This window comes from Amia ocellicauda, chromosome 7, assembly GCF_036373705.1.
Source record: "Amia ocellicauda isolate fAmiCal2 chromosome 7, fAmiCal2.hap1, whole genome shotgun sequence".
Classification (NCBI taxonomy): Eukaryota; Metazoa; Chordata; class Actinopteri; order Amiiformes; family Amiidae; genus Amia; species Amia ocellicauda.
Window position 1 is genome coordinate 12,249,401 of NC_089856.1, and position 143,040 is coordinate 12,392,440.

Genomic DNA, 143,040 nt, shown 5'->3' on the forward strand with positions numbered 1-143,040 from the left:
TCTGAATGTCTCAACAGAAATCGAGACTCATCAGACCAGGCAACATTTTTCCAGTCTTCAACTGTCCAATTTTAGTGAGCTTGTGCAAATTGTAGCCTCTTTTTCCTATTTGTAGTGGAGATGAGTGGTACCCGGTGGGGTCTTCTGCTGTTGTAGCCCATCCGCCTCAAGGTTGTACGTGTTGTGGCTTCACAAATGCTTTGCTGCATATCTCGGTTGTAACGAGTGGTTATTTCAGTCAAAGTTGCTCTTCTATCAGCTTGAATCAGTCGGCCCATTCTCCTCTGACCTCTAGCATCAACAAGGCATTTTCGCCCACAGGACTGCCGCATACTGGATGTTTTTCCCTTTTCACACCATTCTTTGTAAACCCTAGAAATGGTTGTGCGTGAAAATCCCAGTAACTGAGCAGATTGTGAAATACTCAGACCGCCCCGTCTGGCACCAACAACCATGTCACGCTCAAAATTGCTTAAATCACCTTTCTTTCCCATTCAGACATTCAGTTTGGAGTTCAGGAGATTGTCTTGACCAGGACCACACCCCTAAATGCATTGAAGCAACTGCCATGTGATTGGTTGGTTAGATAATTGCATTAATGAGAAATTGAACAGGTGTTCCTAATAATCCTTTAGGTGAGTGTATATATATATATATATATATATATATATATATATATATATATATATATATATATATATATTATTTTTACACATTTCCTATGGATTACTGTCTTGAAAGCCATTTTCTAGATACACAATTTCTTAACATGAACAAAAGTAGTCACATATTTGCTTTGTATGAAGGACTCTTAACATCATAAATTCACAGTCCTCCTGTAGGGGGCAATACAGAGGGATGTGTTGCCCCACAGATTGTCTGTGTCTACAGTACTGTTCAAATGTACAAATTGTTTCCGTTTCTAGGCAAAACATTTATAGAAAGGTTTCCTGCTTATCTGTATTGTCTTTATTCTAAGAACATATGTGCTTCCATAATAAATGTAGTGCAGCGTGGCTGTGGAAGTGTAATGTGTTGGTACTATACAAAAGTTCACATTATTTATTTTGTATTTCTTGCACAGCGTTATGTGGTTTAGTACCACTACTATTCATGAATCATTATAACTATAGCATATAACATGAAACTATAAAAATACACAATAAATAATGTGGCCATACTGCAAAACTGAGGGGCCGAATTCCTTATAGATTTTGCAAGCATCTCGCAGGACGCCTCCAGGAATCTTTTCTATTTCCTGTGAGCCCTACCGGGCCCCCTGGGGGACAAACTGCAGCAGGATACGAGCAGGAATCTGTCAGGATTTTGGCCCAAAAATCAATCAGGACTTTTGTGTGTGTGTTGTGTGTGGGCAAACAGGCATGATAACTGTGGGGTGGTTTCTTATTCATTTAATATATTTCATTCTTTATGCCACTTCAAACATGTTTTTCTACTTGCTGCAGGTAAATTGATATGAATCATGTATGGCAGTTGACTGTTAATTGTACACAGATGCACAGTGCTCCTCGTGTCCTGTACTGTAAGAAACGCTGAATATTAATATTTAATGGAGCTCTTGTACAGCTTCATAATAGCATTGCCTGAATAGATTTAGATGCGTCTGTTTGAACAGGGTGCTGCCTTTTCTGTCCTTTTCTTTGTGCACTGTTATGCCAATCAATTATTTACACTAGCACACAAACATCCAATTAATGTAAAAGAATAAGCATTTTAAAAATATGTATTTTCTAACACCACTATATATGTGTGTGTGTGTGTGTGTGTGTGTGTCCTATATAAGCCACTCTTCCAATTGTGTAAATTGGAAAAACTACCAAAGTGGCAGGAACGTTTGGACAAGACATTGTGCCTTCTTTGAACAATACCTTGCCACTTTCTTTGCTCTGCACTAATGAAGAGATGGGTTGAATTGCTGAGAAGCCTCGAGATATGAGGCCGAGTGGTTTAAAGAACAGACATGAAAGAAAAGCACATTCAAAGAGTGGTCTGTTTGGGTTTGTTTGTTTGTTTTTTAAATGGAGAAGGGACAACTGGGACGCTGCTACCAAAGCACTCATGCCTCATGGACACGTTATCTACTAGGGGCTCGGCCCGCTCCCGCGTCGAGGCGCTAGGACCCGGGGCGAGTGGGTCGGGCTGCTCGCAGCGGCGGGACTCCAATCGCTCCCCAGATTCCAGGCTGCACTTCCCGAGCTGACGTCAGCTGGCAGCCTCGGCTGTACTCGCCGCTCCGGACGTAAGTGCTGTGAAAATGCTGCTCTCCGTGCCGCCAAGGACGGGAATCAACCCCTACAACGGCTACACCAACAGAAACAGCAAAAAGGTAAAGCGATGGCGTGTTTTGCGCTGTGCCGCCGGTGTGGGCCGCTCGCCGGGGCCGGTCCCGGGCTGTGAGGAGGCGGTGTGTCGAGCGGGGCTGGGAGCTGCAGTGTCCTTGAAAGCGCAGCGCCCGGAGCCGCTCTGCTGTGCTCCCCTCAGCCGTGTGCCACACAGCAGCCGGGCAGCGCTACCGACGCGGCTTCCCCTCCGAGACCCGGCGTCCCCGAAATAACGCAGTTGTGCAGAGAATGTCAGAATAATGTAATTAAAGAGGGGGTGGGGGGGTAATCGATTATTGATACGACTGGGATGGCTTTGACAGACGTGCAATCTACATTTGAGAAAGCACTCGCATCTATTGCACGATTGGAGAAAACGGAGAACTTTGGCAAAAGTTTTTATTAAAGCCAAGTGGTTTAGTTGCCCCACCCCTAAAAATGGAAAAAAAGGAAAAAAAAACCACTACGATGACGAAACTGGGTCTCTGCTCGCCAGAAATGATGAATCGGAAAATAATTAGTACAATTAAAGCGCCGGAGCAATCGCAGTGAGCCGAGAGCAGAAGTGGAGGGTCTGTGTGGAGGAGCCGGGCTCTGGCACGGCGCCGGGTCCGACTTACTAAACTACATCTGAAACACAGCGGGAACTTGCGTAACGTGCTGTATATGCATATTGTTTGGGTGTTGCTATGCGGTTCATTTTTTTTTTTGGTATTATTTTTATTTAAACATCTGCGATATCTGATTATATATAGGCAACATATATAACAATGCAAATATGGTTTTGAAAGGTTAACTTACTAGCTTTTTTTTATCAGTTCAACCCAGTTGTGTAACTCATGCACATATGCATACGTTACAGAGAGTAATTTGTATTACTTTTTAATTACCAGCTAAAGCCTGTTTTTTTTACCTTGTTAAAAATACAACCATACAGACATTTCCCCCTATTGGTTACAATTTAAATATAAAACATACATAGTTGCATATATACTGCCTGACATCATTACTGTACTGGATTGTTTTATATATATAATATATATGTATGTATGTATGTGTATATATATATATATATATATATATAATGTATAAAAACTAGCAAGGTAAGGACTACACACACGCACATATACCTACTCGCATTTGTTATGTATTACTTTAAAAAAAAGGTCATAATTTAAGAACCACGAAGGGCAGGAATCCGGAGGTTTCCACTCAGAAAAAGGTTTTCAAAAATATCTGGTGGTCAGACGTGTGTTACAATAAACAGGCCTATAAAACCGTGTTAAAAGCTGCTGTTTCTGCGCTAAGCCTTTGATGAATTATTTATGCATATGTGTGATGTCATAATAATTTGAAGAGAAAGTTTCGAATCCCGGGCCTTATTATGGTGCAAGAGCAGCGTGTGTATAACCGATCACTGCACTAATGCAAATGAATGAGCCAGGAACCCAGTACCGACCTGTATTTTCCTTTTTGTGTGTGTGTGCTGAGCAGGGCTATTTTAAAATACTCCGTCTTTTTAGACTTTGACCTTCTGCGGGTTAATTACTAGTCCCTGCCGTATGTAAGAGTCTACCTGAATGCAAACAGCTGCCAGGTTGGTGTGCACTTCCACACGTAACTCTTTCTGACCTCTCGCAGGCCAGACCATTCATTAAACTGCTCGTTAGCCTTTTGAATGCCGGACTGTAATGGATGCGATTGGGTTGCATTGTAGTATAATTTGGGACAACCTTGTGCTGCAAGTGTAAAACGCAAACATATTAAACAATTAATAATGAAAATGAACTAACCACGCTCTTAGTTTTTGTAAACGTTTGACAATTGAAGTTAAACGTTGAAGTTTTGGCTTGCAGTTTGTAGTTGGAAATTGCTGCAGTGCAATGAATAATATGACTGTAATGCAGTGGAGCCAAATGAGTAATGCTAGACATGATGCACAGGAAACCATGGAAAAACTCGGTAGTTTCGAAATGAAAAGCAATCCTCATTTAACATCACTCGGCCTGTCTGTATACTAGTTGTGCCTACATTAATAAACATCACAGGAGAATGTAGTATAGAGAAGTATGTGCTGCATCAAGAACACATTACACCTGTTACAAAATACCCCTGTAGGAAACTAATATCTAACTGCAAGTAGGAGTGATCAGTCATTTCTGTCTGTGTGCTTAATCCAGTAATGTTTTATAGAACCCGTGGCACCGGCAAACTATAGGTAACTGGTATTTCTGCTGGGTAGATAACCGGCACGCGTTCAGAAAGGAGAGGCATTCAGTGAATGAGATGCATTACAGCGAAAACAGGTTGAGTGTGGCTGCTGATATTCCTTCATTGTGATTTTACGTGTGGAAGGAGGGAGCCCTGAGGGGCTGTGTGGGGTGAGGCGTGGTGGTTTTGTTCTTCCTGAGCAGAAGGGATGGGGAGAATGTCATGCGCAGCCCCTGGCCCCTCTCTCGCTCCATACCTGAGCTGTGCAGTTGTCGGTGTGCCTGTGTGCGTGCGTGTGTTTGTGTGTGTGTATGTACGTGACCCTGTGTATGTGTGTTCGTGTGTGTCCATATGCATGTTCCTGTGCGTGTGCCTGTGTATATATGTGACCCTGTTTGTGTGTGTGTGTGTGTGTGTGTGTGTGTGTGTGCGTGCATGAAAGTGTGAGTGTGCGAGCCTGTGCATGTCAGTGTGTACGTACCCCTCTGTGTGTGAGTGTACAGAAGTGTGTGTTGTGTGCCTGTGTGCTGGAGCAGAGCAGTGTTCAGTCGGTGCTTGTGATGTGATACCAGGCTGATTTTCAGGGGGAAGGAGGTGTCTGTTCCCCTGGCTGGTCCCGTCTCTGCGGAATGTAAACAGGCTGTCAGCGAGACATTCTGGTGTTCTGAATACAGCGCAGCGCTCGGCCTGTCTGGGAACCAGCTCCTCGGTATCTGTTTACTACTCTCTCTCTCTCACCCTCCCACGGCTCAGCCCAGTGCTGCTGCTGGAGCCAGATCTGTGAGCGGTTGCAAGCGCCGGCGGCCACCAGATTTACTGGTGGCTGCAGCAATTGTGTCCTTGTGCAGTACAACACGGCACAGATTTCCCCCTCCCGCCCCACCTTCTTTCCTCCTTCTTATAGTATTCCAAATGCGAGCAAACCAGCCAACAGGGTTACAAACCAAACCAAGCGCATAGCGTGTGATCCGGCTATGACAGAGCAAGGTCACACACACATACGTTTCAAGCATGGCTTCGGAGATGCAGCAGCGCAGGATCTGGGCGATGGTAAACGTTGAGGGTTTGGTGGGACACGTTCAGTGAGTAGGTGGAGCTGAAGGAGGGATAATGGGAAGGCAAATGGGGAAATCGCAGTACCCTGCTGTAGTCCCTCAGGGTCAGGCCCTTTCACACTTATCTTCAATGATGGGGCCTCTCATGTTTTCATTGTTTTGGTTATCCAGTTATATTTCCACTAACTATATTAAATGGGCCCTGGAAGGCCAGACTTGCTAACATTTACAACAGAGTTTATTTTATTTTGTCGAATTTCTGCTGCGAATGGAGAGTCATGTTTCTTTCTCGTACCGCAGCCAGTAGCCAAGCTGTCAAGCAAATTCGCAAATGCACAAGCTCTCTGGCAAAAAACATCTAACCACCACAAGCCTTCTAGATCCTTCCCTGCCTGAGGTCTGAGCAGTAGCCCGAGAGGGTATTGTCCATCTACATACACACAAGGAATGGGCCTGGCTTGAAGATGCCATGCATTTTGAATACGATCAGACTGGATGGTTATGGTTTCTTTTGTTAGTGTGTGTGTCTGGATTCATATGGATGCCCTGTTGTGATTTGTATTTGACTTGATTAAACCGCTGTATGTTACGTTTTAAAATTAAAGCAGTAGCTACCTATTGCTTGATCTATCGTACTTTAAGACACTAAACAATAATTAATTATCTGACTACCCTGGTCCATACCCCTCGTATTCAGGGTCATCTGACAGGACAGGGTGGGGTGCTTGCATTTCTCTCTGCGCTGGCCGTTGGGGGGCAGGAGGTCAGAGTATTTATTTATGTATTTTCCTTAGAGGAGGAGGTGTTTTGTTGAATGGGAAGGGGTACGGCTGAGAGGCAGGCCAATCCGCAAGGTTCAGAAGCATCTCTGGCCATGTGTAGTGACATTCATCACAAGCTAACATGCTGGACGGACGTGCTAAGAGTCCCTCCAGCAAGGCACCCTGTGGTGGTTCAGAATCTGACTCTATGTCAAGGGGCAGATGCCTCAGGGCCTATAAATCAATAAATATGGAGGTATCATCTTCTCTTTTGAATGAGATTTGGTACAGGCGGTTACTGTCCTCCCCAAGAAGCACGCTTTTACCCGTCCACTGCCCTTGATTCCCTGCCCTTGATTCCCTGAGACCTCGACTGCATTGGGTGACTTTTCTTGACAGAAACGCATAATTCATGATTCATGACCTTTTCTATCCAATGAAATGCACGTTGCTCTGCATTGAACTAATCCTGTTCACAAAAATATGTTAAAACGCTGCAATCTCGTTAGCATTATAGTTTGTAGGGATGTGATTTTACGAGATAACAGACAAGAATTGTAGTAGTCAAAGGAGGAATGGCAGGAGAAGTGAATTTCAGAGCGAGTGGAGAGAGGTTTGTCTTTAACTGGGATAGCGACAGTGATGAGGGGTTTGCTGATGATGGGTCTGGGAGATGCAAATCAGTGTGTAGAAATGGATGGATCAGGGTGAGAGGAGGGAGTGACAGAGAAGGAGGAGACGGGCAGGCTGATGCAGACAGAGGAGGCAGGTCAGGGGGAAAGGTAGGGCTGGGCGATATGACTTAAAAATAATATCTCTTTTTAGAAGTTTGGGCGATACGATATATATTGATTTTGTTTTTTCCAATCAAGCCACAAAATAAGACCAAAGACATTCAAACTACAAGTATTTTGTTAATCTTTCAATAAGCAAAATTAAAACAAATACTACATGCAGGCTGTCATGGTAAATATATGCAGAATGCAACACATTACAGGGCAAGTGTTGCGTGATTACTATTACGTGTGTTATGTTGTTTATATATAATGTATATAATAAAGTTTTTAAAAAGCTGGCGTTAGAATAGTTGTAATAAATCTGAAATGCGGGGTGCCTTATCCCAGGGATTTTATATAGAACAATTATCCGTATTATATTAGGATGGTACAGCAGCTCCCGTCTAAAAACTGTCCATATTCACCGATGTCTCAAAAATTATTTATTAGAGAAAAAGTGAACATTATAATGCTTACGGGGTTCGACTTCTCTTCCTCAGAGCACATATATACATATACACAGTATGATTTACTGTCACATAACAACAGTAACACAAGTAATAGTGATCACGCAGCACATGCGCAGTAAAGGTCCAGATTCAGGCAGATTGAGCACAGCCGGGTCTATAGCGGCGCATTAACATCTGCTGGACAGACATTTCTCCTGTGACTGTCGCGTCTCGATTCTACTTACAAGTACAGCACGTTGTTAATACAAAATAGTTATAATAATAATAATTATAATACAACTGTTGAACCATTTCACCATCTTAATAAAAAGAAAATGATACTTTCTGCATGTGTTTGCATTGCTTTCCAATGTATTAAAATGCAAAGAAATGTTATTATTTTTATACAAATGATATCAGTCTAAATTAGCGGGGGTGGAGGTGCTTGCAGATCGAGTTCAGCGGGGCGGACCGTGTGCGCTTGCGCATGAAAGTATCTCTTGGTTGTGTTGGTTATTGTGTCACTTCACTCTCCTCATGTCTGTCTGTGTTTTTGATGCTCATTTCTTGCCGCATCCGACACGTGTGGAAGAACGGGGAAGACTAATGACGAAAAATACTGCCGTAAAGATTGCAATTTGCGACACCTCGATATAAACGATATAGCATAATATGAAACGATAAACGTTTTTCTATCGTCATATGATATATATCGTCATATCGCACAGCCCTAGGGAAAGGTGTGAGGTGACGCCAAAAGGAATGGAGAAATCCAGCCCCTCGGATTTCAATGCGTCACAATCAGGGTCCAAAAAGAGTATGGAGCAGTGCTGATCCATATGATTGTTTTATGTGTAACAGGAAAGCCGAGCAGATAATTTTGCGGTAATTTAGCCCCCCCAGTCGCGCTTGCATGACTGGAAACCTGCTGATCGTGAGGAAATAAAAAAAATTCAATGCAATTCAAATTTCAATGGGTCTGGTAACAAAACCACAGTTATCAGATTACCGCAATTAGGGCTGTGTGATATGACGATGTATATCGTGTGAGGATAGAAAAACGTCTATTGTTTCATATTATGCTCTATCGTTTATTTTGTGGTGTTGCAAACCCCACTCTTTATTTTTCGTCATTTGGACGACGCTTTGCGTTCTTCTGGTACGTGTGGAAGAACCGGGATGCAGGCAAGACATTTGCATTCAGAAACGCAAACAAACATGAAGGAGAGTTTACTTGACACAGAATAATCAAAATAACGAAAAGATACTTTAATGCACAAGGGCCCACTTTCTGCCCCGCTCTTGTCGCCAGACTAAACTCGATCTGCAAGCAATCCCGACAATACGCCATCCGCGCACCCCGCTAATTTAGATGTATATAATTTGTATAAAATTAAAGAATTAATAGTTTGTTTGCATTTTAATAAATGGGAAAGCAATGCAAACATATGCATATATATATTTTTTTGGGAATAAAAAATAAAAAACACACATTGAGTGCCGGGTCGGGTGCCTGTCTGTGTGAAGTTTGCATGTTCTCCCCATGTCTGCATGGGTTTTCTCTGGGCACTCCGGTTTCCTCCCACTGTCCAAAGACATGCATGTTAGGTGAATTGGCCTGTATGTATGTGTGTGTGTGTGTGTTGCCCAGCGATGGACTTGGCATCCTGTCCTGGGTGTATTCCTGCCCTGCGCCCTATGCCTGCCGGGATCAGCTCCCCGCGACCCTCACCAGAATAAGCGTTTTTTGAAAATGGACACATGCTTGGGATGTGAACACTGGGGGAGCATACTCGTATGACAAGGATGTTGGGATTGGGCACAGTGTTGTGATGCAGTTACTCAACACCTCTAAAGTGCTGGGAGAAGGCCATGTAGTGTAGTGTACTCCTACAACTCTTACACTTCTCCTGGCCTGTCTGAGTCACCGCACGAGAACAAAACGCCAGCGCTTGTGGCCCTGTCAAAATGAACCATCAAGGCATGCTTCTGCAGTGCAGAACTTTGAAAATGAAGCCAGGAGATCAGCCCGTCTTTTTTCAGAAGACTGCAGATTTGTGTAATGTATGTTTAACCTAGTACTTAAATGACTGAATTACCACCTAAAAACTGAATTACTATGTAAGTTGTTGGCTAAATGATAATGATTATTATTATTAATAATAATGTATTAACTAAGAAGTCATTCACATTGATTTAAATTGAAGATTAGAACAATTTAATTTACGCAAAAAACATTTACATAAAAAATAATTTGAAATGTATCTGTTTAAAATGATGTCTACAGCACTTTGAATTTGTAGGGACCAGATTAGTGACCGTGTGCACTGTTTGACAGGTAGACAGGACAGGAAGAAAGCAGCTGTTGGTGGTGGCCATCTTGCTTGGGCACAGTGTTCTACAGCAGTTGGGCAAGGAAGGGGTTAAAGACTGCATGACTATAATGCATGGGAAAACCGTAATGGCGGAATCAGCTTTGTGGCTCATCTACTGTAGTGCTGTAAATGCTCTGCTGAGGAGAAAAAAAAAAACACTGACCTACAGATACAGAGTCCTCCCTCTGCCTGGGGATTACCCCCCCATGCAGCTTCACACAGGCACAGCGGTGACCTCTTCGCACAGGAGGCAGACCGAGGTTCTCCAATGCATCCGAAGATCGCGTAATTAGCCAACCCGTTGTTAGCCCATAGATTCTGTCTTGTTGCAAACAAGCTGTATAGTCCAGCACAGCACAGGCGTACTGAGCAATAAATGCTTGGCGTGCATGAAAGTGTCCTTAAAGAAACTTGCTTGCGTTCAGGAATGCAGCATTCTGCCGCACCAGAGTACGAGCAAAAAAAACGAAGAATGCAAATGTCCCTGCTGCCTAGATAGAGAAGAGTTGAGTGTGTGTGCCCTGTGCTTTACCTACCATGCTGACAGACCCTAATGTTCCCTCAAGCAATGTTTTAAACTGAATAGATTGAATAGAAATGCATATATTATGTTTTTATATGCAGATGTACATTTGTTAAAGAACTGCAGCAATGCTTCAGGCTTCCAGAGTGAATGAGGTGCCGTCTCTGGCATCTAAGGTGTTCTCTGGCCGTCCATGACCACCTTGGCCTAGACACAGCTTAAGCGGGGCACATTTCCAAAGTTCATTTGGGAATCCATAATGGGAAGGGAATAGACAACGCGGGAAGGGTGGGGTGGGACTCATGACGAAGTCGAATGAGAAGGAGGTAGAACGGTAGTTGAGGGAGATGAAGAGGAACCGTGCTGGTGCCAGGAGACGGGAGCCCCCCCCGTCTCTCCCGGTGCGGCGCTTTGGGGCAGGTCGGATGGTGTCATCGCCCAAGGAGTTCACGGCAAGTTCAGGTGGCGGAGTGGAGGATTCTTGACATATCTTTTACCCCATACCTGTGGTTGAGGGAGAAATAAAGGAGTGGAGATGGAACACAATAAACGCTGCGAGGAAAAACAAAAAACAAAAAGGGTCCTTTGTGCGGGAAGCGATTACAAAACCAGATGGCAAAGGGATCCAGTTACGGTGCTGCTTCCACCCCGCACCCCCACCACCCCTCCCGAATTCCCCCATTTCCTGTGCCAAATTGATGGAATTTATGAAAGAGGAAAAAAAAAAAAAAAACGCACACAAAACAAATGCATAACCTTGGTCGTTTCTTTCTTTAGATGGATGTACAAATGGTCCATCACTTAGTATTAAGATCAAATTCACACTTTTCTCCAGAGTGATGGGTACTCTTAGCAATAATTCACGCAGGTTTGTGGAGGTCCCAGCACACATGGGCATTTCGAATGCTATGTAAAGCAGTCCGGATGTATGGATCGAAGAACTGGACTGTAGGGAGGTGTCCAGGGACTGGAGTTCAATTTATTTTTTAAATAATAAAAAAAAGGCACTAGAGAAGACTGATATCACATTCTCAGAAAAAAATCTGGCTACAGCCTTTTGTTTTGGTGTTGCTAGCTTGAGAATCCAAAAGCGTATCCCCGCTTCAACTCTGGAATTCTTGAAACCACAGCGGTATGCCCCCCCTAGACACAGTGATGAAAGTGTTGAGGTCCTGGAAGGAGTGCGTTTCAGCTTCACATGATTTGCGCAAGGCATTTGGAAGGGGGGTGGCCCAGAAGCGGCAGTCAATACGCGTGTGGATCGAAGGGACAGCTTCCCCAGCTCAATGTGTTCCCAGGCACACCTCCCTCTGGGATTAAGTTTTGCCTTTTCATAGCCAACAACTTCATGCTTGACTAGAGCAGGAAGAACCACAGGAGTGAGGGCTGTATTGAAAGGTGCTGGTAAGGACACCATCGCCTATGTAGCTACAGGGCATCAGTGTACATATGAACTCGGAGAAGATGCTGCTGGACGGACTCGGAGGCAGTATTATTCTGTAACAACAGACTGTTCACTTTCCGGCTTGAGCAACTTAATGCTTCCCGAGCTTCAGAGCAGCCTTCAGGAGAGAAGTAAAATGCTTGTGCACTGAGGTAGACGGTTATTCTGCGTGGGGGGCTTCCCATCAATGCAGGATCTCTCTGAACCCAGTCTGTGACTAAACCTGGTGAGGAAATGACCGTACAATGAATGCGTGCCCTTGAGGGTGCTTATGGTTGCTTAATACACTGGATGTGTGCAGATGGAGAACAGTTGGAGAATTCGAGAGGTGGACACAATATTCTCTACAGAAACCATACGTGTGAAAACAGAAGCCTAGACTGCCGACTTGGGGGTGGGATTTTCAGTTCTGAATATTTAAAGTCTGGGGGACTATGGTACTCCCACTGAGAGTGCCATGGCAATGGAAGGCCTCAAATGACTCCCCCTTGAGCTTTGTAAATGAATTAATGTTTCTCAGTTCTCAATTCTTTTTCCTCTTTAAATGTCCCATGCACTGGTTTGGGGGAAAAGAATACGGAGCATTGTGGAGGGAACATTATTTGGGTGGGGCAAACGATTTAAGAGAATTTGCTCCCACGTAACACCCGTTGGTGGGGCAATTGGCACAGGGATTTGGGAAGAGACCGCAGGACCCGATTTACTCTTGCTGCCCTGGAATACGCTGGGCAGAAGGAGAGGTACAGCATTCCCCATCCGTAGTGGATCAGTCATTAAAGCTAAGGGTGGACTTGTGTCTTTTTAAATGTATGGTAAGGCCCATGAAACGCATTACAATAGTTGTAAATATTGAGTAACTTGATATAAAAAACAACAACAACCCAACAAAGAAGAAGTTACAGAGGGCGGCAAGAATAAAAAATAAAATGAAAAAAGATCCAACCCAATGGCCCCCAGGTTATTTACAACCTCTCCAATGGGGTTGACATTTTACCGCCAAACGTGAACTCCCTAGTACTTTTCCAGAACACACACACACACACACACACACAATACGAACAATAAAGAAACTAGCCTTTCGGTCTGCTCGCTCACAATCATCTGGAAGCGTAACATACTTTGATTAACATGTTTCAGGACAAGCTGCATTTCCCAACCCACCCCCCCTTTTTTGTGTTTTTTTTTCTTTTTCTTTCTGTCTCTGCTCTGCTGCTGGCAGGGACTCGAATTGCACAGATTAATGTCCTGGAATTCCAAGTATTCTGGGCTTAGACAATGCGCTCATTACAGGAGGGGTGTTGGCTTCGGCAAACGTCTCCGGCAGGAAAAAGTTCTTTCTGAAAAAGAGCTGGGAGACTTTATCACATCGCACGGAGGAAGCTTGTAAACCACAGGTATAACTGGAGCCTCTGACCTCGACCTTTTGACTAGAAGACACCAGGGAAAGAAGAGGAGGGCATTTGAGTTTTTCAAAAACTTTTGAATACCCCTCTGGCCCTTTTTTTTTTTCTTTTTCTTTTTCCCTTTCCAAGCTGTCAGTGGTTTAGCTCATGTGGGCGGGAGAACAGATTTTTTTTTTTAAATAGTGAGGTTTTTTTTTTTTTTTTGTCCTCTTTCCTGTCTTTCTCTCTCTAGGTACTTTTTTTTCTTTCATTCTGAATACCTTCCCTCCCGATTTTTAAAATAAATAAATAAAACATTGGTTTGTATAACGACCTGGAGTGGAAATTTAGAGAGAGAGAGCGATAACGAGAGAGAGAGAGAGAGAGAGAGAGAGAGAAGAGGAAGGCTGTCACTGGCTGGTTTTAAAGCTGCGATACAGCAGAGGATTGGAAATCGATTGCTGGATTTAAAGGACAATTCATTCCTCTCGGAAAGACAACGCTGGGGGCGTCTTCAACTTTTTGCTCTTCTGTGTGCGACAGTGGGGCTACTGGGAGCTCTCGGTTGTGGAAGCTCACTAACCCTGCTTTGTGATTATGATCTTCTCCACTGTGCCTCTCCGAATACCTTCTACAAAGCAGGTAGGATCTGAAGCTTTGAGTGTGACTCGCTTCCCTGAATCTCAGCCTTTTTTTTTTTTTAATGTATATCATAGACATTTTTTACTCTTTCTCTCCTGGGAATCTGTATCAAACTTTCCCAACCATAAAAAAACAAGTGAGTTAACACATAGCAGTGTATAGTAAGCTCAGCATCCCAGATCTACAGAGATTTAACAGGACCATTTGGTTTATGCTTTGCTGCATCTTTGGTTGTCAGTGCGGATCTATTGTCTTGAACCACACTTGTAGGCAGAAATTAATAGTAAGAAGTAATTTAGCAAAAGTGTCATCTAGAGACGCAACTATAGCATGAAGGATTGCTGCTGCAATGTGGCTGATGGCTGAAGCTAAGCTTTAGGTCTTCTCCACACTGTTGAGCACAGAGAGGGTTAGTACTTTGGGCAACATTAAAGGCCGAAGCGGGAACCTCTTGATAATGAGACTTGACTCTGGACTGCCGTGCCCAGGATAGACCTTCAGAATTTGCTGTACGCTTTTGGATGGGTCAATTGTAGCGTTTTCGTTATACTGTTTTAAAAATCGATTTTTGCACAAGAACAGCATCGGGCAGCTTCAGTTCTCTTGATATTATATTTGATTCTTTATATTCCAAGTTGGTTGTTTACTACATTGCTGTGCCATATCTGGGTATACTGAAGGGTGAAGCTACAGGAGACACTGGTGATTGAAGCCCATTGGGCAATTTCATTCAGATGCTTTCCATGAGACCTATGAACACAATTGGTGTTAAACTTGCACATGCCCTACTTAGAGGGCCACCCTCATGTTCATTTCCAGGGCAGATGAATTCCCATAACAGGCTCCAGTCAGGAGATTTGAATTTGGGCATCTTCTGAAGTATAATTCAAATAATGTACGCTGGGTAATCGGAAGAAACCAGCAGGTAACGAATGTTGAGACATTGCAGGACTGAAGAATTTGCTGCTATACCTAGTGTGCGCTACTATACTGATTCTCTAGGTATTATAGGTACCTTTATTCCATAGGGGTATCAGGCATGCACTGAAAGATGGATTTTGCCAGGTTATAAAGCCCAGTCTTCCAGGTATCGGGTATGGCATACAGCATACAGTCGCAAACGGCTGTTTCATTCAATGAAGTGTGTTTAAGAAAGCTGCTTTTAATCTGTGCACACTCTAATGAATTGAACAGGATGGGTATTTTACCCTCACTCTCAATTCTCAGCTTCAAGAGGAACATCAGGGGGGAATCGGGTTTTGCTGGCATTGAAGCCAGTGCTCAGTCCTTGCTGGATTTATTTTATTTATGTCAGTATGTATTTATAGTGTGAGTGTGGGATGCTAGGGAGGGTGCTTTCAGGGTACTGGTTTCCCAGGCTGGTGCCACTGGCCCCAGCTTAGGGCCCGAGGGTTGAGAGTGAGTTTATGAGCATGTGTGTCATCGCCTGTGAGATTGTGGCTCTACTCTTTCCTGCACCGTCCCCTGCTCACCTGCCCCTCTCTCCTCCGAGGCCTTCCACCTGCTCTCACACACACTAATACTTGCTCACAGATGCACACACCGCTCTGCTCCTCCTGCCCCAGCTGCACTGCCATCTTTCCACTTTGTCTAAAACACTAAAACGCATCCTTGGCTGAATGCGTGGGTTCTTGCAATCAATCGATTAAAAAATGTCTTCCTAATAGGAGTTTTTGGTATCTCTGCTCTTTGCCTCTGCGTCTATTCATCACAATATTGTTTTGTGGTTTTAATCTGTTGAGCGGTCATTTGCATCTTTGCGAAGGGCACTATACCAAATGTGTTTCATTAATTAATTCATTGGTTCATCCATTTTAAATCTCATGCACTCTTTTTCCGTACCTGATCACATTTGAATGAGAACCAGTTTAAGTGATGACTAATAACTATAGGGGAGGGGGGACAGAAAGACCTGCAAGGGAGGTTAGGCACCTTCAGTGTGATTTTCTTACCATGCCAAGGTCTAGTGTTTCTTATTGGAGATTGGCGGGCCCAGGGCTGTTAGGCCTTTCTATTTTTATTTCTTGAGTGATTTTGGGATTTTCTTAATTTTTTTTTCACTGAAGATTCACCCGCACTCGCTCGTACCTCGTGACGTGAATCTGCACACATTTCGCAGCAGCCCTTCTCGGAAGCGCCTGTGCCGTATGCGAGTGTCTGCAGGCCGACCGCTAACAGCTTGGCACCAGTGCTGCGCTTTTTGGAGGCGAGAAGCCAAGGCCTGCCTGGGAGTGTGAAAAATACAGGTGGTCCTAACAGGCCAGGGTGGTTAAGGCATGTCTGGGGCTCAACGGGAGCACTGGCAAATTTCACAGCGATCCTTTCTTTGATTTACAGCATGGATTCACAGAGGACCTTTAGTCCAGCTCTAAGTGGGGTGGCAGAAAGTACAGAACATAATAAAACCCATCTTTTTGGAAGCATTTTTTGAAATTGTTCCCCTCCCCAAGTGCTTTCGCATGAAGGGGGCACTTCTTGTGAATAAACGTGTATCTGAAGCAAGAGAGGCCAAATCTCAGGCCCTGCCGAGAGAGAGAGAGAGAGAGAGAGAGAGAGAGAGAGAGAGAGAGAGAGAGGGGGGGCAGTTAATTGCACTCTGTGCTGCTTGCTGTAGTGTGACGGGAACCCGCAGGAAGGTACCGTGCAGCCGGGGGTGCTGCAGGGACATGTCTAAGCAGCGCGAGCGTGTCGTCCCTCAAGCTGCAGGAATGTGCCTGTTGTGAGGATAGCTTTAAATAAAACACCGTGCAGGTCAGCAAAGGAGAGGAGGATTGTCGTCCTCAACCCCCCTCAGCCCCACTGGTAAAGAGGACTTATAAGCCAGTTATTCACCTCATCTGCACTGTTGACACGCTTTGGTGGAAAAACTAGGAGAGGCTTTAGAAAAAATAATAGGTGTGTTTTGGAGGGGGCAGGCTGCTGGCGTGCCACAACACAGGAGAATTAACTTATATAATGAAAAAAGGAAAAGGGATAAAAAGAGTTTTGCCTGTGATGCAAGGCAGTAGGATTCTGTCTGAGGTTTATTTAATCCCCTGGCGTTGCAGGGCCGCCCTGTCTTGGACTTGTGATGTCACCTTGTTGGAAAGCAATGTGCCGTATGCTTTGAGTCAGTTGCTTGCTGTGCTCATAATTTTGCTCATGTTCAGTTGCCAGACCCAAAAATACATCTATGAAAGATTTGTTCACAAAATTATAGAAAAAGCAGTGCAGTGTAGTGTATAGCGTTTAAATCCTTAATTCCTTAAACCTTAATAGTGTGCACGTGTGCACTCTGTAGTGGAATCTCTCTGAAGAACAACCTGCGCTTGATGTACTTCCCCTTGTATTTGTAACAACTTGCTCATAATGAAATCTGGTTATGAACACTCTGCAATGGTGCTTTAGCTGCTGCCCTACTTCCTGTCTGTACCTGTGAGAATCCAGAAGCTGCTAATCTCTTACCAGAGGTGCGGGGCAGGGAAAAGGGCTGTGAAAATGTGGGGATGAGTGTCCACTTCAGGTGATGTTCGCCTGGAGATGCCATCTGCTCTTGATGATCCAGTGTGAGTGGCCTTCTGCCCCAGAGTTGGCTTTGGTGAGAGGTGATTGGGAGGCCCTCTGTTGAAATGAAAGGCACTATAGAAGTGTACATCAGTGGTGCTGCCAGATCAAACTCTAATCTCAATTCTTACATTCTATTTTCAAGTGGTGGCCCATCCAAGTGATAGGGAATGGAAATAAGTTTCAGATACAAGTATTCCAACTTTTCTCTCACACATTTCCAACATTTTTTTGGAAAGCTTCTTCCTCTGGGACCTCCTGATTTTATTTATGTATTTTTTAGTCCTTTTAAGCTGAGAGGGCTTGTGTAATGGCCTCAGTGAGCACAGTATTGTCAATGGCACAGCCTTTCTATAGCCTATTTTTTGACTGTGGTGTCACTGGAAAAGAGGTTTATTCCCTAATGTTCATAAATGCTTGTCCTCTTACAGTTTCAGTTTGAGTACGCCTAAATTCAGTCTTCTCGGCTCTTCTGTGTGAACGAGCGCTACTGCTTTTGAAATAGAAATGGAGCTCATGGATTTTGAATGCACTATGATATACAGATTGCAGCTGCTCCTTCATGTGTAGTGGAATAACTAGAAATAAATCAGATCTTGCCCAAAAGTACCCAACATAATCATATAATGAAAAGAAATAAGTGGGGATATGCGAAAAAAGCTCACCCTAGGCCTTCCCCGACCCACATTATATGGAGCACAGGCAAGGGGTGGGTTTAATTGTGGTGCCACCATTCCATGCCAGTGAAGGATAGGGAGGAGGAGGAGTGGGAGTGGGGAGGGATTCAGGAATGGCACATTGAGAAAATCCTCCAAAACACACAGGAACACACTTGAACCAAGCCGCCATGTTGTATCTTGTAAAACCTAATTACTGTTTACCGGGACAAATAGCACTGCAAGACTGTAAACACTCCTGGCTTTGATCAGGACCTGCAGGTGTGCTGTCTGGGTGATCACAGGGCTTTGTTTTCTCCAAGGCCAAGCCACAACAATACCCTGCGCCACTCTCACTCTCTGTGTTTTTGTGTGCGCCTGTTTGTGATTGTGTGGGTGAAATGGCCAATTCCTTTCCTCTTCTGCACCTCATGATTTTAGCATCACCGTTACTGTCATCGCACGGAAAGTGGGGCAGTTGTATTTTTGGGGGGCAAGTACAATTTCAAGGCATCTGCCCAGATTTTAAAAATTGTCAGATCCTTTTCTTGGTAGCCTGGCTTCACTCTGATCCTTCTACAATAAAGTATTCTCTGACCATTGGGTTAATACCCCCCACACATACACACACACACAAACAAAATCAGCACCTGGCATGAGCATTGTACAGATGTGGATCTGCCGACAGATTTGGATACCTGAAACTGAGCATTTTATACTCCACTTCAGAAGGGAAGTGAAGGGGCACAAGCTAACAGGGAAGAGGGTCCAGGGTTCAATCTGAGCGTATTCACTTCTTGTGCTTATGCTCTATTTTTAGGATTGTCCTTTTATAGTGTAGGGCACTTTGAGATGATTAAAGCATTCTTACATGAAACTGATATTGCTTGCAGGATTCTTTTCTGGGGATGAGGTTTAGCTTTCAAACAAAAACCTGCACGTGCCCCTCCATGCTCGACTGGCTGGGATTCATGGTGCCGGCAAGGCTGTGAGGTTCTGGAGAGACTCACTGCAACTTGTTCTCCTGAAAGTGCCCCCCACCCCCCGAGGTGTCTGCTATATAGGGACGGGAAAGGGGCACGATGGGCAGCATGGGAGAGTGTTGTGTGCAGTCGTCAGTATTCCCAGAACTAGCAGAGGTGCAATACCGAGTCACTGGCTTCTGACTCACAGACACATGAGGAGGATTAATCTCCCCCCACTGGCAAGCTCAGGCCCCGATTAACCCCCAGAGTCAGGAACTGTAGAGCCAGGTATGAGGTGGTGATATGATGATAATAATATAGAATATAAGTATTCAATGCATTTTGTTGGAATGCATCTCAAAGAGTGGAACAGAATCAATAAGGAAATGAAACTGAACACAATCTTTGTGGAAGTTTTCAGAGAAAAAATGGGTTTTGTTTTAATTTAGATTTTAAGAAAGACTGATAAGCTTTGGCCTCCAGGCCTTCGTGGGGGGAGCCCTGTATGCTAAGGCTCTGGTTCTCTGTGTCTGGGTGAACATCCTTGAAGGGTTCAAAAGGCCGTCCATAATACCTTGCCTTGACATCTCGCTTCTCAAACACGCAGGATCCCGGAGTGCCGAGTGCTTTTCAGGCAGGAGGGAAAGATTCCCCTCCTCCTGCCACTGTAGTGCACCCCCCATCTGGCGTGGCACGTGGCGGCCATTTTGTACCCATTTTGGGCCTCAATGACGCGACAGACAATGTGTAAAAGTGAGGAATTTGTGGTATGAACAAATTAAACTAGAGGTGGGTAGGGGGGGGTTCAGGTAATGGTGTATTCCTGCTTCCATCTCAGCATGGCGGAGAAAATGCCTCCCTAAAACCAAAGTGTTTTGACTGCTGTTTCAGAAGCACATTGACGCAAAGCGTTAAAAAAGGAGAGACTGAAGAAGAACTGGGAGAAAGGGATTTGTTTATCCCCCCCCGCACATCTCAGACTCTCATCTGCCTTGTATGATCATATTCACTCCTGCCTTTTTCTTCCTTTTGAATTCGGCAGAATGCGTTTATTTATTTTAACTTTCATGCAGAAAGTTGGCAAGGTCAGTGCGCCACTTTACTGCTTCGTAGGAGGAGTGTGTGTGTGTGTGTGTGTGTGTGTGTGTTGGGGGGGGGGGGTGGGGAATACTAACCCAAGTGATTACATTTCCAATATAGGGGGAATTGGAGGGGGGTGGGTGGGGGGTTGATAGATGGAAGGAGAGAGCGAGTGAAGTATTGGGGAATGGCTGCCGTGAGGGAACGGGCTGTAATTAGCGAGATGGCAGTTTATTTTCCTTCTCCCTTGGCCCCCCTGACGAGAGATTCCCAAATGCATGGGGTTTGCTCTGTGACCTTGTGGTCCACACAAATTTCCCCATTGTCCTTTGGCGGGCTGATCGCAGAGGCTCTTATAATTAAATATTTCATAGTCCCGTGAACCCCTGATTAGGAATACATTGGAACAGAAAAACGGCTCCCGGTTATACGTCCTTCTCAAAAATCAAAATCTAAATGCAAGCAATTTAAAAAGTTTTTTAAGCTCTTCATGTCTTTTTAATCACCCATAAAACGATTCTGCTTTTGTTCCTCTGCCCCTTGCTTCAAAAGAAAATACAAACCGTATGACATGAGGTTCAAAACCTATATACGCGGTTAACTGTCTCCCTTGTATTCTTCTGTAGATTAATGTTTACATTGCTCTAGCTATTTCTGGAAGGCTGGTTGTTGTGTAGTTCATATTTTGAACATTAAGTGAGCATACCAAACAAACCATGTGTTTGTAGAGAGCGTGGCTCTGCATTTATTGTACATATATGTCCTCAATATGACATTCCAACAAGTGACCAGAATGTTATATAGTTGAAATAATACTGTTTTCTGAAGAAGCTCATGATATTTTTTTTTTAATGGATTTTTCTTTCTGGGAATGTAGTGTGTCATCAAACCATAATCAAGTCTAGCTGTTGTGTGTTAACGGTGAAGCAGATTGACCTGTACTGTTTTGGAAATGTTTGTGGTTTGTAACGTGAGTGATTTCTATAAAATGTCAGTATATCCTATTATAATGAAATAAGTCTCTTTTTTTTCTGTATTTGTTCTGTTTTTTTATCATTATCGTTGATACTACTACTTAAATAATTATTTTTAAAAAATAGAGCTTTCCAAACAGGTCTCTCACTGTGTCTGATGGAATTCTGATCCAATTTTGATTTTGAACCAGTTTATGATCCAAGATGGTTTTTATTGTAGGCCTACTCTTCAGGAAAAAACATCATCCAGTAAAACCCCTTCAACAGCCTAGGTCTCTCCGTGAATTGATAGCTGTTTGCATGTCCCACAATGGCTGGGAGTCTGCACGTTCTCACACAAAATTATAGACATTTCTTTAGGACACTCATGGCATAATCTATCTTAATTGCCTGTCAAAACATAAACATATAGCTGTGTTGCACAATTGAGAGGCCTGCCCAAGGTGACTCTAGCACAACGGATTGTCGAACAGTCATCATTCAGAACCAAACGAGCTGCACTGGGGATTTCATGGTTCATTTTAATTTAGTCATATTGCTGTCAAGCAGAGGAAAACCTTTTTTGTGGTGGGTTTTGACGTTCGAATTCTGATCTGTTCCCCCACTAAATCAACAACAACAGACTGAAGGGACCAATCTCTTTAGGGAAAACAAAACGAAAGTAGTCCACCAAATGAAAATGCTGAGTTACTATCAGTGGAGGAGGTTTGTTGCAGGAAGGCCTACACACACACACACACACACACAAGTCCTGAAGGAATTGTCAATCACTTTTTAGTAGTGGCCACGGTCATGGTCATCCGAAAGACCTGCTCTACGTGTGTTGGTTCCCTATTTCCCCTATATTGCATTGATGTGTTTTATTTTGATTACATGTCTTAAGGACTCCTGCCCTTGTGCAAGAGCAGGACCAGAGAGAGCGTCCGGCCGTAAACATTTAATTGGGCCATGTTGTTCTCTCGGTTTCTGCCACAAGGCTGGGAAACAGTTCAGCGCATTTCTGTTTTCTGTGTCAGGGACTTTGAAAAGACACTCTAAACACTCCCATGTGTGCCCCTGCTGGCCAACCTGGAATAGGAAAACAAGCTGGGTCAATCTGTTGTTGTTGTTGTGTTGCGACTTTCCCCAATGCACGCACACGGATCATTCCTTTAAACAAATTAAAAAATAAGAAAGACGGAAAGAAAAAAAAAGCCAGGGCCTGCTGTTTCTCGGCTGCATTCCCGTGGTGATCTGTAGTGTGTGTGTGATTAGTGCTCTCCCTGTGCGCTTGTGGCTGACTAGGGCTAGTGCTGTGCCGCTGTTACGGCTTTCTGAAGGAAAATGAAATGGTTTAAACCATTTCCCAAAGCCTCCAGTCAGGAGGGAAGACAACACATCTGCTGGTCTATGGAGCTGACTCAGCCCAGTGCGACCCCCACCATACCAATCTTGTCCTTGTGTCTGTCCCTGGGTCTCGGCCTCCGGTCCCATCTCGCATACCTGCCTTATTGTTCTCTGCTCTCCTTCCTTTCTCTTAGCTTTCTTCACCGTCCTTCACCTCACCTATCTCTCTCTTTCTCTCGCTCTCTACAGCAGGCCTATGTGTCCTCCAGCCAGCAGATGCCACCCCCCAGTCCCAACACCAACAGCAGCAGTAACAGCAGCGGGGGAGGGGAGCAGCTGAGCAAAACCAACCTGTACATCCGGGGCCTTCACCCGGGCACCACGGACCAGGACCTGGTCAAACTGTGCCAACCGTGAGTATGCCCGAGTGCACGAGGGAGAATGTGACAGCCGAAGTGGGCTGGACCAAAATGGTGGCAGGGCTTGTATTTCCTTGCCCAGTTGCCCCATGTCATGACCCATCCTTTATCACCCTTTGGCTTCCTGTATCTCTACTGTTCAGGAGCTGTTGAATCCTCACTTGTGATAAAAGACCTATAGGATGACTGCACCTGCAAAATCAGGGGTGGTCACTTGTTTGACTCAGTAGTGTTACCATGATGATTCCGATCGTTATGTAATTTACGGAGTATGGTTAGATTCCTGGGTTGGCGCACAGTCTTAACAGCAGGAGAGCGAGAGTGAGGGAACCCAAATGGGAGAGAGAAGGGATCCAAGCCAAGGGTTGTTCATTACCATGTCCTGCCACGACCCCATCTCTGGGGAATGGGAAAGCTGCCTTTCTGGAATGATTATTATAATAATAAATAAAGGTCAGCTGCATTATTCCTCTTTCTGTTTCACTTGTAAGATATTTTCCCCTCCAGGATTATTTATTTATTTATTTATTTATTTATTTATTTTTATCTGCGGTTGAAAATATATCTATGTTTAGGGTGATAACAAGTTGCTTTCTGCTTCTTTGCATGATAGAAACATGACTTGTTGCTCACGGGTCCATCGCTGGTCCAGAGGACTGTACCTTCGTGACGAGTCGATTCTTATGCTCTCTGTGCCTAATGTGTGAACGACTGAGTGAAACAATTTCCCATGCCCACTTTCCCAAAGCTGGGCAGCTCAAAATGCCACACAAGCCGCCTTTGTAAACCTTTGTTGCAAAAGGGGTACTAAAGTGGTGGAAGTTAAAGGGGAATGAAAGATGGAAGTTTTGTAGTTTTATCCATAAGCAGTGTTTGCCTGATTGAGAACCTTTTTAGCAGATTCCCCTTTGCAAGTGCACCACGAATGCCTTCTTATTGTCTAATCCAGGAAGACGTGCCATCTGGAGCAGAGGTTGCTTTCTTATGTTCTGGAGCATCTGTGCATCCGGGCGAGAGAGGCAGGGAGAGTGTATAACGGGCTGTATGTAAATCGGACCTCTACAGCATCTGTAACTTAATTGTGATTTTAAAGTTATGTTTCTGCTGTCAGAGACAGTCCTATAAATGCTAAATTTGTCACAGATCTGCCGGCAATACGGTTCTATACTCTGTAACTCTTGACAAACACACACACACACTCGTACACACAAACACATGTGCAGTGGTAGCACAGATGAAGACCCAGTTGGACTTGACCATGGGAAGAATAAAGACCCTGAGATGGAGGGTGGACTGTGCATTTACAGCTGCTGCTGCCCCACCCCCCCACACAAACAGTGGCCCATGCGGGAAAATCCACAGGAGATTTTCAGCAGCAGACCGATGCGAACAGGGCTTTTCCGGCTGGCACCAGTGAGCCCAGCCTGTCCAAACAGCTTGGCATATTCCTGCGTTAGTTTCAGCTCTTTCAATAAAAGCATGGGGGAGAGGCTACATAATAATAATAATAATAATGTCCAAATCATTCTCCAGTCAATTTCAAACCAGACCAAACTGCACAAAACTTTCTATGCCCCCGCCCTTCTCTTTACAGCACAAGTTTCCTCAAACATTAACAACTTTCCATCCAGTTCCCCCCTCTTTCTTTATGCCCCTGACTGGGTGTCCCACTCTTTGACACTCTGACATGGTAATTTGACGCTGACATTGGCAAGAGGGGAGGCTGCTACTTAAGCCTGCATTTCCCTTTGCTTGAGCTGGCTGGTTGAGCTCTGCTGTCTGGAAAATAGGGAAATATTTGGCCTTTTTTCCATAGATGCATAGACAGGCATTGAAATGCTGCCTGGGCTGCCTTTATTCCTTGATTTACTAATTTCTTCATGTGTTTGTTTAGCACATGAAGGTGCTAAATTGATCCCCTTCCCCCTATTGTTTCAGCCTGATATGTTTTGACCTTTTACCTCATCACCATCCCTCCCAAATGTGTGCAACAAGAAGAATGCCACAAAGGTGCACTTCCATCATTGTATTTTTCCTGCACTATCATATGTAGGATTTTAAATATAATAACTCTGAAGTACTTTTTAAATAGCCTACTGTAGGTGTCTGGGGTGGTCGGGGGGGGGTCAACACCATATGTTTTGGCTTCCTCAAGACTAGCCGCCCCCTGTTACTTTCTCACCCTCCACATCATTTAGCACCCTCATGTTGTAAATTCCTGAGGACAACCTTAATGCAGCCCCCTGCAAGAACCATGGGTTCTGTCATCCAACCATGGCAGTGGTTTCTGCGCTCTGTGCTGTACTGTGTCCAATCTGGGCCGCCCATCCCAGAAGGACAGAGCTAGGAAGGCTTTTGTTCAATGCGTGCGTGTTTGTTTGAAAGTTGGTTGGTTTTTGTGTTTATTTGTTTTAATTGCGGTTTATTTTCCCCAATATGGTGCTGTACTTGTGTTGGTACATCCTGGACTTCTCTTTAATACATAATCCTTGAATCAAATTAAAGTTCTGATTGAGTTAACCGGTTCTTCTGAATGGATTAAGTAGTTTTCCCGAAGTGAGTATCTTACTAAACATGTGGTCTTGCTCTATGTTGTAACATATGGATCTTTTCTGTACATCGGCAGCTTCTTTAGACGCATATTTGCGGAGATCAAAATGTGGGTGTGTGGGTATAGAGGGGAGTTCAGGATAGGTGCTCGAACATGCCGAGTTCAGAAACCGTATATACGAAGTCGCAGACGCAGTTGCACATGTGCAGTCCAGGTCTTGAACTTTGAGGATCAAAGCAGAATTTACTTCAGAAAAAAGCAAACCAGAAGTTTGACAAATGAGGCCCAAAGCATAGTAATGAAAATCACTGTGGCTGACCAGAGAGAGGGAGTGGAAGAGAGAGAGAGAGTGAGAGAGAGAGTAATCTGCTCTTTTTACAGCTGTCTGGAAGAGACTGCCCATGAGAGACCGCCCAGCCCAACAGGAAACACAGAACCCTGGGGGAAAGAGAAAGACAAACAGAGAAAGAAAGAGAGAAGGACAGAAAGAGAGAAACGAGAGCGTATGGATCAGGATGAAGAGAAAAATGGATGCCCAGGGAGAGAGAGTGAAACACTGCAGAGAAGGACAATAGAGAGAGGGAGAGAGAGCGAGAGAGACTGGGGGGGCAGTGAGAGAGGAGGAGAAAGATGTGGAAAGTGAGGATGTAAAGAGTGTAAGGACATGAGCAGGAAATGTGGTCTGGAGGCTGGAAGGAAAGAGGGAGGGAGAGGGTTATGAAAGCAGGGGATGTGGCGGGGGGAGAGGAAGTGTCAGATGGGAATGAATGGAATTAAAGTTGAAGGGGAAAAATAGACCTTGTAAACTGGGTCAAAGTTGAAAAGGCCTTCTCGCGCCCCCCCACAAAGCCATTGAAACCGCTAGTCATTCGGTCAAAGGTTCCACATTCCAGGCCCAGTGGCGATTCACAGGCATGCCAGCCCAAGTACACGCACAGCGCCGCCTCCCTGTTTAACCTTTCTGTGGCGTATTTCCGTGTAGCTGTTACTGTCTGTGACAGGAAACGATCGCCACTGGAATGTACCTGTGGACAACCTAATACTTGGGCAGCTTCCCCCTAGAAAACACCCCACAGAAAGGGTCCAACAATAAGAAAACAATAAGACCCACGTACACACGTACATAATTATTCTGATGTATCAGTAATGATACCAGTAGCAAGATGGTTCGATGAATTTTGGATATAATGAATTTGCTTCAACAGGGAAAAAAATAAGTGTATTTGTAGAGGTATTAGTGATTAAATCTGACAAAGCATGGCAAATCTTTTTAAAGAATGATTTATAAAGTAATAGCTAATAACAGATAGAAGGATACATAATTATGGTGAATAATGAGAAGGAGAAGAAAGAGTAATTGTGGCTCAGTGTGCAATTGGCTCTTGATTTCTGCCTGTGTTTCTGTGTGTGAGTAAGTGTGATAGCCTAGGCTTTGATCAGGACCCTGAGAGAAGCATAGCCAGGACATTGTTCCCCTGCTCCTGTGCTGTGAGCGATATCAGCTCTCCCAGCCTGCTGTGCTGTGCGCCACTCTGCCAAGAAACACGGCCGGGCGCCCCCCACACTGTGCCTTGGGCTCAAGGTGTGCCTGGCACTCTGTCTGTGTCTGTCTGCACACCTTCATTTATTCCTCAGTCATACCAGACAGAGGTGTTAGACTTAGTCTGATGCACTAAAAAAAAACAAGATGCTAAGAATAACCATCACATTGTGGCTGCTGTGTTTTGGGGCAAAGAAAGCTGGTTATGACTAATAATAGTTTGTATCTGTGTGGAACAGCACAGAACAATCAATTATGTTAGTTTTACAATGTTAACTTATTTCTCCTTTGTAACAGAATAATACTATTGCTGGGTCTTGATAAAACCATTAGCATGCAAGTGATGGTCAATATGATATGGATTCTTCATTTTAACCAGGAGTTCAGGCAATTCATGGCACCACAGATTTTCCCTGAACTGAATTCCCCTGACCAAAGAGCTCATTTTATTTATTTATTTATTTGTTTGTGTGTTTGTTTCAATCAATCAGTACGAGTTAATAACTGTTAATAACTACAAAAACAGACACAGAGCACGCTCCGCTTTTGGTGACATTCAGCAACTTTATAGTGAGCAAACCACAGAAAGCTGGAGGGAAGTACATGCCATATCAGCAGGCCTCTTGTATAAACACCCTTTTTACACATTCCTGAAGTGGTCTGCAATTAGCTGGGGCTGTAACAAAGATCTATAGGCTGTTTGCCGTGCGTGTGAGTGTACGGACTGCAGTCGCTTTTCTACAAGGAGTTTGGAAGCCCTGTCCTTTGGCAAAGCAGTGATTTTCCTGTCCTGTCAGGATTCTCATTCATTGGAATAATTAATGGTATTTTGTTCTTTGAGTGCCATTTGTTTCCATTTGGATACCCAATAACAGGACTGAGGAAAATTATATAAACTAATGAAGCTAACATTGAAACTGAGAACATGAAGATTGCAGAGGTTTCTGCATACCTTTCCTCATTACATTAATTGTTACAAGAAGCTACATTTATCTTGACTAAATATGCTAATGATTAGTTCTATTAAGTGACTGAAAGCCGGATTGGTAAGAAAACCAGAAGACAATGTAGCTTCTCCGGGCCAAGCCGGTATCATGTAATTGTGAGAGGGATTGACAATTGGAATAGAAGAGGCACAATTGAAATCTCGCTGTGACACAGCATCGCATTCCACCCATATTCATAATGTATTCACGAGCACACTATGATTGACTAATGTAAAGTGATCCATTACAAAAACGACTCTGGAAATGTGGGCACTTGTTAAATTAGCACCTTAAAATTAAAAAAGCATGAAGCATTGCATAAACGCATGGTCTGGTTTTCTTTAGTTAAATAATAATAAAGCAGGTGTACACTTGGCATGATGGTAAACTTTTTGAAGATTGCTTTGAGCACTTGCAATTGAGAGCGAGAGATTGTCAGCCTGTTGCTGATAGCTTCTGTACATTACAGAAAGCCCGGTAAAGATCTGCCCCCCGGCACCTCTGTAAAGCCCTTGCCAGGTACACAGAGGTCTTGCCAGCCGCCTGGTGTGTCGTGCCAGCAGAGCGACAGGGCAGCCTTTGTGTGCGTGGCTGTGCTGGGCTGTGTTGTGCTGACAGGCCGCGCCAGTCTGGGGCAATAGGACCCAGTGGGCAGGGCCTCGCCTCATTCCTGACTGTCAGAGGGAGAGAGCAGGGCAGCAGCGTGGAGCCCTGCCAGCGCAGGACTGGGAGAGGGATCGGGTTACAGTTGCGCTCCATGCCAGAGGAGTGCCTGCCCTCCACACACACACACACACACACACATGCAATGCAGTTAGTACAATACAATACAGTACAGTGCCTTTTGTTAACACCCTGCAACGCTTTACAGCACAATGCAGAGCTGCAGATCATTGTGAAGCTCTACCAGGAACAATGCTGTAGGACTGACTACAGCTTAATGCAGTGCAGGACTCGACAGTGCTGTACAGAACGCTTCCTGCCTGTGGTGCTCAGGGGACCACAGTACACCGGCCAAGGCCAGCCGGTGCGACACAGCATTACACTGGTGCTGCTTCAGCGGGACAATCCTGCAGCCCCTCGGCACTGTAGAAAAAAAATCAGAGCTCCATGGTTTATGACTAATATGCATGGTGGAGTGAACTGTTGAACTGGAGGGGGGGATAGTATAGGATGAGGGTATCCTGAGAGATTAGTAGAATGTAGTCTGTGAAACGGCATCAAAAGACGGGGCTCGAAACAGAGTGAAATGCAAGAAATGGAACAGGGATTATAAAGTAGGGGTCTGAAAGATGGTGAAGTAGCACCAGTAAGCTACTGGACTTCTTTGCCAATGTAAAAAGCTGCATAGACCACATCACACCATTTAGGGCCTAAAAAAAACAAAAAACAAACCACTAGGTCTAGATATGTGTCGAGGTGCCTGATCATTCAAACCCCTCATTCTGCCCTCTCTGGCTTTCTCAGGTATGGGAAGATTGTGTCCACCAAGGCCATCCTGGACAAGACCACCAACAAGTGCAAAGGTGAGTGCAGCGTTCTCTATCGTTCATCCGGCGGTGCTGGGTGCAGTGATGCTGGTTTGCTATGCTGTGTGTGACTGGCTTGTGAATGGACACTGCATTAGGGACTGAGGGTGTATATATTGCGCACCACACCAGTGAACCTCACATCATCTGGTTGGATTTGCAAAGAAAAATAGACCTGTTGTTAAATTTCTTTGAGACGACCAAGCCATACATAGTGAAGTAATGTAAGCAAACACATGAACTGAGAAGTGTCTGGCTGTTTTTGATCCTAGTTGCGTAGGCCCCAGACAAATGAAGCCGTCTGTCCCGGACAGGCAGGGCAGCCCGGTGACCTTGTGGTGTCTTGCAGGTTATGGCTTCGTGGATTTTGACAGTCCTGCCGCGGCACAGAAAGCAGTGACGGCACTGAAGGCCAGTGGAGTACAGGCCCAGATGGCCAAGGTAAGCTCCTCTATATGACATGCCTATTAAATAACATGAATTGGTCATTTGGCTGACACTTTCTCGCCTGCTGTGGGGAGAGGGAAGGCTTACATATTTTGTGGACTGCAGGGATGATTTCCTTACTAGAAGGAATTCCTGTACGCACTATTGGCCTTCCAGATGGATTAAATTGTGGCTTAGGCATGTATTTACTCCAATATGGACGAGTTCCTCTCTTCCCATTCTTGTGACTATTGGTCTGCTAGACTGTCCGGCGACTCCAACACACCATTCATTATTTCCTTTTAGTGGGTCAGGATTCCAGAGCTGTAAAACACCCTAATTAACATGGGTTCGATTTATGATCTCATGAGTCATACACAGTGGATCATAAATCCCAGCGTGGCCCTTTTATTCTACTTCCCTGGGCCACCTTTAACATGACCTCTACATGTGCAGGTCACAGTATGGCATGAAGGTGGAGGAAAACATTTCCCAAATATCCCACAACCCTAGCAACTGAAGAGACCCCCTTTTCTAAAGGTCCTCTAGCCATCTGCGTCCAATCCGCCCCGGGGCACATTGCTCCATGGCATCTCCTCGCTGCCCAACCCAATATGCTTTTGTACAAACACCTCGATCTTTTTATCTCTCCCACTGTGGTTAAAAGGCCACTGTGTTCACATCAACCCAGGAACTGGTGGACACCCCACAACAAAGGTCAGAGGAACCTTGATGAATGAACAGAGAACTACTAGGGAGCCATCCGGAAAGAGAGTTGTAGGGGAGGCTCTTGCGGTGTCTCTCTCTCTCTCCCTCCCTCCCTCCCTCCCTGTGCCCCATTAGCTGGACTGCACAGTCGTCAGCCAGCCATTGTGTGGGTGTCTGTGCATGAAAGGGGTTCTTGTAGTCCCATTAAAGTGATTCCTCTCTGCCATTCAGCGCACCCTATTGAGAGAGCTCTGGGAGCGTGCCCCAGAGCCTGCTGTAAAAGCGCTCCGGACAATAGGCCAGACTGTGCTCAACCCCAGCAGCTAATTCCCCATTTGTGATGGGGGCTGCAGTCAACAGCCCCCCATTGTGGGAGGGCTTCCTAGCAGGCGTGCAAATGGCCAGCCTGTCCCGTGCACCCCCCCTCTTCTGGACCCAGGGGATAACTTAATAAAATGACCAGCCATGCTCTCTGCTTTGGTAAAACTGGCTTTAACTAACTCTGATTTGGCTACAGTAGTCCCCAGCCAGTACAGTGAAGTGTTTCAAACCTGTTCTTAGTCAGCCTTTCCCAGCAGGGCTGGCCTTTCTGTCTCTTGACGTCAGTTGCATTTCTGTTAGTCACATGACGTCAGTAACTATGTATTGTTGTGGAACTCTGCTATATTCTAATGGTCTATTGATAGGTTTACCCGATTGTGGTCAAGAGATGCATATCTTTTTTTTTTTCTCTTACATATAAAATACAGCATAACGTGATGCATTTAATGTATTTTGCTTCTCTTGTCATCTGTGATGTCTAGAGGTCTACAGTTGGCTCTGGCCCTAGCCCTTTATCCAGCACTACCAGCAGTTTGCTTTGCTTCATAAATACATGCAAGACTGAGCAGGCTAAAACTCCTGTTGACATTTGGGAATTGTGATAACATCTATAGGTACTCAAAGTTGAAAGCAGTTGTGTATTTAGATGGAACAAGATTATTTTCGAAAAGCCTTATGTATTTTTATAAAACTACATGTACATAGTATTATGTTTTGAATGCATTACTCACTACTGTAATTAGAAATATTTTCAAACCCTAAAACACCTGGAGAAATTGATTCAGTGCTTTGCTATTTTTATTCTCATCTTGAAGCCAGAATAGTGGATATGCAAATACATGATAGATGGTAGACTACAAAGTGGGTTTGTGATCGTTTAATCTCACAGCAACATTGATCTGGCAAGTAATCAGTGTTTGGTTATGTAAATGACACAACTAGCAGCATTGCACTCCAGCGCCCTCCAATACCAATATTAACACTGGTCTCTGGCGATGACCCCTCACAACCATTGGCACATCAACTGGCTATTCCATTGCATAACTTTATCACTGCTCTGCATTCAATAGTTATTAATATGCTTTCTTCCCAACATGTGACAAAATGGGTCCCAGTTTTTCTAAAATACCAACTAAAAACCAGAATAAAAAGGAGTATTGTAGATCAACCAGGAAACGTATTATCATCTGTAGTGATAATATATTGCTTATCTTTTCCAAAAACTACGCTGCCTCTTACTAAAGGTACACTTTTAAACTTGAACAACTTACTTTCTTATATCAGGGCTTGGGGTAGAGAGGGTGGTGGGGGCAGGGGCTGGGCAATCTGCTGTTTTCCAGGGTGTTTGGGAACGCCTTGATGGTAGTTACGGGTGAAGAGAATAAAAAAAATTCGGCAATAACAGCAGGAGATGAGTTTGTCACGATCGGTGTACCGCCTCACTGCGTGGACGTCAGCACAGCCCCGGTTATGTACAGCACCTCAACAGACTGGCTTGACAAGTGTTGTGTGACATTTCCTGCATACATCACAAGCTTTGTTAATTGCAGGCTTTCCCACTGCAAAGGAGGAGGGAGAGAGAAGGGAAGGTCACTTAAATAAATACTTGATTGTTTTGTTATGAGTTGAAGTGCTCTGTGTCACAGTGGTTTAGAAAGCACTGCCCAAGTTAAAGGGATAGAGTTTTCAAATGTATTTATTTATTTTTAGTGGCACGGAAAATGTAACATTACTCTACTATATGGATACATCCAAAATGCAAATTGCATGCATTGTAACGATGCTTACGGTGCATATTACGCAGTCAACAAATGCATCCAGAATGCCAAAATAATCATTACACGGCATTTAATGCAGAGAAGCAGTAAAATGCAATCATTTGATTAAATAAAAACCTGTAATGGAGTTTACAGGATTTCCCTTCAACCCTTCCCCTGGATCCCACTTGGGAGACGCCTCCATCCGATTGTCAAATGGTTCAGTCATAAAATAATTAAAGTTTGGTCAAAACAATTTCCTGCCCTGGGAATAACATCATTAGCTGCCTGCAGAGATAGCTTTCTCTTCCACAGTGCGGCCGCTTACGTTGCTTAAAATAAGCATGTCGACAAAACCATTATGCAGGCCGGAAAGAAGCCCCGTTTCTTGGCTGTTGTTGTTGACGGTCAGTGAAGCTGTATCGTGAGAGTGAGAACCTGATTCAGCTAAATAAAGAGCTAGAGAGATTTTTTTTTCTTTTCTTTGCAGCCTGCCCCTATGGTTCTGGGACCTGTCCCACTACAACAGCGGTAGTTTCACCACTCACTCCCTCTCCCCCTTTGATTGTAATTGAAAATCTAGTGCACCGCACCTACATAGTCTGACCGTAAACCCACACAGCCGGATCGCAGGGCCAGGCAAGCAGATGGTCGGACCTGTTGTTAAAGGTGATAGTGATTTGGCACAAAAAAGTCTGATGTCCTGGGGGCAGCTATGGACACATCGGTAAAACTGTTCATGCGTTGATTTTATATATACATTTTGTTTTTTTTATAAGCTTTCTTTTATGAAGTAAATAGCCCACGCCTGTGCAGAATGGTTCAGTGTTAAACATAATCTGAATTAATTCCTTACTCTGTAAATATTAGACTATCTATAGTTTCACAACAATGACAACAACTACTGCTGTATTCTGACCTACTTCTGCCCTGATTCCCCCCCCTTTTGATGACCTTTCTGTGACTCCAAAGGGTTACAGTGGCCATTCTGGGAGCAGTACACACAAACCTATAATGCTTGCATGGAAAACCAACTAACAAACAAGTTAAGAAAAACAAAATAAAAAAACATGTAAATAATTGCAATTATGTGCAATTAGGACAAAAAAATACTAGTTTAAGTACAAAGAGGGCAGTGCACTGTGAGAAACCTCAAAAAGAAACCCAACAGGAGTCTGGAATTGGAAATTTTAGCTCGCCTCTCTGTAAGTGTATTGTATTCCAAGGAATTTAATGGTTAAAAAAAAAAAAAAAAAACTGAAACAACTAAAAGGTAATGGATTGAGCCCAGGAATGGCGGGGTTTGGGCCTGTTCCCAGCATAGAAGTCTGTGACTCTCCCTCCCTCTCTCTCTCTCTCTCACACACACACTACGGGGATTTCATGAATGGTATTTCAGGTTAGGAGGCGTGTTGCGTCCTCGCCCTTCCACTGCTCCAAGCTCTTCCCGTCTGGCCTGGCGACACACTCCCTTTCCTTTTGCGGGACCGACATTAATCATTCCCCCCTGGCTTGTGTTAGAGCCTCTGCCAGCGATTGCAACATCTCTGGGGGCACAGCCGGCGATGCGGGCCCGTCAGACGGCACCTGTGCACGATCTAGCCTGTCTCTATGCACTCCAGACGTGTGGAACTGGGTGGTGGTATCGGTGCCGCCGACAGACAGAACCCAGTCTGCGTGTGTCTGGAGATGGCCCTGTCCATCAGACTGTTGTCATTGCTAAATTCAACATAAAATATACGCCTTTGTTGTCTAGCCACGGCACATCTGAACCTACCACCGTCTGTGACTTGGAAAGCAAGCTCTGTAGTTGTATGAGCCCAGAGAGAGACTGAATCCAAGAAAGTGTTTGACTATAATGTGTCCATTTTTAGTTTTATTTTATTTGATTTCTTTCATCCAAATAAACCCACCCTTTTTAATTTTCAAGGTTTAAGGGCTGTAGAATTGAGGTCATGTTCCATTAGTCATAGCCCATTATTTGATTCTAGATTCTCGTGAAAAAGAAAAATAATGATCTGGCTTCTTTCAAGTAATAACAATTCAAGTTTAAAAACTGTTATTTATATGAACAATACAGTGAATAGCCTTTATATCATGATACGAGTGTGTGCCTTAGCAGGATCAGGTAGTTCTTGGGTTTTAAGTGTTCAAGCAAGGAGTAATCCACTCAGAGCACAAAAAGTATCTATCTGTGGTCACGCTGGGGTTGTATGCTAAAAACGAACCGTGAAATCCATGCTGTTTCCCTGGAGCTGGATTTTGCTTTTCTGAAATGACCACTGGGCTCTAATTTTAGACCTAAGATACAAACTAAGATAGTAAATAATGCTGCCTGGTTTCTGGTGAACAATAAGCAGTCAGATCTCCAGGAGAAAAAAAATAAGGCAGCGCAGTGCAGCATCAACAGCGAAAGTGTGAGCTAAAGCAGCCTCTTCCCCCGGTCCACTGGCAGCCTGCCCCCCTGTATCTGGAGAGGCACACAATGATCCTTTTTTTCCCTTTTTCTTTTTTTAACACAAGGAACAGTTGTGAAATCAAATTTTTGGAAGGGGAAGAGGGGACTCCCCGGGGAAAGGAGTTCAGATGAAGTACAGCCAGGCAGCCTCATTCTACTATCTCCTCCTTCCCTCCCTCCCTCGCTCTTCTCCTCTGTTCATCGCCATCTCCCCCCCCGCCTTCTCTCTTCCTGCCTGTCCCTCCTTTTTTAAGTCCCGTCCTCTCCTCCTGAGCTCTCCCTCCGTCCTCCTCTCTCCCTCTCTCATACTCCCTCCTCCCCTTCCTGCCCTCTCTGCTTCTCTTCCCAGTCTCATTTTTGCTGACTCTCCTCCATTCCTCTGGGTCACTTCCTCCCACTCTCCCTCTTCCAGCCCCCACCTCTCTCTCACGCTGTTAAGTTGCTGATCCACTCTTGTTCCAGCCTGGTTTCCTGTCTGCTTCCAGGAAATTGCACAAGGATCCCTTTTTAATTTTTTTTTTTTTTTAAATAAGCTGACGTTGGAGCGTTTTTTTTTCTTCCCCTCTTCTTTCAGTCGGCTAGTGAAGAAGTAATTATTTGAAGGGTGTGCATTATATTTGTTTCTATAGAAATGTAACCATTTAAATGTTACATTTTTATGTAAGAACACGTACAGCACAAAGTACAGTCATTGTTTTACAGTCTGAATAGAGATACTGCCATCCCACAATCTGATTTCTCTTCTGCCAAGTCAAATGATCTATTGTAATATCAGTCAATTATATTAAACCATTTCCTCTCTCCCCAGCAAAATAAGCAGCTTCTCAATGTCCTATCTGTCTGCACCTTGCCCCATATCGCCACAAATAAGCGGTCACTTCGCTAACATGTACGGTGTGTCCTCAGAGTAATTTCAGGGGCCTTTGCAGGACTGTGTGCGCTTCTCTTCTTTTTGCTGGGTCACCCCAATTCTAACGGCAACCTATTCCCCAGGGATGAACTCGGGACCCCCATCGCCCATCCCTTGGGGTCACCACGAGTGAATGAAGGGACGAGCTCGGTTGTGACGTTCGTGGTACCTTAGTGTGTCACCGCTGGCGCTGCTGTAGCGATAACAAACCTCTGGGGTGTGTGCCTGTTGTCCGCACGGATCGGGGGAGCGTTTCTTAATGGGGACTAAAATGGCGTCCCTCTTGTCTCCCAGCAACAGGAGCAGGACCCTACTAACCTGTACATCTCCAACCTGCCCCTGTCCATGGATGAGCAGGAGCTGGAGGCCATGCTGAAGCCATTCGGCCAGGTCATCTCCACCCGCATCCTCCGCGACGCCAACGGGACCAGCCGCGGAGTGGGCTTCGCCAGGTACAACCACCTCTCTCTCTCTCCCCGTCTCCCCGTTTCTGTGAGCTCTCGATACAGCCTGTCAGAGTTGGACGGGGAAGTGTGCTCCTGAATTCCATACACAAATCAGAGATTGCCACTCGTTACAACCTAAGGTGACATTTTGTTTGGTTTGTTTTTATTTTTTTGATTTACTTACAAGGAGGACAAAAACAATATTTGCTCTCTTGCCTGGCAGGGCTCAGCAGGTCTCCTCTGAAGCAAGTTTAAAATAGAAATACAAACAATCAGACACAAAAGAGGAGTGAGATGAACCCTGGCAAAGTAAGATGAAAAGTATTGAGCTAATATTTTGTAAGTCACCCTGGGCGTCTGCTAAGAAATTAAAAGTTTAAACCTGTTCCTTTTTAAACAAATACTTCACATCTTTCCTTCTCCTCCCCCCTGGGAGGGGGGACACTCCCTCGACCTTACACCCAGATGAAATGATAGAAGATTCTATCTATCTACCGGCATGGGGCACCGGTGTGAGAGATTACGATCCATAGGTGCTTTGGAAGACATCGCTGTAGTACTGAATTGTAGCCACAAGTAGTAGGTGAAATAGCCACGTTAATGTTAGTATATGGGTGGTTTGAATAGTTATTATATATTTGAGTTGCTTGAGGTAAAAATTCTCTGAGAGTTTGAGCTTCATCTGGTTTTTGTATTTTTTTTTAAAAAAAATTGTAGAAATTCTAGTTTTAGGAGTGGTGCCCTCTGCTGGCGAAAACAACCATTTTTTATTTTTTATTTTTTTTTCATTGTGTCTTTTCAGGATGGAGTCCACAGAGAAATGCGAAGCCATCATTCAGCATTTTAATGGGAAATATATCAAAACTCCCCCAGGAGTACCAGGCAAGGCATATCCTATTTTTTTTGGTGGCTTTTTGTTTTATCTTTTTTTATTTTTAACAGTAATTACATGTGGCAGACATTGTAGCATTGACACAATTAGAGAGTACGGTTTAGCTGACTAACAAATCACTGATTTCGTCCTCCAGTTTTGTATAGACCTGGCTTAATTAGGAGGCCTTTTGGGGAACCGGGGACATATTTTACAATCCACATAAAAGAAGACGGAGGCCAATTTATCCAGCTTCCGTGCAGTTTCATGCAAACTCATACAAACATGTGGTGAATCAGTGTTTGTAGTAAGAGCTTTCATTTTAAGCACTGGAGTCCCTGCCCTAATCTAAATCTCATGGTTTTCTTTTTTTGTCGTTTGTTGTTTTCTTTTGTGTCTTTGTGTCCTTTTCTCCTGTCATTCAGTACCCACGGAACCATTGTTGTGTAAGTTTGCTGACGGGGGACAGAAAAAGAGGCAGAACCAGGGGAAGTACCTGCAGAATGGACGGCCCTGGCCCAGGGATGGCGAGACGGTAAACCAGATTAGCTGTCTATTTCTCACATGGGCAAAATTTGAAATCCAACCTGGGGTGAAAAAGCCACATGATATGCACATCATTTAGGGAAGGCAGAATCTTGTTTAGATACTGGAATGCCGTAAATACAGGAGGTTTGAAATAAATCGCGTTTTTGTTGATGAAGCCTTGTACTTTTTCATAAGTGATTGTTTTGTGTCCTCAGGGAGGAATGACGTTAACATACGACCCCACCACAGCCTTGCAGAATGGGTAGGTCTGGTGTTTTCAATGCCAGCTTGCAGTAGCCCCTTAATTAATAACATGATGTTGCAATGTATAGTCTATACATATATACATAGGAACATATAGGAAGCTATGGAATGGATCACAAGAGATGAAACAGACCTAGAAGACGACCACATAAAAGAGGAAGATGACATAAACGTTGCAGGCATGACATGGAAAAGAGAAGCTGTAGATCGAAGTGGAAACATCTTGGGGAGGCCTTCATCCAGCAGTGGATTGATGTATACATCATCTTCAGTATATATTATTATAAAACAAATGTATTGTATTGGGATACAAATAGCTGCCAGGGTTACCCACCTTAGCTCACATTGAACATCTATAAACTTAAACAAATTGGGGGGCATGATGTTTCCATTGACATTATTTGTGTTTTAGAAACGATGCTTGTATGACAAGACCATTCTCCCTGAAGTGAGGTGGTGTTAGGCCAGGTGTACAGTGCAGTCATTGGTTGTCGTGGTGAATGCCTCTCTGCTCTTATGTCTGCAGGTTCTACTCATCTCCATACAGCATCACTCCAAACCGAATGATCGCTCAGACATCCATCCCACCTTACATCCATTCCCCTGTCTCATCCTACCAGGTCAGTGCCCCCCCTGCCTCTTACTGCGCACACGTCATAGGTACACTTAAAAGAACAGAACAATAAAATGAAATCATTGGACTAACGGTCTGCCCGCCTTTTTAAAATGTCACACATCTCCCCAGTCTGCGACACATTGTGTAAAGGGAGACTCATTTGTCACTCCCGGTTTTAATCCAGCCATTAACTCGAATGTAGCTCCTAAAGCTCCCGCTGTCAGGTTCGATCTCTCAATTTCTGACGCAAAGCCGTTTTAAATTGAAGAGCAATACAAGCAGAACGTGCACTTCAGCATATGTGATGGTACAGGAGTGCTGCGTTACGTTGCCCTGTATGGCGCTGCATTGTATGAGCCTATTTCTTCTCCCTCCTCTAGGTACACAGTCCCTCCTGGATGCACCACCAGTCGTACCTCATGCAACCCGCAGTAAGTACCCATACAAAGTGAAGTATTACAGACGATACGATGCTTAGTTCTGCACGGGGAGGTTTTGGGAAGGTCTGAAGTCACGCAGAAAAGCGTCATCCTGTCTGAAGTGTACCTTGTACTGTCTCACTACTGCCTGTCTGTCCCTCTGTCTGTCCAGGGGACGGTCCTGACCCCGACGATGGACCACACCATGTCCATCCAGCCCACCTCCATGATGGGGCCAATCAGTCAGCAGCTCAGCCACCTCTCACTGGGCAGTACGGGCACGGTCAGTGGCTGCAGAGGACAGGGTCGGGGTCAGGGTCCCCATGGTCCTTTAAAGACTTATCATCGGCATAGATGTGTGGGCAGTTGAGTGTCACCACACTGTTTAGAGAAGCATATATATGAAAATAATGCAACTACTGCTTAAAAATGTAAAAAGATATGATACCATTTGACCTCACACTGCCCTGATTACCTTGCATGTCTGAGTCAGTAATACTCCCATCTGGGTGGGCCAGGGAAAAACATAACACATTTTAGTATAATATTGATCTGTTACAGACTCGCTTAACCCATAAAGCAATGCGGCAGCATGTGAAACCATCGGTCTCAAACTGATCTGCAAGCTGAGACAATGTTGCTGTGGTTTCAGACTGACTTAGCCCCCTTCCCTCTCTCTTTCTCTCTCTCTCTCTAACAGTACATGCCTGCCAACACAACTATGCAAGGGACTTATATCCCACAATACACCCCAGTGCCTCCCTCCAGTGTCTCCGTAGAGGTAAGCAATCTGGACAAAATCACTGAGCACAACAAATGCAACGACTTTTTTTGAGGACAGTTGAGCGTGAGGGAATCAGTTTGTATTGAGTTTTTCTACAGTTTAGGAGAGAGCCCTCGTGACTTTATGTTGGCTGAAAACCCTGATCGTATTGATTATGGAAACGGGGGCTTCTTCTTCCCATACATGGGTACGAGCGAGGTTCTCGTCATTTGAGGTCGAGGATGGCTGGGGTCGCTGTAACGAGCGCGCTGAATCCCGTGTCTTTTTGCAGGAAAACAGCGGTCAACAGCAGCAGGTTGCCATAGAGACGACCTCAGAACACACAACCTACTCCTACCAGCACAGCAAGTGAAGCGGAGGTGCTGTGTGCGCGCGTGAGTGTTTGTGAGTGTTTGTGTGCCTTTGTGTGTGTGTGTGTGTGCGGGTGTTGCAGCACTCTGACCGCCATGACCACCTTATTATGGGCCTGTTTCAGGCACAGGGACAACAAACATTGCGGTTTGTGTTTAGGGGCCAACCGTGTGAAAAGCAGCGGGCCAGACGGTGCACCTTTTGGGTGTAACGTTGTAGGTTGTCTGCATCTCTCCGTCCCCAGTACCAGGGTGGGAGTGGAGGTCTTAGTAGCAATTATTAATTACAAGCTAGAAAGATTTAAAAACCTATAATAATTATCTGTGTAAAGTGTGCTGTTCCCAGTACCAGGAGTTAATTTGAGCTTCAAAGCAATAAAATCCATCCTGTTCTACAGTTTGTATGTTCAGGTACAAGCCATATTTTAACACGTGTGTCTTTGCTGTCTCTTTCCCTAGTCTTTCCTCAACGAGAAGGTACAGCAAGGCCAGGTGAGCAGCAGCCCTTGTGGGGGAGCTCAGAGTCGGCTCCACACAGACTCTACGGACAGACTCTTACTTCTTTAAAGACTTTTCTTCAGAGTCAAGCAACCAAAGGTGGGGGATTTCTGTGAAGATGTCTATTTTAATAACAGAAAAAGAAAAAAAATAGAAAAAATTAAATAAAAATAAGAAAAATACAAAACAAAAAACAGATACAAAGCATTATTTTTGTGCACGTAATATAACAAATTCTTATTTTTTAAAACTTTCTGGAAGGCCAGAATGAGCGAGTTAAAAAAAAAGTTTTTTCTTTTGTAAAATATGCAAACTTATTTTGTTTTTAGTTTTTTTTTTTTTTTTTTTGACATTTTATTAGCTGCCGAAAGAATTTTGTACAGATTAAAAAAAAAAAAAAAAAAAAAAAAAGCATTTATCAAATTTTGCGATGTTGTAGATTTGATATTTTTTTTTATTGTACGTTAAAAACAAAAACTAAAAAAAATGTTAAAAAATCATACTGCTTAAGGCTACTTCTTGCAATCTTTTCCCATTGGAGTAACACAGAGGGCAACTGGATCCACATATACAAGTAATAATGCGTAGGAATTGGAATATATAAATGTGAAGAGATTTATAGTATAGAGATCAAATGCAAGTCTTTGAACAATTAATGTGTACTTTTAATCATTTAACTGAATCTAAGGCGATCACTGGGCAATCTAAGGTAGCCCAGTCTTCCATTATGAAAAGCAAAAGACAATCAAAAGATATTTAAATATGTATATTGTGGGAGTAGATTTTATTTTCCTAAAAATGTAAAAATCATCACAAACTTTGATATAGTAACATAACAACTAATGTGTATTTAATAAAGTATGTAAATAAACATTGACATTAGACAGTTTTCTGAGCTGGAAAAGGTAAAAAAAGTACGCTGCCAGAAGTGACTTTTTAGCATAAATTATGGTCACAGTCAGTAGAAAGTCAAATAGGGGTTATTTAAAATGCCTAGTTACAACAAATACTGACATTCTTGACATCTCAATACTTTTCAGATATTTGTCCTGAAGCTTTGAGGTTTGTGGTACTATACACTCTATTACCTAAATTAAAACTACAAAACACATCTGTTTGCAGTGGAAAAAAATGTGTTAAGAAATACAATAATTCCGTAATATAGTGTACATGGCCACATAATTATACTCTGACTGCAATTCCAAAAAAAAAACGGATGTATAATAGACAGATGCATAAATAGATGCAATCTTTTTTAACAAATCATAAAATCACTCTGGAGCAGTAAAGGAATTGCATCCATTTGAGAAAGGGATGTTACACTATAAAACAAATACTCAGAATGTGCCTCTTTTGACCTGCAGAGGTTCAAAGAGCAACTCGCACATAATGCCTAGATCGTACATTTCAGACCACAGTACAGCAGTGCAGAAACAACTAGTTTTGGTATTTGTTGGTTCGATTCAGAAAATTACTTATTAAAGAGTAGTCAAAAAGCAGATAACGAGTAAGTAAATCAGTCCTAGAGTGGCGGGACAACCGCTAGTCACGTCATATGATAATTGTAGTGACCTAATTGATGACTAAACTCAATAAACAGTGGTGCCCTGTGCCACTGGACCCCACATGTCTCACCCCTGTGCGTACCTCGTTGCCACTCCCTGCTGTTGATCTCCAATGGGACTCTGTTTCCAAGAAGCGATTTTAAGCCGTCTGGTTCAAGTAGTTCGAGATCGCTAATGTGAAATTCACGCGCGCGGACGGAAACGGACATGCCTTAGACTGTAGTGAGTAGTTCCAGTTAGGGAAATCTAGAGAATTTGCGAAACAGGAAATAAGAAAAGAGGAAAAAAAGAAAAAGACAAACTTATTGAAAAAAATCGCTACAGGGTTTTTTGCGATGGCCCTCCAGTGCTTTAGAGTAGATTAGGAATAGCAGTGGGACTTCCTAGGTTTTGCTTTCACGATGCTGCTGTTTTTTCTTGTGTGTTTTATTCCATTTTTCATTGACTGTTTTTTGTTGTTGTTAGATGACATATAAGTTTTATTTTATTGTTTTGGCTTTTAATTCACTTGAATCTTTTTTTTTCAGATTTTTGTTCTTTGTTGTTGAAAGGAATTTCTTAGACAATTTTCTTTTTAAGTAGTTTAGATCTCTTGTAGGGAAAGGAAAATTTATAATTTTAGGATTTTAGCTTTTACTTCTTTTGCATTAGGTTCACAGGATTTTAGTTTTTTGGTTGGTTGTTTAAATTTTAAGTGAGTTTGTATGCAGTCAATGCAAGCTGCGAAAGTTGTTTTTAGTTTTTTCTCCATTTTTGTTACTGTGTATTGATATGTTCTGTTTTTATATTGTGTTTTGTTGAAATCATATCGTCAAGAGGGCCACATTTTGATTCGGGTGATTTGCAATGTAAACTCATCTGTTCCAGTTAAATTGGCTTCTGCTTAGAGATGCATTACTTTCCAGTAAAACAGTACGATGACAAAAAACTCAATCCCGACTTCCTATTAAGATTTGAATTAAATCATAACAATTTGACCTTAAGTGTTGCACGTTGATTTTGACGACTAGCTTATTGAAAAGATACTCTTAAAATGTGCCACTTGTCATTTTACCATTCATGCAACAAGAGAGCAAGCCTCTAATAGACCTTCAAGATACTACTTTAATTAACAAAAGCATTTAAAGCTTTACAGATATTGCCAGGGGTATCTGACACCCCATATTGCGACTGAGTGTGCCTCTCGTTGTGTCGTCTTCTATATTAGGAAAGACCGCCATTTTCTGTCTCTAAAGATGCATCCTAAGCAGAAAACATCTGCTAAACTCCTGGAATACAGATAGACACAAACATTACAAATCATTGCTCTTTCTGTTGCCTGGATCTGCAAGTGATATACAGAGTCCAAGTATGTTGAAACCACACTTCTTTTGCAATTAAGTTATATAAAAATAAAGAAAAGAAATAATGAAAAGTTAATATATTTCCAGATTGAGTAAAGATTATCTGTGTTCTGTCTCGGAGCCAGTCAAGCCAGTACACAATCTGCAGGTTGGACAAGCTTTGATGCATTGGCAAGCTTTCTCTTGAATTGTAGCAACATTTTACAGGCTAGGATAGGATGTCAAATGCACATGTAAACGTATACAAATTATATAGAAAAGTAAATGGTTATCCTGGATTCAAGACAAAGTTAAAGCATTGGTTTAACGTTGCTCATATTTCCAAATAGCATCAGGTAATACCATACAATACAAATTAATTTTTGTATATGCCAAAGCATCCCGGAGTGATGTGGAAGTGGTTTGTACGCCAATGCTGCAACTGTGACAGAATCCATGATTTTGCTTAATCTTCTGAAAGCAGGAATTCCCTCCCCACCCCCCCCCCACCCCATGTGGAGGATACACCGAAGTTTTTGTTATTCTTCCGTCCAAATTTTTTTCGCAAAGGAAAAAAAAAAAAAAAAAAAAAGCAAAACAGGTCAAAACGTCCTTTCTGCAGAAGAAGCTGCTGCTGCATTTTTATGATAAAGTCCGCGATCTATGCATTGTTTAAAGTCTGCATCATATAGATTTATCAGGAATCAACAATAATGCATTTCTGTTATGTTTTTATAGTGCATTGTTGTGTTCTCTAGTTGGGCTATATGATGTGGCGACTCTGTGTATCTCTTCCTAGAGGTCTGTATCTCCTTCAGTCACGGGACTGCTGAAAGGGACACTAAGCAATTAATCACAAGACTTCCCACTTCATTATGTGTACTGTAGATCCCACTGACTCTGCAAAAGTAGCCTCCATGTCCAGTTATCATGGAAGACCAAACATGCTTCCAAGAATGCACGTTCATTAAGCAAATTGTACATTTTTAAAATATCCATGTTCCTGATTAAAACTCAATTTGAAATGTGCAAATATTTTGTTAAAGGTCCTATGGCGACTCCTTGGGGGAGTTTAAAATACGATCACTAATGTTTCAGCAGGTTTCTACCTTCACAGAAGTGACATGTTAATGCTCAGTTTGGCAATGCTTTATCGGCATGCATGCCTCGGGTACATCAGTGCAAACTCACTCCCCACGTTGGCCAGATTACATCCTACGTTAAATGTTTGTTCTGTAAACAAAAAGCACCAAAATCTAAGGCAGAATGTCACGTATGTTGTTTTTCCCCCCCCTTAAAAAAAGGTTTACTATATAATGCCTTTCATAAAAACACAACAGTTAGGTTGTCACGACTGTAAAAAATAAAACTAGCTGGTGGCAAGGCTTTCGACTTCTTTCCCACGCAAAGTTTAAAAGCACCAACTACAACAAACGCTACACCATGGAAGGAGATACAGTCCTCTTATCCCAATGAGCATTTTCTCATTTCTCTCTCTCGCTCTCTCTCAGAAAGGTTTTATTTGTGTTACCAAAGACTCAGAAGCCATCCACCAGTCAGGAAGCTTTATCTGTCACAAACATTTGTAGCAAAAATCAAAAACAAGTGCTAGTCTCACTTTCACTAAAACCTTTTTTTGTGTGCACCAGGCAGCTTTTTTCCATACCTTTTTTCCCAAGTGGTTGTTTTATTTTCTTGGGAAACTGATCTAGGACTGGGAGTCTGAAGGAATCCTCTAAGTGTTCATATACGCACATCTCTCCAGGAACTAAGCTCTTTGAAATATCCTCTCAAAATGAATGATATGATCTTAGTTAAGGCCATATATCAGCCGCAGCTCCTATAGGACTCTCTTAGAGCAGATGGATTATCAATGTTCATTTTGGTCTCATGTACCCCCCACTCTCTAAACACACATACACAGTGTTAGGATGAAGCAGTGCCTGATCTATCAGTCCAAGACCCCAGATTGTATTCGGTCACTGACACGCACCTGACTTCCTTATAAGAAGCAAACGTGAGTGCTTTCACATTTGTTTTAAAAACATCTGTAGGAACGGAGTGACACTTTTCAGAAAGTATAATATTCCCATGGCATGTTCTCCGTTTATTACAATTAAAAAGCCCTGGGGATGGGTGAACATGTCAGAGATGCTTGATGCACCAGGCTTGAATGCAGTGTATTGGGATTTCTGATATGAAATCCCTCTATAGGGTGGCCATAAGACCTTTTAAAACGCTTTCCAAAAGCAGGGTCTTCACTCACTGAAGTGCACATGAGAGAGCATGTTCTCTACACAATTAACCAATGGGGATCCAACAGAGAAGGCAGAAAGCAAGCTGGCTGCATAATAAAGGTGATAGTAAAGTGATATTTCTGAATTGTGCTTGCAGGGTTTCTCTATAAATGTTGGGACTTTTTTTAAATGATGTCTGGACCATCCTTCCATTCTAGGCACCTTTGCCCTAGCTGTTATTACTTTTGTTGTTTGTGATGCATTTATGTACAGATATACACATGACAGTTACAGTTCCTCAGAAAGGTGCACCTCATGAAGGAAAGAGTGTGTTGAGGTTTTTTTCTTCTCAATATAACAATAAATGATAATAGTACTTTTAATCAGCCACTACATTAAGTATGAAACATTATATGGTTTTGAAACTATGAAATTAACCTTGTTACTATGCAGTGTTTGTCCACAGATGGGTTTTCCCTATTAATGCAGATTTCGGTTAAGTCACAGGCCACATATCGGCACCTACCTGGTGAAGTCTACATGTTACCAACATTTGATGTTTTGCCTCCACTGACGCATACAGGAGTGGGAAAGATATATTTTTTTAGTTTAAGTACATATCTTAATCCCAGTAAGTAGACTGAAATGACTTCCTCAACCATGCCCAACACAGAAGGAGGTTGGGGTCGGGGTCTGGGTCTGGGGGTCAGGGTATTGGGGCACATTACAGTGAGCTCCACCCAGCCCCCAAACTAGCTCACCTTCAAAGCCTCATAACTGAGAGAGTTCACTGATTTGCTGGAAGTGTGTGCAGTAGGGGCCAATCAGAGGGCAGAGGAAGTCTCATAGCCAGTGAGGTGGCAGCAGGGCACAATCATGTAACAAGCAGTGATTTAGCTGATGCTGAATTATGTACTTTTGATATGGGGCAAAAACATCTCGGATATTTATTTTCACCAAGGCCCTCAAGGGCTCACAGTGAACACGAGAGGTTGTGTTCACATGCTGGTGCGATTCCTACCAAGCGGCTACACTTCTGCCGCCAGAGCCGGTGTGCCATCGGCTGCTGAACATAGTTTCTATTCTGCGACCCAGCTCATGTAGCGCCCGGGGTTTATTTCATAGTTTCAAAATGTTTTGCTGCTGCTAGGAATGTGAAAGCAGTTGGTGAGGTGCAGGCCGTGCTGGTTGTATGAAAAAAGAAAAGGCTCATTGAGGAAACCTGGGGGTTGAATAGTTTGCCAAATGTATTGTGAGAGGTTGAAGTTGAGCTTCAAGAAAAACCCAAAAACTATAAAAAGGAGAACCTTGTTTTTGGCATAACCATGTCTTCCCCACTCCCCCCTGCCCCCAAATGTATCCATCAAAACATCCATTTTAACTGCTGTTTTGGGGATATTTGTCTTGGGTGCATTCTTTTATTTTCGATTAGTGAATGGATAGACAAAGCAATCTCAATAGTAATGACATGCAGTAGTTCATGATGCCTTGTGGCAGTGTTTGGCCACCTGAGATGGCCACACCCTTTTTAAAAGCTTGAGAAATGGTCACCTGTATGGGAGTACTGTGGTTAGGAATTGACTGAGACTTTTGAGTCTGCTTACAAACAATAACTAGCCTCTATGTAACCATTTCTATGAGATTTTAATTGGGGATGAATAACTTGCTCATTTTATATAGTGCCTTTCTTTCAGCAAACGTAGTTTAAAAAAACAGTATCCCACCAGGGAAGATTTCTGATGTTAAGATTTGCACTGTCTTGAAATAATTCAGGTACAGGGAGATGTAATTTATAATACACATTTTGACAGATTATCTCAGTTTAGATTTCAGGTTTAAGAATTGGTTTTATTAAACAATATGTACATAGAGCTACAGTGCTTCCCTGTCCAACTTGCATAACCCTTCAAAAGTGTATCATATGAGAAATGTCAGGTCCCTTTTTGAGGATAATAGGAATTATTTATGTAGTACTGGGAACTAGAAGTTATTTACCTACAGCAACTATAAATAAATGAAGGGCAAATCGCATTGATTAAAATATTTGGAAAAACAATCTTTCAAAGCCACACTGGAGACCAAATTGGACATTTTGGCATGAACTGCAAATTTCCAGTCTCGTTGCAAAAAATGAAGTACTGCTACAAATCAAAGAATGCGAGTCTTCTTCTTATCATTATTGATGATGATAAATCAATTGAATCCATGTTTGTTTGCCAAACTAACAATTCTCCTTCAGGTTTCTACAGTCCATATCCAATAAAACACAACTGGCTCATCTCTCACAATACAGCTGCTTTTAAAACCGTTTTTATTTATACAAGAACTCATTTTGTACAAAAATGTTAGATAATGTCTTCGGTTTTGTATTTTTTTTCCCTTCTTCCTTGTGCCATAAACTTGCTGATCTTCTTTATTTTATTTTTTATTCATGAAAAAACACAGCTTTTTTGTTTTCTTGTTCTTTGGTTTGACTCTGAATTTGAAATGTCAACTTTGATTTTTTTTTTTTTTTTAAATAAAAGTCTTGTTTTTCGTCTGTGTCCATGGGTGGTTCCTAATAGATGACCTATCCCATCTAATCCACTGGTGAAATTGCTGGTTACTGGTTGCTATTTTAAAATTTCTACAATGCTCTACACAGCTTTTTATGTCAAATGTACCCCTCAATCAGCTAGCAAAACAAGACATCTTTACTACACAGCCAAACAGGGGCATAAAAACCTTTATCCCCAACTGTATGTAGTTTTGGGTTCTTGTCTTTCTATTGCCCATAAACCCAACCCCTTTAGTACAACACACACAGTGGTATAATGGCCTGGTGTGTGCCTTATAACACATACTATAATACGTGGAGTTTACTTTTGTCTTAAAAGTGTAAGGTCATAATTTTACCATCCCCTTTTGTTTCAAGATTAAAACAACCCCCCAATGATAAAATTAAAATAACTGTAGTTCACTTCCATTAGTAGGAACGGTTTATTCCAATACCCTCACTATTTACACATTCATGTCTGCAAATAGCTTATAATACTGTTAAACCGCATCGCATACATAAAAATATATAGTTAAAAGGTATTGAGTAATAATACTCAAACACTATAGCGACATAAAAATAAAAACATGTACAATGTTTGTTTACCTTTTGCATTTTCTTCGTGTGGTCCCTCCCAAATCTCAGGTACAGCTGTTTTTCTCTATGTTCGTCAAACCAAAGCCATTTATGAGAATTTGAGGCAGGATAAAAACGTACACACACACACCTTATATATATAAGCGTATAAAAGCTCAATATAGCACATAAGCTGACAAAGCGCACAAGACTAATTTGCACACACCATCTGATAATTGTACAATGAAAAGGTAATGTATTTTGCACAAATATTTAAAATTGTTGCTTTTAGCCACACACAAATATACAATGAAACTATTTGTATTTGTAAACAACACTGATTTTAGTAACCGTCGCATCCTCCCTACACCCCTGAGATGATGACGAAATGGAATCGTCCGTTTGCAATTGAACTAGTCCTGTGCATGTGACCAGTGACGTTTTGGGCTCCCCTCACTCAACATTTTTTAATGTAAAACAAATTTATGTAAGGATTTAAACAAAAACCTCCTTTATATTTTACAAGGAATCAACTAAAGACATGGGCATCTGCTAAGAAATAAATAACTAAACTTTGATACAAATATTCCAATTAGATGTAAAGGATAATTTATTTATGGTGAATTTGTGGTTGTACTACACATTAAAAAGCAAATATTTTAAGGGTTTATGTGACTAATTATAAATAAGTGTAGGCTATATGAAGCAGCAGGAGCTATTATTATTGATTATTAAAATACCAGCATTTGGCACAAAATAAAGGCGAGACCAACCCCATTGCTTTTCAGGGTTTTTAATTCTACAAAGGAGGGGTTCCCTAGATACAAAACCAATAATAAAAGGTACAAAAAGTCATATTAAATAAAACTCCATAACAAGAAAAACAACATACGTATATATGTATATATACAAAATTTGTAAATTGTCAAAAAGCCCCAATAACCATTTTTTGTCCTTAACTTTATATATATTATATATATATATATATGTTTTAACCCCAGTATCACAATCAGACAGCAATAGCTGAACCAACTAATGTGTTGATTTCAGACAGAAGAAAGTAAAAGCAGAACAAAACTCTAAAGGCCTATTGTTGTTTTACATTTCCTCAAGGGGTTAAGACACAAATGACAACGACCTTTAGAGTAGTGGTGTACAGCTCTGATCCCAGAGGGCCACAGTCCACCCCCGCTGATAGATAGATCACTCTACAACCAGTTTAAACACCAGGGAAACAGTACTAAACTGGTCCGATTCGGTAAACACATGGTTCAGTTAGGTGTTGAGAGTTTGGAAGGAAGATTCTTATTTTTCACTCTACTCACTGACAATTTCAAGCGCTTTAAAATTTTAAATTTTAAAAGCTCAGTTCTGAGACAGGACCGCATGCGCTGAGCGAAGGAAGCAGCAGTGTTATCTTGGATTCCATAGCTTATCACTTCACACCCAACTCACAATCAGTCACTGACTTGGATTTCATTGATCCAGTTTTGAAATCATCGCCACGTCCAAATGTTTAGCCGGATCGGCAATGTCACATGACTTACAACAGCTGCAGGGTGGGGGCTCCACCAGGACTGAGTAACAAAGGCCAGCTTGACAAGAGCTAGACACTTTTTCTGCACACCAAGGAGTGGCGTTGCCTGCCTGAGAGAGACAGGAGAAGGTGCTGCTGGCTTGCTTTCCTCTTGCCTGAGCTCTGAATTTTTTATTTTATTTTTTATAACTCCTCCCCTCAATTTAATTTATTTGATAGTTTTTCCTTCACTCCAGCACTAGGATCCTAAGCAATAGTTTGTGCAGTACTGGTAGTGTCCAGTCTGCAGTCACTCAAACAAACAAAAAAAACTTAAAAACATGAGAAGAATAAACCTGTCCATTTGGAAGCAGCTTTTTCTTGAATCGTCTTTCATTCTTGCCGTCGCCCAGATTTCTGTAACCAGTACACGTCTCATATCTGCCTTCCTGAGTTCTCTCTGTTGCATATTCTTTCAGTGGTGTGTCTCTACATATTTATTTTATTTAGAGTTTCACTGTCTGCCCTATCTCTGGAGTTAGTGATCCACACACACACACACAAAGTTGCAGTAGTTCCTTCAACAACTTTGTCAGGTTAACAAATACTCGATGGAGCCACTGTAACAGAGAGCGCATCAAGCCTGAAATGAGAACACCATGGAATTCAATATAAAACTACTGAAAAGTACTGGACATGACTCTGTCAGTTCTAAATGAGCACAATACACTGACTATTACAGTGGCTGCCATTATTGTTAATCATACGTACAGGGTGGCCACAAAGTTCTGCCGTCCTAATGTTCCCCTTATACCTACAACGCTCTGACCAACAAGGGATAATGCAGATTAATTGGCCCATCTCCATGTTTACTTCAAACACACCCATTAGGTGAGCTGCATTTACCAGTCCAGAGGATGGGAACGGAGCATGCGCCACCGTCCTGATGGCATAGCGAGACGGTGTGCCCATTTTGGGAGGCATGGCATCTTCTGTCACATGAGAGAAGCAGCTCGTCTCTGCTAACCCTCGCTGTCTTGTTGCTCATTCCTTTCCAAATCCAACGAGTCTTCAGGTGACGGGACCTTGCAGGCTACCCATATAGTGCCTTTCTTTAGAACCAAGAACCCCCATGGCTGCATTAAAAGGAATGCCCTGTCTGAACCGAACTGAAGTGCAGAAATCGATGCTGGGAATTACTTGGCAGTGTCTTGTACAGCCACTGCTCTCTGGAGAACAGGCCCGAGAGGGGCAGGGAGATGAATGAGGATCAAGAATCAGGGAAGTGCTTTTGTGTGTCATCAGAGTCTCCAGTCGTCTCCCTCTCTGAGGAAAAGGGCTAGAGACTTGTGTCAAATTTGGGAATCGGGGGGGGGGGGGAAGTGGGAATGTGGGAGGGTAGTCCAGGGAGAAAGTCCAGATAATCCCCATTCCTTCCCAGGTAATCCTGTTCCAAATTTGTTGTGGAAAAACTCACAAGAGCTTGCGGTTCAGAATCTCCCAGACCATTCGTCGCCGGAAATATGGCATATGTTTCTGCAGGGATTCGGGAAAAAAAAAAATACCGGAGTCAGAAGGCTGTCCTGATTTTGGATAAAATAAAGAGGTAAAAACACAAGCCGTACATGTGCACACATGCAATCAGGGCTATGTTAAACAAAACTGATCTAACTGCGCACTCACTCCTTCTCTATGATCAGTTCCCATGACTGTATTTCACCCAGAAGTCTTCCTGTTTTCCCAAATCCCTGGGTGCACGGGGCTCACCTGTGTGAATGTGATTGGTTTGTCTTTGGTGATGTAATCGGCGTATTTACATGTGAACATTCCACAGTCGCTCCCATTCATCTGCTGAGGGATTTCCTGTGGGGGTAAAATACACACAATAAATACACACACACACCCACCCACCCACTTTCACCCACACTATGCTGGCGGGCACTGCTGTTGTACCCTTTACACAGGTCCTTTGCCCTACCCTCCAGGTGGTAGAGAACTCCCAGCCTTCCTCATACTGCAAGAGTGTATGGGAAGGGTGGGTACAGGGGACTGGTTAAGGTGCTGTCAGAAAGCACCTGTCCCCGGGTGAGGGGCAGTTCGGTACTCACATTGCGTCTCTTACTCTGCAGGACCCAGTCTGAGGTGTCCAAGTTTTTGCCTCTCTTGTCCTGACTCTCCTGCTGCAGGTAATGTCTGTGGAGACCAGGGTCAAAAGAGGTCAGCTTCTTTGAGGACTGAAATACTTCACTTAAAAAATAAATACATGGCTTATTTAAACAACAACTACACACAGCTACCCTCCCTTTAAAGATATAGATATATATTTTGTATGCAAAGGAAGATTGGAATTTGGTGTAAAACTGACTATAGGTCTCTTCACTCACAACAGGATCTTGCAGGCTTCATCGTTGCTGCCACCCATCGAGTCGAAATATGTGATGCTTTTCTTCCGGAAGTCCACCACCTTGGAAAGCAAAACAAAACAAAAATCCAATGAAAAACTAAAACAAACAAATCGATCCAAAACGGAAGCTTTTTACAAGCATGGACTGTGATGGACAGGGCATCCTCAATGGGCTTTGGAGGACAAGGGGACACAACAGACTGGGAAAGATGGTGGGGGACACCTCAGTGAGCTGGTCAAGAGAGGAGTGGCACTCACAGCCAGGCACCAGTGGACACCCAAGTGGACCGGCACCAGCAGGATGTTGGTGGAGAAAACGTCCACCTTCTTGGTCCAGCGGCGGACGGCGTTGAAGCCGGCACTGCGCAGCTTGGGGTAGAAGAACGTGTTGAAGGTGTGGACGGATGGCAGGCCCGGTCGCCGGCTCCTCTCCACCAGCAGATTCATGTAGAAATTAATTACCTGGGAGGAGAGGGGGTTGAAATCAGTCAACAGAATCGAACACAGATATTCACACTCACACATCACATGTATAGATGCAGGGGAGCTTAGAGGAATGGTCCTCAGCCACACTCGTGAGGGATCATGGTTTGTCCTGCTGGTTTTCAGATCAACCGTGGTCTTAATTTCTTCCTTGTCATTGGTCATCTTCATTCGGGTCAAGTAGGTGACCTGGAGGGGCTGGAAACAAACCCAGCAGACACAGTGGTTCTACAGGACCAGGGCTGGGAACCACAGGCCAACAGAAATAAATAAAGACCTGTTGGATCCATTTCAGGCTTTTAGCGCCAGCAGTGCCGTACCTCATCGTTGAGCCAATTGAGGTGGCTCAGGGTCTGCAGGTCTTTGCGCGTGATGGTCAGTCGGAAACCCTCGCTCAGTACCTCATCGTGACTGCCCCCCCGGAGCGCCCGGTTCACCTCCTCCTCCATCGACTGAAGAGAGGCAGAGAGATAACAAGCGAAGGCTCATTTCAAGTGAATTTATAGCCAGTGCGAGTGCCAAGCTGTAGAAGTGACTGTGTGTCTGCCCGTCTGGCATCGTTGCTGTACCTGAGTGAGCTCGGGGAACTCAGGCTCCTCCCGGACTTGCTTGATCTCCTCGACGACAGGCGCCAAGGGAACTTCCTTCTCCAGGGGAACTCGCAGCTGCAGATCCACCACATCACCGCTCGGCCGGTCCTCTGCGGTCAGGCGCTGGAGGGAGGGAGGGATGTTAAAACACCAGAGACAGAAAGACAGAGAGAGAGCTGTAAGTTGGCCACAGTGTTGGAGCAGTCTTATGCTCCTGGCCTCACCCTATACGACACAGAAGTCAAGTTCCTGCTCTATGCAGATGACCTAGTCCTGCTGTCGCCCACAGAGCAGGGGCTTCAGCAGAACCTGGCCATGCTAGAGCAGTACTGTCAGTCCTGGGCCCTGGCAGTAAACATGAAGACAAAAATAATGATCTTTCAAAAAAAGGCCAGACCTCAAGGAAACAAACACCACTTCACTCTAGGCAACACTGCCCTAGAACACACCTCACACTCGCTACACTCACCTGGGACTGACTATCAGTGCAAGGGGCTTTAACCTGGCAGTGAAGGCACTCAAAGAAAAAGCAAGAAGAGCATTCTATGCAATCAGAAGAAGATTCTATAACATTAATATTCCAGTAGAAATCCGACTCAAACTAATTGACAGTGTGATCCAGCCCATTGCGCAGTACAGTAGTGAGGTATGGGGTCCACTCAGTCAACAGGACTATACTAGGTGGGACAATCACCCAATCGAAATTCAGCTGCATGCTGAATTCTATAAAAACATACTGCAGGTGCACAGGAACACACCAAACCATGCCTGCAGGGAAGAATTGGGCAGTTACCCAACTCTCATCAACATCAAGAAACGAGCACTCAAATTTTGGATGCACCTAAAGAAAAGTGAGTCAGACTCACTCCTGTACAAGGCCCTCTAAACCCAAGAACTCAGCCCTGAAAAGAGTCCCTTGGCCCTGAAGCTCACGGCACCGACCCCCGCTCCAGCCTCAGGTCAGCACCGCGTACCTGCCCCCAAACCGAGTCGACCAGATTATAAAGATAACCAAAACCTCCTCTCTGGAATACCGGAACAATTAATTTAAACCCCAAAGTAAACTGGATTGCTATCAGGCCCTGAACAGAGAATACACCCTGGCAGAGTGTCAGAGATACGAAGCAGAGACGCATCCTGACCAAGTACAGGCTCAGTGCCCACAGCCTGGCCACAGGGACGGGCCGACACAGGCAGAGCTGGCAGCCCAGGGAGGAGCAGCGCTGTGTCAGTGCGAGACAGGAGAGGTGGACACAGAGATGCGCTTCCTCCTCCACTGCAGTAAACATGCCCAAATAAGGGACCCATTCTTTAATAAAATAATAAATGCCCACCCAACCTTTGAAAAAACTGATAAAGAAAAACTGTCAGTTCTCCTGGGGGAGGGACACACAGCCCCCCTGGCTGCCCAATGGCACAATGACACAAGAGCACTGTCTGTAGAGGAAGTGTCAATACTCATTTGTAATGTATGTTCTTGTATTTCTCTGTTTAAAAAACAAAACAAAAATGAATCTCTACATAGTAAATCTATTTTTTTCTATGTATAAAATATAATTTATATTTTATTTTTCTGTACCTTACATTTTATAAGGTATTGTGATTCATAATTATTTATTATTTATTTTCCATACATGTATGTATGTTCAATTGGTTTGGCAATACAAATTTGTTTGTCAAGCCAATAAAGCACCTTAAATTGAAAAATTGAATTGAGAGAGAGAGAGAGCACTGAGAAGAGGAGGTGAAGGCCAACAAAGCTGACAGATCCAGAGGAGACAGAGAAAGAGATGGCGATCAGGTAAAAAGATAAAAATATAGTAAAGAAATAGACAGAATAGAGTGAGACTTACAAGGAAGAAAATTAATAAAATGAAAAATCTGGCAAAGAGGCACAACTCCACCACACATTTGGACAGACAGGCCAGATAGTACGTGTCCACCAGCGATTTGCCAGCGTGGGGCCTCCGTACCTGTTTCTGCAGCTGTGCGGTGAGGGCCTCCTGCTCCTCAATCAGTCTCCGCCGCTCCCGAGCACGAGAGTCATACATACTGGTCCTGTCAAAGAGAAAGCGAGAAGAGGGGGATGAGTGGGGAGAAGGAGAGAGAAAAAAAGCCTGAATTGCATTCCTCTGATTGAGACTGGAAAAGTATTTTTTTTGGTCAGTTGTTTTCTTGATAAGAGCGTCACCGAGGGTGAAGGTAGGTACACAGAACTACACATAAAACAAAGCAGACATGTAGACAGACAGAGGATGAGAGGAGAAAACACACACTTACAGTTCTTTGATCCATAACTCTGCCTTGAAGTATGGCACACTGCAGAACAGAAAAAATACATTATAGGTTATATTGCAGTGGAACACTGCGCTACAGAGTCTGAATGCAGAGGCCCTCGGGATCCCAGGCCTACCTTGAGCTATCTGTGGGCTTGGCTTGCTGCTCCTTGATGAAAATCACAGAGTCCGAGTCGTGAGCTAAAAATAAATTAGATAAACAAACAAACAAACAAACAGAAATTGACAAAGTGAGCACAACAGAATGATGCACAATCCATGTGAACTTCAGGACTCGCCATTTCATTTCCAGTAAATTTAACACAGAGCGGGTGTAGAGTGAACAGACCTGAGGACTGCGTGTCCTGCGAGGAGCTGTCCAGCAGGGCAGCTGGGGGAGTGGGGGACGGCTGGGACAGCGTCAGGGCCCTCCCCTGGCCCCAGTGATTGTTGAAGGGCCAGACCTGGTTCTCGGCTCCGCTGGAGCCAGCCCCCGGGCTGGGCAGAGCGCTGGAGCCCCCGCTGGAGGTTGGCCTGGGGCTGGGGGGGCTGCTAGGGCTGCTGGGGCCATCGGACGTCTCCACTTCCACAGAGCGCGCCCGCTGGAGCAGCCGGTGACTGGAGCTCAGAAAACTGGTGCTGAGCGACGGGAGAGAAAGGTAGAGAGAGCTGGTGTTGAGTGCAGTTTGGTGGTTGATGGAGATGTTTCCACAGTTGCGAGGAGTGGATGAGAGGCTCTCGGTGTCGAGGACGGTACTCACATGTCTCTGTGTGACCGCAGGCTGGTGCAGGAGCCCGAGTCCCGGGACGATGGGGAAAAGCCCCCACACACCATGGACAGCAGCTGACGGTAGACCTCCTTCTCCTCCTCACGCACCGACTGCAGGAGGGCAGAGAGAGGTTCAGACACACCGAGGATGAAAAGCCACTGAGCGCAGTATACAGAACGGATGCTCACATCCACTCTGCGTGTGAATCCCTTTTTCTTTGAATTTGTAAAGCGCCGCATGGCAATTTGTTCGTGAAGAGCACTATACCAAATAAAAATGAACCGACTGAGCTCCCCTGGCCGCCCCAGCTCCTCACCTCCTGTGCAGTGCAGCGCCGCAGTGGCTGGCGGGAGCGGGGCGAGCTGCAGCGCGACGGGCTTGACACCACGCGGATCGGGAAGGTCTTCTCATACATGGAGGTGTAGGGCTGGGGTCTGCTGACACTGCCCCCTGCTGTACAGGAGGGCGACAGTCTACACAGAGAGACAGAAGGGAACAAAAAAAAGACAACTAAGGGGATCAATAAAAGATTTAAGTTTGATGATGGCCACTGTCTAATTCCCAGGCACACACATACAGAGAAACAGGAAGTACACTGTAAAGAATGCACTACACTTAATACATACTTAGTATAAGGAACCCATTTTTATTAATTCGTGTCTCTGGTTACCCTGGTGTTCTGCGCGCCCGCAGGTACAGGCTCCGGCCCAGGCGCGGCGAGGGGGGAGTTGGTTTGGTGCTGCAGGGGGGGGGCATGTTGACCGAGTGCCCGTTGGTCTTGTGCGTGTCACACGGGGGGGGCACAGGGCAGACCAGCCGCCTGCACCCTTGCAAAACCCCAGCTGGTGTCTCACTGCTCACAGACTCTGCAGGCAGGGAAAGGGATGAAAGAGGGAGGAAGAGAGAGAAAAGAAGAGAGTGTAAATGGACATTTATTAAAGATGTACACAAGATTCAGATTAATTGTATTAATATTTTGTTTGGAATAACCAAAAGTTTTAAACTGGAGAGCCCACAGATTATCCATTGTAAAGTTTTACAAACACTAAACAACAAATAATAAAATACAATGTCATAGTAAGTTCTTCCTACTTGATTTTTTTTTATTATTACTATTTGGATAACAAATAGAAATAAAATACATAGAGGCTACTGATTTTCCATTGGCACTAATACAATGATGCATATATAGCCGTCAGGGTCAAACCTCTTACCTGACTTGTAAGAGGTTTTCCACCGCAGAGTCCCTGAAGGCGCTATGAAGGTCTCATCCAAGGAGCCGGGCATCTTTGCCTGAAGCTGGAGAATTAAAACGAACATAAATATGAATGTAGGATTTTCACACATTCCATCATAGGCACCGGCCAAAGACCTGCCACACTTCAACCAATTTGAACTTGAGCCCCAAAGTACCGTAGTCACATTAATACAATGAGAAATTGAATAAATATTTAAATATAATAATACAAGTCTTCAGTGAAAGACCAACTACAAAACATCCTCCTACCGTTGTCAGCTGATTCCAGCGCTCAGGCGAGATGCTGAAGGAGGGGGGTGGGGGCAGCGGTATTTCTGCATCCATCCAGGCGGAGGTGGTGGGCGAGGGCGGCGGGAGAGGGGTGGACGAGGGAGAGGGCAGGGGGAATCCGGGCGAGGCGGGTAACATAACGGTGTTCCTGATCCAGGACGCCACGCTACTGCCACGGTTTCTCACGCCCTCCGCTGCCAGCTTCACAGAGCCCACCAAGTCTCCTGCAGGGCACACAACCAGAGACGCCAAACCTCAGAGAGCCACTCGCTTCAAAACCCTTCAGGATTGAATAACTTCAGTGTGGTTTAGGATCGAAGGGTAACATTAATAAAATGAATCCATAAATACATATCCTGGTTGAAAGAGTTCTGTAATTAGATTTTTTGAAAAAATAATTAAGCTTTTATTTACACAATACTTTTTTTTTATCAAAAAAGTTTACGATCACTTTTGTAAAATTGAAAGGGTAAAATAGAAAAACAGATACTGAATAGCGTTTAAATACAGCAGCATTTTCTCAAGCTACCCTCTGGACATGGGCAACGTATGAGTCTATGAATCTGCTCTGTGCCACACCCTCTGAACTCAAGGAAACTCAAGAAGCTTTGTAACCCATTAACTCAGTACAGAAGATAATGCAGTTTAACCAGGAGTCCTTAAAATTATTAAAGCACATACCACTGATATTCTGCTCATCGTTTATGGTTGATGCCATAACTTGCCCTGTATGCTCCACTTTATAATGTTTGTGGTTTATTTTCGTTTGATTTGTTTGTTTTGCCCAATCACTGCACAATGTAGATGTTTCCCATGTCTCTGAAAGTACTGTAATTATGCAATTGAACTGAAAAGAGGAAATATGAAACAGGTTTCTTTCTTTCTTTCTTAAATCCCTTTCCTGAAGTATGTACGTCACTTATTAGTGAGCCTGCTAAGCCCAACTTCCCCTCCTAGAAGTAGTGAAGCTTTTGTACCAGTCAAAGAACAGGCAAGATCCTTCATGTCAAAACGCACAGTCAGACACTCAGGAATGGCCTGCAAAATGTCATTTGTTCTCTCATCCAAAATAAAAATTAAAAACAGATGGGGGACTAGAAGAGCATACAGATTAATTCCACTCCTCTTTCAATTTGCCTGCCAAGTGTTACCATCTTCTAAGGTAGGAGGTTTTGTATTATTAAGCTGGCAGCTCACCCATTTTAAATTTCTTCACGGTTCTGTCCTCGGGTTCATCGTGTCCTCCTTCCAGGACACTGAAAAGGCAAAAGTGTGAATTCACCACTGTTTTGTAGTTGAAGACAACTGTTATGCTAAAATAATACATTTGGTAGTAATTATTTGTATGCATGCGTCTGAATTGAGCAGTTATGCTCCTTTTGATAAGTGTAAAAGTCTTATCGATTTGCGGTGAGCAATTTACCTGCCTGTACAAGATTTGGAAGCAGTATCCGCTCAGTGAAAATGCTGAAAAACGTGAGAGGAAGGAAATGGAACCAAAAAGTAAGTGCTGCTTTAGTATGGCTGCATTAGTCATTTGGTTCAGGTAGAGCTCGCAGCGTGGGAAAGTCGTCCTCAATGGGAGACGGAAGGGTTGAAAAATACCATATTCCTTCAATTTAACTTGCTGTTATTTTAATCAGACATTTAAAAAACAACTGGAGATTGAATTGCCAGAAATCCAACAGCACATATGTTAGGGGGCAGACGCAAATGTGGACAGAATGTGTCACGCTTAAAATTAAGTTAGGTCAGCATCTTTAGAATAAACAAACTCAAATAAACAACTCAAAAGGTGTATTTAATTACATTTTAAACCAGATCGCGCTCTCCGGTACAGTACAGGGTCTAATTTGCACAAAACGTGTGTTTCCATAAACATCTCAATTGTGCTAGAAAGCGGCGGGTCATGATGACTAACTATATAACTTTCCTGCCGTTTCCCCCACTCACCCGAGGTCATTCATATTTAATACACACAGCAGCACTCACGCTGTTCGCCAAAGTTTCGCTGTTCGCTACTATAACTTTTAATTTATTGACGAAACCAGTCTTACCAGTGAAGCGGTCTCTTGCTGGCTCGGGGACCGTCTGGAAGAGCTCCTTCGCCCGCCTCCATCGCGTCCCCAGCCCCGGTCCGGAGAGTGGCGATACCGCCGCCCACCCATTCGCAAATTTTGTTCAACATATTCCGTGATACAGAAAAAATACATATAGCAGAATATATGTGTATTTATCCCTGGACTCTCACAAGGGACTCAGCCTAGACACGCAGTATAATAAAACTATCTGGCTATCCGTCATTCGCGCACCAAACACCGGTCTTGAGTAACTCTGTTAACCGTTCTCGGAAAGCGGCCCCCTGGCTATTTAAATCTTTCCTCTGAGGAGTTGATCCCTCTTCGCAGGCAGCTTGTCTCCCTACTGTTCATGAAACAGGTCCCAGCTGTCTGGAAATTGCCCCCACTTCAACACACATATGAAAAACCAGGCGAGAATCCAGACCGAAAGCTCCCTCTCCCGCTTCTTCCTCATTCAAACCACAACATGGCCGAGGCCCACCCCCCACCATCCGGGGCCTCCATTGGACGAGCAGGCCGAGAGGAGACGCGGGATGCCCAGTGTGCCGCTCGGGGATTGGCCGGGCCCGTCTCAGACGCCAGCCGGGGCAGAGTGAAGAGCTCACCGATATCAACACTTCTATCAAGCAGTAATAAAGACGTAAATGCGTTATTGTATTATTATATTTGTTCTGTGTGTGTACTTGGCCACTTTCTGTACAGTCGGGTAAGTCACCGAGGTCTAGTCATAAATGTAAATGTCTGTTTTTATTATTTTGTATTATTCTCAGTATTATTAGCATGGTTGTTGCTGATGTTGTGGTGGTAAACTGGGGTGATGATACAAAACAAATCTATATAGTAAGTAGTATACCAGTTACCGTTTGAAGCCAATAAATGTGCAAGTTCTTACTTATCTGCATTTCATTTTTTAATCTGTATTTATTTTTCAACGTGCACAAGTGGCCAGTTCCAATACGGTATGGGAATGGGGTGTATGTGTGCAGAATAAATAGTGATTTTAAGAAAGGAAATCGAAATCATGCAATGTGCATTACGTAGTGTACAAAGTATCGATACAGTATATTGAATATAATTTGGTCGGCTCTTTTCCATTGAGCTCTTCCTCTTGTTGTTGCAGCTGCCTTTATTCTCCCTCTCTCCTCTGTGTTAGTTATTGCATTTTCTTTTTCGTTCAGGCAATATAGCATACAAAGCGCACCTGATATTTGCATCGCATGCACTTGGTAAGAGGGGGGTGTCAATTCTACATTTCCACGCTATGATAATCTGGTCGAGAGATACGTGCAAATATGCATTATACCCTTATCGTATTGTGCAAACGTACAACAGTGTAGTTTAGTGATGGTCAAAGCTAGGTTGTCTTGGACACAGGCAGCTATTACATTTCTTAATAAAATCATTGAAGAGGCAATATTTACACACATGCTGTGTTAACTCCGTTTAGTCAAGTCTTACTCTGTACATTGCCGAAGTTGAATCACTGTTAAATAAACTGAGAATGTATTTAATACATTTAGATTCATAAACACATATCCGTGAATAATGTTGTTCCAAATTAATCAGATTAATTAATTAATTAAATTCATCAGCTCAAGCTTATGATGGTTCCAAAATTGTTAAAGAACTCACAGTAGTAAGGACATAGATTGGTTTGTTCATTTTGCTTTGTTTCACTTTTTTTTTAATCAAGAATGAAAAGGACCACCAAGGAAAGACAGGAGGCACAGGGTGGATGAAGATCATATTGAATAATTTATTAGCAATGTAGAGAAAATACAATATATGTATATATATATTCATTCATTTCTCAAAAAAATAAATCAATTAAAACAATTATAGTCATGTTTCAATGTGTGCACAACAGAGCAGGCTGGTGATGCGATTTGGAGCAGGCTAATTACACGACACAAAACTATCGGATCAACGCGAAGTGCAGATTTGAATCTATCCGTAGGTATTTATATACTGTACACATCCTCGTTAGTGTCGGGGGGGGAAAAATAAATCCTCTTCCGGATACACCTTAACACCGAAGTTCCCACAACCACACACCCGCCATTCTCCTTGTTGTGACGTTTGTCATTATTCCTGAAGGCCACCAATACAGTTAGTTAGGAATAAATCAAGAAAAGGACTACTACTGTGGAATAACTCGCTCCAAAAAAACTCAAACTCCCAACCCAGAAACACCCTAAAGAAACGAGACTGGCAAACATTTCCATAGCTTGCATTTGCACTTGCACTATTGTGAGCTCCAGCTTTGCAACTACGCCATTAATATCTTGTCAACCACCGGTGAGTCTCTCTCCAGTACTCCAGCCTCACATTTTGATCTCTCGGTACCAAGTGAAGGCAGAAGAAAATGTTAGCAGTGTGCTCCTCTCTTTGGCGTCCCACATCTCCCCGGGGCAACACACAAGAATGACACTACAGAGGCAACAACGAGAGACAGCTGCTAAGTCTACTTGACATGACTCCTAAGGAGAAATGGCTCACAAAGGGTTTCGAACCCTATATTTCTATCAGAAGCAAAATTTAATGTTCAAATAAATCACTCAATGCATAAATGAAGAAAACAGGCACACATACAAGTTTTACAAAATTCTGTACAGCTAAACTCGGGAAAGAAGGTTGGGCCGAGCTGCAGGAGCTTCGATGTACAGATTGACACTTCACTCTGCAGACAAACTGCACATTGCACGCTAACTACCTTCAGGAAGATATTTTTTTAAACCTATCGTCCCCCAGTATACTACTATTATTAGTAGTAGTCTTAGAAGTAGTACTGCTGCCTCCTTAACATTCAGAGCAAGGACAGCGGTGGTTGCATGGTCTGCGTTACAATGCAGCAATGTGGTGGGCAAGAAGCGAAAGGTGCTATACAGTCTGGACACAGTACTGAAGCACTAGCAAGCATGCACACAAAGGGTTAAGCATGCAGGCCAGTGTGGAGGGCAGGTCTGGAGAACTCCTTCTGTAGCAACGCAGCCCGCCGAGTCAGTATGGAGGGTTCTTGCACTTCCATCCCCATTCCAAACAGCACAAACAGCAGCTCCTATCCCATAATCTCTGTTGGTTTTTGTGCTACAGATCTTAATTGCTTATTTGAATCATTAATTGAACAATGCAGTATACAGTTCAATTAAGTAATTTAGAGCTCTATTGGAACAAAAATCAGCAGTGCAGGGGTCCTGTCATAACCCCTCTGATCAGCTAGTGAAACCGAGCCTCCACTTCTTAACTGACCTACGTCCGAAGACAAATCCAATCATTGGAGATCAGCTGGGATAGAAAGTGACACAAGGATGGAATGGAAGACCCGAGGTAACCTCCCTACACTCTAGAACATTGCTTTCCTCATCGTAAAAGGTGATAGAAAAATATTTTACTTTTCCAAACTAATTTCCGATGTATATATTTTTTTGGTTTCCTTTTTTAACCGGTGCATAGTGGCTAAGTAGATTGCGGTCCCAGAACATGCGAGTGTATTAAAAGCAGTTGAGCCGAGCACATCCCCAAAACAGGAGACAGGAATGGAAGCAATACTCTGTACTCCCCAATTCCTTCAGCTCAGCAAACAGATGGGAGGGTGACAGAGATGACAGCTATGTCTAAAATAAACACGTTTAATTTTATGCAAGCTAGCTGTACAACAATAAGAATAAAAGGATCTGAGAACAAACAGCTCCTGCCAGTTTTAAAGCTTCTGATTTACAAAATAAAGAAATGAAAAGACTACACCAGTGCAACACTACATCTATGCCAGTTGGAAGCTTAGTGGATGCAGGTTGAGACGTTTTTTGTTTGAAATGGGGGGAGTCACTGGGCGATGAGGATAAGTACTTGGGGGGGAGGGGCGTTATTCTCTCTGGGAACCAAATATCTGGAGGAAGAAGGAGAAGATATAGATAATATCCAGGTAGATGTTGAGAGCTCCGAAGATGTATTCCTCTGGACTCATAGCATAGCGCCGGTTCCCCATCAGCAACTGGGTGTCAAACGCCAAGAACTGAAAGAGAGAAAGAACGAGAGAGACGTTATTCACAGATCATGGGTGTGCGGGGAGGTGTGAGAGAAGTGGGGATGAGGCAGGAAAGAGGGGGAGTTGTTTACCTGTGCAGGGGAAAGGAAGAAGGCAGAGATGTTTAATTTAATGGTGTTCACTTACCATGGTGAAAAGAATTGCCCCCAGAACTGCGTAGAGTGCTTGCAACCAGGGCACCTGCAACACAGACCCAAACAACACAACAGAGTCACTGAGCTGTCAAGACCGGGGCAGGTGAAGAAAGGGGTGGGACTGGGTTAGGGGCAGGGAACTGTGGGTAGCCTATTCCGGGTTAAGGGGTACTAGTAGTAGAATTCATCCGCAGGGTTCGTGGGTAGGGGCAGGAGTGTGGGACTGGTTTGGGACACAGTTCTTAAGGGGTGAGTGCAAAGGTTGAAGGTTAAAGGGATGTTCACAGGTGTGTTTCTGGGATAATGTTGTTTGAGGTTGCACTTGGGTTGAGTGGAAAGTTAGGGACTGTGGTAACTGTGGCAGTGTGGTTAAGGTGACATGAAAAGAGTATGAGTTTCAAAAAGGGCTGGGAGCTAGAGGACTTACATATCCGAATGGCAGGACCACTGCCAGGATAATACCACTGAAGAACATCACCATCACCAGTGCAAACAGCACACCCTGGCAGGAGGTGAAGTCAAACTGAGAGAGAGAGAGAGAGAGAGAGAGAGAGAGAGAGAGAGAGAGAAAGAGAGAGTCAGTCATGGATAAATCATACTAACACTGACCCACATAGAGTGAGTCAGTCACTGAGAGGTCACATTGTAACACTGACACACAGACCCACATAGAGAGAGAGATACAGTGCACACACACAATGCGAAGCATGGGGACACTGCCTTCTCTCTCACCTTGGTCTGGAAGCTGAAGATCGTGATGGACAGGCAGACCAGGGCCGTGATCCCCAGACACAGCAGCACAGACTTGGTATTGTAGTAGCTACGAGGCAGAAAAGAAAGGATAGAGGGCAAAGGAGAGAGAGAGTGGGAGAAGACAAGAGAGAGGGGATCTGATATACATGTGCACAGGAGGGCCTATGTAAAAATATGCTAAAACGCAACAAAAATAAATATCGGTCCATTTGAGTATCTGTTCATCTGTGTTAAGAACTGATGTGCCACAGAAGTTTGGAAAAGCTACACATGACAAGAAATAACCATGGAAAAGGTATTGATCGAAGGAAGTGGAAACATCTTGGGGAGGCCATCATCATGCAGTGGACCAATACAGGCTGATGATGATGATATGTCTATCTATCTATCTATACATACAATTAGCACAGGATTCTCACTAAAAGCAATATATATTTATGTTTATAATGTTGGTGTCCTGCACAAAATTTGAAGTCGTTAGGCAGAGACTAGTGTGGATGAAAAGCCATGAGTGAAATGGGGGAAAAGCAATAGTTATAGCTTTCTCATACTGACATGTATTACAGCACAGGATGGTACGGCACATGGGCAGGCAGACAGACAGACACACAGGTAGGCAACAGTACCTGGACACAAAAGCCATCATGTTGGCCATGCTGACAGTCTGAGGCAATGACAGCACATGCCAATGGAAAAAATGAAATAAAATAAAACAGGACAGGACAGTGAGAATAAAGATGGACAGACAGACAGACAGCACTATACCTGGACAGCATCCCTGTCATGTAAGAGAGGGAGAGGGTCTGGAACGGGAGATGAGAGGGGTTAGTCAGTTGGATTTGTCGATACCTGGCTACTGGCCCGTAAAAAGTTATCAAATAAAATAAATGCAAAATGGAAACAATATCACTCACACACACACACACACACACACACACACACACACAGAAATACCCCTGATCATTAATAATCTGTAAAACACTAAATAAATGGGAGATGGTCCAATTGAGCTCAGTGGTCTCCAGCCCATAGTCCTGGAGATCCCCAGTCCAGTTAGCTCAATATAGCCCCCATGAATTGCTGAAGAAGGGGAGCACATGTTAGTTAATAACCAACTAAATAAATCAAGCTTTTTTGTCAGGGAAGGGAAGTCTGGTCAAGCCCACCTTCTTAAGGTATCACAATAAATGGTCTCCGATCTTTGTATAATCGATTCGATGGTCACCGATCAGACCTGCTGAACTAGGGCTGTACAAGGGCCAGGCTGGATGTCCAATTCTCCTGTGGTATAATGCAAGAATGCCCAGAGGAGCTCAAGGACTTGCACTGGACTATTTTGGACTGGGTGGGAGTCAGGACACACTGTCCCTGCTGTGGTCTCCCTCTCCTGCCCACTGCCTTCTCGGATTCGTTCCTGCTGGTTAAATATGCAAGAGGCAGCAGAGGGACGCAGAAACGTCAGGCCCAGTGGTTTCTGTCTGTGCCGAAGCCTTTTCATATTACTTCATATTACATAAATTAAAAAAAGTTGTAAATGAATACGAGAAAGGGAAAGATGCATCATTAATTATCCAGGAGCTTTTGATACGGAGTAACTGATACTCACAAACACAGCCAGCAGGATCAGGTTCCAGGGAAACTGCCTCCTGAAACAGAGCACACACAGGGTCGGGGTGAGAGTCGTGCAGACTACCTCCTCACTCGCCGCCACCTCTCTGATCCAAAAACTTTTGATTTAATGGTGCTCGAGATTCTGCAATCTGATGACCAGGGAAAAGGGCTGTCTAGGAGCACAGACAGAGCGGTCCCAGATCCCCCCCTGGTTGTCTGACATTTTAATAGCTCTGTGGCGCCGGGGGGTTCGGGGGTAGTTGGTCAAATCTGGCCGACAGGATCAAGCCAGCAAATCTCAAGTTAATGGAGGGCTAAGAAGGTGGGGGTACACTGAATTACACCCCCCAAATGAACTACTGCTTGTTAGTCATCAATACAGTATATCATATATTAATAATGATAATAATACCTTGGTCCACTGCAGCAGGATAGGGTCAGGTAGGTGATGAAGAACACTGCACTGTTGAGAATCAGAACAGGTTAGTATTAGTAATAATAATACAAATAATCATAATAATATACTTATTTATTTATTTCTCTGTTACTTACTAGGAAGCCCAGTACCAGCCAGGGTTGCCCTGAATGTAGACTTTGATTGGATCACTGTGGGAGAGACAGGAGATATTACTTACAATATAGTGGTTATGGAGGAAAATGAGACAGCCCCTGGGTATGTCCAGGACCTGGGCTGGAGACTCTTGATCTACAATACACAGTACACAGTACACAAACTCACACACACGCACACAAACACAGACACAGACGCACACAGACACAGACACAGACGCACACAGATAGAGACACACACGCAGACAGACACACGCACACAGACACACACGCACACAGAGACAAACACATGCACACAGAGACGCAGACACACACAGATAGAGACGCACATGCAGACACAGACCATCAGTTGTTGTGCCACACTCAGGAAATGTCAAGCACTACATAAACACTATAAACTGCACAATACATACAAAAAACACACTGCGCACAGACGTGCAGGACAGACCACGCCCCCTTTACACTCAGGACACGCACCAGAAGGTGAAGAGGGCGACAATGGCCACGGTGACAGCCAGCTGGATCATCAGGATGACGTAGACCTGTAGGGAGACCAGCACAGGTATCACACATCAGGCAACACATCATGACTTCACAGGGGGGTGTGTAAGGTGTTTGCTTATACACACGCACACAGGGAGAAGTTTACAATCCGTGATTTGTCTGTTCTCCCCCAACTGTTTTGTTAGGTGTGTCACTGCCTCTCGCCACCAGAGAGAGCTCTAGCCGAAGCTCCCCCCAGTTCAAACTTATCCCAGTTCACAGGCTACAGAGCAGCAGGGAGAGGCTGAACAGACACTCCCAGAGGGATGGGGGAAAAAGGACGGGGGGACAGGCAGCAGGCAGGACTCCCGTGTCTCCTGTACCTTCCTGATGAAGACCCGGCGGATGTTTTTGTCGTCCCAGCTGAATTCTGTCAGCATCTCTCCGTCGCCAGCGTAACCGCCGTTGCTGTAGCTCGGGCTGGTGTCTGGGGGAGAGGTATAGAGTGTGAGAGAGAGGGGGAAGAGAGAGAATGGGAGAGGCAGAGGAAGAGATTGAAGGGTTGAAAGAGAGAAAGAGGGAGACTGATTTATTGAAATAGTGAAGCAAAGGATCTACAGAGAGAGGGAGCAAAAGGAACAAGAGGGGGAGGGCAGGTGAAGCAACAAGCATTTGGTGAAGTGGCCAGGGAGGGAGGGAGAGAAAGTGAGAAAGAGAAGAGGGGTTGTGTTGTGTGACTCACTGGGATCCACGTAGGCCCAGCTGGGGTGCAGGGGGACGCTGGGGGGAGGCGGGGGTCCCGCGCTAGTCTTGTTGTCTGGCGCTGTGGCTTCCTCATAGCTGGGCGGGGCTGTGGTCATAGCTCCCCCTCCCTCTGGCCCATTAGCCGTCTTGTTTGTCACCGAGATCTGAAACGAGCACGAGAGAGCGGCACGGTGAGAGGAGGTTTCTGATAGACAGGAGTAGGCCATGAGAAACAGCTCTCCTCCACACTCCCCCGTCTGTCCTCTCTGCGCTCCGCCCACCTTTAATCGCCTCTCCTCGCTTTTCAGTTTCCTCAGTTTACACAGCAAGAAATGTGTGTGTGTGTGTCTGTGTGTGGTGAGGAGGTGACAGGGGACTCAAAGACACTGGCCCTCCCATCTCATCTGCATTTTATTTTTTTAAGGATAGTTTATTTTTTTGAAGAACACAAAGAATACCCAAAATGAATCAATTCAAAGTCCGAACCCAATCCCAGGCAACAGCGTCCTGACTCCACCACCTCTCCCTCTCCACAGCAGCGTTGGTCCCTTCGTCATTGCGTCCCTTGTCCCTCATCCTCTCAGCCCAGCACAAGCAGATTCCCCTTTTGTTGCTAATTGTACTGGCTCCTCCCAGCCTGTAGCTGGGGTTTGCCATGACTGGGCATCTTAGTGTCAATCTGGGGAAAATGTCACCAGGCCTGGCTCCCTTAGCATTGCACTGCGTGGAGTGTCAGATTGGTCGTATATAAGATCGTATATTAAAGCCCCCCTGATGGGTGTGAGACAGGTTGCACTGCTCCCCCAACTCAAGAGTTACTTCAATTTCTTTCCCACTGCTTGATCCGTTAACCAATACGGCCTGGCAGCGGTTCCCCAGGTCCGAGGACCAGTCACCTTGAACAGGGGTCCTCCTGAATCACACTTTCCAGAAAACACTCTACCCAAAACCACAAAACATATCTGCTTCCCAGAGCTCAGCAGGCATCCCTGTTCCCGTAACTCCCCCATACAGACTCCCTGCCTCAAGTTAAACCCTTGCCTCAGTCTGCTGAGACTCTGATCCAGTCAGATTAATGAAGGTGTGTTTTTTTTTTTCTTTCTATTATTATTGTTGCTTTCAGCATGCAGGCCCAAGCTCTTCCTCCTGTGAGTGAAGAGTACGTGATCCTGACCCCGCCACACAAGAGCGCCCCAGACTGTGCTGCTCTGGCTTGTGCTCGAATTGGTGCCAGCAGAATTCGGGCCTCAAGTCAAGATCTCCAGAACACTGCTGGAGTGCCCTGGCCAAGTGACCCAGCTCTCTCTCCATTTGAGTTGATTGGTTTGGCCCTGAATCTGCTTCCTCACCACCGTCCAGCACTGTGGTCTCTATACTCCACTGTCTTGTGTCCGCTGTGTGCGCCATTGTCCCCCTGATAGGTCACATTCTTTCCCTCTAGTACCTCAATACCTTATCTCTTCCATCCCATACTGTTATTGCTCAGCTATGTCTCCTTATTAATATAATCCATGGCCACGCATTCACACCCCACTATCCCCAAATGTCTTTCCTTCGTAGGACGCAAAACTCTCCCAATGTGGGAGTACAGAGACGCAGTTCCCGGTTGCAAAGCCCCGTCGCCACCAACATTCAGCTGACATCGGCCTAAATCTTGAAGATCAGCCTCTGGTGCAGAACAGGGGAGAACTGGAAAGATAGTATCAGGGATTTTCAGGAGGGAGGCAGACTGAGCCCCAGACTGCGTCTCAGCTCAGATGGGGAAGGGGGGCAATTTTGCAGCTCTGGCCAATGCAGACTCTTCCCCTGAGCACGAACACGGCGCTGTATACGCCACACAGGAACTCGAGACGAGTCACTCGGGCCTCTGGGACCATCTCATTGTGACTGCTGCACGTTTCAAAGTTCAGGAGATGGTAAAAGGGAATTAAATAATTCCTGTATTTCTCCCCCTCTCCATCTGCACTGCCCTACGAAATGCACCAGAAGACAGAGAGCGATTTGAGAGAAAAATATATTAAAAACACAGCTACACAGTTTTGCCACCTCTTCCTGCCAAGACACCTCTTTTAGCAGATGGATGGAGGGAGCAAGTGAGTGTGAGAGAGTGGGGGGGGCAGGCAAGTTACATAATAATAAACATGATATATCCCTCCATCACATCATGCTTTATTTCTCAGAAACACAACAAACAAAAAAATCATGAGAAAAAACAATAAAAAAAAAAAAACTATAAAAACTATCGGACAAAACCACCCATTTAAATAAAAAAACTCTGCAGCCCTGTGTAAAAGCTATCCAGCTACTGTTCTGTTGCCATTTTTGACAGACACATCTCTACAAGATGAGAGCAAAGTGGAGAAAGAAGCAAATGCGCAGGCTGAAGCACAAGAGGTGAAAGATGAGGCAGAGGTCCAAGTAAAGGCCAGCTCCTCTACTGCAGCCGTGATGACCCCGCTCCCCTTCACCTCCACCTCCACCCTGCAGAGCCAGAGGGCGGTGCCATCGACCGATCTCCAACACCCGAAAGCCACCCAACTTCAGACTGAGACTGCGTCCCTAGCCAGCACTGTCACATCTGCGTATGTTCAAGAGTCCTACCTTCCCCTGAGTCATAGTGGCAGCGTCTCCCTCCTGTTGTTGCTGCGGTTGTTTATCTCTGGAGACTGAATAAAGCTGCTTATTCTTCCCTGCTTCAGTTGCCTGCTGTCTCTGACCAAATACTGCAAAACAGACCAGAGGCTGAGAAAGATGGACAGATGAGACCGATACAGAGAGAAACAGAGAGTCTGCGAATCCCTGACTTGCTTCTGTAACTGGTTTGCAAAAAAACAAAAAAAAGACCCTTAATACCGCAATAGTAGGCTAATCCAGCGCCAGTGCAGTTCCCTCTCTCTCTCTCACTCCCCCCTCCCTTGTGCTAAAAAGGACATTCTAGCAACATCCAGGTAGAGCAACTGCATTGATGGAAGCCTGAGATGTACCATTCCAGCCAGCACTGGGGGGGGAGTTGTTGTTAGGGCAATGTGCTTGTATCCATGTGTGACTAGTGATGCAACCAATACCCAGAGAGATCTAGATTCATCGCTCTGCAGCTAGCATGAGGGAAGGGGAGGGGAGGGGGGTGGGAATTTTTTTTCTTCCAGAGCTTGCTCTCTCTCTCTCACACTCTGATTATTTATTTTTCCCCCTATTTCTTTGGGTGACAGACACTTCACACACAATTCACATTTCTGCCTGTGAGAGAGAGAATAATCTGCAGAGATCTGTGAAGAGAGCAATCTGCCCTGTAGAGAGAGAGAGGCTGACAGAAACAGCGGGAGTGTGCTGGACGGCACTAGAAACAGCTGAAACCCAGTGAAAGAGACAAAAAGGAGAGAGAGAGAGAGTGAGTAGTGGGCAGCAGGTTAATTGATTCCACTCAGTAGGCCAGGAGTCAAGAACTGACGAGATCGGGAGGGGGTCAAAAAATGAGAATGGCTAGAGACAGCAGAGAACAGAGTTAGGAGACTGGGCCAGGCAAAGCACTGAACAAGCACACCAGGACACTCACTGTAATAAAACTAAAATCCTCCTCTTCCTCCTAACAATCTTCATCCTCATGGCAATGCTAATTAACCAGCCATTGTGCAAATTTTGCATCTGGTCAGCTTAACATGTCCACCAAGATTCCACAAGCCCCAGGCACTGCTATGACCGGCCCTCTTAGGCAGGGGAGCAATGGCCTGTGTGGGACACAGTCTCTGGGATGCAACAGTTGTGCAAAAACACAAAGGAGAGGGAACTAAAACAAACACAAACCAATCACAGGGAAGCCTTGAAATGTTGTAACAGTCTTTTGTCGCATGTGCGCCAGTGAGCACAGGTTTTGTAACAAACTGGTAAAGGGGTTAAAGTGGGGCTTTAATCCCTGGATTTAAAGACATGCACTGAGCCTCTTATGCAGTCTGTCCATGATCCCTCCTGTTTTCCAGCACCTAGCTTGTGTAACACACTCTGCTACTATTGCACTTAGCTGTTAGAGCCCTGGTGTCAGTGTGCCTTACTTAAATCACAGCTTCTCCATTGTAAAATTAAAAGAGAAAAAATGAAATAAAAATCTGGTAAAGGATGGTACACCTTGCACAATAATGGATTCTGGACCTAGAAGAGGTCGTATTTCTGCCAAGAAATAAAAAATAAAAAATAAAAATAAAAATAATAATAATAATAATAATTAGTTATCTTAACACCTGGAAGCAGGGCACTAGAGACGCAGTCGTGGGTTGTTGGCACCCCCGTGTGGTATAAACGCCCATGCTGTGAAATGTGGGCGGTGATCTCAGCCAGCGCAGAATGGTTCACCCGACCTCTCACTCCCTCTTCCCCTGACTCCCAAACATAGCACACAGTACAACAGTGCTCATCTTAAGGTTTTAATGTAAAATAGACAGATGGCGAGCATGCTTGCAACAATGCAAGTGAAGGGAAGGGAACAATGCAATATGAAGGTCAAAGACAGCGCTGACTTCAGTTCTGCCCTGCGGTGCCCTCTCGCTTTACAAAGTCTTAAAAAGTCTTAAAATGAAGATGTTGCTCTTCAAACATTCTCCTTCTTTGTATGAAAACATGCTGGTTGGTGGCTTCCGGATAAGAGTTGGGTTTCCTTTCTTTCCTACCCTGCCGAACATGGACGCTTGTTGTCTGGGACTCCATGTGCCAGCCGGGGATCAGCCAGAGCCGTTGAGGTTGGGTGAATCCCCTCAAGATGTCTGATTCGGGGAGAGCTGTAATCACGGCAGGGTTTCCTGTCAGCGTCCTTTTCAGTGAAACTGTGGCTGGAGCTCATGAGGGGCCAGAGAGACATCCAGAGCAGCATGCTTCTCCCCATTTCAAATTCCATTCAAATAATTCTTATGGTTTCATGTTTTTTATTTACATGTTTGTGTGGTAATATACATATGCACAAAAAACCTGCAGAGGAGCTTCACACAAAGCTTATATTGTCCACCAAGACAGCATTTCCCAGCCTTGTCAAGCCTAGGTCACACCTATTTAATAGAACACATTGTGTGTCTGCCTGCCCCCACCCCTCAGTATAAACTTGAAACACAAACCTGTCAGCAACATATTTAATTTTACACAAGTTGAGATTAAATTTATTGATTCGTTTATTTCTCTCGTGTGTGATGTTCCGAAAATTCCAGCGCACACCGGTTCATGCCTGAAGACCGTGGTGGACATTTGTATTTACATACATTCTTTACCTGCCCACTGCTGGTGAGAAAAGGTACTGTGGTACCTGAAGTGTACTTTTGACAAGTTCTCCTATTTCTGTCCTTGTGTCAGCTCCTCTGGTGATGCCCCTCAGCTTCAACCACACTTCTGCTTTAATCAAGTCTCTCTCAGTGCTCACCCTCTCCCCTGCCCTCCTCCCCGCTCTCCGGGCCCCCCGACACCTCCAGTCTGAGCTGGGGGTCGTGTCGACCCAGGGTGAACAGGCTGACCCCAGCCAGCAGGGCGGCGAGCATCATACCTGCACAGCCGGTGAACATGTGGCGCGTGCCGCCCCCACCCTCACCCTCGCCCCCAGGGGCGGACACCTCGCCGTGCAGAGCCAGCAGCCCCAGGCAGGCCAGCAGGTGGAGGGGCAAGCGGAACCAGGCCAGCACCCCGGCCCGGCGCTCCTGGGGAATCACGCGACTCTGCAGGAAGCTTACGGCTGGGAAGTACAGCCCGCAGGCCAGCTCCAGCAGCAGGAAGGCCAGGAAGGACTCGTGGGGCCGGGGCTGGCCGGGGGCGGTGGAGAACACCAGCATGAACAGGGCGAAAAAGGCCAGCAGGGCGGCCAGGCAGAGCAGGTGCACGGGCTGCAGGCGGTAGCGGCTGGAGGAAGCCAGGCGGTACAGTGAGGAGCCGGCCATACTGGCAGCCATCAGGCAGGAGAAGACTATGCCCAGCGGGGGGCCGTGGGGGTCCAGCACAGGTGTCCACAGGAACACGAAGATGTACAGCACGCTCTCAAAGGCCGCCTGCAGGCCCCCCAGCAGCAGCACCCGCCGATCTGACAGCAGGCAGCGCAGGCCCTCCAGGCAGCTGCGGGAGAAGCGCGCTCTCATGGGAGCCGAGAGCGGAGCGGCAGTGGTGGAAGAGGAGGAAACAGAGCTGCCCTGAGCCCCCTTCTTCTTCTTCATCATCATCGCCATCCCTTCCTCCCCCTCCTCCTCTTCCTCCCGCCCCCAGTCACGCAGCACCACCCAGCTACACAGGCCCAGACAGGGCACGGCCGCCATGAAAGGCGCAACCGGGCCCAGCCCCAGCCACTCCGCCAGCAGGTTGGCCGTCAAGCCAGCACCCACCGCCAGGCCGTGGTTCCAGGTGGCAGCGCGGGCGAAGGTAGCTGGGATCCACTCCACAGGGAAGTCATGGGCCTCCACATGGCGCTCTACGTACCAGGCCTCGAAGGCAGTGGCCAGCAGGGAGGTGGACAGCCCCCCCAGCACGCGGCCCAGGATCAGCACAAAGTAATCGCGCGACAGCTTGGTCAGGCAGCAGGCAGTGTATGCCACGCAGAACAGCAGGCAGGTGCGGCGGCGGCCCAGGGCCAGGGGGAGCCAGCCCGCCAGGGGTGCCAGCAGCACGCAGGAGGCCAGGCCGAACACATACAGGATGGCAATCTGCGACTCCAGGAAGTTGTAGTGGCGGTACAGCTTGTACAGGTAGGGCCCCTGCAGCCAGTCGGCCCACAGCGCCAGGAGGTAGCCACGCAGGAACAGCGTCTGGAAGCAGCGGAAGGCGGGGTTGGCGGAGGCGGCGGGGGCGGACTGGCGGCGCTGTGCGCGGCACGCACTCAGCTCCAGCCCCAGGCATAGTGCCAGCAGCACCACAAGTGCCAGATAGGCAGTCACCAGCATGCTGCCCGGCTCAGCGTCTTTCCCCAGCTCTGGAGGCCCCCTGGTGTCTCTCTCTGGTTTACAAGATCAGAAACAGACCTGCAATATACCAAGAAAGATGACATGGAGGCAGTTTTAAAAACAAGGACTCGTATCCCTCGGGAAACAAAGTAAGATGAGACAATTAGGCAGTTTACAAATTAAATTAAATATCCAGATGAACACAAAACAAAACTGCTTATCCTTACTGTTAAGCCCTTTAAATCGCTTTAAATACAAAAAGTGCATTTAATTTTAAGTGCGTATAATTATCTCCGCAGGGATATGCAAACATGACAATCCAAGCAAGCACAACGAAGGGCAGTAAACCTGAAGCCAGTAGCCCGTTTGCAGGCATTACACCGGGGGACGCATGGACCTGTCCCACCTGTGTGCGGGAATCCTGCTGTTCAGAGGCGAATCCCGGCTGGTTCATCACCATCAACCAACACACCAGTTTTAAAAAGTGTCTTTCCTGTTGATCTTTTCTACCGATGTATTGCGTACGACACTGTCGCCTTCCTGGGAACCTGCCACGTTGTATGACATGATGGTGACACTCGTGTTTAACATTAATCGACCATAACGGATTACGGAAGCCGGTGCGTCATTAACGAACTGAAATAAATACAGATCAACATGTGTTTTGTATGCACGCGTTGAACACACGACTATAATAAATCTTTTGTTTTTTCTTTGAAACGTAATATCCATTGTTGGTTTAAATAAACTTACCTTTGCTTTTGTATTCTTGTCTCTAGATGGATTTCATCTTAAACCTCCAAAGGACTTGCGTGATATTTTCGGACTGATAGTTTAGCTTTAGAATCGGAAAAGGGCTTGTGTAAGACATGCATTTATTATACACCAACTTGGTACACATTTAATGCATATTTATGTTCCAGCCAGTTGGGTTGACAAATGTTTACTACAAATACTGTAAATAACTTCACTGTCACATATTTTGGTTTCTCTAAAGCTGGTCTTGTATTCATGTACTATATATTACAATATATATATATATATATATATATATATGTATATATAATTAAATCCGTTAAAAACCACACTCCCCGTCCGGTTTGAGTGGCTTAGTAACACAGTTCAGCATTTACACTCCACTTCCGGGGTTTTGTAAAAAGGAAAATAACACCACGCCCACCCGCTTGTAGCCGCTGTGGACAGAACTTGTCATGTGATCTGAGCGCTTTACAGCACAGATGATAATATCACTACACCAGCAAAAACCTGCGGCAACCTGGTTTATCATGATCTGGTTTTCATGTCCTTTTCAATGTTTTTTTTTATTATCAACATATTTCCCTTTAATTGAAATGAGAACATTTTGATGTCAGAGCTGCAAGAGAGTGATTGTACTTGACAGAATGATATTAATATGGCATGGTAACATTGACAGTTTAGATATGTTCAGTTGTGTAAGTTTGTTGTATACTAATACCAATAAATAAAGAAGACATTACACAGTGTGAACCATATTATTATTCGAATGGCTGATGAAGTACTTTGGAAAATGTTTCTGCTTTCAATTGTATACTTTGCTTAGGGACAGCAATGCCCACTTGTATCTCTACATTCAGTCAACCAGTAAAACACATTGTAAATGCTTTTATATTTAAAGATGTGCACTATTTAAAATGTATTTGAATTAAAGCTGAATAATTATTTCCCAATGTATCACAAAATGCTAAGAGATCTGTTACCAATTCTGTAGAAGCTGAAAGAAGTGTTTCTTCTTATGACCAAGTATTTACAGAACAACATCAGTCTGTGAAAGGCAGGGTTAACCATTGCCATGGCCTTAATTGTAATACCAACATGCTAAGTGACGCTTAATGTGCTGCTTATTATATTATGTTTGTAATATTTATGTTGCAGCATTGCCATTATGATTTCAGTATTTTTATATTAATTGTTCCAGCAATCATCAGTTGTGTGTTCTTACTGGTAAACTGAAACATTTAAATCGATGTAGATATTCTAACAAATAAATTTGAAGATAGTAATTAAGGGGATCGATGTCCCTTTAAATAAGCTTGAGTTGCTCCTGCCGCTTAATCAATGTGCACCTTGACTAATGACTAATTCAGAGGATTAAAGGAATCCAAAGATTATTAATCAGTAAGTGGTTTAATTAAGCAGACTACATGAGACTACTACTACTGAGAGCAGTGAAGTGCAGCTTTAGAAAGCAGGTCGCATTAAACACAGGGCCCTACTTCAACCTCATTTCTTAGTCACTTAATGGAACTAATTATACACTTAGCTGAACCAGTTTCCTTGGTGTAATGCAGGATTTTGATTTTAAAGATTTATAAAAAAATCTCCTGGATTCAGCCCCCTAAATAACTAAATTGCAAGAGCACTACATTATTACTGCTACAATGCACACACTACATTGCCACACACATACACACACTATTACCGCAACATATAGTAAACTATTAATTGTACATACACACACATACTACACTACACTATTGTTGTTGATGTACGCTACACTTGAGATTATCAGTCAATCAATCAAACTTTATTTATAAAGCACTGTAAAACAACCAAGTAGACCAAAGTGCTGTACAGAAATATAAATACACATAAAATAGACCAAAATAAACATAATAAATAAACAAAATATCAATGTCAATCGTCAAAGGCCAAAGAAAAAAGGTGGGTTTTAAGAAATGTTTTAAAAAAGACAATGATGGGGACTGTTTAATAAACAATGGCAAATCATTCCACAGTTTAGGAGCTGCCACAGCAAAGGCACAATCCCCTCTGAGCTTACGCTTTGCTTTGGGCACAATCAGGAGCAATTAAATTAATTAAATAAATGAAGCATTTCTATTGGAATAAACAACAATACATGTTTTGGCTTTCTTTCTTTCTTTCTTTCTTTATTTCAAACTGAAAATTCCCAGTCAAACTCAGTCCAAGCCCACAACACAGTGTATTGGATTAGCCAATAAGCACACTGGATACTACATAAGGCTAGTCTGTCCTCAGGTGATGATCTAGAAACGCCAGGATCCTCTTCCAGGCATCCTCCTGGGCCACAGCGTGGGGCTGGAGCTGACCGCCCCAAAGAGCGGTCACTGACAGAGGGACAGAGAGAGAGACAATGTATTTGCAAAAGGTCTCTAAATAGCATATAGTAAAGTATTTGGATCCTTATTGGATAGTGTTTGTAGTTTGTCTGCATTTACTTTGTATTTTACAAGCTGGCCAGTCCTGCTCCCCTTTACACTGTTCTGAATGAACTGGATTTAGTGTTGGAAATGCTCTATACAGTTTTAGCACAGTGTTAAAGTTCATATAAGTTTAATATAATTTAATTTGGGTGGGGGGGTGGGAGGAGAGAAAGAGACAGATCACTGAGAGAGAGATAATGAGAGAAAAAGGAAAAGATGGAGAGATCAGTGAAATACAGTGAGGGAAAAAAGTATTTGATCCCCTGCTGATTTTGTATGTTTGCCCACTGACAAAGAAATGATCAGTCTATAATTTTAATGGTAGGTGTGAGACAGTGAGAGACAGAATAACAACAACAAAATTCAGAAAAACGCATTTCAAAAAAGTTATAAATTGATTTGCATGTTAATGAGGGAAATAAGTATTTGACCCCTTCGACTCAGTACTTGGTGGAAAAACCCTTGTTGGTAATAACAGAGGTCAGACGTTTCTTGTAGTTGGCCACCAGGTTTGCACACATCTCAGGAGGGATTTTGTCCCACTCCTCTTTGCAGATCCTCTCCAAGTCATTAAGGTTTCGAGACTGATGTTTGGCAACTCGAACATTCAGCTCCGTCCACAGATTTCCTATGGGATTAAGGTCTGGAGACTGGCTAGGCCTCTCCAGGACCTTAATGTGCTTCTTCTTGAGCCACTCCTTTGTTGCCTTGGCTGTGTGTTTTGGTTCATTGTCATGCTGGAATACCCATCCACGGCCCATTTTCAATGCCCTGGCTGAGGGAGGGAGGTTCTCACCCAAGATTTGAAGGTACATGGCCCCGTCCATCGTCCCTTTGATGCGGTGCAGTTGTCCTGTCCCCTTAGCAGAAAAACACCCTCAAAGCATAATGTTTCCACCTCCATGTTTGACGGTGGGGATGGTGTTCTTGGGGTCATTCCTCCTCCTACAAACACGGTGAGTTGAGTTAATGCCAAAGAGCTCGATTTTGGTCTCATCTGACCACAACACTTTCACCCAGTTCTCCTCTGAATCATTCAGATGTTCATTGGCAAACTTCAGACGGGCCTGTACATGTGCTTTCTTGAGCAGGGGGACCTTGCGGGCGCTGCAGGATTTCAGTCCTTCACGGCGTAGTGTGTTACCAATTGTTTTCTTGGTGACTATGGTCCCAGCTGCCTTGAGATCATTAACAAGATCCTCCCGTGTAGTTCTGGGCTGATTCCTCACCGTTCTCATGATCATTGAAACTCCACGAGGTGAGATCTTGCATGGAGCCCCAGACCGAGGGAGACTGACAGTTATTTTGTGTTTCTTCCATTTGCGAATAATCGCACCAACTGTTGTCACCTTCTCACCAAGCTGCTTGGCGATGGTCTTGTAGCCCATTCCAGCCTTGTGTAGGTCTACAATCTTGTCCCTGACATCCTTGGACATCCTGGATCCGGATCAGCAGGCCAGACTTCCCTGCTGCCCCCAGCCTCTTCTCGATCTGGCACACAAAGGTTTAAAATCAGAATTACCAACTAGACCAGTGGCTCACTACCCTGGTGCTGGAGGTCCTTGTGTCCGCTGGTTTATCGTTCCAAGTGAGCCCTTAATTGAACTCATTCCAACCTTATCAGTTGTTCTCAGCTCTGAAATTGGTAGGGATTGGCCAGTTACAATTGGGCTGCTAACTGGGCTGGAATGAAAACCATCAGACACAGGGGTCTTCTAGGAGCAGGGTTGGGAACAACTGAATGAATCTCTCAATCTGGACACTTTTAAGACCAAACAGGAGATCAACCAGAACTACAAAAATCCATTGCTCTGACACCACAACCGAACAAGGATTTTGAAGCAGTAATATTCAATATTAATTACTATTATTATGATACGTTTTTTGTGCAGTGGGTTGTTGTGCAGTAAAGTGTGTGTGTAGCAATCAGTGATAGCAGCTCCTCACCTCATCAGCGTTCTCGGTGGCTGCACAGCACTGGTCATCCTCTCCCACAATCAATAGCAGGGGGCAACGCAGACTCTCGACCTACAAAACACACACACACACACACACACACACTTTTACTGTACATTACTGCAATGGGGAATGACAATGCTAGGATTCAGCACACAAATGTCACTGAAGTCCTGGCCAGTGATATCCTTATAAGCATTTGTATATATTCACTATAGGTCTGCATGTCAGGGCCTCATGAAAAAAACAACTATAAAAACATGATACTTTATAGTTCTCTTTTGACAAGAAGGAACATTTCTTGAAGAAGCATAGAGGAGGATCTCTGGTACATGGCTGTGTAGTTTGTTCCTGACCCTAGTTCTGTTCTGGTCTTAATTTCCACTTGCAACCTAGGGTCAATGATTAATTACTGAGTTCAATGTGTAGACAGGGCTGTTTTTGTACATCCTCTTCAGGGTTAAAATAGCTGAGTCAAATCCCTTGTCTGTAATTCCCTCTGTGTGTGCCAGTGTCAGTATGGGCCAGTATGAGACAGTGTGGGACAGTGTCAGTGTGGTCCAGTGCGAGACAGTGTGTGCCAGTGTCAGTGTGTGCCATGTGTGAGACAGTGTGTGCCAGTGTCAGTGTGGTCCAGTGTGAGACAATGTGTGCCAGTGTCAGTGTGTGCCATGTGTGAGACAGTGTGTGCCAGTGTCAGTGTGGTCCAGTGTGAGACAATGTGTGCCAGAGTCAGTGTGTGCCATGTGTGAGACAGTGTGTGCCAGTGTCAGTGTGGTCCAGTGTGAGACAGTGTGTGCCAGTGTCACTGTGGGACAGTGTGAGACAGTGTGTGCCAGTGTCAGTGTGATCCAGTGTGTGCCAGTGTCAGTGTGTGCCAGTGTGAGACAGTGTGTGCCAGTGTCAGTGTGTGCCAGTGTGAGACAGTGTGTGCCAGTGTCAGTGTGATCCAGTGTGAGACAGTGTGTGCCAGTGTCAGTGTGTGCCATGTGTGAGACAGCGTGTGCCAGTGTCAGTGTGGTCCAGTGTGAGACAATGTGTGCCAGTGTCACTGTGGGACAGTGTGAGACAGTGTGTGCCAGTGTCAGTGTGATCCAGTGTGAGACAGTGTGTGCCAGTGTCAGTGTGTGCCAGTGTGAGACAGTGTGTGCCAGTGTCAGTGTGGGACAGTGTGTGCCAGTGTCAGTGTGATCCAGTGTGTGCCAGTGACAGTGTGTACCAGTGTGAGACAGTGTGATACAGTGTGTGCCAGTGTCAGTGTGTGCCAGTGTGAGACAGTGTGTGCCAGTGTCAGTGTGTGCCAGTGTCAGTGTGATCCAGTGTGAGACAGTGTGTGCCAGTGTCAGTGTGATCCAGTGTGAGACAGTGTGTGCCAGTGTCAGTGTGTGCCAGTGTGAAACAGTGTGTGCCAGTGTCAGTGTGTGCCATGTGTGAGACAGTGTGTGCCAGTGTCAGTGTGGGCCAGTGTGAGACAGTGTGTGACAGTGTCAGTGTGGGCCAGTGTGAGACAGTGTGTGACAGTGTCAGTGTGGGCCAGTGTGAGACAGTGTGTGACAGTGTCAGTGTGGGCCAGTGTGAGACAGTGTGTGACAGTGTCAGTGTGGGCCAGTGTGAGACAGTGTGTGACAGTGTCAGTGTGGGCCAGTGTGAGACAGTGTGTGACAGTGTCAGTGTGGGCCAGTGTGAGACAGTGTGTGACAGTGTCAGTGTGGGCCAGTGTGAGACAGTGTGTGACAGTGTCAGTGTGGGCCAGTGTGAGACAGTGTGTGACAGTGTCAGTGTGGTCCAGTGTGAGACAGTGTGTGACAGTGTCAGTGTGGGCCAGTGTGAGACAGTGTGTGACAGTGTCAGTGTGGGCCAGTGTGAGACAGTGTGTGACAGTGTCAGTGTGGGCCAGTGTGAGACAGTGTGTGACAGTGTCAGTGTGGGCCAGTGTGAGACAGTGTGTGACAGTGTCAGTGTGGGCCAGTGTGAGACAGTGTGTGACAGTGTCAGTGTGGGCCAGTGTGAGACAGTGTGTGACAGTGTCAGTGTGGGCCAGTGTGAGACAGTGTGTGACAGTGTCAGTGTGGGCCAGTGTGAGACAGTGTGTGACAGTGTCAGTGTGGGCCAGTGTGAGACAGTGTGTGACAGTGTCAGTGTGGGCCAGTGTGAGACAGTGTGTGACAGTGTCAGTGTGGTCCAGTGTGAGACAGTGTGTGACAGTGTCAGTGTGGGCCAGTGTGTGTTGGAACCTTTAGTTTGTACTCAGGTGGAATGTTGCTGGGCAGACAGATATCTCGGAAGATGACGTGTCCTTGTTCATCAAATCGCCATAACTTCTGATTTCTGAGAGAGAGAGAGAGAGAGAGAGAGAGAGAGAGAGAGAGAAAGAGATAGACAGAGAATGTGGAAGTGCTCTATTAAACCCTGCTGTAAGCTGCAACATGACTGGACCAGAGGCCAATATAGGTCAGGTTTATTTACTGGTTCGTTTACTGCACAATAAATAAATCTATCACCATATACCCTTGTTTCTGTGTCTGTTTCCCAAGGCCCCACCTATTACAAGAGCCCAGCACTGTGGCAACCCCCTACTGTATTACACTGGTGGAGGATGCAGACATAGTCTGGCTGGTCTCAGGAAGTGCCAGGAGTAGGAAAAAAAAGAAGAGACCATGGACATCACTGCATTGGAAGACCTACTGGGCTGCTGCAAGGAACAAAGAGCAGAAGTGCATGAAGTGCGGAAATGAAGAAGGGCAGTAGGGTGTTCACTGATCAGTCATCTGACACTAGAGAGCCTGGGAGGATGAGTAGACCCAACTGGTCCAGAATTCTGTCCCTATTGGCCTATTGGAGTATCGCCATGAGGAGTCAATGTGCCCATACAGTGTCATGCGAAAGTAATCACCCCCCCTGCTCATTTTTCCTATTTTGTGGCATTACAGCCTGGAATTTAAATTTATTTTTTTGGAATTCATGTAATGGACATACACAAAATAGTCCAAATTGGTGAAGTGAAATAACTTGTTTTAAAAAATTCTAAAAAATAAAAAACAGAAAAGTGGTGCGTGCATATGTATTCACCCCCTTTGCCATGAAGCCCCTAAATAAGATCTGGTGCAACCAATTACCTTCAGAAGTCACATAATTAATTAAAATCCACCTGTGTGCAATCTAAGTGTCACATGATCTCAGTATATATACACCTGTTCTGAAAGGCCCCAGAGTCTGCTACACAACCGAGCAAGGGGCACCACCAAGCAAGCAGTACCATGAAGACTAAGGAGCTCTCCAAACAGGTCAGGGACAGAGTTGTGTAGAAGTACAGATCAGGGTTGGGTTATGAAAAATATCAGAAACTTTGAACATCCTACGGAGCACCATTAAATCCATTATTAATAAATGGAAAGAATATGGCACCACAACTAACCTTCCAAGAGAGGGCCACCCACCAAAACTCACGGACCAGGCAAGGAGGGCATTAATCAGAGGGGCAACAAAGAGACCAAATATAACCCTGAAGGAGCTGCAAAGCTCCACAGCAGTGATTGGTGTATCTGTCCATAGGACCACTTTAAGCCATGTGTAAATCAAATGATACAAACCCCCCAAAAATCCATTTTAATTCAAAGTTGTAAGGCAACAAAATAGGAAAAATGCCAAGGGGGGTTAATACTTTCGCAAGGCACTGTATAAGAAAAGGAAGGACTTTGCCATCCGTGTCCCCAGAGCCTGAGAGATGGAGATACTGACAGCCCTCGAGTCACTTGAGCAGCTGCACCTACAGTTGGATCTGTCACTCTCCTAGGGCTCTAGGATCAAGATTGACACAGCTACTGCTATTTTAACTTGAGTGCCTGAGACATCTCTCCACTGCTCCAAACATGATTATTTGGCCATGGCATCAGTCCAGTACCGTTTGAGCGTGGTGGACGATACACCCAGTGTGCTGGTACACCCATATGGCTGAATAGCAGGGGCCCATGTGCTATAGCACCTTCTGTGGTGCATACTGGTGCAGTGCATACAGTGGTGAAAATATCTCTTGCTGGCTACTGATTGGTGAAACGTCTTGGTAGATGAAGTGCTGAAATAGTGCCCATATTGGGTCGTGCCACCCACCGCAAAAAAAAAAGTAACCCTTTTGTAACCCTTTTGTATCTCTTGTCTCCGGGGGAATATTAATGTATGTTTTCTTTTGTGCTTTTTCTTTTTTCATGGACACACAGTACGGAGTGAGCAGGTTCCTCTACAAATTTCCATCTGTGCACCACCTGTGGGCAATGCAATTTTCTACCCGAGGACCCTACCTTCTATCTGATCTGTGTGCATTTCCAATAGCTCATGCACCTCAAGCAGCTGGCAAGGGTCTCCAGACTTTATGGTTCCCCAAAAAGCTAGCAGACCTCAACATGGGCATCTGGGATCAGGCTCTCCCTCAGCCCCTAACCTCCAGCTGCCCAGTCCAGCACTCATGTGCAGCTTTCCACTTCACCGTCACACTCTCTTCCTACACGCTGCCATGGAAGTGCTCAATGCCAGGATCGATTAGGTCTCTGAAATCCTGTACAAACGCATCACCTCCTGGAGCGCACCGCCCTGAGCCTAGCAGACACAGGGTCGCGCTGCTTGTAGCCGGTCTGACACCAGGGTGCGGTGTAGGACAGGAAATTGTGTTGCAATGCCATCTTCATCACCCACACCATAGCCCTGAAGGGCTCCAGCAGCCTCTGACCCACCAGTAAATCCCACACCCTGGACCCCTGGGAGCTCAAAATGATATCCATTGGATACTCCCTACAGTTCTAAGTCCAACCCCCTGCTTACAGGGATGTGGCATGGATGCAAGTGAAGGAACTGTTGCAATGCACGGTATGTTGCCTCTGGTGCAGCACAAGGGAAAGACAGCAGTTTTCATCCCCACTCTGAACTCTGTCAAACCCCCCGCAAGCACCACACTTGATTTTCAAATGTCTTATAATAAGAATGGGTCACTCACTCATACAGTATTGCTGTTCTGCTCACCAGTCATGTTGATCACCATCCCACCAGTTCCTCCGATTCCGATCACACACCTGGGCTAAGGTGGTAAAATCAAGAAAACTCAAAAGCATTAACATAGCAAGACAAAGTATCCTCCACAAGGCAACGTGTTGTACAAGACATCTTGTTGCTCCCATGGGGGAAAATAAATAAATAACAAATACAAAATCTGGGATATGATTGGGCAAGGCACAGGTGGTGATCTTAAACACTTTAGATGGGGCAGTGAAGTAGTGGAAAAGGTAGCAGCAAGGTAATGCTCTGAGTTTTACGTTTTCTAGCTTTTCTTTCTCTCCTGTCTCTCTCTTTCTTCACTTCCACTTAACCTATGTCACAGGCTCACTATTTCCCCCATCTCTCTCTCTCTCCCTCTCTCTCACACACACACATACACTCTCTTAGGGTTTTCCAAGCCCAGCTTGTTCCACTTCAGATTGGAAGTTTTTATACATTTCAGACAAAGTGATTCTAATCTCTTTCCCTCCAAACCTCTGATTGGTCAGGTTTGGGATAATACAATTTCAGTTTCAATCAACCAAGCCCTTGCCATTCCTCTCCCTTGATTCCTGCTAGAATGTGTATTGGAGGTGTGATGGCATTTAGGAATGTGAAAATGGTACAAATGTTACCTAGAGTTGTCTATTGTCTAGTTTTACCTTTTCAAAATGCAAGGTGTTCTTTTACGGTAATGTTAAATTTGAAATGTACCTATCAGAAGAATCTTGTGGTGATTTTGTTAATGTGTCGGCCCAATTTCTGTTGTAGTGTTAAGGGGGGGGGGTATTTTGATAGAGCATTTTAGCTCTGAGCTGAACTCTGATCTAAAGAAGACCTCTCCCCCAAAGTTATCAGATTTCCTGAGCTCATCGTCACGTGAACTGTTCTATATCAAAGTGGCAGTCTTGGGAGGATGGCACCGAGAATGGGCCAAATGGCTTGGAATCCCTGTGGTGAAATGTCTGGGGAATAGGGCCTAGAGGTAATAAAAAAGCTTTGAAGTGGACGAGACCGAAATCCCGAAACAGAGCTACGAACCCAGGCCAACCGGCATTTCCAAAAGATGACATGGATTGACATCAGTCATAAATCGAGCCCCCTCCAATAGGACACTGGGGGCTGAAACCGAAATCCTATATCACAAACTCAAGATCCAATCATCTATTGATCTGACAGGCGTATAAAGGGTAGCGCTATCTATCTCTCTCTCTCTCTCTCTCTCTCTCTCTCACCTGAACCAGTAACTCGCTGCCAAAGCTCAACCTGTAGCTCTGTTGCCAGAACCAGAACCAGAAACCAACTAAGTCTTTGCCGGCAACAGAAGAGCTAAACTGGGTGAAGGAGATTGAGCCGTACAAAGAATTACTTAAAGAACTTTACTTGACCCTTGGAAACGAACAGGGCCCTGCTTTCCTCAAAGACTTTGTCTTCAAGTAACTACGGTGGAAACCCTGCTTACAAAGAAGATTTTGTGCACAACCTTGGAGTCTTCAAACCAGTGGAAAATCTGTTTGGAAAAGACTCTACTTTCGCAAAACCCCAACTTCCAGGTGCATCGCCTCAGTGGAAGTTCTTGGACAAAGCCGAACCGGACTGCCTTTGTTCCAAACCACACGGACCTCGTGCCGTGTGTTTTATTTGAGCCCGAAGCCAGAGCGGCCTCTCTGCGATGAAGTTCAGATAAGTTTAACAGTTTGGAGTTTATTATACATGGCATTTGAGAAATCAATTAGAAATGTTATTCTGTGAGTCATAAACTCTAGAATGTGTAATATCATTTAGTATTTTCTTAAATATAAATGAGTGGTGCATTAAACTGTTTTGTTTGACAATTTTAGAAATAAAATCTGTCAACGCCGAGAAATATCTTCTCATTCCTGTTGAACTGTTTAGTCTGAAATTGACACATGTTAATAGACACTAGATTATAGGTGGCCCTGCCTATCCTTAATCATTGAACAGTAATCAATTAGGGAGAATTCTGGTAACAAGAAATGATAGAATCTTTCTCGGCACCCAAACATAAATGAGACTGATATATATAACGAGAAGTTATTTGGCATAAATACTAACCTGCATAGTTAGTTGATGTCCGACTAACAATACTAATGAGAGACTCACCTTCGTCTTACTAAGCGGTATTGTAGTCAATGTGTTTGTAATTGTGTGTAACGTTTTGTGTGTCATCATATGCGATTCCATGGTCTTTGATTTGGTCACTGAAGTGATTTGTCTTTGATTTGTTGATCTTGGGTGAATTTTAATTAGTTGTTCCCTTTTTGTATAACTAGTATGGTGCTACATTTAGTCTTTGTTTTTAATAAATTTGAGAATTTATATCTTCGTAATTGGTGTCTGTGTCCAATTATTGCAGAAATTGATTCTACAAGATTCCAGTGCCGCGTTTCCAGTGTTCAGAGCCGGTTAACTGGCCGCTGCTGGACGCGCCGTGACGTCCGTCCACTGAGGACACGAGTCTCTATCAGAGGAGTGAGTCTGACTGAGACACAGGAGGACAGCAGACACACTGTGTCGGAGGATATAATCTCAAGTGCCGGTGCGATCACGAAGAACTTGCAGTTTTATTAGCAGCACAGAGTGAAATCCACGTACAGAGACAATGACTGATACAGTTCATATCCGAGTGCATTCAAAACTGTGATTCACAGACCGGCGCAGCGCCTGACTGGTTAAAATAAACTGAAGGATAATAATCGCATCAGCAGCAGATATTATTCATATTTTATGAAGAACTGGACATTGTTTCAGGCTGTGTTGTGTGAATGGTGTGCAGGACAATCCGCACAGACAGTCAGTGTGAAGAAACACGATTCAGTTAACGTGTCCATTTACAAGATCAATGAATGAATTAATAAATACAGCAGATCTGGGTTTCCCTCTAAAACATTACGGACTGGTTTTATAAATGCGTCCATACACGCCATGACTGAAACGTGCGCACTTTAGTTCAATTATAAGCTGCTATATTGTATCCGGATGATTCATCGTGAAACGTGTGTATTTTGTTTCAACTGTAACTTGCCCGGGTTAAGGACGTCTGATAAGTACATTATACATAATACGGCAAAAAGTATTGTTTGCAGTTACAAATCTGTAGTAAGAGTAATAAATGAAGGCAGTCGCGCTGTGCCGTTTAAAATACATATATACCAGCACAAATGATGACGATAATAATAACATGACATTTAATATTTAGTATTATTGTTGCACATGGAACCGTATTCTTATAGGAACACGCCTGTCTGAATATAATGGCTCTACACGTTCAGCTCTTCCCGACATCTCTGAACAGAAATGTGTATTTATTACGCGGTTTACAATCATGTAAAGCACAAATAATAAAAGGGACACAACAGTCCTCTCCACGTCAGGCTGTGTCGCTCGTAGTGTTGATCTCCGTCTCGGTTTTTAAAACGAAACAAACCAAACCCACAGTCGCTGCTCCTCCATCAGAAGCAGCTCTGGACGCGTCTGAGGACGGCATGGCAGACACGGCGCTTAAGCCAGTGGAACCGAGGGATAGGATTCTTGATAAGGTGATACTTCAATTCACTCCTTTATCTGAAATTTACAAGTGTACCTTACGCTACACTGTTCTACAATTGGAGCATAGAGTGGCTCTCAAACACACCTTCATTGCACAGAGGTGGACTCAACAAAACGAATTACATGACTTCTAAAGACAATCAGTTTCACCTCAGCTCCATCAGGTGTGTCAGAGCAAAGGGGGTGATTACTTATGCATTCAAGTATTTCCTGTTTTGTATTTGCAATTAATTTAGAACAATCTGCAGATTGTATGTTTCACTTTGACATTATGGACATTTTCTGTGTTGATCAGTGGCAAAACCTCGTGATTAAATCCATTCTGATTTCATGTTGTAACACAATGACATGTGGAAAAGTCCAAGCAGGGTGAATACTTTTGACAGCCATTGTAGTTTGTTGCCCTGGTTTATGGAATATATAATGTACTTTGAATGTCTGTGTTTCACAAAATCTTGCAGTGCTGACTTGGAATTGGAATTCAGTGATGGAGTCTCTTTTGAGACTTGGCATTGCATTCGTACTGTGTGCCAATTTGTCAGTGAGGGGGTCTGACCTTCTGAAGACCATCATGAAAGTGTAATCTGTCGTGCTTTGGTGAACACAGACCTTTTTTGTAAAACACAGCGATTCAAAAGTAACCTCTGTCAAAGATGACTTCTTTAGCACAAGCCTAAATTTCTCAATTAAAAATGTATTTATATAATTGCAAAAATAAAGTTAGATGAAGGTAGAGAAATATACATCATACATGATCTCTCACTCCCACTCACTGACCTTTAAATGTGGCATCTGTGTGGCGATGCGTAAGGCGAAGTACGCCCCAAAAGGACACACCCAGGATGCCCACCCTGCCCACGCACACCTGGGGGTGTCTATCCAGCAGCCCCAAGGCCAGTTTTTACTCTCTGGGAGTCAAATGATTGTGATTTACATCCTTGAACACAAAACCTCAATCAAGGTGCAATCTGTGAATGGGATTTGTAGCAGTAATTGTATAGAGCTGTGAAGCAGTGCAGTAGTGTGTATCCAGTTGTATAGTCTGAAGTATTGTTTGTGTTGCATAATATAGTTTGTGTGCAACAGTAATAGCATAGTGTGGATGTAATAAAGTACTGTATGTGAAGCAGTAATAATGTACTGTGTAAATCAGTAATAGTGTAGTTTGAGGAAAATTGTACCAATTCTGTAGCAGTAAGAATCAGTAAGTGTAGCCTAGATCAACAATAATAGTGTAGAGTTGTGTGTGTGTGTGTACCATTAACAGTGAACTCTATGTTGCAGTAATAGTGTTACTGTATTCTTGTGTCAGTAGTTAGTGCATTGTAGCAGTAATGATGTAGTGTTCTTGCAATGTAGTTCTATGGGGGGGTCAATCCAAATCCTGCTCTATAACTAAATCAAATCACTGAATCCAAAGGGTAGTCAATATTCATAAATCGTTAGTTTGTTACCAGGGTCAGGTTCTCTTCAGCAAAGTCAAAGTCAGGGTCGCGGTCATAATCCAGGGTATTTTTGTCTGTATTTGAATCTCGCACACTTTCTCCCTCGCTGTTCAGGAAGCACATGGGTCTGTGTGGGGATTCTGGGAGATGTACTATATTATCTGTCATTTTAGTCATCTTATTTACTTTCTTCATATTTACCTACATTTGTATTAAATTTAAGTATGAATTACTCTAAGAATATATAAGAATCACGGAATAACTTACATTCAGAATAATTATTTTACCTCCAAAGCTTACATAGGTTTGTCTAATAAATAAACACAAAAATCTTACACATGGATTTTGATTTATTTAACTCTTCAGATTGTCACTCTTTGATTTATTTCACTCTTCAATTGTTGTATTTTTTCCAGTCATAATATAGACATATTCGGTTTAGTTTCCTTCAGTTAATATCTTACAAGCACTTTTTTTCATTTTCTCATTGTATTTGAAGTACTGTCAGACTGCAGGTTTCTTTCTTCCAAGTACTGAATTAATGGTTACTCGCAATTTTGCGCTGCTCCTGTTGGGATCGCTGGAATCTGCATATCTGCGCAGAACTGCGGACATCTGTGCTGCATAAACGCGACCTTGATTCTACTGACACCACACACCTTCAGTTTTCAGAGCTTCTCAAATGTTCGGAATGGCAGATAAGGGATTGTGGACCTGTACTATAAAAAGTAAAAGGTTGCCTAAAACAATAAGTAATCATTACTTATTTCTGTTTCAAGGTTCTCCAACAATAAGGAATGGTTAGGCTACTTATTTCTGTTCTTTGGTTCAATTACTTGTATAAGTTATTTGTTTTTTTAGCAACCTTTTACTTTTTATAGTATTGTCAATTGCTATTTCATTGATGAAAAATTCAAGAGGGGCGTGGGGGGTCCATGGCCACGCTGTCATTCCCTCCACCAAGGTTCAGGACAAAGTACCTATGTTACTTCAATCATTACGTCTTCCACTAAATATAAATATAAATGTTAAATATGGAGTTTGCAAAATAAATATTTAGCTAACATGCAAATACAGTCCCGCCCCTCTTGTAAGGTCAGCCTCTCACTGCAGTGGGCGGTACTTCAGTAACCCGTGTAATGTCAGCCATTTCAGTGCATCATTGGGGCTTGCTATATTTTTATTTAACTCCACATTTAACATTTATATTTAACATTTATATTTATATTTAACATTTAGATTTAACATTTGTATTTAACTTTTACATTTAACTTTTACATTTATATTTAACATTTATATTTAGATTAAATATTTATTTAAAAACTACATATATTGTGTGACTCAGAGATTTGGGATTTAGTTAAATATTTAATCAAATGATAAATATTTATTTTTCAAAAACAGAGATTAAGCATTTATTTAAGTATTTATTTAAAAAAAACGAAATCTTTATAAGTGTGGAAAAAACGGCTTAAGTATTTACTAAATGTGTAAAAAAACATAAGGTTTAAGTTAAATGTGTGAAAACAGACACTCGAAAAAAAAGTGTGCAGTGTTTTACATTTGACACCCCATACACATGTGGATGCCTTATTATTATTGATTTCTTATATTAAGTTTAGCTGAATTCAAATAATGATCCACTCCAACTGGATATTAATAAGTGAATTTGCCTTGTTCGTTCGTTCTACTCTGATAATGTTTAACTCCAGGAAATTATACATTTAAAAAATAATAATAATAATAATGTATACATAAGAAAATAACAAGCACTGTTCAGGAATCAAAGCCAGGTCACCAGGTTCACAGTGCTGTTCCCTAACCACTACACCATCTGATGTACAACTTTAATATGAAACCTCTTTTAAGCTGCCAGCTGTCGTGACTAATTGTATAAAACTGAATTATTGGGGTTATAGTTTCAAATTAATGTATCAATTAAAAACATACATTATAATAAATAATACAAAATAGTTGTGTGTTTGTGTTTGTATTTATATAGCCTGCCTACTATGCACCGATCAGCCATTACATTATGACCACTGACAGGTGAAGTGAATAACACTGATAATCTCGTTATCATGGCATCTGTCAGTGGGTGGGATATATTAGGCAGCAAGTGAACATTTTGTCCTCAAAGTTGATGTGTTAGAAGCAGGAAAAATGGGCAAGCATAAGGATCTGAGCGACTTTGACAAGGGCCAAATTGTGATGGCTAAACAACTGGGTCAGAGTATCTCCAAAACTGCAGCTCTGGTGGAGTGTTCCCGGTCTGCAGTGGTCAGTACCTATCAAAAGTGGTCCAAGGAAGGAAAAGCGGTGAACCGGCGACAGGGTCATGGGCGGCCAAGGCTCATTCATGCACATGGGGAGCGAAGGCTGGCCCGTGTGGTCCGATCCAACAGATGAGCTACTGTAGCTCAAATTGCTGAAAAAGTTAATGCTGGTTCTGATAGAAAGGTGTCAGAACACACAGTGCATCGCAGTTTGTTGCGTATGGGGCTGCGTAGCCGCAGACCAGGACAGGCTTACCCCTGTCCACTGCCGAAAGTGCCTACAATGGGCACGTGAGCATCAGAACTGGACCATGGAGCAATGGAAGAAGGTGGCCTGGTCTGATGAATCACGAGTTCAAGGTGTTGACTTGGCCTCCAAATTCCCCAGATCTCAATCCAATCGAGCATCTGTGGGATGTGCTGGACAAACAAGTCCGATCCATGGAGTCCCCACCTCGCAACTTACAGGACTTAAAGGATCTGCTGCTAACGTCTTGGTGCCAGATACCACAGCACACCTTCAGAGGTCTAGTGGAGTCCATGCCTCGACGGGTCAGGGCTGTTTTTGGCAGCAAAAGGGGAACCTACACAATATTAGGCAGGTGGTCATAATGTTATGGCTGTTCGGTGTATATACACATATGTGTGTTCTTTGGCTCTACAATAAGTGAATGCACTCATGGTTACAAAGATTAAAGCGGAGAACATAGAATGATGGGGGCGAATTGACGGAGACGAATTGACGTCCTCCCAGTAAAAAATGTGTGATGAGATGTGATCGAGCCCATTACTTATTCTTTTGGAAACTGTGAGAAATAAGACATTTGTTGAAATAAGTTGGATTTTAGGGTGATATATAAAACCTGTTTTCTGAAGGTCAAAACAACAAGCTCTGAAAAAAGATTGTGGTTAATTCATTACAGATTAATGAAAAATACAGATTGAAGTAAATTCATCTCCATGTAACATTGTTTGAAAAGAAAATATGTGAATTTGGCATCAGAAAATGGAACAGTGTATCAGCAGAGCTCTTTTCACATTTCTCTATTTCCTTCTCATTTTCCCTTCTCTCTCACTTACCTCGAAGTACTGATCTCCGACATTGATGGTGTGTAGTGGCCCTGGAAGCTCCCTGTGCCCACAGTATGTCAGGGATAGACTGATGAATCCTTGAGAAGCCAGGAGGGCAGCGCGGTACTCAGAGTTCCCCCTGCCCATCCCAGAGATGTCCAGCACTGCAGGGAACGGTCCTGGACCTGGAGAGATGAGGTCAGAAAGGGCAGCTGTCTATTTGTGTTTACTGCAGTGTCTGAATTTCATAGGAACCCCAGATTTATGATATGCTTCTCATGTTATTTCAGTAGTGATCAGATTTTTTTGTATTGTTGTTTCATAAGGGGCTTCTGCTTTCCATTCGAAATGGAGATCTCCATTACCAACTGAATCTTTTACAGCTTTCTCATGCTTCTGTTTTTTGCTTCCAATTGATAATTAATTGTGCTGAGAAGTAATAAATTCAGAAACTGGGAGCTGGGTTGGAACAAAATCCAAACACACTGCAGGCATTCCAGGAACTTGAGAGACTCAAAGTCTTGTGTCTGTGATTGCTAACTACAAACGGGGCCAAATGCAGTTGTAAAGACTTTCAATGATGTATTCACCTCTGTTCATCAAAGCAAGATCTTCCAGTCAAATCCCTACCAATTCAACTGCATCAAACTCAGCTTTTCAAGCTTGGAAGGAGATTCAGAGTCCCAAATTGGCTACAAAGATTATTAGGGAGCTGAGTCTCTGGACCAAACAGATTTTTCTTCCTTGGTGAACTAAAACAATACTGCATGATCCTTCATATGAATGAAATATCTAGTCTTATCAATGTATCACACCATCTATACAAAGGGCGAATAACCCCACCATTGACAGGCACTTTGACCTGTCAGTCTATCAATCTACAAGGCAGTTATAACACAAGCAATAGGAGATCTGTGTATGTAGTTAGTGCCCAACACAATGATCACATTCTCTAACAAATTCCCACTTAAACAGGAGCTAGTGCTCCTTAGACATTACTCAGTGCCCCCTACCAAATCAGTTCTTACTGCAACTGAATGCTGCAATTACTGCCAATACTGAACTGAAGACAAAAACAGCAGTAGTTAAACAGCAGTAGTCATGGCTGAGTGGTTAAGGCAATGTACTAGAAAGTGCTGTCAAGATGTTAGGTCACAGTCAAGGGTTACAGGAAAGGGAGCAATGGGGAAATCAATCAATAATACAAGTATTGATAACGCAAGAAGCATGATAAAATGCTGTGAAGTGCTATCTTCCAGGGATTAAAAGGACTAATATTACAAGTACTGTCTGAAAAGATGTGTCATGAGTAAGCACCAGAATGAGGTCAAGGACTCTGCTGTTTTGACTTCTGTGGGAAGGTCATTCCACCATTTAGGGACCAGGGATGAGATGGAGCGGCTCTGGAGGAAGGAGAGTGGAGAGGAGGCAGAGTTAGTCTTCTGGCACCGGAAGACCGCAGTGGTCTGGAGGGGATGTATGGGGAGACGAGGGACTGAAGTGGTAGGAGAAACCATGGGATGCGATGAGGGGGCCCAGGGAGCAAGTGTAGAGAGAGAACAGGAGGGGGCCCAGGATGGAGCCTTGGGGTACACCAGTGAGGAGAGGTTGGGGGGTGGATGAGGAACCTCGCCATGCCACTTGGTAGGAGTGACAGAAACATGGCTTACAGAAAATGATGAAGATGAATACAAGTTGAAAGGATACACACAGTTTAGGGAGAGACAGTTTAGGGAGAATAGGTGGTGGGGTAACATAATATGTCAGAAATGACATTGAGGCAGAAAAACTCAAACTAGATCCTAGTAATGGAACAGAATCTTTGTGGGTTAAACTTTTGAATAAAAGGTCCGGATGATTAGTGGTAGGAGTTTGTTACAGACCACCCAACTCAGATATTCAGAAAGATGTTGCATTGTACAATGTAATCAGGACTGTATGTAACAAGAATGTGGCTGTTATAATGGGGGATTTCAATTTCCCAAACAGATTGGGAAAGCCCTATTGGGACTACAGAAGCAGAAATAGAAATGGTTGAGATAGTAAATGACTGCTTTCTAACTCAATTTGTCAGGGACCCGACCAGAGAGAGCGTATGCATTGACTTGATCTTTTCAAATGACCAAGATAGAGTCAGAGGGACAATAGTTAGAGAACCAATGGCCAACTGTGATCACAACATGGTTAGCTTTCTTTAAAAAAACAAGGACCAAGTCTAAAACAATGATCTACAATTTTAGAAAAGCAAATCTTGAAGGTATGAGGCGGCACTTAGAAGAGTTACTGGAGCACACTGGATACAGATTCAGTTAAAAATGGACGGTTACATTTTAAGAATATACTACTTGATGCTCAGGAGACATTTGTACCAAAACTTAGCAAACTGAGGACCAAAGAACATTGGCCAAAATGGTTTAATAGAGGTATGCAAAAAAATAAAGAGAAAGAAAATGTTGTATAGCGTATACAAAAGGGATAGAGATTAAACAAAATACAAAGAATATGTTGAACTGCAAAGAGATCTGAAGAAAGGGACCAGGAAAACAAAGAGAAATAGAAAGAAACATAGAAAGAAACATAACTCTTAAGAGCTTTTTTCAATACTACAACAGCAAGAGACCTATAAAGTAGTAAGTGAAACGGATAAAGGGCAAAAATGGAAGTGTCTTGGATAACGAATAAGATGTGGCAAATGTTCTAAATTAGTATTTTACAAAGAAAAGAAAAAAGAGATAACATGCCACAGGTTAACAATCAGTCCAAACTCTAAGAGATATCAAGATAAATGAGGAGGAGGTACTAAAGGGATTAGCAGAATAAAAAATGAACAAATCACCTGGGCCAGATGGTATATTTCCAACAGCACTTAAAGAAGTGCTGTTGGAAATATACCATCTGGCCCAGGTGATTTGTTCATTATTTATAGGCCACTAACTAAACTATTCCAAATGACACTTAGAACACGGGATGTGCCAACTGACTGGAAGACGACAAATGTCATACCAATCCACAAGAAAGGGGACAAAACTGAGCCAGGAAATTACAGACCAATCAGTCTCACCTGCATCACCTGTAAAATGTTGTAAAAAATTATTAGACAGAAAATAGAGGAGCATCTTAATGAAAACCATATTCTTGGAGATAGTCAACATGGGTTTAGATGAGGCAGATCATGTCTTACTAATTTATTTTAAAAAATTGAACATGCAACTGCAGCTGTAGATCATGTGAAAGCATATGATATGATATACTTAGATTTTCAATAAGCTTTTGAACACTAGGTCTCTTTCCACACCAAAGACTGATCCTCATATTGGAAGCTGTAGGAATTCAGGGAAATGTAAGTAGATGGATTATGAACTGGTTGATATATAGGAAACAGGGTGTTGATTAGAGGAGTTGCTTCTAACTGGAGTGAGGTTGTTAGTGGAGTTCCACAGGGATCAGTACTAGGGCCTTTGCTTTTTCTAATCTATATTAATGATCTGGACTCTGGGATAGTTAGCAAACTTGTCAAATTTGCAGATGATACTAAAATAGGTGGCTCAGCAGATACAATCTCAGCAGCACAGGGTATTCAAAGGGATAATATTCACCTGTGGGCCGACACCTGGCAGATGAAATTCAATGTGGACAAGTGCAAGGTATTACATGCAGGTAACAAAAATGTCCACTATAATGACACTATGGGAGGAATAGAACTAGATGAAGTAACGCATGAGAAAGACCTAGGAGTCTACGTGGACTCCTCACTTTCTCCATCCAAACAGTGTGGGGAAGCAATAAAAAAGGCAAACAGGATGTTAGGGTATATTGTCAAAAGTGTAGAATTGAGAACAAGGGTAGTAATGTTCAGACTGTACAATGCACTAGTTAGAGCTCATCTGGATACTGTGGACAGTTCTGGGCTCCACACTTCAAGAAAGATATCGCTGCTCTAGAGGCAGTTCAGAGGAGAGCAACCAGACTTATCCCAGGTCTGAAGGGAATGTCCTACTGAGAGACTGAGGGAACTGAACCTTTTCACCCTGGAACAGAGGAGACTACGTGGGGACTTGATTCAAGTCTTCAAAATCATGAAAGACATCGACCACATCAAACCAGATCAGCAGGGACACGAAGACCCGGGGACACAAAAGGAAATTGGGCTTCAAGGCATTCAAGATGGAAAACAGGAGACACTTCTTCACACAGAGAGTTGTCACAATCTGGAAGAAACTCCCCAGTGATGTGGTTGAAGCTGAAAATGTGGGAACATTTAAAAATAGGCTGGATAGGATCCTTGGATCACTTAGTAATTAATGGACACCAAACGAGCATGATGTGTCAAATGGCCTTTCATTTGTAAACTTTCTTAACAATAAGGTAGTTAAGAGCCCTTACTCTACAATAGTTGATGGATGGACTGACTGCACAAATGACAGATTGACTGATGCACTGACAAGAGGACTGACTGACTGACGGACACACTAGCAGACAGGTGGACTGACTGAAGGAGTAACTGGTGGGCTGACAGGTATGCTGACCAATCAACAGACAGACTAACAGACAGAGAGACACACTCACACACAATTTACCTCAGGTTCTCTCCACCCCAAGGCTGCAGACTCCAGAACAGACCCATGGGTTCCAGACCGCTGTAGGAACCCCCCATAGACTGGTCCCGGGACACTAATGGAAGAGAGGGCACAATTGCTACACAATGAAGCACCTCCACCCCTGCCCTAAATACACAGTGCCCTTAAATAAACCTTACTCAGTTTGTGGCATTCATGTTCCATAATAAGGCGTTACACTTGTAGGTACTGACAGTGTAACCCACAAGGACTATTTTAGGATGTGGTCCTAGGTGGAAATTAATGAAATGACTGAAAATAAAACTAAATCTCAGTTTATCTGAAAGCTAATTTGCACATTCCCTCCTGATCACTGATTCTGGTTTGCTGTGCTCCATAATAAAACTCCAATATTGATTTCTGCAAAGTTAAAATGCTTAATCTTTAATAATAAAGATGTCTGTGGCAATTAGGGTTCTGTCACGGTCTCCCCTGCTTCTACCTTAGTTCACCACCAGAGGTCTCCCTCTCCCGAATACTAACTCTAGTGCTTCTCCTTTCCTTTGTCCAGTTCAACCAGTTCTTCCACATTCTTTCCTTCCAGGTGCACCTGTTCTGTCCTCCTCTCCTGTCATTGGTTAGTCATTCATTCACCTAGTTCAAACCCTCTTTGCTACACAGTATTTAAACCCCTCAATTCTGTGCCTTGGTTCTTGTTTGTGTAACCATGTATTTGACCTTTTGCTACCCTCTCTCGTTTATCCCTTTTTGGATCTCCCTACTAGCCTGTTCGCCTGATCGATTGACCTTGGACTGTCCTTGTTAACTCTCTCTCGTTTTGCTCTTATCGGATTATCTGCTCCATATCTAAGCCTGCACTTGGATCCTTTCCTTTGGTCCTTGAGGACGTCACAGGTTCATTTGTTCCCTTTGTTCCCCAGTGCAATATTTTTGGAAGATGTCCGGTAATCTTACATACTGTAATGTATTGAGTATGTAGTAAAAATATTTTTGAAACATATCAGTGTACGATTTGCCCTCAAACCTCCCGTTGTCAAATCGCCAGCAACCCCCCCAGCTGTCATTTCTCCAGCACCCCCAAGGGCATCCACATGCAAATTTAGATGCAGGGGGCCCATGACTCCAGCATGTGACCTTAACTCCCTGGCAAACAACTTTTCAAGTCAGGACATTTCAGAGAACAGATGGCTGTAAAATTAGGTGAATTTAAGCAGATGCAGAATTTGGTTGAAATTAAATCATTTGGAGATACTAAAATGTGTAGAGTAAAAATTTACTTTCCTTCTTTTGCAAGTGGTTTACAAGCGATGTGCACTAAGATTATAGGATTATAGAATCACTCCTTGAACTAAGAAAGTATCATCAGGCCCTGCGGCAGAATTAACTTGGCAAGGGGCATCAGAAATGATTAAGGGGGCACAGCTCTGCTCCGGTGTAAGATACAATAGTTACCGGCCATACAAAACTTCCCACCCACCTTTCCGGTACCATCTCTCTTGCCCCGTTTCCACTGGCGGAAGTGTCCGGACGCTTAAACGTGTGTTTCCACTGGCTTAAGCATCCGGACGTGACCAGGTTTTGTGGCCGGTTACCTATCTGCTGCCAGGCGTGGCCGTAAGCGTCCGTCACCCACTGGGGAAATACTTCTCTTTCAGAAGCGAGATGTGTGCTTGACTTGTAGACAGACAGGGAAGAGTTCAGCTACATTATTTCGGAAGACATAATCTCAAGTGCCAAGTGGGATCACGAAGAAATTACAGTTTTATTAGCAGCATGGAGTGAAAACCACGTACAGAAACAATGACTGCTTACAGTTAATATCCGAGTGTATTAACACAGGACCGGTGCAGTGCCCTGACTAGTTAAAAATAAACTGAAGGACAATAATCGGATCGGTAGCAGCCAATTTTATTAATATTTTATTAATAACTGGACGGTGTTTCAGGCTGTTGTCCTGTGGATGGTGTGCAAGTCTGTTGTATAACAGCCCCGCAGAGGCAATTAGTATGAAGGCGAACACGAGTGTCCATTTACAAGCTAAATGAATGAATAAATAAATACAGCAGATCTGGGATTCCCTCTAAAACATTAATGACTGGTTTAATAAATGCATCCATAACACCATGACTGTAACGTGTACACTTTAGTTAAATTAACCTGCTATATTGTAGCTGCTGTTACTGTATGATTAATCATTGTGAAACGTTCATGTGTATTTTGTTTCAACTGTAACTTGCCCTAAATTAAGGGAGTCACTCTGTGCCGTTTAAAATACATATATACAAGCACAAATGATGAATACTAAATAGCAAATATGTAGGCCTATTTTTATTGTCGCACATGGAAATGTATTCTTATGGGGTCGTGCTTATCTGAATTTAATGTTGTCTATACACGTTTAGCTCTTCCTAATATATCTTAACAGAAACATGTATTTATTACGCTGTTTACAATCATGTAAAGCAGAAAGAATAAAACAGACACAAAAGTCCTGTCCACATCAGGCTGTGTCGCTCGTAGTGTTGATCTCTGTCTCTGTTTTTAAAACAGAACAAACCAAACCCACAGTCTCTGCTCCTCCCATAAGAGGGATGGACTTCACAACGGCCTGCTTTTACAAAAAAAGCTCTGGGACTCCAGCACGGCATGGCACGGCACGGACGCTTAAGCCAGTGGAACCGAGGCATAGTTTTCTATGGAATGCTGCGCATGTGTATTTTTAAACATGGAAACTTCATTTCCCAGCGTCAATTGTGTATTGACCTCAAAAACTCCGGGAATACTTAATATTAATGAAAGGAAACTGCGCTTACGTTTTAAAGTAGAATAATTATTTCCCTGCAGTATGGTGGATGCTGATTATTAAATAAGATATGATACTATAAAATGAATACAGATTTATGTTAGATTATTTATTTAACGTTTTTTTTTTTCTTTTAATTTAAAATTAAAATTTACAGTATGTGTATATGATGTGTAAATGACTGATATTTATTGTGGTTTTGTCAGTGCATACAATGTGACCTTTAATATTAATAAATTACAGAATCTACCCATAATTTCCACATGCCTGTCTGTAGCCATAATAATGATTTATACATCTAAAATTAACACACCTAACCATGCCTCCCTTTTAGTTGATTAATAAAGTACAGTAATACATGCAATATTATGCTACATAATATTTTTTTTGTTTTTTTTAACTGTTATGTACAAATAAATATATTTTCAATTTTTGTTATGTCTGTATTGTATAGAAATTCCATACTGCATGGAATAGTACAGAGTTTTACAGTATTTCGACAGGGTATTCCCTTTATTCATCATAATATGAATTACTTATTCATTAAATCCATATTTATTTTATATCAGTATTTTATACTGATTGTAAACATTAGTTTACACATATACACATATTATTATAGCAGTTCCCTTCCAGTATTCCAAAGTATTCCCGGAGTTTCGAAGTCAATACACAATTGCCGCAGGGAAATGAAGTTTGCTCATATGAGTTTTTGTGTTTAAAAATAGGCATGCTCAACATTGCATAGAAACCTAAGAGAAGAAACTGCCAGGTCCTCCTCCAGCAGCCGATGCATGGCCAACCCTACTCCACACAGAATCCACTTCTTTAAAGCTACTGCCATCTATAGGTGGGACTGGGTAGCACATTTAATGATCACCGTACAGCAGAGGTTCCCAAACTGGGGTCCGTGTGGGGGTGCTAGGGGGCCCACAGTTTTTACCATCAGCACCCCAAAACCAACCCCCCCCCCCCACTCTCGTAAGTTCTTATAGTCAGCATCCCCCACCCCCTGCCTCCACTGCCATCCATTGGTAGGTGGGGTTCCTCAGCCATAATCTGGGGGGCAAAAGGGTCCCTGGCCAAAAAAGTTTGGGAACCCCTGCCGTACAGTACTCACAGATCACAGTGCCCCTTGGGTTGCTGCAATAGTGCGAGAATGCCTCCCACAGCTCCCTGTCCTCACTGCGCAGACGGGACCGCACTGTGACTGGCCTATCTGGGGCCAGATGCTGGACCTCCACTTCTATTGGCTGGTCCACAAGAGAGTGACAGGGCGTGGCCGTCAGCAGGGGGGCAGCTCTCTGTGTGCTCAAATCACGTGCTGCACCTGCTGAAGGGAAGCAGAGTTCATTTTCCACTCCTATTCCAATCAGATCCATCCAGTTAACAGCTAGTCATTGTAACTGAATTGATTGGGAGAGCAATAATGACATGAACTGCACAGCACAAAATACATACGGTAATGCAAATTAATACTTAACAATACAATCATTTAAGACTGTTTTGGTTATTAGCACTGCTCTGCAGGATGCTTAAACAACGCAACTCCTCAGCAAAGGGTCGGTGCTTCATTATAATGTTAGTAATTTTCTTACCCATGGTGCTGCTTATCTGTTTGAAGTGGGGGAGGGTGCAGGTCCGGAGGGACTGGGAGAGCCCCTTCCACACACTATGACATGCCAGCAGAGCACACATTGTCCTCAGGGTGCACTCCCTCAGTCTAGGGACACTCCTACTGAATAACAAGGGACACGGATAGTAGAAAAATCTACATCAAATCAATATTTGGTGTGACCACCCTTTGCCTTCAAAACAGCATCAATTCTTCTAGGTACACTTGCACAAAGTCAGGGATTTTGTAGGCATATAGTCAGGTGTATGATTAAACAATTATACCAAGCAGGTGCTAATGATCATCAATTCAATATGTAGGTTGAAACACAATCATTAACTGAAATGGAAACAGCTGTGTAGGAGGAATAAAACTGGGTGAGGAACAGCCAAACTCAGCTAACAAGGGGAGGTTGCTGAAGACAGTTTACTGTCAAAAGTCAGACACCAGGGCAAGACTGAGCACAGCAACAAGACACAAGGTAGTTATACTGCATCAGCAAGGTCTCTCCCAGGGAGACATTTCAAGGCAGACAGGGGTTTCCAGATGTGCTGTCCAAGCTCTTTTGAAGAAGCACAAAAAAACGGGCAACATTGAGGACCGTAGACACAGTGGTTGGCCAAAGAAACTTACTGCATCAGATGAAAGACACATCATGCTTACTTCCCTTCGCAATCGGAAGATGTCCAGCAGTGCCATCAGCTCAGAATTGGCAGAAAACAGTGGGACCTGGTACACTCATCTACTGTCCGGAGAAGTCTGGTCAGAAGTGGCCTTCATGGAAGACTTGCAACCAAAAAGCCATACCTCCTATGTGGCAACAAGGCCAAGCGACTCAACTATGCATGAAAACACAGGAACTGGAGTGCAGAAACATGACAGCAGGTGCTCTGGACTGATGAGTCAAAATTTGAAATATCTGGCTGTAGCAGAAGGCAGTTTGTTTACCGAAGGGCTGGAGAGCGGTACATGAATGAGTGTCTGCAGGCAACAGTAAAGCATGGTGGAGGTACCTAGCAAGCTATGGGCTGCATTACTGCAAATGGAGTTGGGGATTTGGTCAGAATTAATGGTCTCCTCAATGCTGAGAAGTACAGGCAGATACTTATCCATCATGCAATACCATCAGGGAGGCATCTGATTGGCAAATTTATTCTGCAGCATGACAACGACCCCAAACATACAGCGAAAATCATTAAGAACTGTCTTCAGCGTAAAGAAGAACGAGGAGTCCTGGAATTGATGGTATGGCCCCCACAGAGCCATGATCTCAACATCATCGAGTCTTGGATTACATGAAGAGAGAGAAGCAACTGAGGCCAGTGTTTGAATTGGGTTAGAGTTTATTGGGGGGGGGGGTGTTGCCACTTTCACTGGCAGTTGACAGACAATATCCCTCCCTAAGCCAGGACTGAACATAGGGGTTAGGGTCAATCAACTGAAGAGGGGGGCCATTTATGTCAATAAACAGTATTGAACAGAGAAAATGTATGTTTCATGTGGCTTTGATTACATATCTTACATAAACATTCACTGTGGAACCACCTTTTTAAAACTGCAGAACTGAAAAAGAAAACAAATATATTACCCTTTACAAAAAGTCATTTATCAGCCTCCTCTTTTCTCCCTTTCCCTTATCCATGTCTGTGAAGACATTTGCATTTTCAATTCAATATTTGACTAGTTACCATTGTGTAACCTCTGCTAGACCTAGCTGAACAAACATGCAAAGACATCACAGCTGCGTTTCTTATGCAATATAGTGTAATTTTACATTTCCTGAATCTGAAAGAATACCATTTACTGCATTAACTGTTCTCTTTTAGTCTTAAATGAATCATTTTTCATGCAGAAAATGTGGACAAAAATGGCATACTAGGAAGAAATTAATTAACAATGTGTGCATATTTTAAATGTGACAGCTGTGCTCCCATTTGATACAATTTGTCTACAGTTCTTGTTCCTGTTTTTTAATGGATAGAAATCCATGTGGCTCAGCAATTTCACTGACACTGTGACATGCTCCATGCATGCCGCCATGGAGCAGAACTGTGTTATCCTTTGGCCTGCAGTTACTTTTGCAATTTTGTATACGTTTCCTTTTGTTTTTCTTTACTGGAAGTAGACATCATAAATTCATTGTTTATTCTACAAAAATATGTGAAATAATCTTCTTGTAGAATAAACATTGAATTTATTAAAAAATATCATTAAAATATAACACATTTATATAATTGTTATATAATTACTGTCAACACATTTATATAATTGATATATAATTACTGTCAAAGATTTAGGAAATGTAAAATTACACTATATTGCATAAGAAACGCAGCTGTGAAGACATTTGCATTTTCAATTCAATATTTAACTAGTTACCATTGTGTAACTGTCACGGTCTCCCCTGTTTCCACCTTAGTTCACCACCAGAGGTCTCCCTCTCCTGAATACTAGTCTAGTGCGTCTCCTTTCCTTTGTCCAGTCAAACCAGTCTTTCCACATTCTTTTCTGTCAGGTGCACCTGTTCTGTCCTCCTCTCCTATCATTGGTCAATCTTTCATTCACCTCGTTCAAACCCTCTCTCCTTCACAGTACTTTAACCCCTCTGTTTCATAGATTCATTGTGAAGTCTTGCATGCTTTCCTGAATCATTTCTGAGCCTTGTTTTGTGTCTGCTTTTCCATGTTATTTGACCTCTTGCTACCCTCTCTCGTTTAACCCTTTTGGATCTCCCTACTAGCCTGTTCGCCTGATCGATTGACCTTGGACTGTCCCTGTTTACTCTCTCTTGTTTTGCCCTTATCGGATTATCTGCTTCAATTTATAGCCTGCACTTGGATCCTTTCCTTTGGTCCTTGTGGACGTCACAGTAACCTAGCTGAACAAGCATGCAGAGACATCACAGCTGCGTTTCTTATGCAATATAGTGTAATTTTATATTTATATATTGTCTAACACGTTGGTCCAAAATCTCCCATAGTTGTTTAATTGGGTTGACATCTGGGAAGGCCATAGCATATGATTCACATAATTTTCATACTCATCAAACCATTCGTGCCCTGTGGATGGGGGCATTGTCATCCTGGAAGAGACCACTCCCATCAAGATAGAAATGTTTCACCATAGGACAAAGGTGATCACTCAAAATAACTTTGTAATGATTTGCAGTGACCCTTCCCTCTAAGGGGACAAGTGGACCCAAACCATGCCAAGAAAATGCCCCCCACAGCATAACAGAGTCTCCGGACCCCCTCACTGTAGGTGTCAAGCAATCAGGCCTGCACTGTTCTCTTCGTGTCGCCACACATTCACTCGCCCACTTGTCGAGAACACTAGCCAGTTGAGCCAGTTCAGTCTTTGTGACTGAAGCTCCTGCCTTACTGACCCCTCTTTCAAAGTCACTTAGATCCTTTCGTCTTGCCATCTTGATCCAAAATCAAGGTCAACTGGCCCTGCTCAGCATTTGTATACATGCCACAGAGCATGATAGGATGCTAGTTGCTTAATTGTATCATGCAGTACACCTCTTTGGAGGCATCTGCATTCGTTATGATCCTCCACTCATTTATTCAGGTTTTTCCTTTAATTTGTCACTCGTCTGAATATGTATTTATTTAAATATCAGAAACAGCCATTTAGAAATAATAATGATAATAATAATAATAATAATAATAATACAAACTTTTAAATCAATAGAAGTGTTACTTTATTGTTACATATCTGTGCAGTCTGGCCATAATTGAGAATATAAATAAATAAATAAATATATTCTCAATCATGGCCAATGTCACCAAAGATACACAGATACCTTTGCAGAGTGTAATTCAGCACTCACACAAAACAAAACAAAAGCAAGAAACAAAAACTGAGCTTCTGATATGAGGTTTTCATTTAACCCCAACAAAACACAACAAAACAATCTGTCCACTATAAAGTATTTACAAAATGTACAGTGTTTACGTATTCGGTACCATTTTTCTGCCTTTGTTCTGTTTTTGTTTTGGTATAGAGTATCATTTCCAGAAGCGAGTAGTGTTTTGGTATATAATATTGTGATACTAAACCTGGTGTTGGTATCAAAGTCAGGTATATTGCAATTAATTGCTGCTGTGCTGTGAACCATTCCCACACCACATCAGCATGATGGAAGCTAACACAATGGCATATGTGACCTTCTGATCACCTTAAACAAGGTTATTGTGCAGTTCATCTAGAAAATTCAGTAGTAGGCACTGTATGGCCCAAGTAATGGTCTATGGGCCACCACATTATCATCTGATATGACAGCACACATGGTGGTTCTATCATGCGTGAGCTGGCCGATGATGTCCCTGCCATGCAATGCACAGTTGGGTTTACGTATCCATATCAACAGTACTACTACCACGGTATTACAGTATCATGCTAACAGTATCATATGAACATTACTGTTACTGGCTTGAATACAGTGTTCTTACCTGAACGTACTCTACTCACAGTTGCTTCACCCACAGATTATTTATTTTGAAAGACACCTAGTAAATTAGTTTCATAGTTACTTGGTGCCTTTTTAGAATATGAGAAATGGTAGGTAGACTGATGATGATCATGCCTTCAAACACTTGTCTTCAACAATGCAACGCTGGATTTTGGGGGAGGCAAATATCAAACTGTGCACTTCTAGTCCCAAGTTAAGTAATGGGGGGGACAGTAATCTTTTAGAGCTAATGTGAAACTCTGTGTTTATTTTCTATAACTGAATATGAAATCTAAAGCGTGGTTATTGCAGAACATTTATCAAAATAGATTACCAATTAGATTTAACAAAAGCACTGTTGTTAAGTTTTAGTGAAGTGTTTTATATTTGATACTAAAATGTAGCGGTCTCAGCCCACTGCATCTTTTTCATGTGCACCTTTTTCGCCATTTCAATTAAGCTATAGGGGAACTGACCCAATTAAACCCACCAAAATCTAAGTTTTATGTGTTTTCTTATAAATATGTGAATTTATTCAAAGATTAATCTCTCATCTAAACACTTGTGGTAGATTTTGTCATAAATTGACTAAATTCAGTTGTGAAAAGTCCGGAGTGGGCTTATAAGGTACATATGTACCCTTTAAGATCACATGTGTCCCAAATAAGGTCCAAATTGGGGCCAGGGCTGTTGGGGCTGTGGAAGTCTGCACAGGTGCTTCAGAAAAAGGTGATTTGTGGACACTTGTTTGTCCAACCAGCTCTGGCTCACAGGGAATATTTCAGTGATCTCAAAGCCATTGATGATGTTTTCTGGCTTGAATTTGCAGGGAATTCCTCCTTTCAAATTTTGTCCCTGTTCCTGCTAACATGGGAATCGCAGTTCTTTCCTCCATTACCTTTTGACTGGGATGCACGATCGATTGGCCACCAATCGGTATTGGGACGTTATGGAAAAAAATTATTATATTGGCTATTGCCCGATTGCTTTAAAATGGCCAATATTTCTGACCAATCTCTGAATCGCTCCGCTTCCCCTACTTGCATAGGCAATGATATGCTAATAAATAAACTTTTGGTGTTTTTGGCTATTTGAGATGCCATGACGTCACTCAGTTGTCGGGAAATTCCTTTGATGAATCACAAACAGTTCTTAAAGCGTTCTTATTCTGTCCATAATAAGGATTTTGGAAATCCACACTTTGATGAAGATCACCCCTTGTATTTTTAATAGAAGAGATATTAGCAAAGCTTTAATTTTTGCGAAGCCGTATAGCAAGAAGATGGCTCAGTCTGCTACCATTAAATTAATAATTGTTCTGGACCTGCCTTTAGTTTGTAGTGCCTAGTGGTAAATTGTACAATTTTGCAGCTTAGTAACTAACCTGTGCTGCTAGGTTACAGGAAATGAGAAACAGGAAGTGGTTTATACATGAGAACCAGGAAGTGCAGTTTATTCAAGAGGCAGTTTATGAGGCTAGAGTTGTAATTTTTGGCAGCAATCCTGCGTCATCCTCACTGTATAGTCCTTAAGAGGGCAATATCTGTAAGTAAGTTTATTATTTACATAGATAATAGTGATATTGATGTATTATTTCTCACTTTAGTATTATTTTGATGTGTGTTTTGAGATGTGTATCGCTGACAATATTTAACATGTAAGCTGCATCAGATAAGCAGCTAGTTTGCAAGTTAGCTATTTAGTACTAGCTATTAATCGTTACTGTAGTTTTTACCTTACACTTACCTGTTTTATCTGTAGTTTTATGCTGTTGTTTTACTGCATTTAGACCATAGTATGTGAATATTACTTTCATTGCTGTAAATATGAATACTTACCTGAATACACATGTGTTCTTTGTATTTGCAGTTTCACACTTTTATCCAAGATACATTCTGTCTTGTGGAGAATCATTCGGATGAGTGTTTAGCTGACTGGATAGTTGGATAGCTGTTACATTCAACGAGGCCAGTACAATAATTCTGTCTGGCCCTATGTATGAAGAACTCTGCATGTCGTCTAAGCAATTAATTTAGATATCGCCTATCTATATCTAATTCAAGTGCAGTGGCTTCAGAAAAATAACTCATGCATAACTGTTTAATAACAGGATATAATCTAACAGGATAATTTTGGATTCAAGGTCCTTGATTTTATATATTTTGTTGATATTAGAAGAAAAATATCTACAGTATATAACCATTCATATATGTATAGAAATCAAATGCATGACAAACCAGTGCTTTGCACTTAATCTGTATTACACAGGTTATTTAGTACCACTTTGATTTACAATAATGTTGCGCGGGAGTGCTTATATTTTGACATCACCTATCTGGTCTGGATTTCAGTGTACACGGTGCAAGCGTTTTCAGTGATAATGTCCCGAATGGCGCCTCATGATATTTGAATATTGCTGACTTTATTGGTCATGGGTGTCAGAGAAGAGTTTAAGCGTTAGAGAGACATGTCCATAATGCGTGCTCCATACAAGGAGACATAAACTAGAAATACATTTGAAGAAGGGAAGCATGCAAGCCCAACATGCTGATCCTATAGCAGCAATGGACTAGTTACCAACATTTTACTACAGTCACTCTCTTGGCACAGGTACTCTTTATTAGGGACCCCAGTCGTGTTTTTGTTATTTTGTTCTTCGTGGCTGTGGCAGGAGTATAGTCCACATAAAATTAAACCCTCTGACCTCGCACAAAGAACGGAGCAGATTTTGATGCAGACTGGAGAAGTCGCTGACGATCAGTATAATGTAGGTACTGGAAAATCAGAGTGCGGGGTCTGTGGGAATCCCGAGGGCCGCCGGCGTAAACACGATGCGCTCTATTGAGCTCCAGAAAGGGGTGGTCACTGGAGGGCTTCAGGTCCGGCTACCATTGTGGGATTTCCCGCTGAAGATAGTGAATGGGGTCATCCCCTTCTGCGCCTTCTGGAAGACCAACCAGCCTGACTTTGCAGCGGCGACTTGACTGTCTTCCAATTCCGCCGTCTTGAATGGTATCTATGTGGGCATTACATTTATTAATGACTTCCTTCTGCTGCCGAAGGTCAGCTCTAGTGATATCTTGATTAACTCTTATTTTTTAATAAAAGAGGCAATATCAGCGACCTCCTGTTTAATCACAGGCCGCAGAGCCGAGTCAATCGCCTGTACAGCACCCCGAAACGTGTTGGCAACCTCTGCCAGGCGAGCATCCCAGTCGTCGGGGCTTCTTCATGCGCTTCCCCTCTGCTGTGGCTTATGCGAAAGAAACAGCTTCCTTGTGCGCAGTAGCCATTAATAAATGATTAGTTTATAACTTGCATAAGAGAATGAAATTAAAGTCATTCAATTATAAATGTAAGTATCGATGTGGTAACATGCGCTCAGCAAACTGCCATATCTCAGTGATACGTCATGTGATGTTTTTAAACGGTTTTATGATTTACATGAATATATTCCTAGTGTGCTACAAACATATTGAGCAACATATATGTTTGAAAATGTTATACAGATGTATATACAAGGAATATTGATTCCACATAAAAACAATGAAAACAATAAAAAATCTAGATGTATTAAGGAAATAATAGTATCAGTTCATGTTTTATCATACAACACAAATCCTTTAAAACTTGTATTAAACGAATTCTGTTTAGTTAGTGCTAAAAACATATAAAATACAACATAAACTAGATACCTTACACAATCAAAGGGAGGTGGACATACTTCTACTTTTATATACGCAAACAACAGGGGGGGAAACTACAAATGTATTCATAAAGCATCAGTACTGTTATGCATTGCCTAAACCCTTTGACCAAATGACTCCCTTCAGGGTCAAGATTATGCTTTTAATATACAGTTCTGCACAGAATATGGCCAGTCCACCAAGGAATTTAGTGTTTGTGCGATTCTGCGCAGAATTACGTAATCGGTGGTCGTGTTCCTGTAGCGCAGATTTCCGCAGTTCTGCGCAGATCTGCAGAATTCCACCGATCCCATTGGTGGAGCAGCGCAACGCTGCACTGTGCGAATGCGACCTGCGCTACCGGTACGTGACCAGCGTCATCTGTGATCGCTGCGCCAAGTCCCAGAATGCACAGCGGGACTGAGTGCGAAAACGGACTTAAAGGTGGAAGTGTTACGGCCACGATGTACATGAGTGAAGCGCGAAAGCGGAGTAACGAAGACACGTACAGCGTCATTCCAGCACAGATTCGCAGTTTTGATGGATTTATTTATTTGCTGATGATGGCGAAGAGACGACCAACGCTGCAGAGCAGAGCCGAGCCGAGCCGCTCCGTTGGCGCGGAAAGGTGGCGGCCTGTGGATGAGGCGCGGATCAGCACTGTGGGTACGAGTAGTTTCATTAGAGTAAGCCTACGTAGTGGGCGGTGTGCTGTCAAATATTTCTGTATTTTGCAGGCGATATGCAGTGTATTTACGTTTTTTACGTTACTTGAATTTAGTTTATTTACTTATTTATTTAATAAACAGTGTTTGCAGATCATGTGTGTTTTGCAAACGATGTTATTATCATAACCTGAGAAAGAAAGACCGTCATTACCGAATGGGAAGGAGGCAGGAGGAAGAGAGAAGTGTGTGAAAAGACTGGCGGAAAATCCCCCATTTGTGTAGGAAAATCAATGCCATGGGGGAAAATATTTCTCAGATGGTGGGGATTCAGATTGAAATGGGGGATTTCTGTAATATTTTATTGATATTTTTTCTACTAGTGATGCAATAGTATGCAAACTGGTGCACAGACTAGCTCAGCCAGTCATCTTAGCTGTGTATGTGTGCGCTCACGGTAGCGCAGTATCTGCACGTTTTCCGGACAGTCTCAGATGACCACTGGCTAAATTGGTTTACGTCTACGCAGAATAACGAAAGTGCGTGAATGAACCTGATATTTCCCGATTGCGTGCTCACGCCAGCAACGTCCGACCAACATTAGCGTCTAGATACACACATGCCGTAACAAACACTCTCTGTACAGCCTTGTTCTCTCTGATCGAAGAGGACAAACTGAAAGAGCTGGTTTTCCTTTACTTCAATCTTGCAATTTAAAAAGACTTCACGTCAACAGGAAATCATTTTGATTAGTCTTTGATGCTTTATTTAATGTCTGCCTGCTGTGCTATGGTACTATGAGAAGTGTCCAATATAACTGCACATGTTTTTTTTTCTTACATTGCACAGTACTTTTGTTTCATAATTTGTTTGTTTTGCACACCAGGGAAATTTTGCTGAAAAGTCATTATTTTCCTTATTTAACAGCTGCATTTAGTTTTAAAATGTACAGCTAATGGTCACTTTTTTGTTCAAGGAATGATTATCAGTTGATTCTGTGATACAAATGTGCTGTGTCCTATATAAATACAAAATACCTGTACGTATTTCTAAAGAAGGTTAAAATAGTATATATTTAATTCAGTTTGTAAGCAAATATTACAAAGGATTTAATGTTGCATAATTTTGTATTTTTTTTGTCCTGTGCATAATTCCCTGGGTTGTAACTTTTGTTGTTCCTCTTAACATGAAAGTGCTCAATTTGCAGGATGCATGGGCTTCTGACTTCCTGAACGACCCGAATGTCTAGAGGAGCAGCCAGATCTGGAACTAATGACTATTCCACCTTCAGCGGATATGAGGTACTTTAACTTTAACTCCATTCTGACCCACTCCAATATTACAAGAAGGTCGGGATATTCTATATTTGTGGAGCATCTTAAAATAAATTAGCACTTCGATCTCTTCAGCTTTACTTAAGCTATAGAATGAAGTGCAGTACACCTCGTGGATTTGGTAAGAGCTCATTGAGAAAATACATTCAAGATGTTCCAATGATTTTAAAGCAAATTGTGAATGTCAGTCATTATAACGCAACATATCAGGAGTAACGACACAGAAACTCTTTGGATTATTGAAGTGAATTGTCATTCATTAATGTAAAAGCGGAATTTAAGATTCTTGATTTTAACATTTTTTTTTTTCCCCCTTCAAGGACTTTGAATGTCTTACTGTGCTGGGGAGCGGGGGTTTTGGAAAGGTATATCTCTGTCATCCGAGTCATCGTGGTTATCGTGTGGGGCAGCTCCAAACGATCAGTAATTCAATCGAGAATGTGGAAAACAGGTATTTGATCGACACCACTTTTCCAAAAACATATTTGTGGGCACTTTTGATATGGCTTCCACTTTTTAAAATTAAGTCAGACAATGTTTGTGTTAATTTAAGTGCAGCATTAGTGAGGATGTATTCCTAAATGCTCGTGTTGTGAATGTTGGTCCTGGGGTTGAGAGTAGAGTTTGCTCATCTTGAATCTGTCTTGCTTTGACAGGTGCTGCTTGCCGAGCACAGGACCGTTAAAAAGGAGACCTTGTAAACAGTGGTGACATTGAGAGGTAGGGCTTAATCTGTGTTCTAGTGAGGCTCCTGGGTTTGTAAGCATGGCAACGATGGATAAATCTAGTCATGTTTTTAAAGGTACACACCAAGGCAAGGTCTTCATTGACTTTTTGTACTTTCTTACTCTGCAGGAAAGCTGCCATTTTGTTGCGTCTGCTGACTTCTTCACCCATGTTGTTTCTAAATGTATATTCACACTGTCTTTTTTTGTCTTTCCTCAGCATCATGTGTGAAAAGGGCATCCTATAGAGAGTGAATACTTTCTGGTGAACTTCTTCGGCAGTTTCCAGACCGCTGATCACGTGTGCTTTGTAATGGAGTACATGACAGGGGGAGGCCTCAGGATTGACATGTACATGGAGAAGAAGTATTCAGAGCCCCAGGCTGTGTAAGTGAAACTTTGAGTTGCATGACGTGAGCTTAAAAGTCATAGAGGAAAAATATTTGAACTGTGTTTTGTTTTGTTCTGGGTCTCTTTTCTTGAACAGATTTTCTGCTGCATGTGTGGTGCTCAGACTGGAGTGCCAGCACTGTCACAACATCGCACACAGGTAAGTTATCACACATTAGCCATTTTTACAACATCTATCATCCATCCATTTTTGAAACCGCTTATCCTCGTGAGGGTCGCGGGGAAGCCGGAGCCAATCCCGGCAAGCATAGGGTGCAAGGCAGGAATACACCCAGGACAGGATGCCAGTCCATCGCTGTGTATAAAACATACAATGAAGAACAAATCCACAGTCTCCCTCAGATCAAATCCCACCTAAACTATTCACCTATTTCATTTAAATTCTCTTTAAATTTTCTAGTTTAACACTTTGTCTAATTTACATTTTTACTGCAATGTGTTTTTCCCCTGACCTCTGTTAATTGTTCTTGCTAGGTATGGGGTTCAGCGATGGGACCTGCCAGTTTTTGCCTCCCGAGCTGCTGTTAGAGGAGCCATACTCGTGGTTAGCAGACTGGTGTGGGCTGGCATAATCATCTTTGAAATGCTGGTTGGCGAGGTGGGTATTCTTAACCCACGTAATTTTTATACCTCTTGATTTTGCAATGGCTAATCTAAGCTTTCAAGTTAGTATTTCATTTCTTACAGATCTCTCATGCACACTGTACTTCAGGACACTTAGTTCACCAGATCACGTCTGTAGGATTGCGCTTATTGCAGCCATGAATTTCCTTTCTATTCTATAATTGATCTGCTTTTAATAAGTCATGTCTCAGGTGTGTATTGACCATTTTGTTGCACAGTGTACAATATTTGTGTCTGTGTGGCTTATGCATTCCTGGGCTCAGATTGTGAATTATCAAGGGTTCGGTCTGGAGTGACCCTTTAATGTCCTCTCCTGTCTTTCTGCTTGTGCCCATAGACTCCTTTCTCCGGTGACAGTTTCCTCGAGGTGGTTGACAGAATTGTGAACGATGAAGTGCAATATCCCAAGTTCCTATCTGCAGAAGCCTACTCCGTCCTTATAGGGGTTTGTATGCCAGGGTTATTTTTTTGTGACTAGTTTTTTTCCTCTAGTTGGTCCCTCGCTATTCTGTAGCAGTGGAGTGAGATTCACGATTACAACGTACACATGCTCATCTGCACGTCAGACTGAGAACTCCTCTTTAACATCATGTCTGAACTGTACGTCCATTGATGGAGAATAACGTGCCTCTCCTTGTTTTGAATCATCTGCAGCTTCTGGAGAAAGATCCCAGATGGCGCCTTGGGGTCGAGGAACGAGGAGGGGAAGAAGTGAAGCTGCATCCCTTCTTCGAGGTACGTGGCCCACGCAACCATTTTATGGCCGCTGTATACCATGAAGGTGGCACCACCTTGTCCTAATTGTCTCCTCTCGTTTTAGAGTGTGGAATAGCCTGGGCTGGTAGCAAAGACGGTGACACCTCCCTTTGTCCCCACTGTCACAGACCGCAGAGCCCTCTGCACCTTAACAGTCCTCACTCCACACCACAAGTGCAGGGTCCTCACTGCGGAGGAGCAGGACCTGTTCAGGGACTTCGACTGTGTAGCAGATGGGTGTTAGCGCCCTCTCTCTATACGCCTTCCTCCTCACACATACAAACACAGAACAGCAACAATATGTGTTGCACGCACAGGTGCTCTGTCACAGGAACATGCAGGACGTGTGGTTAAGGCACACCAACAGGACACCAGGTAAGTTTAGCACAAGTGTATTATATATACAGAGCAGCAAAGCGTCCAGCACAATCAATGGGCAAAACACATTAATAATTAATGGGGCAACTATACTAAAACCTCATTTAATAAAACTGTCTAATGATACAAAAATCATGAAAGCTAAAATTACTTTCCTTGCAATTTCCTTTAAATCCGATGAGCTTTGTGGCGACTCCCCTCTGGCAGAATGAGAGGAGTAGGTCAGCAAGTTCAGTTTCGTCTTTACCAATTTGGCTATATACCATATATTTATGTTCTACTTGGAATTATTATCATTTTTAATAAACACTGCTTGCAGATCATGGGTGTTTTGCAAACCGCTGTTTAATTGTTTTCAATATTAGTTTTACATTCTATGGTCTATTTGAATTAGTATTATTGCCTTTCCTTTTCTTCTTATTGATAATTATTTTAATTTAAAAAAATGCCATAGTTTTTGTTGAACATGATTTAACAGAACCTGTGAAAAAATCAACTTCAGGCAGGGTACAAAAAATCACACTAATTGCAACGTTTTTTAACATTTTATGAACAGCTGGATGGTGTTTTAGGCTGTTGTCCTGTGAATGGTGTGCAGATCTGCAGATAGCATCACTGTGAAGGTTAATGTGTGCCCATTTACAAGTTAAATTAATGAATGATTACAGCAGATCTGGGTTTCCCTCAAAAAATATTAAGGACTGGTTTCATAAATTAGTGAATTTGTTCAGCTCAAAACTCATACATATGCTCTTATTAGGACACGAGGGGGTCTGTCTTTTCTTCGCGCGCATTTCATCACGCACATTTAATTTGGATTTTCATCAGCACTTTGCATTTTCAGTTACAAAGTGTACACGTGCACTGTCTCTTTTGATTTAAATTGAATATTCTTTAATGGAGAAGTGAATAGAACTCCTAGTGTTTAGGAGTGAAGAGAAGTGTTTAGGAGTTACCCAAGTCAGACACATGACGGGTGAGAGTTGTTTTGTTGTGTTTTTGCTTTCAGAAAGTCTTAGCATTCCTAATCTAGATTGAAGGAAAGGTGACCTAGTTTAGAAGTGGAGTCAGTGAGGTGTCAAGATGAATACAAAGGTATTTAAGCAGCTGTGCTGTTTCTCGGTAACTGAAAAAGGTGTTTAGGGCACCAACAACTTACTAAATTTAGAAGCATGTGGCCACTACAGTGTCAGTTTTGCAGAATTATTGCCTTCCTGGATGAACTCATCCAAGATTTCATTTTGTGAACTTTGTCGGCATGTTGAAGTCCTAGAGATCATGGTCTGTGATCTTGAGGCCCAGCTTGTTGATCTGTGCTGTATTAGTGAAATGGAAGAATTAGTCAATCAGAAAAGACTTACCTGCCACTTGGTATTTTCACCAGCCAAAGGCAAGCATCACAAAAAATGCATGAGGGTGCATACATGTGTGGTGATTATGTTAAAACGTGGCATTTATTCAGGTAATTAATCAATCCCCATAACAAAAGCTAATTGCACACCTGTATAGACTCTTACACAGGTGTGTATGATGGGAAAGGATCTGGATAGAAAAAACATGCTCCCACACACTGTTTCTATTTGCAAGTGTTATAAGGCATTTAACCAAAACATTGCATTCTATTGAATTATAACATTTGCTAGTAGAAATTGTGCAGGAGCATCGTTTTCAAATTAATCAATCACGTATACAATAACATGGCAGCTAATCTCAGACATGCAAACTGACAAGAGGTGAAAAAAGTTAAATGTCTGTAAACCAAGCCCCTGTAGTGGGGTCTGGGGGCATCTTCCCCCATAAGATTTTTGGTGTGTTATTTTAACAGGTAAACAAAGCATTCTGGTACACTCTGAGAAGAAAATAAAGGGAAAAGACAACATTTGACTAGTTTGCAGGTATGTAATCTGTATAAACATACTAAATTAACACATGAGAAGGGGTATTATATGGTGACACATTGTCCCTCTTCATACTCCTCTTCCTCTTTACTGCTACACCCTTCTCTGGGTGTCATTACATTTCAAAAGTATTTTCTTAAGGCCCTTAAAAGTCATCTAAATGAATGTTGTTGTCATTAAAAGTCATCGTTTATAAGCTACAATGTAGAAGTCTGTTTCTCTCTCTGACCAGTGCGCTCTGCAGCACCGCATAATCTGACACCTGCTTTATCAAATGAGTTCCAGGGCTGAGAGAGATCCTTTGGATTGGCTAGATATTCATAGAGTCAGTCTGTGATTGGGTAAAAAAATATCATCTCTAGAAATTATGACAGACAGGGTCCTTTCCATTGGTCAATACCATGCCTGTGTGCTGCAGTTGTGCAAAGACACAATATAAACAAACTGCACACGTTTCTCTTCAGCAGAATCTCCGCTACGCAGCAAAAAATGTATGTCTCTATCGCAAATCGTTTCCCCATAAATTAATACGTTGTAATTGATGCAATTGTTGAATACTTATCTAACAACAACTTTGTTAAATATCTATGTAAAAATACATTAAAAGACTTAGGGAAATGGCATAATAACAGCAGACCTGTCAACTCTCACTCATCTCGTGTCAGACTCTTGTATTATTATTGTTTCCCAACATTATCACAACTTTTTATTGTCACAATTTCAAATTAACTATAAAGGTTGTGACTATTTGTTTATAAAGGAATATTTTGCAATTACAGCTGTAACTGATGGACCAAAATGTTTTTCTTTTTCAATTTTTCTTTCAGTAGCGTCCTTGTGCCAATGTTTTCAACAACACAACAGCGAAATACAAAATGCATAAGACCTATCTACCTAGCTAATGTCATGGTTCCCAAGCACTCACCCTCTATCCCTGCTGGAGGCCGCCATTTCCATGCCTTTCCTAGCACTCTGCCAGCAATCATCCTATTAACATTCCACAACACCCTTGTGCACCCTCTGTTCCCATTTGCTCTGCACCTCCCTACCTAGTTTCCTGTTCCCTTTATAATCCCCTCACTTCCCTCAGTCGTGGTGCAGTTTTGCCAGTCTTTTCTGCAACTCTGAGCATTCTGCCTTGTATCTGCCTTGTTCCATTGACCTTCTGCCTGACTTCCTGACCACTACTCTGTCTCTCCCTTGCTTGCCTTGTTTGCTTGATCCCACAACCCTCACCTGTGATCACGACTATGTTTCCGCCTTCCCTTGATTTGCCAGCACCTGACCCACACCTGTCCGACCATCCCTTCGATCACGCACTACAATTGGGTCCCCTGTTCCCATGCCCAGCGCAGCGTGACAGATAATTTATACAGTCTACTTGACTAAACAGTTGAATTTTACAAACTATACTCAACACAAACTGCCAGACTATGTTCGGAAACACACCTGTGCGTTCAAATATAACAAATAAATAGCAATAGCTGGCTATGTGTGTAATACGTGTTTGTTGTGGACCTCTTTCCTTTTCTGTCATATTATAATTCTAAAACAATTTGATCCAGGTCATTTAAAAGTCATTATTTTTCCACATCCTTAACCTGCAGGAACCTTGCTTTTGCTTCATTGCTCTCCATGAAATATGTCCTCCTGGACCGAAGACTGTCCAGATGCCATATATTTTCAAAAAATATGATATTGCGGTTTGCCAAATCAACTAACAAACCAACAGTACAACGTTAACAAATTAATTTGTATTTTGAAACATTGACAAATACACTGAGGAATTAAAAAAAAAAATTAGTTCCCGTACACTTGTTGGCTACACGCCAAAGTGGCTGGTAAGATTGACAGATTTACCCGCCACTGGCTAAATCTACCTGCATGTGGCAGGTGTTGATTTTATTCCCTGGTTATGTTCCAACTGCTGGACACCAAGTTGGACAGTGACAGCTCACAGGGTGATGGGAGATTATCATGGGCGATTTCAATTGAGGAAAGCCCAGTCAGATGGTAAATGACTGCTTTCTAACTCAATCTGTCAGGAAACCAACCAGAGAGAGCCCATACATTGACTTGATCGTTTCAAATGACCAAGACGGAGTTAGGGGGACACTAGTTTAGAAAACCAATGGCAAAGTGTGATCACAATATGGTTAGCTTTGACGCATACTTTCAAAAAACAAGGACCAAGTCTAAAACCATGGTCTACGATTTTAGAAAAGCAAACCTTGAAGGTATGAGGCAGCACTTACTGGAGCACACTGGATACAGATTCAGTTGAAAATGGATGGCTATATTTTAAGAATATACTACTTAAGGCTCAGGAGAAATTTGTATCAAAACTTAGCAAATTGAGGACCAAAAAACATTGGCCAACATTAGCGTATACAAAAGGGATGGAGATGAAACAGAATACAAAGAATATGTTGCAAAGAGATCTTAAAGGGATCAGGAAAGCAAAGCGGGAAATAGAAAGAAACAGCTCTTGGAGCTAAAACTAATGCAAAGAGTGTGGAGTAGTGGTTAGAGTTCTGGCTCTAGGTTGTGGGTTCAGTCCCTAGGTGGGTGGCACTGCTGTTGTACCCTTGAGCAAGATACTTTACCTAGATTGCCCCTGTAAATGCCCAGCTGTAAAAATGTTGTAACAATTGTAAGTCACCCTGGATAAGGGTGTCTGCTAAGAAATTGAGTAATAATAATATAGGCCTAAGAACAGATATGCAGGAGAAATTCACACATGAAGAGATATTTACATTTAAATTACAAATGCTGCACAAAAAGTGGCTACTGCGCTTCTGTTAAACTGTTTTCAGTGTTATTGTCTGCTCCTTTTATCTGACGTACTTATTAATTGTATTCTATTTTGTGAATAAACTGCTCTTTGGGGCATCTTTTTGAATTACATGTCAATATCAATATTCTTCCTTTAACCAAAGGGCCTTTGTGGGTTGGTTTCAGTATTTGTTAAATACTCTATTCCCTTATATACAAACCTCATTTTGTCAAAATTAAAAAATAAATAAAAAATAAATGCATGAATAAAATACAATACATAGATTAATAAAGGAAATACATCGAAATATATATCAATTTATTTATTTTGGCAAAAATATACCTCCATATTTTATTAATATTTTTATTTCTTGGCAGACGCCCTTATCCAGGGAGACTTACAAAATATGTATTTACTGAGTTGAATATGTACATTCAGACTGCAACTGCTGGTCTAAAAGTCTGTGTGTAATTTCGTGATGAACGGTGATGAAATGTGTGTGATGAATAGACTCAAGGTGTTGTATAGTTTACTATAATGGGATTACTGAAATGTGTATATTTTTGTCAAACTTAAACTTTTAATGTATAAAGGTCATGACTGAAATGTGTACACTTTAATTATAACTTGCTATATGAGGACCTATGGCTGGGGGCATTTCATCTGGCACAGTGCGTTCATATTTACTGACAGGCCACCCTGGGCCGCCTTTTAAACTTTTGGCAGACTCAAAAAGTGGGTGTAAGTTTGCACCTGGACCAGGAGTGTTCACATATGAGTTAAGGCGGCCCTGGGCCAGATGTGTCCTTTCCCCAAGGCACAGGGGGTCATGTGATCCCTGAATACACACAAGTAGTCTGCTGTAACCATGGCGACAGTAATGATACCCTCGTGTCACCTGTTTCCTGAGTCTTAACTAGCTCTCCTTTCATTTTCATTCAGTTGCTGAGCTGACCTGGCTGAGAGTGGATATCCCGCTTGATCTCTTCAGCTGAGCGCTTCGAGTCTGTGTCAACGTTTTTTTTTAGTTTGTGTTTGGACATTCCGCTGATTCACAAGATGTATAGTAAGTATCACCACACTCCTATTTGGATGATAACTAACTGCAGGGTTTGCTACTTGTATAGTTGACCCACTGACGTGGACAGGGGGTGGGGCTGGGGTGGCTCAAACCGTGCTCTCAACTATAACTTGGGGATTAACCCCCCTAAAACTTTCTAATTAATAATTAGATTAGATGAAAGTGAATTTTTAAGGGGAGATGCAATACAATTTTATTAAATGCATGTTGGTTTTAAATCCGGACTGAAGAAATTGCAGTTGCTGCCAGGGTTGGGGTCAATTCCACTAACTCAATTCCAATTCAGTTATTTATCCCTTTAAATTCCATCAAATCAATTCATTATCCAAAACACTTTCCTACATTTCTATTCAGTTCAATTAATCTCAATTCCAAATTAGGATCAATTCTGCAAACTCAATTCCTATTCGATATTTCTCCCACACCAATTCCTTAATCCTTAATGGTTTCCTTCTTTGTTACCATCACAATTATTACAAAATAAAATCATTATAGAGTATTCATAATGGATTATAAAGGGTAAAATGGTAAAATTATTTAAAAAATGCACATGAAAAGCATTTCCAATTCAAATTCTGAAGTATGAGATTGACAATTACAAATTCAATTCCAGCTTAAAAGTCCAATTAAATTCCAATTCCAATGACTGAAACATTCACAATTCCAGTTCATTTCCAATTAGAAGAATCACCATTCCAATTCATGAATTTGAATTACAAGAATCATTAAGAATTCAAATTGGAATTGATCAATTCAATAAGTATAAGATTTGAGTTGGAATTAGCCCATAATTTAAATTTAAATTGAATTGACCCCAACCCTGGTTGCTGCAGTATATAAAGAAGTTAAGGTCCAAACAAGTGGTTAAGGTTATACATTTTATTGGTAAATGTTTTATAAATATAAATGGCATTCCTTTAGTGGTGGAGCAGGAAGAGTCCCACCCAGAGTGGGATGTCTGTTTCATGTCAAGTGTTAAATTCTCTAATTATTTCTTTACCCCTGCCCCCCACTTCATAACGTGTGTCCAGTAGCCACCACATCCAATAACATCTTCTGCAAAATCAGTGCGGCTCAACGGTGTCAGAGCTGAATTTGAAGTCAAAGTCTCCTCTATGAAGCCTGTTACAGGAGAACTGATTTACATTTTGGTTTTGCCCAACAGGTGTAGCTCTGTACCAGAAAAGATGCGATTTGGCTCAATCTTGCCTTTCGTGTTGCCTACAGCACTGGTGCTCATGAGCTGGTGGTGGTACAGATCACGCAACAAGGAGCTCGACGCCAGTCATGACATGGAGGAAGGTGCTGAAGCGGGCCTGCCTGAGACGCACAGCCTCCCTGCCTCCTCCAGCGAAGACAGACATGGCAGCTTGGAGAAGAGCTGCTCCCAGGCAACCAGTCACAGTTCACTAGGGCAGGTGTGTTTTGCTATAGCAGATGTAGGAAAACTGAGACAGGATTAGCCTTTCAGGAACCTGACAGTTGACCTTTCCTCTCAGTCTATTAGGCTCAAAGGATTGGCCAATAACTGTTATATGTATGTATGCATGTATTTTACTTTAAAATATAATTTGTCAGTAAAAACCCTAGGGGACAAAAGTATTGTTTAAGCTACACTTTTGTTGTTCCTCTTAACATGAAAGTGCTCAATTTGCAGGATGCATGGGCTTCTGACTTCCTGAACGAATGTCTAGAGGAGCAGCCAGATCTGGAACTAATGACTGTTCCACCTTCAACAGATATGAGGTACTTTTGAATAGTGTAACTCCATTCTGACACACTCCAATATTACAAGAAGGTCGGGATATTCTACAGTGAGGGGAAAAAAGTATTTGATCCCCTGCTGATTTTGTACGTTTGCCCACTGACAAAGAAATGATCAGTCTATAATTTTAATGGTAGGTGTATTTTAACAGTGAGAGACAGAATAACAACAAAAAAATCCAGAAAAACGCATTTCAAAAAAGTTATAAATTGATTTGCATGTTAATGAGGGAAATAAGTATTTGACCCCTTCGACTTAGTACTTGGTGGCAAAACCCTTGTTGGCAATCGCAGAGGTCAGACGTTTCTTGTAGTTGGCCACCAGGTTTGGACACATCTCAGGAGGGATTTTGTCCCACTCCTCTTTGCAGATCCTCTCCAAGTCATTAAGGTTTCGAGGCTGACGTTTGGCAAAACAGATTTTCTATGGGATTAAGGTCTGGAGACTGGCTAGGCCACTCCAGGACCTTAATGTGCTTCTTCTTGAGCCACTCCTTTGTTGCCTTGGCTGTGTGTTTTGGGTCATTGTCATGCTGGAATACCCATCCACGACCCATTTTCAATGCCCTGGCTGAGGGAAGGAGGTTCTCACCCAAGATTTGACAGTACATGGCCCCGTCCATCGTCCCTTTGATGCGGTGCAGTTGTCCTGTCCCCTTAGCAGAAAAACAACCCCAAAGCTTAAGGTTTCCACCTCCATGTTTGACGGTGGGGATGGTGTTCTTGGGGTCATTCCTCCTCCTCCAAACACCGCGAGTTGAGTTGATGCCAAAGAGCTCGATTTTGGTCTCATCTGACCACAACACTTTCACCCAGTTCTCCTCTGAATCATTCAGATGTTCATTGGCAAACTTCAGACGGGCCTGTACATGTGCTTTCTTGAGCAGGGGGACCTTGCGGGCGCTGCAGGATTTCAGTCCTTCACAGCGTAGTGCGTTACCAATTGTTTTCTTGGTGACTATGGTCCCAGCTGCCTTGAGATCATTAACAAGATCCTCCCGTGTAGTTCTGGGCTGATTCCTCACCGTTCTCATGATCATTGAAACTCCAAGAGGTGAGATCTTGCATGGAGCCCCAGACCGAGGGAGACTGACAGTTATTTTGTGTTTCTTCCATTTGCGAATAATCGCACCAACTGTTGTCACCTTCTCACCAAGCTGCTTGGCGATGGTCTTGTAGCCCATTCCAGCCTTGTGTAGGTCTACAATCTTATCCCTGACATCCTTGGACAGCTCTTTGGTCTTGGCCATGGTGGAGAGTTTGGAATCTGATTGATTGATTGCTTCTGTGGACAGGTGTCTTTTATACAGGTAACGAGCTGAGATTAGGAGCAGTCCCTTTAAGAGAGAGCTCCTAATCTCAGCACGTTACCTGTATAAAAGACACCTGGGAGCCAGAAATCTTGCTGATTGATAGGAGATCAAATACTTATTTCCCTCATTAACATGCAAATCAATTTATAACTTTTTTGAAATGCGTTTTTCTGGATTTTGTTGTTGTTATTCTGTCTCTCACTGTTAAAATACACCTACCATTAAAATTATAGACTGATCATTTCTTTGTCAGTGGGCAAAATCAGCAGGGGATCAAATACTTTTTTCCCTCACTGTATATTTGTTGTGCATCTTAAAATAAATTAGCACTTCAATCTCTTCAGCTTTACTTAAGATGCAGTACACCTCGTGGATTTGGTAAGCGCTCATTGAGAAAATGCATACAGATGTGGAAATTACGTTCAACATGTTCCTATGATTTTAATGCAAATTGTGAATGTCGGTTCATGATAATGCAACATCAGGAGTAATGATACAGAAACTGTTTGGATTATTGAAGTGAATTGTCATTTAGTTATGTAAAGGCAGAATTTAAGATTCTTGATTAAAAAAAATTTCCCCCCTTCATGGACATCAAGGACTTTGAATGTCTTGCTGCACCTGGGTGCAGGGGGTTTTGGAAAGGTCATCCCTGTCATCCGAGTCATCGTGGTTATCATGTGGGGCAGCTCCAAACGATCAGTAATTCAATCGAGAATGTGGAGAACAAGTATTTGATTGACACCACTATTCCAAAAACATATTTGTGGACACTTTTGATATGACTTCCACTTTTTAAAATGAAGTCAGACAATGTTTGTGTTAATTTAAGTGCAGCATTATTGAGGATCAGGGAATAAAATTAACACCCGCCACCCACCAACTATAGGTAGATTCAGCCAGTGGCGGGTAAATCTGTCAATCTTACCAGCCACTTTGGCAGGTAGCCAACAAGTGTACGGGAACTCAACTTTTTTTAAATTTCTCATAGCGTATTTGTCTGTGTTTACAACGTTAACAAATTAAATTTTGAATGTTAGTATGTTGGTATGGCATCTGGACAGCCTTCGGTCCAGGAGGACATATTTCATGGAGAGCAATGAAGCAGAAGTTAGGTTCTTGCAGGCTAAGGATGTGGAAAAATAATGACTTTAATTTTAATAGTCGTAATTACTGACTTTTTAATTACCTGGATCAAAGTGTTTTAGAATTATGACAGAAACGGAAAGAGGACCGCAACAACACAATAATATTACACACACAGCCAGCTATTGTTATTTATTTGTTAAATAAAACGAATGAATGTACAGGTGTGTTTCCAAACATAGACTGGCAGTCTATGTTGAGTGTGCTTTGGAAATGTGGAAAAGTAAATAGTTTAATCAAGTAGATTGTTTAAATTAGCTAGGTAGATAGGTCTTATACATTTTGTATTTCGCTGTTGTGACCAGAAAACATTGCCACAAAGATGCTATTGTTGCAGCTCACATTGCTAAACTAGCAATTGAATGAAAATGTATAAAAATTGAAAAAGAAAAACATTTTGGTCGGTCAGTTACAGCTGTAATTGCAAAATACTCCTTTATAAACAAATAGTCACAACCTTTATAGTTAATTTGAAATTGTAACAAAAAGTTGTGATAATGTCTGGAAACAATAATACGAGTTGACAGGTATGCTGTTATTATGCTATTTCCATACATCTTCTAATAATGTATTTTTACATAGATATTTATTTAACAAAGTTGTTGTTAGATAAGTATTCATCAATTACAAGGTATTAATTTATGGGGAAACGATTTGTGATAGAGAGATGCATTTTTTGCTGCTTTGCCGAGATTCCATGTGCGGTTTGTTTATATTGCATCTTTGCTGGCGTTTGCTCAACTGCAGAACATAGGCATGGTATTGACCAATGGAAGGGGCATTACTGTGGGTCTGTCATCAGCCCTAGAGATTTTTTACCCAATCACAGACTGACTCTATGAATATCTAGCCAATCCAAAGGATCTCTCTCAGCCCTGGAACTCATTTGATAAAGCAGGTGTCAGATTACACGCACTGGTCAGAGCGCAGATGAGAGAAACTTTTAGGACTTTTACATTGTAGCTTATAAACAATTACTTTTAATGACAACAACATTAATTTTAATGACTTTTAAATACTGAAATGTAATAACTTTTAATCATGAAAGCCAGAGAAGGGAGTAGCAGTGAAGAGGAGTATGAAGAGTGACAATGTCACATTTAACACCCCTTCTCATGTGTTTATACAGATCCTCATTAGCTGCCATGTAATTGCATATGTGATTGATTAATTTGAAAATGATGCTCACGCACACTGTCTCTACTAGCAAGAATTATAATTCAATAGAATGCAGTGTTTTGGTCAAAGACCTTATAACACTTGCACGTAGAAACAGTGTGTGGGAGCATGTTTTTTCTATCCAGATCCTTTTCCTTCATATTTACCTGTGTAAGAGTCTATACAGGTGTGCAATTAGCTTTTGTTATGGGGATTGATTAATTACCTGAATAAATGTCATGTTTCATCATGTTCACGACACATTTACGCACACTCATGCATTTTTGGCTGGTAAAAATACCAAGTGGCTGGTACATTTTTTCCTTCTACCAGACACAGTGGCTAGTGGCCAAAAAAGTAAATTTTATCCCCTGGTGAGGATGTATTGCTCGTGTTGTGAATGTTGGTCCTGGGGTTGAGAGTAGAGTTTGCTCATCTTGAATCTGTCTTGCTTTGACAGGTGCTGCTTGCCGAGCACAAGACCGTTAAAAAGGAGACCTTGTAAACAGTGGTGACATTGAGAGGTAGGGCTTAATCTGTGTTCTAGTGAGGCTCCTGGGTTTGTAAGCATGGCAACGATGGATAAACCTAGTCATGTTTTTAAAGGTACACACCAAGGCAAGGTCTTCATTGACTTTTTGTACTTTCTTACTCTGCAGGAAAGCTGCCATTTTGTTGCGTCTGCTGACTTCTTCACCCAGGTTCTTTCTAAACATATATTCACACTGTCTGTCTTTTGGCTCGCCTCAGCATGAGGCCTCAGGATGGACATGGACATGTACATGGAGAAGAAGTATTCAGAGCCCCAGGCTGTGTAAGTGAAACTTTGAGTTGCATGACGTGAGCTTAAAAGTCATAGAGGAAAAATATTTGAACTGTGTTTTTTTTGTTCTGGGTCTCTTTTCTTGAACAGATTTTCTGCTGCCTGTGTGGTGCTCAGACTGGAGTGCCAGCACTGTCACAACATCGCACACAGGTAAGTTATCACACATTAGCCATTTTTACAACATATATCCATCCATCCGTTTTCGAAACCGCTTATCCTCGTGAGGGTCGTGGGGAAGCCGGAGCCAATCCCAGCAAGCATAGGGTGCAAGGCAGGAATACACCCAGGACAGGGTGCCAGTCCATCGCTGTGTATAAAACATCTTAGATTTTAAAATGTATTCATATGACTAACAAATCCTCCTAAAATCAGTGTAGACATTTTAATAATAGTACTGATTTCCTAGTTTAACACTTTGTCTAATTTACATTTTTACTGCAATGTGTTTTTCCCCTGACCTCTGTTAATTGTTCTTGCTAGGTATGGGGTTCAGCGATTGGGACCCGGACAATCCGCGGGACCCCCCAGTTTATGGCTGTAGGATTGCGCTTATTGCAGCCATGAATTTCCTTTCTATTCTATAATTGATCTGCTTTAATAAGTCATGTCTCAGGTGTGTATTGACCATTTTGTTGCACAGTGTACAATATTTGTGTCTGTGTGGCTTATGCATTCCTGGGCTCAGATTGTGAATTATCAAGGGTTCGGTCTGGAGTGACCCTTTAATGTCCTCTCCTGTCTTTCTGCTTGTGCCCATAGACTCCTTTCTCCGGTGACAATTTCCTCGAGGTGGTTGACAAAATTGTGAATGATGAAGTGCAATATCCCAAGTTCCTATTTGCAGATGCCTGCTCCGTCCTGATAGGGGTCTGTATGCCAGGGTTATTTTTTAGTTTTTTTCCTCTAGTTGGTCCCTCGCTATCCTGCTTACCAACCATAATGAATGCTTGTCAGTGTTACTGAAATGTTACGGAACTGGAGAAAGACCCAGTGACTGTGTAGCAGTAGAGTGAGGTTCACGATAACAACGTACACATGCTCATCTGCACGTCAGACTATGAGAACTCATCTTTAACATGATGTCTGAACTGTACGTCCATTGATGGAGAATAACGTGCCTCTCCTTGTTTTGAATCATCTGCAGCTTCTGGAGAAAGATCCCAAATGGCGCCTTAGGGTCGAGGAACGAGGAGGGGAAGAAGTGAAGCTGCATCCCTTCTTCGAGGTACGTGGCCCACGCAACCATTTTATGGCTGCTGTATACAATGAAGGTGGCACCACCTTATCCTTATTGTCTCCTCTCTCATTTTAGAGTGTGGATTAGCCTGGGCTGGTAGCAAAGACGGTGACACCTCCCTTTGTCCACACTGTCACAGACCGCAGAGCCCTCTGCACCTTAACAGTCCTCACTCCACACTACAAGTGCAGGGTCCTCACTGCGGAGGAGCAGGACCTGTTCAGGGACTTCGACTGTGTAGCAGATGGGTGTTAGCGCCCTCTCTCTCAACAAAACGTGTTGCAAGCACAGGTGCTCTGTCACAGGAATATGCAGGATGTGTGGTTAAGGCACACCAACAGGACACCAGGTAAGTTTAGCACAAGAGTATTATATATACAGAGCAGCAAAGCGTTCAGCACAAGCAAAGCAACAGGGTGAGAAGTCTGTACCGAGCCAACACAAGCTTCACAACAAGGGCAAAATACATAAATAATAAAAGGGGCAACTATGCTAAAACCATTTTTAATAAGACTGGCTAATGATATTAAAATCATGAAAGCTAAAATTACTTTCCTTGCAATTCCCTTTAAATCCGTTGAGCTTTGTGGCGACTCCCCACTGGCAGAAAGAGCGGAGTAGGTCTCTAACAGTTCCATATATTCCCAATTTACCAGCTTCCAACAGCGCATACCTGGAACACAGAAGGGAAGCGAGGCAGAAGGAGCCCCCAGAAACCGCTGACAGGGAGAGCAGGGACTGTGGTCGGGGACATGGTGAACCCCAGCATGCCCTTGTCTTGGAGGTGGCCAAACTGCTGCAGACTTTTCCTCCTTCACATCTGTCATTGGTGTTGCTCATTCTGGGTAAGGCAGCAAGGTTACAGCACCTGGGGGCGGCAAAGCAGAATACCATGTGTTTCCAGCTCCAGCATGTGAGCTTCAGGTTCTGGCAGCTGCTCCAGTTACCTCAGCCCTCATTCCAGTTCTGGTGGCTCAGTGTCTGTCTTTTTTTGTTGGTTGAGGTTTCCTGGTTGTACAGGAAAGGAAAATTAGAAAAAAGTTATTAAAAATATTCAAACATGAATGGTTGATTTCTTCTGTGAAAATGCGGGTATTCAATTAATTTGCTCTTGTTCATCCAGGAATTATTATGTATTACTTTTATTTCTTGGCAGACGCCCTTATCCATTAGTGTGAATAATTGTGATCACTGATCAAAGTGATCAAAGTGGAGTGAGAAGCAAGGACTGTGTGGTCTATATATTTATTCCTTGGACCACACAATTGGTTCTCTGTGCTGGATCCTGTCAACTGATTTTATTGTCCTATGATTCAGGAAAATAGTTTAATTGGATGTTCAGAGCCAGATCGTCTTTCATCCTCTGCCGGTTTCTCCCTGTGCGTTGTCTTGAGTTGTCACTCATCCCTCATCCCTCACATTAATTTAAAACTAACTGCAGCATCAGTGGCTTAATGTACAGTTCACCCCCTGCTTCCAGCCCGTCACTTTGGATTAATGCTTTGTTTCTTTAAAGCATTTATTTCTCAGGGTTGGAGAACCTTCTCGGTTCTGTGTGCTGTGTAGTGCACAGGGAGTGTGACAGGCAAGGTAGACCACTGATTAAAACCTAGTTTGTGTATTCTGTGCATTTTGGCTCAGGTCTAATAGAAGATGTGTTAGATTGTTATGTTATGTTAGTGTTATGTTTGCAGCTGTGCTGAATATCCTTGAATACTGTAAAAACTCAAAAACCGATCCACATTTTCTACAAGAAGAAATTTCAATTTTAATTTTAAAACCAGGCCTATAATGTGTAACTGAACACAAGCATCTCTCAATCTGCCAAAATGGGCATTAACCTCTCTAACCCCAGATGTTACTGTGTCACAGTTGGGGGAGAGCAGCTCTGTCCAAGACTGGATTAATCCAACTGTATGTGAAATCATGCATGCAACAGTTCACTGGCAAGATCTTGATTATTATTATTCATAAATGGCATCACAGGGCGATTCTATATGGCATTCAAAAGGTTTTTTTTTTTTCTCTTCACAACAAACTGGATCGCAGTGCCATCCCTGAATACTTTTCTATTGTCATTAACCCCTAACTACACAAGGCACAATGCCAGGAATCGACGGTCTTCGTTAGAATGAAGACAATGGTGTTGTGTAAAGGGATACTCAATGGAGAACCCTTTTCTCATGACCTTTGCCCTTTTCTCATCTGTTTTACTTTGGCACTTCTCATCCTAAAGGAGTAATGTGCTCCGTTTCACTTTGTGCTTTATTGCAATTGGTTGAGGTAGCTGGGCTACTCATTTGAATTATAGGAGGGGGATGGGTAACAATGTGGTATCACTACTTATGACTTACATGTATATTTAACTTACATGGTATTATGGATACTAACCTACCTGTTCTTATACTGCTGCTGCTGCTGCTGACTACTCCCAACCTAAACACTACTACTGCTCCAACTAATCTATAAACTAGCATTGATACTGACATACACTCACCTAAAGGATTATTAGGAACACCATACTAATACTGTGTTTGACCCCCTTGCGCCTTCAGAACTGCCTTAATTCTACGTGGCATTGATTCAACAAGGTGCTGAAAGCATTCTTTAGAAATGTTGGCCCATATTGATAGGATAGCATCTTGCAGTTGATGGAGATTTGTGGGATGCACATCCAGGGCACGAAGCTCCCGTTCCACCACATCCCAAAGATGCTCTATTGGGTTGAGATCTGGTGACTGTGGGGGCCAGTTTAGTACAGTGAACTCATTGTCATGTTCAAGAAACCAATTTGAAATGATTGGACCTTTGTGACATGGTGCATTATCCTGCTGGAAGTAGCCATCAGAGGATGGGTACATGGTGGTCATAAAGGGATGGACATGGTCAGAAACAATGCTCAGGTAGGCCGAGGCATTTAAACGATGCCCAGTTGGCACTAAGGGGCCTAAAGTGTGCCAAGAAAACATCCCCCACACCATTACACCACCACCACCAGCCTGCACAGTGGTAACAAGGCATGATGGATCCATGTTCTCATTCTGTTTACGCCAAATTCTGACTCTACCATCTGAATGTCTCAACAGAAAGCGAGACTCATCAGACCAGGCAACATTTTTCCAGTCTTCAACTGTCCAATTTTGGTGAGCTTGTGCAAATTGTAGCCTCTTTTTCCTATTTGTAGTGGAGAGGAGTGGTACCCGGTGGGGTCTTCTGCTGTTGTAGCCCATCCGCCTCAAGGTTGTACGTGTTGTGGCTTCACAAATGCTTTGCTGCATACCTCGGTTGTAACGAGTGGTTATTTCAGTCAAAGTTGCTCTTCTATCAGCTTGAATCAGTCGGCCCATTCTCCTCTGACCTCTAGCATCAACAAGGCATTTTCGCCCACAGGACTGCCGCATACTGGATGTTTTTCCCTTTTCACACCATTCTTTGTAAACCCTAGAAATGGTTGTGCGTGAAAATCCCAGTAACTGAGCAGATTGTGAAATACTCAGACCGGCCCGTCTGGCACCAACAACCATGCCACGCTCAAAATTGCTTAAATCACCTTTCTTTCCAATTCAGACATTCAGTTTGGAGTTCAGGAGATTGTCTTGACCAGGACCACACCCCTAAATGCATTGAAGCAACTGCCATGTGATTGGTTGGTTAGATAATTGCATTAATGAGAAATTGAACAGGTGTTCCTAATAATCCTTTAGGTGAGTGTACATGCTACTATTAAAATTACACATATGAATATATTACCCAGAGAGTCCTGTCACACGCAGCTGTAGACACTTTACTTGCTGTCCATACGGTCCTCTGAGGATATCTTGTGGCAGAGGATGGCCTGGGCCGAATCTCTGGATTCGGCATGCCCTGGGGGAGGTAGTAGGGTATCTGCCGCCCTCGCCACACTGCAGCAGATTGGCTGCACCAGTCTCTGCCCGAGAGCCTGGGTGCAGGGGGACTGCTATAATCAGGAGCCCGCAGGCAGCGCCTGACAGCACTACACTGTGGGCTGAAGCCTGCATGCTCAACCAAAACGCAGCACATCAGTCTGAAGGACCCTGCACGGCAGCCCACATCTCACCCTCTGTCTCACTGAGCAGGAACCCACTGTACACTGCCCCTCCAGCATCTGCAGCTGCCTGATTGCCTCTACGGCCCTGAGGATCACACCCTCCACCATGCTGCCTTCTGCCCTCCTGGCACACTGCTGCTGCAGTTGTAGAGAGAGACAGCAACATTGGATTGGATCACCCTGATCCAGATACAAACTTTTCAAGATTACCAAATCCGGATTACCAGTGCTCTAAATGAGACAACATATCACAATGTAGGCTACTAGCTATGTAAAGAACAACAGGTAGAATAGCCAGCGTGGGGTCACTTTTAAGTGTTTTTATTTGAAGAGACAAAACAGCACAGTAACACAATACAAACATCCCCTTCTGTTTTCAATTTCTTTTAACAGTCAGACCCCTCATCTGACCCACAACAAATAAATAACTACTTTTGACTGGTTAATCGCTGATATTGTGTCATTGTAATTAATATGCAGTGATGAATGACAGTTAAAATGAAATATTATTTTTGTTTGATATTGACAGCTGTTTGGAGGATTATTTTATAGGGACAATCTATTTTTTTTTCTTTACTGTACAGAAAGGCTTAATAGGAAGCCTAATGTATACTTTATCACTGTAACAGTTAAATCAAGTGCAAAATATACATAATTGTACTGTATATATTCTACATGATACAAATGTTGTATTATTTGACCAATTTTAAAGTTTTATTACATTTTGTTCCTGAAATCCACCCTGAATCCACCCTTCTGGGATCAGGATAATCCTGATTGTTTGGATCAAAGGTATCCCAATTCTACTTATAAGTTTTGAACAACACATACTGAAGGTTGGATCCAGATCAAAACCAAGACTGGATTATGTGATGTAATCCGATTTCAGAATCCTTTTTTTTTCTTTTGAACAACCCATTTTCAAGATTTGATCCAATCCGACCTCCTGGGGTTGATGGTGAGTTGATTCCACTAGGGGGCGGCCTCAGCTACACTACATTAAAACTGCAAAAATCACTGAGCAACAGGCTGCACTGTGTGATACGCAGTGCCTGACTATATACAGGTGCATGAACTCTGTCTCGCCTCCTTGTCCACCACCATTTTCTTGGAGAGATAATGTTGTCAGGGAGAGGAAGAACCTCAGTTTTAGCAGTGATCATAAACACACAGACAGCACAGGAAAACAACATGGGTAAACTCTTAAGGCACACACAACACAAGCAGGCGCTCACAGGTCAGACAGCTGTGTTGGCAGGGACTGACAGCAGGCGGAGTGCCTCTGACCCTTCCAGTGCCACTCCAGCCTCAGCTCCCTGCGGGCCTCCACCTCCAGCTCCTGCAGCATCAGGTGCTAATTCACCTTCCAGGCCTGGTCAGAGAGCACAGGGCACAGCATGTCAACACAACACCTATCTATCTGTCTGTTGAGTGGATATCTTTCTCCAAGCTGACTGACATACCCAAGCTACAAATATCTACATTACGACAACATTACAATGGTCAACATCAGTCTAACATCTTATTCCCACCTCAGACTGCCGATTCATCAGTGGAAGTCTATCTGTCTCCCTATATATGTTGTCACTGATCTTAGTCCCCTGTCTGTCAGTCCACCTCTCTCTCCATCCACTCTGTAGTCAGGGTCGCTGCGGTGTCTGCCTCTCCAGATGCTGCTGCAGCAACAAACGTACGGTAACATTAACACACAGCTCACTAACACAGCGCAGTAATGTGTTAGTAGAAATGCTGATCACTGAGCCCTGCTGTGTCAGTCTGCTGTTTACCCTCTGGTATAGCCCAGTGGTGTAGTAGGTACTGCGGACTCCACCTATCACTGAAAGGGAGACTGTAGATTAAAGTTTGCTCCCTGGGTTTTAGGTATGGCAAGGGCACTCTGAAAAGTAAATTAACGCACATATAACATATAAATAAACAGCTCACTACGACAGCAGAGTAACACACTCACACACACACTCCCCCAATGTTGAGAGAATGTTAGTCAGGCTCCATAGGCATAAGGGACGTGTCCCCCCCCCCCCGATATTGACAGCATCCTCCCAATTTTCACATATTGTCCCCCCAAATTCTGAAATGAACCCTATGCCCCTGACAATACAACACACCTTAATAAGCATTACAAACTATAGGTATATATTAAAATTATATACAAATGCATTTGCTTACAACCAAGTATAATTAGTTAATTAAGCAATCCCTTAACACAGCTTGAACTGTGTACTAATACAACCTAAGGAAATTCAGGAGACATCAATTATCATTAATTAATTAAGGCAGAAATTGACAAATTAATGTATGAAGGAAAAACTCACTGCTCTCTGTTCCTGGATGACAGATTCAAATGAGGATTTCAGATTATACATACTTCTTTCTTCGACTTTCTTCTTTCTTCGAGCAGAATGAGCATGAGGTTCATCAGCTGGCCCTTAAACTAGGCTTACGTTGAGGAGACCATTATGACATAGCCATGTGATCTCAGAAAACGAAATAGGGGACGTGGTTAATACATCATAATCTTATATATTATGATCTACATACATTTTAATAAAGGACACTCCCTGGGCAAACAACATTACTACTGTGTGTGGTATATGTAGGACCACAATGGGAAACCTCATTGTAACACAAAAGAGTATGGCATTACATCTTGTAGCAATCTCAAGTCTCGCTAAGAGGCCTGGGCCTTTTAGTGATGCGGTAAAATCACTGCACTGTGATGTGTGGGAGAAATAATAATAAATTGAAAAAATAATAAAATGGTCATTAACCACTGTATAATAATAATGATGATGATGATGATTATGAGGCCAATAATTATTATAACTGATCATACAGCAGAAAAAGCCACCAAAAGTAATAAGGCTGTTTTTACATCATAATGAGCTAGAGCAGCCAGTTGCTCCAAGGTTGCCAGACTGGTCAATTAAACTGGATGGACATGATTGCCGGTTTACAGCAGCCAGTCGGTTAACCCCACCTGAACAACTGAGTTCATTTTGAGAAGATCCAAATTGTTCTTTTAAAAAACTTGCTTAGTGCTTCAAAAACTTCACCAGCAGCACACATTCATAGGAATCAGACATAACAGCTCTATAAGTCTTGCTATCAAAAAGCATTGTTATCAAATGGGATTTGTTTGACCAGCTTTGTGGCAGATATTTTTGGTTTTTCTTCATAAATTGTCACTTCTTCCAGCATATATATATTTTTAAAGCTCAGTTTCAGTGAAAGGCTTTTGCTATTTGCAAGATGCCATGGAACACAAAGGGATGATGCTGTTGCTGTAAGGCTAGCAGAGCCCTTCAAAGCCAATGGTCTAGGATGAAAAAGGGGAGTCAAGGAGACAGGGAAAGGGTCAAGAAACACGCAAACAGCACAGAGCAGGAGATCAAAAATCAGTACTCAGGAAAACAACAAAGGTAAAAAACTCAGATAGACAGTAAACAAAGGGCGAAATGCTCAGTAATGCCACCGAGTGGTAAACAAGACTTCACAAGGAGGAAGGAAAGCAAAGGTGCATGAATCTGATGAGCTGGGGAATGACAGATAGGTGCACAAATGACCATGTGACAAGGACTGATTAGTCATGGGGTGCAGAGAGTCAGAGGGAAACTGCAAAACTAGGGAGAGGGAGACATTTGGTGATGAACTTGGGGAATGTCAGGGCTTGGTCATGATAGTTGCATTTTCCTGGATAGATGTGGTATTATGGATTGCAAAGACAGTTGTGGCATAAACTCTTATTAAACCAGTCATCATTTTGCACAATAGAGGCTCAATCCCAGCAAGCTAGGAGAGCGAGATCTCCTATAGCCGTAGCCATGGACTGTAGTGTGGATGCAAGCAGGCGGAGGAGCCTCGGAAGCAGGGGCGAGATCTCTATGACAGACCGGTGAGCCAGGGTACAGCCAAGCCTCGCAATTACAGTTGCATGTTCCTGCTCTTACTATGGAAGGAAAACCCTGATAACAAGAGAAACGCAGAGCAGATAGTGTACTAGATAATTTAACAAATTAGCAGGGAATATCTGTAAAGAATATAATTAATAAAAGCATGCAGCTGAGGTGCAGACAGAAATCCGGGATACGTACAGCGCAGCTCGGATTTAAACAAACTATTGTATAAAAATACAATAATATGTAATATGTGGGATGGAAGGTGCAGTATATAATAATTATATATGCAACCGAACAGGAGTCTCATGTTTTCTACCAAGGTATCTCCAAGGGTGAAAACGACAGAGTTCCTGTGTGCACATCCACCACGTACTGATTTAAGGGGCTGCATACTTAAGTAATCAGTACATTTGTAGTCTTATAAAATTAATTCATCCTCCTTTATTTAGAAGTTAAATTGGATTATTAGTCATTAAACATTAAAATTGTGTTAGTCAAGGCACTGTATATTAGGATATGATATGATATGGTTTTAAGCTACCCTGATATGCTCTTTATTTCTCATTTGATCAAATATGAGAGCAAAAATTACTGAGGGAAAAGATGCATGGATCAGGTAAGGAGGTCACGGTGTTGCTGGCGTTTAGAAGGTCATTGGCAGGTCATGGCAAGCGATCCATTCACCTCAAACACGGAGGACTATATTGCGACCATGGACTACCACAGCAGATATTTTGAATTAGACGAGCTTCACAGCACCACATCCACAACTATGATCCACAAACTGAAAACAGCCTTCATCAGACAAGGCATCGCCGAGACTTTAATATTGGATAATGGTCCCAGTTAGAACTCTGAGGAGTTTAAATCCATCACAAAAGCCAGAGTTTTCACTCTCTCGCGCTCACGCTCGCAAACACACAGTAATAGCCTTGCCGAGAAATCTGTTCAGATCACCACATCACTCATGGACAAAGGAAAAGCAAAGTACCACAACATTCTAGTTAACAACTTCAAATCACCAGCTCAGCTGTTGATGAGCCACAGACTTCACTCAATCCTACCCAGCACCAACAAGCAGCTGCAGCCTTGTAGCTGATGACCTCAGGAAGTGCATTCAAAACATTCAGACACCGCAACACCAAGAGATACTATGACAGGTCCGCCGTCAGCATTATTCTCATCTAAAGTGTACAAAACAATAGAGATGAAAAATAGAAACTGATAAAGAATGACAGCCATTAAAATGAGCGAGAAAACCTAAACGAAAAGCCAGACATAGAATATGAGCCAAGAACATCAGATGTAAAGGAGAATGTCCAAGTAGGTAGTACTTTGAGGCAGGGGCATAGGATTCATTTCAGAATTGGGAGTGACTACATCAATATTAAGGGTACATCTATTGAGCCAGGTATAGAATATGGAGGGGGATTGGAAATTTGACACGCAACAGCCCACACCTATGCTTTGAGATGGTTAAAATTATACAGGTCAGCTGGAGTTGCTAAAGATGGGTAGAGACCATAAAAAGGTGCATTCCTGTTCAACTTGAATGACAACTTCACATTAAAATATATAGGCAAGCTAGACGCTTGGGTCACCAACTGAGAATTAGAAGACTCTGTACCCATGCCATAGACTACAACGAGTGCAGCAGGAAAAATAAATAAATAAATAAAATAAAGGGATCGGCTCAAGTTCAAGCTGTGCATTTACTTTATTTTAGGATTTACAGTGCAATGTGCAGAACTTGTCACCGATACAAAACAAAAGCACAAGAAATACATGGTTTAATATTCTTCCTCATCCTCACACAGACCATCAGATGATTCAGCTCCCACTTCCTCGTAGTCCTTCTCCAAGGCAGCCATGTCTTCCCTGGCTTCAGAGAACTCACCCTCCTCCATCCCTTCTCCAACATACCAGTGGACAAAGGCCCTCTTGGCATACATCAGGTCAAACTTGTGGTCCAGACGGCTCCATGCCTCTGCAATGGCTGTGGTGTTGCTCAGCATGCAGACGGCTCTCTGGACTTTTGCTAGGTCCCCTCCAGGCACCACAGTTGGTGGCTGGTAATTAATACCCACCTTGAAACCAGTGGGACACCAGTCCACAAACTGGATGGAGCGCCTGGTTTTAATGCTGGCAATGGCTGCATTCACATCCTTTGGCACTACATCCCCACGGTACAGCAGACAGCAGGCCATATACTTTCCACGCCTGGGATCACACTTGACCATCTGGTTTGCAGGTTCAAAGCAAGCATTTGTGATCTCTGGTACAGAAAGCTGCTCATGATAAGCCCTCTCGGCAGATATAATGGGAGCGTATGTGACCAGAGGAAAGTGAATTCTGGGATAAGGCACCAAGTTGGTCTGAAATTCAGTGAGATCTACATTCAAGGCACCATCAAAGCGCAGAGAGGCAGTAATTGAGGAGACAATCTGTGCAATCAGCCGGTTCAGATTGGTGTAGGACGGACGCTCCACATCAAGGTTACGGTTGCAGATGTCAAAGATGGCTTCATTGTCCACCATGAAGGAGCAGTCCGAGTGCTCAAGGGTGGTGTGGGTGGTCAGGATGGAGTTGTAGGGCTCTACCACAGCAGTGGAGACCCGAGGAGCCGGGTAGACGGAAAACTCCAGCTTGGACTTCTTCCCATAATCCACTGACAGCCGTTCCATCAGCAAGGAAGTGAATCCAGAGCCAGTCCCTCCTCCGAAGCTGTGGAATACCAGAAATCCCTGGAGACCAGTGCACTGGTCAGCCTGGAGGGGGGGGAAACAGGGGAGATGCGAGAAGCTGCATTTATGATGCAATAGAACAATTGAATCAGTCTATGACACCATAACTGAAGATTTCCCATCAGCCACTGGGCTTCAATTAAGAACTTGCCATTTTTCCAATTCGGTCCAACACAGAATCAATGACCTCCTTGCCAATTGTATAGTGACCACGGGCATAGTTGTTGGCAGCATCCTCTTTTCCACTGATTAGCTGTTCTGGGTGGTACAGTTGGCGGGATCTTCCCGATCGGATTTCATCTGCAGAGAGAAGACCACATGTGTTGGCCTCACTTAATTGAGATCTGGGAGTTGAGGATACCTACCAGTTCCTTATTAAAAAAAATATATAGATTTACAAGAGTGGAGTAATTCAGGAAGTTTAACCATGTCCATTAAATTCCACTGGCATCTCTAAAATTGATTGAAGGTTTACTATAAGCCAGAAATCTTGAGTAACCCTTACTTCACAAATCATGGGCAGTCACCAGGTTTAATTTTCCATTATGGGGTCAACCCTCTTCAGTTTAAAATCTATACATGTGAAAGATTCTGCCACTAAAAAGGTAGGTCACCTGATCAAAGCTTCCCCATACCCTAACCAAAACACTCAAGTCAACTAAACACTTTACTATAGAGAGGGCTCAAACAACAAGTGCTGCATTATACTCCTGCTAGATTAAATCCTTACCTATAACAGTTGGCTCCAGGTCTATGAACACAGCTCTGGGCACATGTTTCCCAGCTCCCGTCTCACTAAAGAAAGTGCCAAAAGAGGAGTCCACTTGGTCCACAAGCTCCACACCATCCAGGGTTCCATCAGGCTTGAATCCATGTTCCAGACAGTACAGTTCCCAACATGCATTGCCCATCTGCACCCCTGCCTGGCCAATGTGGATGGAAATGCACTCCCTCTGCAGAGATGCAACACAGGCATGAAGATGTACACAAGCAAAACCTCATGCTTCATGCAAACTGCAGATTTAATACCATCGTGCTTAGTATGCTGCCACACATGCTTCAGATAAAGGATTCATCCATTAAGCCAGTGTAAATAAAAGGGTGGAAGTTTACATGAGATGCCAGGACAGGTTGTGGGCTCACACTCAAAATGCATACCAGATTCAAACTGGCTCATCTCAACAAACGCATGAATAGATTCCACTTTAAAACGTACTCTTAAATGGTTTTGGAAAAGATTACAATAGTTGTATACAAATCCAAGGTGAATCAACCACTAAAGTTTAGCCAACAACAGTCAATCTCAGAATTGTATAACATTCAAGTTTTATTTTAAGTTTTTAAAACGTACCATGATTGCCTCCAACACCCGATATCCAGCAAGTGCCCAGTATGATATGTTGCTAAAGCTGAACCTACAAATGAACCAAATGTAGAAGAAACCCTTCAACCTAAAACTTATATTTTAAAACAAAATCAATAACATGCAATAATGCCAGTAAACAACAACAACATTAAACTTGAGCATTAAAATGCTGAAAGACTTGTATTCACCTCAGATGCTACTGGATTGCAAACAAAGGAAAATGAAGGCCTTCATGGTCTCCCATATATACACCAGCTAGAGAGGCGTGGCCTGCTGGAGGTGTGTCCTTGAGGAAGAAAGGTGGAAAGACTCCACTACTCCTAGTGCTGCAGTCTTACGCTGTACTTGAGCCTGACCGTTCTTGACCATTGGGGGAATTGATACATTTATTGTTTTTAAGCTCCTGCCAGAAAAAGGTCACAAAGCAGTACATCAATTCAGTTCTCCTTTATTCCTTTTTTTTTAAATAATTCATTATTAAATATATCTTCTTTCATACTCTAATTCTAGCTGTTCTTTATAATGTTCAGCTACACAGATTGTAGTTATTACATGCAATACTCTGATCATGCTGTTTCATTGCGACAAATAACCCTGACAGATTTTGTTAGTATAGAACATATGTTATAAAGTTATTGATTGTAAATTTAAATCAGTATTTAAAAGTGAGATAGTGTTTTAGTCTTAGTGTAGCAGACACAAACTAGCTGCTAATGCTGCTGTTGTTGCTCAACTTACCACTGTTTTGCATAAATCACACTGTGGACGAAGGGTATATTAATCAAGGCTTTATTCAACAAGTGCGTCTGTTGTTTTAAAGAAAAATACAAAAAAGGAAAAGGAAAATAAAGGACAAATCAGAGCTTACCCCCCTTCTCATACCCAGCTTTGCTATGGAGAGCTTACTGGGTAATTTCTGCTTATGTGTGCTAATTCTTTAACACACAATCCTGTTTCTACACAGGATGATAGCTGACATTTCAGTGAAATTAAATAATTACTAAATAAACAACACATTACAAAACACAATCATTATATTTGCTGGTTCCTCAGTGAAGAAAGATCTAGATTTAGTCTAGGACCACAGTTGGAAAGTGCTGGTTTAATGGCTTACAGTTGATAGAGGTT

The 143,040-nt window shown here is 43.0% G+C and overlaps 6 protein-coding genes and 1 long non-coding RNA gene across 14 annotated transcripts; 3 read left to right on the plus strand and 4 right to left on the minus strand.

The window, feature by feature from the left end:
* Window positions 1-2,179: 2,179 nt before the first annotated feature.
* rbms2b (RNA binding motif, single stranded interacting protein 2b) lies at window positions 2,180-44,402 on the plus strand. 4 transcript variants are annotated; one of them, XM_066708437.1, is made up of 14 exons: window positions 2,180-2,347; window positions 22,775-22,938; window positions 29,489-29,547; window positions 29,900-29,991; window positions 36,425-36,582; window positions 37,379-37,458; window positions 37,873-37,982; window positions 38,191-38,237; window positions 38,766-38,859; window positions 39,236-39,286; window positions 39,447-39,557; window positions 39,975-40,055; window positions 40,330-40,417; window positions 40,868-44,402. In XM_066708437.1, exons 1-13 carry the CDS (start codon window positions 2,276-2,278, stop codon window positions 40,408-40,410), a joined length of 1,200 nt encoding a protein of 399 aa, XP_066564534.1. In that variant the 5' UTR covers window positions 2,180-2,275; the 3' UTR covers window positions 40,411-40,417; window positions 40,868-44,402. The 4 variants fall into 4 exon arrangements, with proteins under 4 accessions (XP_066564534.1, XP_066564533.1, XP_066564532.1 ...); XM_066708436.1 differs by having other exon boundaries at window positions 2,181-2,347; window positions 40,330-40,442; XM_066708435.1 differs by having other exon boundaries at window positions 2,181-2,347; window positions 40,330-40,432.
* Window positions 44,403-49,093: 4,691 nt separating this feature from the next.
* On the minus strand, window positions 49,094-61,234 carry senp1 (SUMO specific peptidase 1). The gene is made up of 18 exons (XM_066708434.1): window positions 60,767-61,234; window positions 59,907-59,965; window positions 58,689-58,933; window positions 58,396-58,480; window positions 57,852-58,047; window positions 57,498-57,654; window positions 57,173-57,291; window positions 56,761-57,050; window positions 56,549-56,612; window positions 56,416-56,454; window positions 56,109-56,193; window positions 54,115-54,258; window positions 53,866-53,997; window positions 53,321-53,524; window positions 53,043-53,122; window positions 52,767-52,851; window positions 52,426-52,521; window positions 49,094-52,194 (listed from the first exon to the last, which is right to left on the minus strand). The coding sequence occupies exons 1-18, from the start codon at window positions 60,895-60,897 to the stop codon at window positions 52,132-52,134; spliced, it is 2,274 nt and encodes a 757-aa protein (XP_066564531.1). The 5' UTR covers window positions 60,898-61,234; the 3' UTR covers window positions 49,094-52,131.
* Window positions 61,235-61,249: 15 nt separating this feature from the next.
* LOC136752807 (uncharacterized) lies at window positions 61,250-62,558 on the plus strand. The gene is made up of 3 exons (XR_010817345.1): window positions 61,250-61,496; window positions 61,969-62,016; window positions 62,484-62,558. It is a non-coding gene; the product is annotated as an uncharacterized LOC136752807 (long non-coding RNA).
* Window positions 62,523-72,063, minus strand: LOC136752805 (protein lifeguard 2). Of its 2 annotated transcripts, none has more exons than XM_066708440.1 (12): window positions 71,732-72,063; window positions 69,129-69,294; window positions 68,770-68,873; window positions 68,381-68,445; window positions 67,886-67,939; window positions 67,746-67,796; window positions 67,329-67,368; window positions 66,349-66,386; window positions 65,702-65,789; window positions 65,397-65,492; window positions 64,962-65,015; window positions 62,523-64,802 (listed from the first exon to the last, which is right to left on the minus strand). In XM_066708440.1, the coding sequence occupies exons 1-12, from the start codon at window positions 71,744-71,746 to the stop codon at window positions 64,653-64,655; spliced, it is 921 nt and encodes a 306-aa protein (XP_066564537.1). In that variant the 5' UTR covers window positions 71,747-72,063; the 3' UTR covers window positions 62,523-64,652. The 2 variants fall into 2 exon arrangements, with proteins under 2 accessions (XP_066564537.1, XP_066564536.1); XM_066708439.1 differs by lacking the exon at window positions 66,349-66,386 and adding an exon at window positions 66,488-66,525 and having other exon boundaries at window positions 71,732-72,061.
* A 1,468-nt stretch (window positions 72,064-73,531) lies between these two features.
* Window positions 73,532-77,426, minus strand: slc61a1 (solute carrier family 61 member 1). 3 transcript variants are annotated; one of them, XM_066708441.1, is made up of 2 exons: window positions 76,777-77,426; window positions 73,532-76,101 (listed from the first exon to the last, which is right to left on the minus strand). In XM_066708441.1, exon 2 carries the CDS (start codon window positions 76,021-76,023, stop codon window positions 74,515-74,517), a length of 1,509 nt encoding a protein of 502 aa, XP_066564538.1. In that variant the 5' UTR covers window positions 76,024-76,101; window positions 76,777-77,426; the 3' UTR covers window positions 73,532-74,514. The 3 variants fall into 3 exon arrangements, with proteins under 3 accessions (XP_066564538.1, XP_066564539.1, XP_066564540.1); XM_066708442.1 differs by lacking the exon at window positions 76,777-77,426 and adding an exon at window positions 76,430-76,753; XM_066708443.1 differs by lacking the exon at window positions 76,777-77,426 and adding an exon at window positions 76,372-76,753.
* Window positions 77,427-111,994: 34,568 nt separating this feature from the next.
* Window positions 111,995-130,881, plus strand: LOC136752809 (serine/threonine-protein kinase N2). Of its 2 annotated transcripts, none has more exons than XM_066708445.1 (21): window positions 111,995-112,390; window positions 113,597-113,690; window positions 114,044-114,174; window positions 114,380-114,443; window positions 114,669-114,835; window positions 114,936-114,998; window positions 115,334-115,457; window positions 115,821-115,928; window positions 116,138-116,218; window positions 116,304-116,614; window positions 122,234-122,357; window positions 123,538-123,790; window positions 124,030-124,118; window positions 128,214-128,277; window positions 128,413-128,567; window positions 128,667-128,729; window positions 129,060-129,192; window positions 129,339-129,446; window positions 129,724-129,804; window positions 129,892-130,165; window positions 130,473-130,881. In XM_066708445.1, exons 5-10 carry the CDS (start codon window positions 114,762-114,764, stop codon window positions 116,313-116,315), a joined length of 462 nt encoding a protein of 153 aa, XP_066564542.1. In that variant the 5' UTR covers window positions 111,995-112,390; window positions 113,597-113,690; window positions 114,044-114,174; window positions 114,380-114,443; window positions 114,669-114,761; the 3' UTR covers window positions 116,316-116,614; window positions 122,234-122,357; window positions 123,538-123,790; window positions 124,030-124,118; window positions 128,214-128,277; window positions 128,413-128,567; window positions 128,667-128,729; window positions 129,060-129,192; window positions 129,339-129,446; window positions 129,724-129,804; window positions 129,892-130,165; window positions 130,473-130,881. The 2 variants fall into 2 exon arrangements, with proteins under 2 accessions (XP_066564542.1, XP_066564543.1); XM_066708446.1 differs by having other exon boundaries at window positions 123,600-123,790.
* An 8,619-nt stretch (window positions 130,882-139,500) lies between these two features.
* Window positions 139,501-142,157, minus strand: LOC136752810 (tubulin alpha-1C chain). Its single transcript, XM_066708447.1, has 5 exons — window positions 142,101-142,157; window positions 141,898-141,961; window positions 141,277-141,499; window positions 140,698-140,846; window positions 139,501-140,570 (listed from the first exon to the last, which is right to left on the minus strand). Exons 2-5 carry the CDS (start codon window positions 141,898-141,900, stop codon window positions 139,593-139,595), a joined length of 1,353 nt encoding a protein of 450 aa, XP_066564544.1. The 5' UTR covers window positions 141,901-141,961; window positions 142,101-142,157; the 3' UTR covers window positions 139,501-139,592.
* Window positions 142,158-143,040: the final 883 nt, after the last annotated feature.

Excerpts from the sequence above, each read along its gene's own strand:
- slc61a1 (XM_066708441.1), bottom strand. The coding sequence starts at position 76,023 with ATGCTGGTGACTGCCTATCTGGCACTTGTGGTGCTGCTGGCACTATGC.
- LOC136752809 (XM_066708445.1), top strand. The coding sequence starts at position 114,762 with ATGGAGTACATGACAGGGGGAGGCCTCAGGATTGACATGTACATGGAG. Across the intron at positions 114,836-114,935 it reads TATTCAGAGCCCCAGGCTGT|ATTTTCTGCTGCATGTGTGG; the intron begins GTAAGTGAAACT and ends TTTCTTGAACAG. Across the intron at positions 115,458-115,820 it reads TTGAAATGCTGGTTGGCGAG|ACTCCTTTCTCCGGTGACAG; the intron begins GTGGGTATTCTT and ends TTGTGCCCATAG.
- senp1 (XM_066708434.1), bottom strand. The coding sequence starts at position 60,897 with ATGTTGAACAAAATTTGCGAATGGGTGGGCGGCGGTATCGCCACTCTC. Across the intron at positions 57,292-57,497 it reads GGCGCTGCACTGCACAGGAG|TCGGTGCGTGAGGAGGAGAA; the intron begins GTGAGGAGCTGG and ends GCCCTCCTGCAG. Across the intron at positions 52,195-52,425 it reads AACCAATCACATTCACACAG|AAACATATGCCATATTTCCG; the intron begins GTGAGCCCCGTG and ends GAATCCCTGCAG.
- rbms2b (XM_066708437.1), top strand. The coding sequence starts at position 2,276 with ATGCTGCTCTCCGTGCCGCCAAGGACGGGAATCAACCCCTACAACGGC. Across the intron at positions 29,992-36,424 it reads TACAGGCCCAGATGGCCAAG|CAACAGGAGCAGGACCCTAC; the intron begins GTAAGCTCCTCT and ends CTTGTCTCCCAG. Across the intron at positions 37,459-37,872 it reads AACTCCCCCAGGAGTACCAG|TACCCACGGAACCATTGTTG; the intron begins GCAAGGCATATC and ends CCTGTCATTCAG.
- LOC136752805 (XM_066708440.1), bottom strand. Across the intron at positions 68,446-68,769 it reads GCCGGGTCTTCATCAGGAAG|GTCTACGTCATCCTGATGAT; the intron begins GTACAGGAGACA and ends GTCTCCCTACAG. Across the intron at positions 66,387-67,328 it reads TGATCCTGCTGGCTGTGTTT|ACTGTCAGCATGGCCAACAT; the intron begins GTGAGTATCAGT and ends TCATTGCCTCAG.
- LOC136752810 (XM_066708447.1), bottom strand. Across the intron at positions 140,847-141,276 it reads CCTGGAGCCAACTGTTATAG|ATGAAATCCGATCGGGAAGA; the intron begins GTAAGGATTTAA and ends TTCTCTCTGCAG. Across the intron at positions 140,571-140,697 it reads TGGACCGAATTGGAAAAATG|GCTGACCAGTGCACTGGTCT; the intron begins GCAAGTTCTTAA and ends CCCCCCCTCCAG.